Raw genomic sequence first — 141482 nt, forward strand, 5'->3', positions numbered from 1 at the left:
TAGATTTCACTTTTACACATTAGGTCTCGTTCCTGCTGTCTGCTGGCCCAGGAGCTTCTCTAGGGAAGACTTTTCTGTTACTTGCAAACAAATGGCTCCTAACTATCTCCTGTGGTTTGAAGAAACAAACAAACAAACAAAAGATCCAATAATTTATTGGTTCACATAAATAAAGAATATAGCATAAGCTTCAGGTAGAGCTTGATCAAGGGGTTAAATAAGGACACCAGGACCTCTCCATTACTAGGCTCTCTTCTTCTCTGTGTTGGATTCATTCTAAGACTCCACATGCTTTTAAGATATTTGAAAGCAGCTCCAGGCTACACCCTGTAGGTTCACATCCAGCAAATTCCAATCAAAGTTTTGTTGCACCTTCACTGGCTCTTATGGGGTCATGTCCAAACCTGAGCTAATGCCAGTCACTTTGGACAGATTAATGCAATGCTAACATTAGAGCCAGGGATGGATTCAACCCAACTCAAAGTGGCTGGACTAGGAGTGGGAAAGGGGGTGGCTCCAGAGGACTGGAGCATGGTTCCCAGGAGGAGAATGAAAGGAAGCCAGACTGCCAATCAGTGGGTGGTTACCCGCCTAGGGAGTGAAGGGGCTGCGTGGAGAGTGGGGAAATCTGGAGGGTGTATACTGTGGGAATGTGGGCCCCGAGTAGCCAGGTCTGATTTTTAAGAGACTGCAGAAATCTGCATTTGCATTTTTTTTCAGTGTAGGCAAGTAATTTGTTTTAAAAGTATTGGGATGAGACCCATTACTCTCTCGCCACTCTTTCATGACATCTTTTTTTAAATGAGAAACATTCCTTTATGTTTTTTTTTTTTAATTTCCCCCATATGGTATGGGTTCAACAATGCTATGTCCTGGAGTTCCTTTTCTGGATGCATTTCACTTGGTCAAGGAGGTGTGCACACACATGGTGGAAAGAGCACGGCTAGGGGTTGCAGAGACTTTGGCTCAGATCCCCCCTCCCCGGGGGACTCTGGACAAGCCACAGCACTTCACTGAGCCTCAGATTCCAATCTGTCAAATGGGGAAAAAAGCCCTGAGTTCCCAAGACAGTGGTGAGGAGTCAGTAACACAAAGTCTAAAATGCACGGGCACCCAGGGGTGCGTGGCACAAGGCACTGCCCCTCTAAATGGTGCTGCCCTGACTGTAGGAGACCATTCCGCATGGCGTGGGCCCAGCTCCCACTTGGAGATGCACAGGACCCATGCCCATGGATAGGTTCTCCCGTGGGGAATCAGGCCTGCAGTGTACCTAGGTCGCTATAAGTCTTGCTTTTTGCTAAAACTCCCTCACCCTGAATTGAGGACATTTACTGCAAAGTAACTTCCTAAAATCCATGCTAAACCTTCCAAGGATGAGTGTAACTGGTTTAACCACTTTTACCATTTCATTTGCAAATATCCCTCTTCTGAGATTAGCAGCATTGGTTCCTTTGTTTTCTGTAAAAGGTAACCACCTAAAGTGAACCTGTGCATAGTAAATGAGGACCATCATGTAAGGGGTGGAGAAACCCAATAAAGGCTTGTGATGGCAGAGGCCGAGGCTTTTGCTCCCCTTGAGAGAAAAGCCATGCTGTCCCTTTTCCTCCACCAGACCCGGTAGCCCGTGTGAATGTCTCATTTCATCCATAATGACTCGGACACTGTGGGCTGGTGTCTGCATCACCTGACTCTGGTGTTCTGGATGTCCCCTGAGTGAGGTGCACACCTGTGGAAAGGACACAATTCTCCAGGTGATAAGAAAAGGATGCAATTTTAAAAAAATTATTGACTATAAGGTAAGTGCTGTAGAGTGTATTTAACCTTAAGTGGTGGTTCAGTGGATTCTTACCTGCTCTGCACCCCCGCGACCACCACTCAGATCTCAATCTGGAACATCTCCAGCGCCCCAGAGCGGGTGTTATGTTTTATGGGCTGTTTGTGGAGATGGAGAGCAGGCCAGAGGGGGAACCGGAATGAGAACATCGCAGGCCTTGCCGAGTGCTGACTCTTTGTCCGGGTCTCCAAGGCCACTGTGCGGCGACCAGCGAGTGACCAGGGAGCCAGCTGTGAAGGGAGGCCAGCATCCCGGTAACCTTAACAGAGTGTGTTACTAATAAGCACGCGGTTTCCACGACAACGCCGCACACCACTGCCAGCGAGGAAAGTCTTGTCATAATGATCGTGACAATCATAATGATCCCTCGGATCCGATCACTCCTCTTCCCGCCCCCAACTCCAAGCCCTTCTCAAAAACTCGCTGAGCACTGGGGCCCGTCTGTTAATTAAAGGCCCCAGAGCAAAGACAACAAAAACCCTCACGACAGTGTCAGGAACAATGGTTCCCTAATACATGTCATTTCTGCATTCTTGATTCGTGTCTCCTCTCATTAGAGCTGTGGAGATTTATAACAAAGGTTTGTAATTACTCTTCTAATATGTAAATGTGCACATGAGTTGCACTCTCTCCCTGTTTGTCTCGTCTTTGTCTCTGTCCAAGCCCCATTGTACTTGTCCTCAGGGCTCCCCTCATCCTTGGCCCCCTTTGACATGACCTTTGCCACCTGAAGATGCCTACCAGTCTCACTCTTAACCCCCCATCACAGCGGCACCTGCCCCGGTGTTGGGGAAAGGTGGGGTGCTTTCCTGTCACGGGTAAGGTCCTTGTGGCATTTGGACTTGGAGAAGGAGCCCTGGACAGAGAGTCCAGGGCGCTGGGGACCTGAGTGAGGTCCTGTGTTTGCTGACTGGCCGTGGGAGGTGGTTTTCTGTGACAGGATATGGGTAACATCGTAAGGGCTTTTGTCATTTCAGAGCTGGCACATAACCCTGCTCCACATCAGGTCCTCAGTTGTCGATATGTGACGAAGTGCATGACCCTCAGTGTCCTTGTCTGGAATGGGCTGAGGAACCCACCTGGTGGGGAGTGAGGGTCACAGGACAAAACTTAGGGGCAGCGTCTGGCCCAAAACCATTGTGTAATCAGTGCCAATGCCTTTCCTTCACAAATTCATCTGATCGCTCTCTTTTAAAGAATTACTTTCTTATTTTTTACATAATGAGACCATGTTTAAGGAACACCAAAATGCAGGCAAGGGCTGTGGGGGCTCAGAGGAAGGCGGAGCGGGAGGCTGCAGGGACCTGGGCTGGTGGTAAGCAGACCACCGCCTCCCGCGCCTTGCCCCTCACAGCCTTTCAACAACAGTTTGGGGGGACAGCAGAGCAGGGGGGCAGCATGGAGGACGACTGGTTCTGTTGTGCAGTTGGGGGGAAGTGAGTTCTGAACCGGGTCACTGGCTTGCCCAAGGCCACACAGGGTTCCTGGTCCTTTCCTCCTCCCCACTGCCGCCTGGCTCAGCGGTGATTGGAGTAGGTGGGTGGAGGGAGGACCAACACCCCACAGGGAGAGCAAGCAGGGGTGCAGAAGGGCAGGGGTGTGGTTTGGAGGGACACTGGGGGGTGGCTGAAGGGCAGTGACCCTTGGCCCAAGCCAGTTGGGTGTCTACTCCTCCCCTCTTCCCCTCTGGGTGCCCAGGCCCTCAGGGCTGGCGGAGAGAGGTCAGGGGCAGGAGGGCTGCTCCCTGCAGCACCAATTGGCCCATCTCCACTCGGCACCCACTGAGCGGGAGTCCGGTGCAGAGCCAGGCAGGCAGGGAAGAAGGGGAGAGGCGGCAGCACAAGGAAACAGCGCTGCGGGGCGACCACAGTGCTGTGAGGAGGTGCCGACAAAGGACATGCCGTGGGCCGTGCGCAGGCCTCGCGCTGCGGGTGCCGCGTGGGCAGGGGGCTGCGGAGGGTGCAGCCCTGGTACATGGACTTGTGGGGCGAATGAAGGGGAGGCGGGTAGGGCCAAATGAGACAAGCGCGACACGCTGAGGAGTCTGGATGGGATCCCGGGAACCAGGGCACTGCAGCGACACAGAGGAGAAATGGGGCCACGGCGACACTGTTGGGGGGGGCGGGGGGGGCTAAGGGGGCTCTGGCCGGAGAGCAGGAGGCCTGGAGAAGGCTCCGTGGGTCCAGACTTCTCCGGGCAGGCCCCTGGAAATGGAGCTGGCTGGTCTGAGGCCGAACCCCACCCCGCACCCCCCCTGGCCATCCTGGGAGGCCTCTCCAGGCAGGAATGCTCGCTGAGGCCCCGCAGAGCCTTAGGCTGGTCAGCGCAGGCCTGCCCGCGGTGTCCGGCCCTGAAGCCCCAGAGGCCTGCACAGCAGCCATGGGGAGGTTCTGAGAGCTGAGGCGCTGGTTGTTGGGAGTGTCAGTGGGGTTCAGGTCCCTGTCGGCGTAGAGAGCCTGGCCGCCCGCTTCACCTGCAGCCGGGGACTCGGAAGTGGGCGGTAAGCGGAGTCGCTACTGCACAGGGCCCACTTTCCGGGCAGTGGGAGACCAGTGGTCTGTAAGTGGACAAATGGGTCTGTGTTTCAGGGGCAGCGAGGGCCGTGAAGGCAAACAGAAGGGCGGGGGCATGAGTGAAGGCCGGCGGGAGGTGTCATTCATTCACAGAGGCCAGGAAAGCCCCTCTGTAGGGGGGCATTGGACCGGAGATGTGGAGGAGGTAGAGGCATTATGGGTGTCTGGTGGAGAGGGGACAGTGTTCCAAGCAGGGGGATAGCAAGCACCAGGGCCCAGGGGAGGGCCCATGGTCACATAAAGAAGAGTAATGACGCTGAGGGGGTGGGTGAGCCTGCAGGGTAGGGGACAGGTCGCAGAAGCGGCTGGTGGGGACCACATCGCACAGGGCCCCGGGGACTCAGCACTGTCCCACCTTCCGTGGTTGCCCCGTGGGCCGAGTAGAGCCCCTTTAATTCCCGACGTGCCCTGGTTTGGACAGTGTCGTATTGTTGACCCTGCCGTGGGTGAGAAGGGAGCCCTGGGGGATTGAGTGCAGGGGAACAGTATCTGACGTGGGTTTGAGTGGGTCAGGCTGGCTGCTGCGTGCTGGGCAGACTGCAGGGAGCATGTGGGGCCATTCTGCGTCCTGGCAGCCAGTGCCACCCTCCAGAGAGGCAGGGGGCCGGGACCAACACAGGACAGCGCCCTAGGCACCACATTCTCCCCAGAACAGGCGGCAGCGGGCCTCAGGGCCGAGGTCAGGCAGAGGGTGCTCTCAGGACACTGCCTGTGAGGTGGGCTGCACTGGGAGGTCAGTCCGCAGCAGCTCCCTGGTGGCACCCCCACTTCTGCCCCCGCCCCACCTCAGCCTTGAACAATGTAGCCCGGGCGGTTTGAGCTTTGAGCTTTTGGGGAAAATTGGGGCTTCCTTTACATAAAAGATGAGTCACTGGAAGTGTATAAATCAAATTTTTGCCAGATTGTACATTAATGCACTAGGGAATATCGCTATTCAATTACCTTATTGATTTTACAGATTGCAAGTGTCTCTTGCCCATTAAGGAACATTTGGAAACTCAGAAAAGCATCAAGCAGGCTCTGGTGAAATGAACCCACGGTCAGATATCAGATGTTGACTGGGCCCTTGCTCTGGGCCAAGGCACAGTGGGGCTCAGAACAAGCCTAACCTTAGCCCTCCAGGGCTTTACGCTTGAGCAGGGAAGACCTCACAGCACAAATCATAGGAGAAACGAACGAAGAGTTTCTCTGGGGAGAAGGTGTGGAGCACGGGGCCCTGGCCAGAGGGAGGCACTGGGGAGGCTTCCAGGTGTGGCTGTGAAGTGGAGATCTGAAGGAGGAGGAGCGGGAGTCAGCGGCCGTGGGTGCAGGTGAGTGCAGGGGGCGTTTCCCGGGGAGGGGCCAGTGTGGGCGGAGGCCCAGAGGTGGAAGGAAAGCCAGGGTGGGCGGCGGCACACGGAGAGGGGCTTGGCCACACGAGACCTGTGGGCGCTGTTGTGATGGCGGTGGAAGGGGCTTTGTCTCAAGAACAAGGGGAGCACGTGGAGGATTTCAGGCAACGGAGTGACACGGTCAGATGTGCTGCCGCGGAGTTCGGTAGAACAGGGGAGGCATACATATTTACACACGAACCTCCAGCAGGGAAGACTGCTGTTCCTTTCGACTCCATCTCTCAGAGCTGGCTGAGACGAGTGTTCCAGTGTGGCTCCCCGCCCCCCCCCGCCTGTTTCCGAACATCATATTGTACGCTTTTCTCACGTGACGTTGTATGTCTTAGGCACTTTTCACACACTTTTTATAAGTGTCATTTGTAAATCTATATAATCATCAGACTTTACAAACTGGATACACCATAATTTACTCCAGCATTTCCTGGTGGGTAGAGAGACAGAACATCCCCATTTGCCTGGAATATTCCCCAGATTGTGCCTGAGCTCTGATGTCACGATTAACTGCACCTCTTTCACTGTTAAAAGAGTTTTAGATGACAAATTATCTAGCCAGCCCTCCTATGGAATAAGCATTTGAGCTGCTTACATTGTTGCGAATATTATTGTACCTGCGGTTGTAAATAAGCCCATGATGACTATATTTCCATCAATCAGCTTGAGCACACGGTACAGTCACAGCAGCGCTTGCTAACGGGAGCCTTCGAACTCACCCCCGTGTGTTTCTCAAAGTCAGACACCTCGTGCCAGCCGCCACAGCCACTCACCACCACCACCAGCCTGTCCTAACGTTTTTTAAAAGTTCAACTTCTAAAAAAACTTCACAACGTCTGAGAACAAGCCGATTAAAGATGGAAACTCGATGTTACCACCATGAGTGGAAAGCCAGCATTATATTCTATTAATAGGGGTGGCGTAACAATGAAGTTAAGGAGCAATAATAGGAGGGACCAGCTCTGGGCTGAATCCTGCTCCACACAGAAGAAAGTGTCGCATGCATTCGCAGGGACGTGAGAGACGCCAGCCCCAGAGGGAGGCTTTCTCGCTGACAGAAGCAGGCTTCACAGAGCATCCCTCCGTTTGGGGTTCCCGGTGGCAACGCTGGGCCCAGCATTGTCACTGAGGGCTTTGAACATCAGTTCATGGCTTTGTGCCTGGACACGGGTTTGGAATTCACTCCAAGGGTTTTCAGCACGAGTGGTGTGGTTATCTCCCCTGTTTTCATGTAACGCCTGCTGCCCGGGCCAGCCCTGAGCTCTCCTTTGACTGGCGAAGTCACTCATTTGTTCTGGGGGCTCAAGGCTGGTTTCCTGCTCTCCTGGAGTTCATGCTCCAGAGGATGAAACAGCAATAAATAAAATCCCATTTTAAACGGCATATAAATCAAATGCTGTCAGAACTTTAATTTTATAGAAGGGAGATCAATGGTAATGGACAGATACAATAAAAATAAGTAAATAAACAAAGAACTTTTCATTTAAACATTAATAGACTATTTTTTAATTTTAGGCTTACAGAAAAATTAAAGAAAAGTACAGAGAGTTCCACGTACCCCCCACTGTCCCCTGTACACCCAGTTTCCCTGCTGTTTAACATGGTGCGTGAGTAGGATGCACTGGTTGTGGTGTGAGCCAGTGCTGATGCTTTATCACCTGGGTTCACTCTTCGTGCTGTGTTTCCTGTGGGTTTGTACGAGTGTATAATGGCATGCATTCCGACTACAGCACTGTATAGAATTGTAGTTTCTCTCACTTAAAAAGCCCCAGCACTCCCTCTTCACCCTCCCCCCCTTCCCCGCCCCCAGCTCTTTCAATGTCTTCATAGTTGAGTCGTTTCCAGAATGCTGCACAGTGGGGATCGGACCGTGTGTAGTCCTTTTAAGTTGGCTTCTTTCACTCCGTGATGTGCATTCAAACTTCCCCTACACGTTTTCATGGCTTGATGGCTCATTTCTTCTTAGCACTAAACAATGTTCCGTTATCTGGATGTCCCACAGTTTATTTATCCACTCATCTACTGAGGACATCTTGGTTGCTTCCAGGTTTTGGCAATTAGGGACAAAGCTGCTATAAACGTCCCTGTTCGGTCTTTGTGTGGGTGTGAGTTTTTAACGAAGAGCTTTTCTTTCTATTGAAGTTATAATTTCCGTCTTAAAGTTATTTTTATTACTTTTGATGGATGCGGCTAAGATGGGATAGGCTGGTTCTTTTGACAACATGCTCAGGAAAGATGACTTTTAAAATAAGACCTGAAGGGTGGAGCAGGAGCCCTGGGGGAGCTGAGTGAGAGCACGCCCCCCCCCACACCCCCACCGGAGGGCCAAGGCCCTGCAGTGGGAATGATGCAGGCCACTCCCTGCCCCTGTGCTTGGTTCCCACCACAGGGCGTGGCCTTTGGGAGGCCGGTGGCTGGTATGAAATGCAGCCGATGGAGGGCTCTGGAAGCCATTTGGAGCTTTGAAGCAGGGAGTGGAGAGGCTGAGAACCACAACGTGTTTGCAGACGCTGCTTCAGGGATCGCCCAGCAGCCCCATGAGGTCGGAACGAGTCTCTGTTTGCAGATCAGAAGACGAGCTCGGGGCAGGAGAGAGCTCACAGTTCTGTCTAACTCAGCCTCAGGGTTGTGGTAGCACCGGGCACCACAAAGGAGAGAGATGGAATCCAAAAGGAGCCTCTGAATATCCATCTGAGTTGCAGTCTGAGCAGACAGCAAGGACAAGGAACAGCTTCAGAATTCAATTATGCCTTAAGAAGATTAGCAAAGGAAGTCAGCTTTGACCTCGGGGCAGCTGGTGGGCAGGGCAGGGAGTGTGTGGGTGGGGGTTATAGTTTCAGATCAGACAGAAGAATTAGGTAATGAGTATGGCCAGAATCTAATTGCTCAGGAGACCAACCTCTTTAGAGGAAATGGAGTCCCTTGTTGTCATGGCGACAGAGTTTTAAAGGGCTCAGATGTTCATCAGCACAAGAGAGAACCACCCCAGACACTGAGTTATCACATTCCAGCCAGAATCTCTGGTCCGCAGGTGCATCGGACTCGGTTCACCCAAGACCCACGATGATGGCGACTTAAACAGCATCAGTTTCTCTCTCGTGAAAAAGTCAGAGGTGGGCAGCCTAGGGCTGTGTCTTATTTAGCTTTGGCTGCGTAAACAAACTGCCCTAAAACCTAGTGGCTGAAAACAGTGACAGTTTTTTCTCCTCTTCTGTGTGCTGGTGGAGCACCCCATTGCAGGTTTCCCCTGGGCTCCCTCCGGAAGAGGGAGGGTCTCCGGCCTGGGAAGCCCCGCTTGGCCACATTCTCATGCCTGGCAACTGGTACTCCCGGCTGGGACCCTCGTCCTGTGCCAGGTGTCCCTGGCTTCCTTACAGGGGTGTCAGCACAGTGCTCCAAAAGCACGCGTGTGGAAGCGGTGTGGCCCATGGTGGCCTAGCCTCAGAAGTCACCGCTGTGGATTCTGCTGCGTATGACTGAGCAAAGCAAGTCACAGGACCAGTCCCAGTTCAGGGCAGGAAACGGGCTTCATCTCTGGCTGGGAAAGGGGCGGAGTCACGTTGCCAGGACACGCTGGGATGGAAGGGCCTTTCCCAACAATCTATCTCAGGCTGAAATAGATGCTTTGCTCCATGAAGTCATCAGAATCCCAGGGTCCTTCCAGCTCGCCACTCCACCATCCCTAAAGTAGCGGCCCTTTCTCCTTGTCCAAAAGAGTACCTAGACGCTGACCATCACACCCACGGTCCAGGTGGCAAGGTGGAGGAAGAGACAAAAACAGAAGGGTCGGGGGAAGGACACACCCTAGCTGTATTTCAGAAAGGTTTCTGGGCGTTGCCACAAAACACTTGTGCTTCTATCTCACAGGACACCTCTCACTCACGTGGCCATGCTTAGCTGCAAGGGAGGCTGGGAAATAATGTCCTTATTCCATGTGGCCAAATGCTCACTCAGAATCTGAAGTCCCAGTTCTAAGGAGGAAGGGGAGCATGAATGTTGGGACTCAGCAGTTTCTGTCACAGTAGGAAACCTTTGCCCCTCAGAGGGCACCGCGTGCTGAAGGAAGTCAGTACGTTGGAGGAATGGAGAAGTCCACTTAGGAGGGAGAAATGTCCCCTCATTAGGTAAATGCCTGTAACTCTGAAAAGGTTTAGAAGCCAAACCCATATCATTGTGTATTTGGAATTTAAAGTAGTTATAACATTGAGGAATTTTTTTTGGCATACTAGAGTACGAACAAATTAGCCTTGTGACTCCAATTTAAAATGTGTAATTGATTTTAGACTCGTGATTCTTCTGTCAAGAAGCATATGAATCTTATACTAAACTTATAAATGATACCAGAATGTATAAGAGATCTCGAGACTCACTGTATGTACAAGTTTTTAAATTAGATTTTCCAAAGCAGTTTAAGTACTTCAGAAAGTTTTGCTTGTCAGGTCAGGCAATGGAAGTGTTTAAAAAAGGAAATTGAATGTATTACATTAGTAAGCCCTGTGTAAAATGTTGGAGATAATTTAATTAACCAAGTTTGCAAATGGAATGGATCATTTAACTGTGTATGAGTGGGTTGACCACTAATCAAAGGCCCCTTGAAAATGACTGGTATAGAAATAGAATAATGGTTTATAAATTGAACTTGCAGTCCTAAGAATGACTAGGGTATTTTTAAAAAGCAATGGTAATACATTGAATATTAATGAAATAAAAAGCACTTACAAGACATTTTTTCTGTATACAAAAAATCTCCCTGACACTGGTGTGTCCAAGTTTGCTCGAGTTAAGTTTGGATTTTGGGGGTGACCCCACAGTCCCTGCTTTCCCCTGGCCACACGGTGACGCCAGCCTGGGTGGGAGATTGGCAGGACCTGAGGCCTGACTAGATGGGTTGGGGCAGGAGAAAAGCCGTCAAGAAGAACTGTGTGTGGCTTGAGCACAGGTGTGTGTGCCCAGGGAGGCCCTGCAGCCACAGGGGCCGCTGGGAAGATCCCCATCACCACACCCTGTCGTCTCAGCCTCCCCAGGTTACACACTGGTCTTCACTGAGGACTTTGGTTTGGAGAGAGGAAAGGTCTTGGGACCCATTCATGAGAGAGTCAGGGCCGACCCTGAGACCCTCAGAGAAGTTCTGGAAGAGGGGCCTTCTCCCTGAGCTGTCTCTGCACTCTATGCCTAGGAAGGGATGAACCCTGGACATCATCGTCATCATCATCTTCATCATCTGAAACAATCCTCACTGGCTTTTGTGGCCGGTGGTGGGAGCCCCACCCAGTGCCTGTTTCCAGCTGTGCAGCCCTTCCCCATCGCTCTGAGTTTAGGCTGTTCTCTTCTCCAGGACATTGCCCTCTTCCCCATGGGTCAACCCTCCCCCTCCCTAGGCCCCAAGGTGCAAAATACCAGTACCTCACCTCCTGTGGGTGCCATGCCCTCTCCACAGCTCACCTGGATCAGGCTGAAGCTAGTCCGAAGCTGAGACCACTTTCTTGCTCAGCAACGTGTAAAGCTTTGTTGGCGGCCAGTGAAACTCATCTGAGTGTCAAGTTTCCTCCTTGCGCCTCAGCTTCCTCCTCATACTGAGAAGCCATCACCAACGGCCATCAGTGGTTGTGGCAAGAAGGACTTGAGTTATGGAAAGTACCTTCACACAGCCGGCCCTCAAATTAGTTCCATTGCCTCCCCATGGGCCCATTCCCTTCTGTAGTGATCCAGAGAAGTCTCAAAAACATCCTGTTCCTCTGTAGTGACCTTGCTCCAGCCTTCAGGTCTGCACCTGGTCTTCATGGGGATGGTAAGGGAGCAGGAGCTTCCTGGTCCAGCTCTTCTGGGTAGGTCTCCAAAGATGCTGCATCCACAGGAGGTGGCAGCAGCGGGGCAGGTGGCTGGCAGTTACCTGTGTCTGATCTGGGAGCGCCCCCTTGTGGTGAGACAGAGCAATACATGTTGAGGGAGGTTTTTCCACCATCCTGATGATCTGTGGTTCTAACTCTGGGAGGCAAAAAGGAAATGAGGATTTAAAGCAGGAGCTCGGGCACCTGTTTAATATAAATGGACAGTCATTAGCATTACAATGAGAACTCTTCCCTGGACTTCCTATGAAAACAGTCTGTTCTTCAGTGCTGACTTTTCTCTGTGGCTACAAGTGATTAAGCCATTTCCCCACCACAAAGCAAAGGAAGCAAGGCTTGCCCTAGCTCTCCTCTGCACCGGTGCCCACGAGCTTGGGCAACAGGCTTCCGGAAATTTAAGCCTCCATCAGAAACAAAGCACTTTTTTCCTCTAGCCATTCCATCTTCTCTCCACTCAAAATTTAATATGAACATGAAAACAGGCCCAACTTATTTTGTCACCTTGCCTTGCCAGAAGCTCTGGGAGAAATTTTAAATAATTATGATGATGATAAAAGCACTAATAATAAACTATAAATGCTGAGGGCTCTCAACTAAGATGGAAGTGCCTTAGGAAAAGAGCATTTCATGAGGACAGACCAGAATCCCTGGGTGGTGCTCTGGCTTAGATTTGAATGCTTAGATGTGTAAATGGCAACGTGTGCTTCTGGGAGAAAGGATCCACGGTTGGGGCTTTGTCATATTAAAAAGTATGTATCCTGAAGGTATTTCAAGCAGTACAAAAAAAAGTGGGAGGGCCAGGGTGAGCTAACATTTGTTGAGCCTCTATTATAGCCACATAGCTCTTCCTTTTGTATCTTTAGAAGAGCCCTAATAATAAAGACAGTCATCCCATTTTATAGATGGGGAAACAGAGACTCAGAGGAAAAGAAAGGACAAACTCAAAGGGACATCACTGAAAAGTGAAGGGTTTGGGTATGAATCCAAGTCTCCTAATGTCAGCTCCAGTGTTCGCCTCAGCACCGAGTCAGCTGGCCTATCAACAACATCCATTTGGTTATTCATGTAGTCAGTGATGTTCACTCAGTGCCTGCTGTGCGCCAGACCAACACAGTTCCGACTGCTTGGGTGGCCCAGACTATCTGTGGCATTCCTTCACTCTCCACTTCTGTTCGTCACCTCATTCACCCATCTACTTGTTCTTAATTTTATCATGCAAAGAGTTTACTTATTTATTTCTTCATTCTCCCAATTACTTATTTTCTCATTTATTAATTCATCCACTCATTCACTGATGGCTATTTATTTGTTTACTTGTTCGTTATTTATTCTTTTCTTACTCCATCATTCACTCATTTGTTCATCTCTTCAATAATCCGTACACTCACATATGTGTGTGCATCTCTTCGTCCATCCACATTCCTCCATCAGTCCGTCCCTCCATTCATCTACGCCTCCATCATCGATCCATCTTTTCAGGCATCATGCTAACTCTGGAAATTAACTCAGATAAAACTCAGTTCAAACTGTTGCCAGCAAGATGATGAGATCTTGGGTCTTCTCTTCTTGAAGGAAAGATTTCAGTCAAGAGACAAAGAGCAGTAAAGCAAGAATGTATTGGCTGCAGCAAAAGCACGCTCAGGACAGTGAAATAAGGAAGCGCTTAGCATGGAAGAAACAACAGGAGAGCCTAGGCTTTGGCTCACTGGGAAGTCAGAGAAAAGGGGGCCTTGGAGACAGATTCAGGGGTCAGCCCAGGATGAGCTGCTGCTGCCCATCGCTTCCCTGGTTGAGAGTCTGATAGTGTCCCTTAGAGTTTAGGAAATGCATGCCTATGGGGGAAGAAGAGGGAAAAGGGAATGGTGTTTTGGGTCCTTTGCCCTGAGGTTTTGTTTGTTTGTTTGTTTGTTTGTTTGTTTCTTTTTAAGAGAGAGGGGGAAGGAGGTGGAAAGAGAGGGAGAGAAACATCAATGTGTGGTTGCCTCTCACACTTCCCCTACTGGGGGCCTGCCCTACAACCCAGGCATGTGCTCTGACTAGGACTCGGATGGCAACCCTTTGGTTTTGCAGGCTGGCAATCAGTCCACTGAGCCACACCAGACAAGGCAAGTCCTGAGGGTTTTTATTTCTCTCTGGCAGGTGGGAATCTTAAGAGAAGTCTCAAGGGGGTTTCAATAGAATACTCATCAGTTTTCCAGGTGTGTCCTCTCAGGGTTGTGGTCCCCACTCATTGGTCAGCACCGGGGCCAGGGGTCATTAGTCAACACAGTTGGTCCTGAGGCAGCCCCAGCCTCACTTGTCTGGATTTGCTGCTTTTGGGGGCCTAGAGCTGAAATACGACTGAGGTCTGGTTGGTATCTTTAGGAAGAAAAGGTCAGGAGATGTCAACTTCACGACCAGTGGTATAAAAGCTTAGGGGGTCCAACCTCAGGACTGGCAATATGATAGGGGAGGAAAGGTTACCCTGGGGGCAAGGTCCTTGTTTTCTTAGTTTTGCCTGTTGCTAGGCACCTGGGGCTATAGGTCCTGGTGACCTTCTGTACCTGGCCCTTTGTTCTTGCTCTGCTCCTGTCTAACTGCCTACTACATTTCCTCCTCAAGGCTCTTGACTCTGAACTCTTTTAGGGGAAAAAAAGGGGCACCAGATCTTTTCTGTAGCTGCTGCTTCTTGCTGAAGAGAGGTGACTTTTTCCTTCAGAGGCAAGAAATCCTTGCTGTCTGTCAGAGGGGCAATGAGGCCTGGTCACAAAAGGAGGTGGTGATGGTGTCTAGAGGCAGTATTACCTGAGTATGAGCAGGGCTTTTAACCTGGTGGAGACAGACTGTGTTATAAATCTCAGTGTTATTGGGGTAAAGGCTAGAATGACAAGCATTATGACGAATGGTCTGATGGAAGAAAGCTTTTCAGTTCTCAATGATTTCAAGTCAATGGATAGGAAGAAAAGTAAATATCAGTTTGGAGAGCTGTAGCCAAATATTTAAGAAAACTAGAAAAATTTAGGATTTAGTTCAATTTATTGGTGAACACTAAGCTTTTAACTGAGCTAAAGTCTAATATTCACAACTGCGTACTGTGATTTCCATTAAAATACAATTTTCCCTCCTAAAATTACCCTCATTTTCATCAGAGAGACTACTTGAAGTCCATTTTCAATGTGGCCTGATTATTTGCACGAACACAACGAGAATAACAATTGATCGTATAGGCTCTTTCCAATCTTCTTTGCTGGAAGCTCACAAGGAATCTTCACATTTAGCTTTCATGAGTCCCTCAGGGCATAGAAGCCAAGCCACACAGTTGCCATCAGGCTTTGCCTGCAATATCTATACATTTGGGTTGATTCCTCAAGTTCTTAAGGTCCCCAAAATATTTTGAGGTTCTTTCTTTGCCATCTCCCAGGAAAGTAACTTTCACTCCTTACCTGTAAAGACTGCCATAAGCCATGTAAATAAGCAAGGTCCATTATCCAAGGGGCTTTTATCAACTTCAAAAGTCAACCCCAGTTCCCCAAAGGCTTCTGGAGACATCCAGAGCCCAAGCATGGCTTTCTCAGACATGATATTCTCTGGTCAAAGTCTTGGCTAATAAGACCACAATCGAAAACTGGCTTTATGTGTCCCATTGTGAAGAAGCCAGATTCCTCTTGGATTCATGCAAACATATTGCCGTGAAAAGAATAATACTCATTCATTAAGAGCTTCCACATTTTCGAGGGATCAGGTAGGGAGAAAAATACATAGCTTACCAAACTGTTTTAAAAAATAAGTCTCCTTGTATTTGGAAAGCAAGAGGAAAATCCTTGTTTTTTTAACAAAGTGGAAAAGAACCAAACTCCAACTCTGTAAAGGAGAGTACTTTGGACCTTTGAATTCATTTACTTAATTAAACGTATTATTCAGCTTATGTATATAATTTCTTCTCAAGATTGCTCTCCACAAACCTTCTACAACTTTCACCACCTTCTATAAACCTTCCTGCAACTTTCATAAACCTTGCCCATTCAGAAATAACCAGCTTTACAACTCATGTTCTTTTCTTTCAGCGAGGATTTCCATACTTCGCACCTCCTGTTATCAAACCCTACAATGTCTCTCAGACTCAAATAGCATTCTTGACTCTCAAAGACCTTAATTCATAGTGACAACTAAAAAGTAAGCAAATACAGTTCATAACTTCTGGAAACATAGGCTCTTTTACTGGCAGACGCACATACTTTTGAGAGAGATACTTTCATGAAACAGCAATAAAACTCACTGACCTAAAAAGTTTGAACATTTGAAATAGTTAAATTGATTTGCTCAGAAGGCTAAGGTTTTTTTCTCTTAATAAGATTTACCTCCCAGAAATTTATTTTTTAAAAAAGATTTTATTTACTTATTTTTAGAAAGAGAAGAAGGGAGGGAGAGAAAGAGAGGGAGAGAAGAGAAATAACAATGTGTCATTGCCTCTCACATGGCCACCACCAGGGACCTGGACCTGGCCTACAGCCCAGGCATGTGCCCTGACTGGGAATCAAACCAGCGACCCTTTGGTTCGTAGCCCAAGTGCAATCCACTGAGCTACACCAGCCTGGGCAGAAATTTACACTTTAAAAGAGGGTCCAAATAGGAGTTTTTGGATACCAGGCACTTGTATTTCAAAGGCAGACTTTGGTTTAATGAGTCAGTTATTTACAAGCCCTCTCCTCGAGGAATCCAGAGTTAAATTTTTGCCAGGTGGCAAGAGTGCACAAAAAAGGATTTTTTGAGGCACTGTGGATGGAGATTGTATTGCCTATTGTCTTCAGGGAGAGAAGATTTTCTAGAGACTCCTTTGTCTCTAAACTCACCTAAGGGAGCTGTTTCCCATCTGGAAGAAAATAGAGGACAGTATGGGGGAAAACAGGTGCCCCCGTTTTCCCTAGCCTATAGTGGGCTTGAAAAAATGTCCCCTGCTTTGTGCCCGGGGTTCCCAGAATAAACTTGTCTTACTGTGCAACCCGCTCTGGTCTTGTACCACGGCCAGCATCAGTGTCCTGAGGCCCGCATCTCACCTCTCCCACATGGGGGCGGAGACCTTCCTGAAGTGGCAATACAGTACGTCCAGGTGTGGAGTTTCACCAGCAGTCCGTGGGGACCAGGCATTGCTCGTTGGGTTCACTTAACTCCACATGAGCGATTCTGAGGGCCTCTGGCCTTAATTAGCCTTACTGAAGTTCTTACCCTTAAGTCTATCTGTGCGAGGGGTGTCTGTTACCTCTACAGAGTTATGGATAGAAAAATTCATCCTGTAACTCTGGCCTTTAGTATTCGGGCAAGTAACCTTTTCCCCTGCCTTTGATGTTTCCAAGAACTTTGATATCTTCCCTTTTTATGATCTTGTTTCTGTTTCTTTTCTCTTCCTAAATCCTCTTTCAGCTTTCTATAACCCTTCTTAAGGTGACCTGGCTCTCGAGAATAACTCAGACTCCTCTACAGGAGCTCCCCAGCAGACCCTGTTTTGCAATTCTGTAGTTTTCCTCCTGGAAACCAGTTCTGGAGAAAGTTGGGGCGATCTTTAGGTAGATTCCCTAATTTTGCTGTAGTCCAAGAAATGTACGCAATCGCCGGTTCCCCTCTGCCTGAGACCGGCCTCCCTGGTTTTCTATTCTGAGTGCAACTCACCTGTGTTTCTCCTAGAAGCCTCTGATTTTCAATCAAGCAATCTTCCCATTCATTCAGTTTTAGTTTTAGAGCTGACTTTTTCTAATTTTGCATGCAAAAATTGACTTGGGCCTCAAAAGAGCTACATTCTGGCCATTTTAAGTTGATGTCGCCTCTAGTTAAATGTTCCCATTTCTGCAGGTACTTGCCAGCAAAGCTTCCTATTAATGGCATGTCTGCAGGAGTATTAATAGGGGTCGGGGGCTGGGAGTTTCTGGCCTGGAAGGCAGGATTTCTCCTGTTGATTTTAGTTTTCTTTCGAGATCTGGAGAGCCTGAACCAGTTCCTAGGGATATTGTGTAGCAGGCTGAGAGTGTGCTGTTTGTGGGCTGAGCTCTCAGGGGCTGTCACTTCCCGATCCATCTCAAACCCTCTTATGTATCCAGCTTTCTCCCCCTCGCTGTCTAATATAGCCGTGAGGACTCAGAGCGCCAGGTAACCAACCTTTATATGTGCTTCCCTGATGAGTCAATTACTTAATTACAATTGAGTTCAGCTTCTCTGGAGAACCCTGACTAATGCAGATTGTAGTACCAGGAGTGGTGCTATACAGATGATGTGCTGCGGAGTTGGGTACCTGGAACCTATACAATTTTGTTAACCAGGGTCACCCCAATAATTCAATACGAAGGGCAAAAAAAAGAGTGATCTGAGAGGAGCGGAATTTGTGGAATAGGTTCTCTGATATGGTTAGATTTGCAGATGCTAATGACCCAATATCCACTAGTAGAGAACTCGGATGGTCCATGGCATGCACGATTTACAGTGATATGCAAAATATTTGTGTGACTACTCCCTTCAACTGGATCAGTAAGAAACAAGGAGCTGGGTGACTGTGCACAATACTTGAAACCCTTTTTAGAAAATTAAGGAATATAATGAAATTGGCTGCTTGTGTCCAGGGTCGCTGAACACAGTGGCGGAGGAAAAGGATGAGCTCAGGGACTCAAACTCCCAGCTCAAGCTCGGCGCAGATGACCTAAGAGCCCCGAAGGAGAGCCTTATCTCCTGCAGCCGCAGGGCTGGAATTGCGGGAAATCAAATGCAGGACATCATCCTGCGGTCGGCTGGATTGCAGGGTGCAGGTTGGACCCTCAGTCTCACAGGTGTCTGCTGTGGAGGCGAAGGCACTGATGGCAGAAGAACGGGATTCTGCATGTCGGGATGTGGATGTGTGCAAATACTGATGAAGCTGGGGTCACTGAACCCCTAAATTCTGATGCTTCCTCTTTGTCAGTGGAAGGGGTTTTCTCACCCCCAGGAGAATCGCCTGTCTCCTCTCTCAGAAAAAGTGGCTTCCCCAACCCCAGTGGAAGGGGATCAAGCCTGCATCACCAGGAGGGCTCTCTGACCTCCTTGACACAGCTGTGACATTAGACAATGGCTGATTCTCCCCAGGAGCCACCAACGTCACCCTCTGTTGCTTCTAGAGCTGTAACTAGACAAATCTGAGCAGGTCTGTAAACTTGAGGTACAAGGTGGGCTACACTCCTAAAGAACTACTGGAGTTTTCTGAAGTACACAGCCAAAAATCCTAGCAACATGTGTGGGAGTGATGCTAAGAGTGTGGGGTAATGGTGGGAGGCACATAAAGTTGGGTCATGCCAAGTGTGTCGACATGGGCTCACTAGGCAGAGATTCTGCATCCACCGTTGTAGCTCAGGAAGTTGGCCAGGAAGGGCTCTAAGAGTAATGGTGTGATTGGCCAGAGCATGGACCAAAAGATGGCCCCTGGTGAGTGCGCTGGACATGCTCAAGCTCCAGTAGTTTAGAGTAGAGCACAGGTGGCAAACACAAGGCCCCTGGGCCCAATCCGGCCCTCCACCTTGTTTTATCTGGCCAGGCACCTTGTTTCTACCCGGTGGCAGTGCTGAGCTCTCACTTAACTGTTAAGGAGTAGTTTCATTTATACAGTCCAGAAATTACATTCGGCCCTTTGAAGGCAACCTCGAGGCTGATGTGGTCCCTGGTGAAAATGAGTTTGACGTCCTGGGTGTAGAGGGAGGATTCAGAGTTTTAGGGAGGTTTAAATGTTAGAGTGGATTTGTCATGTAAGATCTACGAGCACTGGGAGGGTCCAGAAGACACACCTTTGCCAATGCGTACTCTGAGAAAGACATTTGTGAGAGGAGTCCCAGCATGCTCGGGAAACTCCATAAACACTCATCTCCGTAGACCAGACCTCACAGCAGGGACTCTGAAAACCTAAATGTGATGGACGTTATTGGATCCCGGGGTGGTAGGAGCTGCATGGCTACACAGAACCCCCAAGGACAAGGTGGGCAAGGTCGCCTTGGGGGACAGCAGAGTCCAAGCAGCAATCAGAACAGTGTGACTCTCGTGGACCTACGGTGTGGGCGAGTTAATGATGGTGTCTGCAGGTGTGAAGTAGACAGGAAGCCTACCGAACCCTGACTTGATCTGTGTGGGCAGAAGAGTGCCGGGTCCAGTGAATGAAAGTCACACCCAAGTCATAACAGCAGACTCACGGTCCCTCAGTTAATGCCTGGACTTGAGCTAGTTTACAGGCTCAGGGCCCCTTGAGTGAAAGGAGGCCCAGGCCCCTTGAGGAGGAGTCCCAGTACACTTCTGAAAATGTATACTGTTAACCTAAGCCTTCCCCAAAGGGACCTATGGCCTTTTACCAAGGTAACTGTACATGAGAGAAAAAGAAATAACTGGAGCTCCTGGGGACTACTGGGCACTTGCTCTGAACTGACAATAATTCCAGGAGACCCAGAATGTCTCTGTGACCCACCACTCAGATCAGGGGCTCACAGAGGTCAGGTGGTCCGTAGAGTTTTAGATCAGATCCTCCTCACCATGGGTCCCTAGATCCACCCTGTGGCTACTCCCCAGGCTAGAATGTGTAATCAGAATTGACTACTTAGCAGCTGCTGCATCCCCACATTGGTTCCCTGACCTCTGAAGTGAAGGGTATTACGGTGGGAAAGGCCAAGTAGACGCCACTGGAACCACCTCTGCTTGGGAAAATGGTAAATCAAAAGCAAAACCACATCCCAGGTGAGACTGCAGAGATCAGTGCCACCACCAAGGAGCCTAAAATGCAGGACTGGTGATTCCCAACGTGCCCCTTTCAGCCCTCCTATCTGACCTGGGCAAAAGGCCAACGACTCTTGGAATACTGCAGTGGGCTGTTGCAGGCTTAACCAGGGGGGTGACTCTAATCATAGCTTCTGCACCAGCTGTGGGTTCATTCCTTGAGCAAACGAACACCCTGGTACCTGGTCTGGCAAATGCCTTTTTGTTCATCCATGCCTACGTGGCCCACCAGAAGCAGTTTGCTTTCAGCTAGAAAGGCCAGCAATACGTTTTCCCTGAGCCGCAAGTGGGGTCCTGCTGCCCACTGCCACCCACCAGGCAAAATTCTGGAGGCAAAGTTTTGATGCTAAAGGAGAGGAAGAGAGAACTATTCAAAAGCTACACAAGCTTGAAATAATAGTTTTCCACGTGCATCAGTCACTTAAGCATATCAATTAAGGCTAAAGTCTTTCACTCTTTAGTTACAGCTTTAATCACTTAGGCCTATTAACTAAGGCCTAATCTTTAACTCCTGAGTTCCCCCATCATTTCCCTGTTAGTTTTTAATTATCTTATTTCTGTAGGATTAGTTTACAAACTAAAACAACATAAGATACAAAAGCTATGCAATTTTGGAAGAATGGCAGGCTTCTGCCTCAGAGCCTGTCCCCTCTAGGACACCCAAGGGGTAACTCTGCCACCCGCTGCCAGGCCAGCCTGATCCTGGGCTGCACCCACAGTTCCTTCCCATCCGAAATACTGTCCTCTGGGAAACACAGGCAGCTGCAGCGTGATCATCCAGGTGTCCTCAAGGAAGAAGAGAGAGACCGTCTCCGCCCGCCTTTTATTTTAAACCTTCTGACCCATAATTCCATGCACTCTGGAGGCAGTGTTCACACATATTGTGATGGTTAACTTTACATTTATTTAACATTTCTTCAAGTTTCCTTTTCAGTTTATTGATTTGAGAGAGAGGAAGAGAGAGAAACATTGATTTGTTGTTCCACTTATTTATGCATTCATTAGTTGAGTCTTGTATGTGTCCTGACCGGGGATCAAACCTGCAACCTTGGCATATTGGGACAACACTCTAACCAACGGAGCCACCTGACCAGGGCAGATGGTTAATTTTATGTATCTACCTTGCTGGGCTAAGGGATGCCCAGAGCCCTGGTAAAACATCATTTCTGAGTGTGTCTGTGGCTCAGGTGGTTTTGGAAGAGATTAGCATTTGACTATCAGCCTCACCAATGTGGGTGAGCCTCATCTGATCCCTTGAGGGCTTGACTATCAGGGAGAGGAGCAGGAAGGGTGAACTGGCTCTTTGCTTGAGCTCAGACACCGTGTTCTCCTGTCTCTGGACATCAGACATCAGTACTCCTGGTTCTCAGGCTTTCTGGACTTGGATTTACAATGTCAGTTCCCCTGGTTCTCAGGCCTTTAGACTCAGCCAGATCTCCGCACCAGCTTTCCTGTTCCTCCAGCTCGAGGATCTCAGATCTTGGGACTTCCCAGCCTGCATGAGTAGTCCCCACTTCTTTGTGGGAGGGTACATTCCAAGACCCCCCGTGGATGCCTCAAACCGCGGATGCGCTGAACCCCATACATACAATGTTTTTTTTCTATGATACATACACTTTACAGCTTCTCTTTCAGTCAGCTGTATCTGTTCTCTTTGAATCGCCAGCATCACTACTCTTGCATCATTCCAGGGCCATTATTAAGTATTCAGTGAAAGAAGGGTGACTTGAACACAAGCACTACAGCCCCACGACAGCCTGATAGCCAAGACAGCTACTTAGTGACTAACTGGTGGGTGGTGTGTGCAGCCGGACAAAGGGATGATTTATGCCCCCAGCGGGAAGGCCCGGGACAGGACGAGATTTCATCGCGCTGCTCAGAACAGCATGCGCTTTAAAGCTGATGAATTGATTATTTCTGAAATTGCCATTTAATATTTTCAGACTGTGGTTGACCACTGGTAACTGAAATGGTGGAAAGTGAAACTTCAGATAAGGGAGGACGACTATATAAATCTTTTCTCCTGACTGGTCCTGATTCTCGGGAGAATCCTGGCTGATACAGATGCGCTTGCTCGTCAGCACTCAGGAGAAGGCTCCAGAGGGCTTCTGCAGCTCCCCGAGCCGCACGTGCTCTCTCTCCCCTTTCCTCTCTTCTGTGCACCTTGCCCCTCAGTGGCATCCTGCCCTGTGATCTCCAGCCGCCCTCACCTCCCAGCTGCACCTTGAGCTGCACTGGGCGCTGCCTCTGCTCCCCTCCTGCAAACGCTCTCCTCTCCAGAGAGTGCGCCGCGGTGATCCTAGGGTTCCCCTGTCTGGTGCTCTCTCTCTCTCTCTCTCTCTCTCTCTCTCTCTCTCTCTCTCAGGGATCGATGCCTGTGTTGTCCGATGTCTGAGTCTTGGAAATTGTTGTCTCATATATTCTGCCCAGGTTTTTGTTCCTGGTCAGAGGATAAACTTATTCCCTTTCACTCCATCTTGGCTAGAAGGAAAGTCAATGAATGAGCCTAAATCTCTTCTCAAGGGACCAATCTATCTGCAGGCATGTCTATTGAGCAGTTAGGATGGTCTAAAAACTATCCTAATTCCTCTTTAATTTTTTTCCCCCAAAACACTAGACGGACCAAATAATACCTTCTATAAGTCTGTTTTGGGCATTTGGCTTGCCATTTTGGGACTTACACCCTACCTGTTTCCAGATATTTTTCACTTGTTATTTAAAATTGTTTAAGCCTCAAAATGAACATTCTTTACATTTTACAAGTGCAGAAATGAAGACTCAGAGAGGCTAGGCAAGCTGCCTGAAGTGAGGAGGTGGAAGGGACAGGATTTGAACCCAGGTCGTCTCCGACTTCAAACCCAGTGCCATTCCTTGCATGGGCTCCTGCCCCGTTGTCCTCACCCGCGGCTCTGCACTTCTCCCTGCTTTGCGTGTGTGCACTGTGTGCTGCTTCCCCGCCCCCCGACTCCGGGATTCCTCGACTTTTCCTCCCCACCACTCCGTGTTTAGCGGAGGGCCCGACCCGTGGGAGAGGATGGCGGAATTCGTGTTGAACGAATGACATTTCGCCATCTGTTTGCCCTTTTAACGTTTCATGCCTGCTCTCACCCACAGCTGCCTGTTGAGTTGGAGGTGTGTCACCCGCAGCACGGGCGGGATTTGCTGCGGGCAGCTGTTACCGGTGAGGGGACGCCTCCGCTACCCCGGGGCGAGGGGCGATGCCGAGTTCGAGTCCGTTCACCGGAGGGGGAAAGGGAGGGCCGGGGTCATGTAAACACAACCTTGGAGGGACCAAAAATATTTCTCTTCATCCTAAAATATTGGAAGGGGGTATTCAACTTCAGTAGTCATGTCAGAAATTCAAATTAAGAAAACATTAGCATAAAGTGGAAACACAACACAGGCACGGAGGCAAAGGTGAGGAGGAGGAGCTCTGGGTGCCGCGGGTGGCGTTCTCACTCGGTCCGATCTTTCTGGAAGGCCGCTCAGCAAAGCTCATCAAAGGCCTTAAATATGTTCCTGTTGTTCGACTCAGCAGTTTCACATCTAGAATACTCTGTCCTGAGGAGATAATCGAACAGGTGCGCTGTGACTTACCCATCAGAACGCTCACCGCGGCCCTGTTTACGGGGCACCAGTTGAAGACGGAGGGCTTGGTGCCTGCACCCGTGTGAGAGACAGCCTGTAGCCTTCCAGACGGCTGTGCCGGAGAGCCATGGCTTGAAAAATGTGTGCGAACAATTGTTTATGAAAAATCAATAATAAAATTATATGCATTTACTCAAACTTGATACTGCCTATGTGTTCTGCTTAATTAATGAACTCATTTGGGCCCTACGATAATCTGATGACGCAGGTCCGTGTGGATGTGGGACCCGGAGACGGGAGACACTGCCCTGCAGGCAGGTGGCAGGTGGTAGCGTCAGGATTCCAACCTCTGATGCTAAATCCTGGGTCAGAACCTTAACAGCCACATGAGAAATTCTCAAAATGTGGTCCCTGGACCAGCAGCTCCACATAACTGGGGGTTCCCCAGCGGTACACACAGGCCCATCCCGTCCGCCCCCCCTCCAGACCAGGAACTCCGGGGTGGGGCCAGCCACGATGTTTGAGCCAGGTGGATATGCACCGGATTTGGAGAAGCGCCGCTCTGCACGATTCTGCTTGCTCTTGACATTTTGTTTAGAAAATATATATATGTGTATTTAAAATGTCTGATGAGTTAGTAGCTGAAATATTAACAGCGTCATCTCTGGATGGTAGAATTCTGGGAGATTTCAGTTTTCTTCTTTCTGAATTTATTTTGGTCATTTCCAAAAGTGACACAGTGAACATTTGTGATGGGGGGGGGGGGGAAGAAAAGATGTTCTTAAAAAAGAGAAAAAAGTCCCCAGGGAGAAGGAGCTCCACGTTCACGCTCAGTGAGTGGGCATATGCTTGCGGGGTCGGGAGCTCCGCACACAGAGGGGGGAAGTTTTCCTAAGTCACGTGGAGACTCAAGCAGTGCCTCTCCAGTGTGTGAGTCACCAGTGGGGAGGGGGTTCGGTCTTGTCAAAATGCAGACTGATTCAGCAGGGAAGGTGGCTGAGATTCTGCATTTCCAACCAGCAGCCAGGTGAGGCAGGCCCAGGGCCACCCTTGGGAAAACGAGGGATGTAAGAGATGTAAGCTCTGGACTCCCAGGACGCAGGCTCCACGGGGACCTTTTCCCGCTCGACCATGTGTTCTCCGGGCCGAGACCAGAACGAGAGAATCAGCAGATACACGCACTGAGACCCCAAAAGCCAGGTGTCCTGCTGGGGACCCCAGAAATGGTTTTGATGGTGGTCCCGCACCTGCGGCCAACAATCCTCCCAGGCAAGCTGTGGCCTCCAGAGGTTCGCTGGGCAGGGTGACAGCTCCAGGCCCTCCTCTCCTGTGACCCAATGTCAGTCCTGCTCAGCCGGGTCCAGGGCTGCCCGAGACTTCAGCCTCGCACAAAACAGGGGGCACTAGGAACTGGCAGCTTGCAGCCAGGAGGCGCTTTGAGAAGCCTAAGGAAAGAAGTTAGAAATGAAGAAATCGCTAAGTGGAGGTTTCCGTAGAAACATTAACTCATCCGCACAGTCTACGTGCTGCATTTGGATTACAGGTTAAGCTCCTAAGCCTGAAATAAATTATATACTCTTCGTATTATTCAGCACTGTACTGTATAATAATAAATTATACAGTTATAGGCCTCAGCCCAAGTTATAACAAATTATACCACAGCATATAATTACCCTGCACTGCACCATATAATAATAAATTAGACAGCTATAAACCTAAGTTGTGATTTCAGAAAGAGATATGAGAGTGAATAGGGGCTGTTGATCCATTCCTCTGATCAGACCCTTGTCAGACAAGCTGGGGTCCAAAGGAGAAAGTGGGTGGCCCTTCCTCCCTCCTTTCCTCCCTCCCTTCCTCCCTTCCTCCCTCCCTTCCTCCCTCCCTCCCTTCCTCTCTTCTTTCCTCCCTTTACCCCTTCCCTCTTTCTTTCCACCTAGGTGGATGCCTCCCTGATTCTGAGCACAGACCTGACCTTGAAACCTGGACTAATAGGAACTAGTGCCCATCCTCAAGGGTTCCCAGGCTGTGGGGAGGACCACAGATATACTGAAAAATGCAACAGTGCGAAAACAGCTGTATGAACAGTAAAACAGTAAAAGCAGTGAGGTAGTACGTGTTTTAGCACAGGTGTCAACCCTTGCAGGGTGGGCATCACCATCTCCACCTGACAGGTAAAATGAGCAAGGCTGAAGCGACTTGCTCAAGGTCACGCAACTGGCAGTGGCAGAATGGCACTTTAGCTCAGGGCTCTGTGCTGGTTATATTCTTCTCAGGGCGCTACTAAGTGGAGTCGGCTTGGAAAGTAAAAACCAAGTAGACACGCACTTGACGTGTCCGGAGGAGGCACCGGGCTGGGGAACCACACGTGTCGCCTGCAGGTGAGTCCGGCAGAGGCCGTTTCCCTGCAGCCCCGGCCCAGGCTGCTGCTCCTCCCCGGGAGCTCGTGGGCCTGGGGCGACGCTGTGGGTGTGAGGACTGCCACAAGTGCTTCACAGGTTGTAAACTTATTTTATCCTCTCAGCAACCTTATGGAGAGGACACTCTTCTCACAGCCATTTTACAGATGAGGAGCCCGAGGCACCGAGGTGCCGGCACCTCGCTCAGGTTCATACAACTAGTGAGTGGTAGACCTGGAGTCTGAGTTTAGGCAAGTCTGGTCTGCCAAATCCCTCATTCTTGACCAGTGCACTGCTATTTTTTTCTTAATTTATAGAGAGAGGGGAAGGGAGGAAGAAAGAAAGGGAGAGAAACATCAGTGTGTAGTTGCCTCTCATGTGCACTCTAATGGGTACCTGGCTAGCCTGCAACCCAGGCATGTGCCCTGCCTGTGTGGGAATTGAACTGGCGACCCTTGGTTCACAGGCCGGCACTGAAACCACTGAGCCGCACCAGCCAGGGCTATACTGCTGCTTTAAAGAAACAAAACATTGCCCTGGCTGGTGCGGCTCAGTGGACTGAGCACCGGCCTATGTACTGAAAGGTTGCTGGTTTGGTTCCTGGCCAGGGCATATGCCTGGGTTGCAGGCCAGGTCCCTAGTTGGGGGTGTGCAAGAGGCAACCACACATTGATGTTTCTCTCCCTTTCTTTCTCCCTCCCTTCCCCTCTCACTAAAAATAAATAAATGAAATCTTAAAATAAAACACATTGATCTTTAAAGCCTAAACTTATCAAGTTGTTGCAGGATAAGAGGCCCTGTGGGGCTGAGATCCAGATATTTATTATGCATATTACACTATATTACATTCTGATGTATTTGTCGTATGCAAATGATGCCATAAGTGAAAAACAGGAACGCTCAGTGAAGTCCCGTGCCCTGATGAAAGGGAAAAAAAGATTCTCACCTGTAGCTCATATCCACTGAACTGCTGGTGTCTTATTCAATTATTCATCCTTTTTCTTTTGTCCTAAGAGCAGATTAAGAGCAGATGAAACATGTATAAGCTCTGATTCCATTGTCAACTACGTGTGAAAGAAGCCCAAAGGGCCAAAGAAGTGAAGGCAGGCCCCTCTCTGCCTGCTGAGGTCAGGAAAGGCTTCCGGGAAGAGGTGGCATTAAAGGTATAAAGGGGTGGATAGGAGTTCAAAGGGCCCTTTAGGAAGGGAGAGGCATCCCAAGCCAGGAGAAGCCCTGCAGGTGAGGAGAGGTCAGGGGAACAGGAAGTCTTTCTAGGCTTCCTGGGGGAAACAGGGCGAGCGGTGAGGTGGGCAGCAGGCCGGCCCTTCCATGTCTCACCAGAGAACTGGGACTGTATCCTGAGGGTGGTGGTGGTGATCGGGGTGTGGACTCAGGGTTCCCTGGGGACTTCCCAGCCTCACAGGTCTGGCAACTAGAAGAGGCTTAGTCATGCGGTTCTCCCTGGAAGGGCATCATTTGGGGGGGGGGGGGGGGGGGGAGATAGGGCAGCCAGATAAAATAATACAGGGCACCTATGCCCAGTTAAATTTGAATTTTAGATAAATGAAAAATAAGTTTTGGGTATAAATATGCCTCAAATATTGCATGAGATATGCTTACATTAAAAAAGTGTTCATTATTTGTCTGAAATTCAAATTTAATTGAATGTCCTGTATTTGTAAAATTTAGGTGGAGGGGAGCTGGCCACTTTCTAAATAAAATTCAAGATGTTACTGGCAAGACAAGGAGACCTCGGTTCGTGGCTTCTTGAAGGAGAGATTTCAGCCAAGAGACAAAATGCAGTCAAGCGAGAATGTACTGGCTGTGGCAGAAGCGCACTCAGGGCGTGAAACCAGGATGGGCTGAGCACAGGCGAAGCGCCAGGAGCCTGGGCTGGGGCTCACTGGCCGGTCGGAGAAAAGGGGCCTTGGAGACTGGGGCAGGGGGTGAGCCCGGGACGAGCTGCTGCTGCTCCTTAGCTGCAAGTGTCATGGAGATTCTTTATTTTTTTAAAGATTTTATTCATTCGTTTTAGAGAGAGGGGAAGGGAGAGAGAAAGAGAGGGAGAGAAACATTGCTGTGAGAGAGAAACATCAATTGGATGCCCCTCAAATGTGCCCCGACTGGGGACTGAACCCACAACACAAGCATGTGCCCTGACTGGGAATCGAACCAGCAACCTTGGGCTTTGCAGGAGGATGCTCGACCAACCGAACCACAGCAGCCAGGGTGCAAGTCTCGTGGGCATTCTTATTGTTTAGGAGATGTGTGCCTGTGGGGGAAGAGGAGGGGGAAGGGACTGGCGTGGGTGTGCTCCCCAGAGGGAGAATGCTCTCGGGGTCCTGTGCCCTGAGAATTTTTCTCTCTGTTGCAGGTGGGAAACCCACAGGAGAGGGTTCCAGCAGAATATTCTCAGCTTTCCAGGTGTGTCCTTTCAGGGTCATGGTCTTCACTGAGTTGTCAGTGCCAGGGTCAGGGTCATTAGAGGCAGCCCTGGTGTCGTTTGTCTGATTTTGCAGCTTCTCTGGGCCTGGAACTGAGGCTTAGATGTTATCTTCAGGGAGGACAAGTCAGGGCTTCTAAACCACGTGACCAGTGATGGGCTATGGGAGGAAATGTTACCCTGGGGTCAGGTACTTGTTTTCCCAGCTTTGCCTGTCCGCCCTGCTGACCTTCTGTACCTGGCCCATTGTCCTAGCTCTGATCGCGTCTGTCTACCTACCCACCGCAGAAACCCCGGCGACTCAGTTACAGGCCCATCAGAGAAGCAGAACCTTTACGAGTGATCTAGGAGGAGCCATCCATTGTAGAGCTGTGACCTTGTGCAGTGTGGGAGCTGGGGGAGCTGTCTGTGCAGGCTGTCACCCCTGCATTTAGTGTGAGCTGGAAGTTTCCGTGGGTCAGCCGGACCAGCACTCGGAAAGAAGGGCGTCTGTGGGAGAGAGCAAGGACGGACTGGAAACTACATCTGCCTGTCCCCGACCTTGATGCTGAAATGACCAGCAGGGGAGCGAGGAGCCCTTCCCGGGGAGCTGCATGGGCACCCGGCCCAGGACTCAGAGGTGCCGAGGAGCATCTGGTGGGACCTGTGAATCTCAGCGTCGCCCTCATGCCAACAAGACAGCCAGCAGGCCAGCAGCAGACATGTGTGAGTGGCCTCTCTGCCTGGCGCCAATATACTGACCTTCAGAGCGTAAAACGATGGTGGCTTCTTAATTGTGCCTTGGAAAACTGGAGCTAAATGTTGCACATGGCCAATGTCAGCCCAGAGCCACACGAGGCAGGAATTCTGGGACACACGGCTCCGGCGTGGCAAGGTTGAGACAGTTCAGGGCCCCGTGGCTGGCACAGAACAGGATGCCGAAGAGAGAGAGCACTCGTGTGCATCCCAGTTCTGTCCCGACGAGCTCCGAAACCCTGGGTGAGTTAACTCTTGATTGCTCGATTTCTTCCCTTGTAAAATTTCTACAAAACGCAGACCTCCCTTAAGAGTTGCTGAGAAGATAAAATGACACAGTGAGTCCGATCTGACAGCTGCTACCTCATCAGCAGTTAATGAACAATAATGACGGCTTGTTTCAAAGAGTTTGCTATCCATCTATTTAGTTATGGGGAAAAAAGTCACTTGTCTTAAAAGATAAAATATTAAGAAACAGTATGTTGCAAAATCCTCTCCCAATTAAGTAACTCGCCAGGTCACTCTGGGAAACATAACATAAACCTCCTTCAAAGCATTGCCAAACACCAAGATTAAAATCAGACTCTGCACGTATGCTAGTTATAAACCTCAGCAAACCTTTCCCTTCCCCCAAAACAACGCAAATAAGCCCTAAGTGATGAGGAAATTGTGAAATTATGCTTCAACGCTGCTGCATATGCTGTGGCCGCTGATTAAAAGGAAATGCTTTCTTTGAAAAGGCCACTCATGAAAAGGGAAGCGTGGCAGTGGAGTGGAGTGGCATGGAAGTTGTGCAGGCTGCCTGGTGGGTGGTGGCCACCAGGGGGCGCTGACAAGGTCAGGTGTGGCTGCGGGGGGGGGGGGGGGGGGGGGGGATGGGTGGGAAGCAGAGGGCTGAGAGACTAGCCGGTCTCTTCATTCCTGGTCCTTGATCATTCCTAAACTCAGGGCCTGTTTTCACTGCTGTCTCAGCGCCGTGTCTTGTTTTCACAGCTGAACAGGAAGGGAAAAAAAGCGACTTCACTGTGGTTGGAAGAATAGGGGTAAATTGGCCCTCTTCAGGGTGCTGGGAGCCTCTCTCTGACTCCCCCTGGAACAGGCACCCCCTGAGTGGTTTTTTAGCCACTTAGCCTGATTCTGAGATTTTCTTTTTAACAACGTGTAATTCCAGGTTGCAACAAGAAGTACAAATGCATTCAAGACGGGTGGGTGTGTGCCAGGGTTGGTGAGGCTGGGGGAGCGTTCCCAGGAGCAAAGCAGACGGAGAAAGTTCGGCGTGGAAACTGGCACTCCTGCCTGCACCGTGGCAGTGAAATGGAAGGCACCGTGGCAATCTGGACATGATAAAAAAATGCTCGTGTGTTGCATCCGACCATGCCCCTTCTAGGAATTTCTGTGCATTGGTGTTTATTGCAAAATTGTTTGCAAGGAGGGAAAAATTAGCAATGGCCCAAACCTTCATCAATGGGGAAGGTACACCCTTCCTCACTCTTCCACCAGTGCCCTTCCTGTCGGTTCCTACCCAGCAGCCAGAGTGGTCTGTGACAATTCAGGTGAGGGCAGGCCTCTCCCCTGCTCCAGCAGCTGCCTCCTGCTCTCAGGATAAAAGCCGAGCTCTCACCGCGGCCCTGCCTCGCTGGGCCCCAGCTGGCCTCTCCACGCTCATTTTAAAAATGCTCATTCTCTACCTCCAGTCAAACACACTGAGCCCTGTCCAGCCTCGTGGCCTTCGCCCTTGCTCTCCCCTCTGTCTGGAATATTCCAGCCCAGATTCTTCCCTTGCCTCCGGCTTCTCCTTCTGCCGGTGGCAGTATGAGTGTATGAATGCCATCTCCTCGGGGAATTAGAACACTGCATCTAAATTGCTTTCTCTCTCACCCTCCAGCCTCCCTCCCTCCCTCACTGCGCCGTCTTATTGTCTTCCCGGCACTCAGCAGGTGAAATGATCTCGATTGTTTATCTGTGTGCTTGTTGGTTGTCTCTGCACTGGAACGGAGAGCAAGGACTCCGTGCGGCGTGTGTCCTTGCGGGTGCGTGGGAGCCGCCACCGCACACTCGAGCGGCAAATGAGCGGATGGAGGAGCGATGAATGTAAGAGTTCCAGGAAGCTGTTCAAACGAATGAGGTAGACCCTGCGTTATTTGGAAGGTGCCCCAAACATAAAATAGGCGGATATGGCCCCATTTATACAAAAACTAAGCTTATACAATGAGAATAGCTGCCAGTTTTTGCGGGCTCACGGTCATCCCGGCCCTGTTGTAACCACTTTCACATTCATTGTCGCATTCCCTTCGGTCTTCACAGCGAGGCTTTGCGCGAGGGACCCTTACGGGCACTGCTCTACAGAGGGCGACGCTGACACAGAGAGGTCAGAAACCTGCCCAAGGTCCACGGCTGGAAAGTAAGGGAGCCAGAACACGAATCCTGGAGAGTCCGACTTCCAAAAATATGTTCGCTACGTGGTGACGAGTGCCGGTCTCAGCGGGCGGAGGTGCAGCTTCGGTGAGGCTCGGGAGGCCCCTGCAGTGAGGCTCGGGAGGCCCCAGACTCAGGGGAGAGGGCCGACACCACCGTCGCTATTCTCACAGGGTGGTCTAGCCTCCCTTCTCTGGGCTCCCCTGGGAACCAGGTGGTGGTAGGGAGCTTCCTGGAAGGAGTAAATTGGCTACTGGACCCAAAGGCCCAACTCAAGCTCTCAACACAAGGCACCTATCAGCAAAGGTTGTGCGCATGTGAGACCAAGCCTCACTGATGCAGCCCCAAAAGGCTGTTCCATTTCCTGGGGCCGGGTGGCATCTCTGCTGGGGGCCCTGGGTGCTTGGCTCAAGGCAAGGGTCTTTCCTTAGGGCCCAGGCACTGCCAGCTGTCCCCGGGCATGCAGCTCCCACTGAGCTGGAATGTGACTCCCCGGGTGGCCCAGCCAGAGGAATGCACAGGGGACATTCTTTTGAAATAGCTGAGCTGTAAGCGGAAGGTGCTAAAAACAGCACAGGCATGATTTCAAAGGCCTCCTGCCTGCATCTCCTGAAAGACAAGATTTTAAAACTTGTCCTGCATCAGCAGAACTGGCAGCTTGGAAGGGAAATTGAATTAGGAGCAAGAAGCGCAGGAATCTCTTGCTTGCCTGGGCAGAGCTGTTTCCACCGGAGGGTGTGGTCTTGGGCAAACTTCCAGTGTGGATTGTGCATTTTGGTTCCCAGTAACCTCCCCTTCTGAGCACTGATCGCTGACTGCAAGTTCACGTTCATTTTTTTGTGATTATTTGGCGATCTCTGCCTCACCTGTGCCCCACCCCACCTCCAAGGACATGGAATTTCCGTTGCTCCCCTGTGTCCACAGGATGACCTACAGTAGATGCTGGGGAAATAGATCTTTTTTGTTTTTAAATTTATTTTTATTTTTTATTTTTTAGCTTTTTTTAAAGGATTTTATTTATTTATTTTTGGAGAGGGAAGGGAGGGAGAAAGAGAGATAGAGAGAAACATCAATGTGCAGTTGCTGGGGGCCGTGGCCTGCAACCCAGGCATGTACCCTGGCTGGGAATCGAACCTGTGATGCTTTGGTTCACAGCCCGAGCTCAATCCACTGAGCTACGCCAGCCAGGGCTGGGGAAATAGATCTTGAGTGAACTGTTCCCTTCTGCCAGTTTGGTCATGTCGGAAAGGCCCTGGGATTTAATTCTGCCTCCAGGACTAATGAGCTGGGTGACTTTGACCTTTGCTTTCAAAGCTCTAAGGCTCCAGAGTCAGCCTGCCTGAATTTGAACCCAGGCTCTGCCTCCTACCATCCTTATCACCTTGGGGAAGTTTCTTAAGGTCTCTGTGCCTCGGTTTCCTCACAGTGCCTACATTACAGCTTGGCATGAAGGATAAAAGAACAGCTTAACTCGTGGAAAGCACAGACGGGCTGGGACAGAAGAAGGTCTAGATAAATATTAACTCATTAGTATTTTCAGATTATGATCAGATCAACTTTGTTGAGGTATGGCTTTCAAACAATAAAATATGCTCTTTTTAAGGATATGGTTTGATGAGTTTTGATAGATCTACACACTCACGTAGCCTCAGTCAGGACGAAGGACATTCCCGTCTCCCTAGAAGCCCCCTCTGCCCGTCAGTCAGTCAATCCCCTCGTCCTCTGCCCCTCGCCCACTCCTCTGCTTTCTGTCCTGATGGACCCGCTTTGCTGGTTCTAGCACCTTATACAAAGCGAGCCATACAGGGTGTGCTCCGGAGCATCTGGCTGCTTTCGTTCGGCATGATGTATTTCGGAGATTCGTTGCTGTGGGTATTGGTGGTTTGTTCCTCTTTGTTTCTGTAGCTCATGTTACTAGCCATCATCTTCTCAGTTTCAGTTTCCTTATCTGTAAAATCAGGTTAACAATTTCCACCTGGTAAAGAGTAGCAACGAACAAACAGGAGCTTGAGTAATGCACTGACACAGGGCTTCCCCCATGGAACCCCACCCCCACCCCCGCCCTCACTCAAGCATGCCCGCAACTCCCCCGACCCCCCAGAGGGGCCCCTTCCAATGTTCCAGGGAGCCTGGGGCCCCAAGGGTCATGGTCTTGTGGAGCCGATGGGGGAGAGACTTTCTGAGTAGATGCACAGCCTGAGATGATGGCCATGTTTATAAAGCAGACTATGTTTTAAAAAATTCTTCGCCTTGTGTCCTTTTCCCTACTTCCCTCTTTTAAAGATAATTAAAATTCAAGCTGGCGCTGCCTGCAAGAAGACAGCTGAAGATTTAATTGCTCCAAGAAATACTTTTCAGTGAAAGGTCCTGCGGTAATGGCAGTTCCTGGCCTGGACACCCGAGCGCCTTTGCTACCCGCACATACTATTAGCAGTAATGTGTGCGTCTGCATGTGCACAGGGTCTGTTCACTGGCACCAGGGAGCTGGGCTGCACGGAGCTGACCGCCGCTGTCATCACGGCCTTCTCACCATTCAGCTCTCACCCGGCCTCGTTCTGGAGGCAGGTCTGTGGCCCACATCCGTGCGGCCGGCTGCTGCACCAGCTGACCCTGCCCGGAGCAGCCTGCAGGGACACAAGGCCCGGGTGGCTGGGAATAGCACCTTCCACCCGAGGGCTTGGCCTGTTGTCCTTGAAGTGGGGCCAGGAAGGACAAGCGGGCAAGCAGCCGAGCCCCGCCAGCTCTCACAGTTGGGACATTCCCCAGCAGCACCCGAGTTGTGCAGTTTCAGGGTAGGGAAAGGTCTTCACAAGCTCTGGTCCTGTTTGCTACATGCGGCCCCAGTTTCCCCAGAGGAGGCATCAACGCCTCTAATGACAATGGTCACCGGCTCTGTGCCTGTCGGGGAGCATGCATCCATCTTTCTAACAGGGACTGCTCTGACCCCAGGACCGTGACGAGAGGCAAACTGAGTCCATGGGAGCGGTCAGGTGGCCTGGGGTTTGAACCCCACTCTGAACCCGCCTTCCAGGGCGCCTTCAGTTCTCCTAAGATGCCACGTGGTCTCCAGCTTCTAGGCGTTTTTTACATTCTCTTCATATTCTTCTTTCCCTACCTTCCCTTCCTTCCTTCCCACTCATATATGCACTCTCCCATGCATCTACCCACCCAGCCACTCACCCTCTCCCTCCTTCCCCTCTCCCCATCTGTCTTCCCATTCATTTATCCTCTCTCCCTCCATCCTCCCATCCCCTCATTCCTCCTCCCAGCAAGCCAACAAATATTTATTGGATGCCTTCATGGGCTGGGCACAGGAGTCAGGAGCAAAGGCAGCACCTTCCTTGCCCCGAGGCAGCTCCCAGACAGTAGGGGTGAGGGATGTTAGTCAAGTAATCAAAGGTCAATGTATAATCGCAGATGATGCAACCGGTGACAAAGGGAACAAAGGAGAAGTTCTGGGTTGTTATAATGGTGTCGAACAAAGGCATTGGCCCAGTCTCTGGACTGGAAGACACGCAGGAAAAACCCAGTGAGTGTTTGGGCAGAGGGCGCAGCGCATGCAAAGGCCACGTGGTTTGTCCCAGGGACTGTTGGGAGGCGGCTGTTGCAGGGAGTGATGGGAATAGCAGTACAATGCAGGGCTGCAGAGTCTGGCAGGGGCCCACCCCCACGGGGAAGGCTTGCTTCTGCCAGGCACCACCTCCTCCATACCCTCTTTGTCTGACTCACTCCCACACGTCCTCCAGGTCTGGGCTCAGGGATTTCCTTTGCAGGAAGCCTTTTCTGTCCAATGCAGGCTGAGTGAGGCCTGTAGGAAAAGGCCCACTAAAGCCCTGGCTAATGTGGCTCAGCTGGTTGAAGCATTGCCCTGTAACTGAAAGTTTGCAGGTTCGATTCCCAGTCAAGGCACATGTCTAGGTTGTGGGTTCAGTCCCCGGTCTGGGTGCATATGATCCCCAGTCTGGGCACGACAGGTGGCAACCAGTCAATGCTTCTCTCTGGCATCAAGGTTTCTCTCTCTCCCTTCCTCTTTCTCGAAAAGCAGTGAAAAACTGTCCTCTGGTGAGGATTAAAAAAATTTTTTTAAGCCTATTACAAGTTTAGTTAATTCTACGGGGAATACATATATCTGAGTTTGCCTTTGCTATTTGATTAGGGCCCAGGTTTTGCAAATGCTAATTTGTAGATTTTTGTCCAGGAGACAAGATAACTCCAAAGCTATGATTTTTCTTGTCTTGTAGAACATTAACTAGTTTTTTATGCAACCTGAAAATCTTACTCTATATTCCTTTTTTGAAAGTCTGTAAATACCCATTTACTCTTGGATTCAGCTGTCCCCTCCTGCTGGCTCACTCATTAATGTGCTCATCCCGTACATGTATCACGTTTTACAACTTCCTGAAAACCACACGCTGACGCCCCCTAGTCCCAGCAGCACTCACGCACGAATCGGGAGTAGCAGATGCTCTGGCTCCCTCTTGGCCCGAGAGCTCACAAGGATGTGGCCCATCTTGTGTCAACATTGTGGCCTCAGAATTTTTACACAGGGTCAGGTTTAGCAGCCGCTGGAGAAATCGTTATCGGCTGAATGAGTGATCTCGAGCTTATCTCTTTACTGTTCTAAGCCCCAACTTTCTTATCTGTGAAATGGACACCATGGCACCCATCATACGTCCAAAAGGTGTGCAGGTTCTGTGAAATAAAGAATTCAGGTGCCTGGGGTGCCGTGTGGCACATGGCGGCCTTCAGTTCCCCGGGCCCTTCCCCGGGGGCTGGATCCTACCAGTAGAACATGAAGTCGGGTTGCTGGGGGCGTCACCATCTGCTTGGGGAGGCACTAAGTCATCGTGGGGTGACTCACTGTGGGGCCAGGGCAGTCATGAGGGCGTCCACCTGGTGTTTGATGGGACAGAAGACTAGCCTGGCCAAAGAGTGCAGTCTGGGCTGGGGAAGAGCAGGACGTATCTGTAAAAAGGTCAGGTGGGGTGAAGAAAGAGAACCCTGAAAAACAAGCTGGGTGTTGGAGTCTCCGAAGTTGGGAAGACGAGCTCACACTAATGAGGGAGGGAGGGACCTGATGCGATTATTTCAGCCAGGAAAGGAGGCCGGCTGCTGTTGAGCTCCTCTGAGAACCTGACCTTGGGGTGTGTGTGTGTGAATGTGTGCAAGTGTGGGGGTATGAACGCATGTGTGTGTGAATGAATGTGGTGTGTGTGGATGTGGATGTGTGTGGGGGTGTGGATATGTGTGTGAGTTAGCTGCTGTCTGCACCACTCTATTGCAAAGGGTCTTAGACCTAGATTCCATTTAACCTTCGTTAGAAGTCCCTGAGGGACAGACATCTGCCGTCCCATTCCTCGGGTGACCGACCAAGGCTCCAGGGTGAGGCTGTTTGCCCAAGGCCGCAGGGTGAGGACTGCGTGTGCAGCTGCTTCTGTGACCCCGGGGACAGGGGGGTGGGCATCGGGTGAGTGGGGAGAGTAATGAAGGGAGTCTCAGCAGATGAAGAGATGACAGATAAATGGTTTATTCTTGTAGCTAGCCTTGGTCTTCATGCCCAGTTTGGCACTTTTTCTTCTGCGGTTTCATGTGCTATTTTGGTCACTGGATGCAATCTTTCAAAAGAACGCAGCAGCTCTCCCGGATGCCCTCATGGGAGCCAGGTCCTGGGCGGGGCTTGGGGACGGAAGACAAAGTGTTGACACCATCTTGAAGAAACTGTCAGGTGAGGGCAGGCATCACAGTTGGGGAGTGGGGTCCCCAGGGGCACAGGGCACCAGTCTTCCTGAAACTTCGAGGTATAACATACACGCGGGGAATTGCAGGCATGTTGAGCCAGCACTGATGGATTTTTACATCTGCAGCCCCCACGCACCACCCCTCGGAGGGAGGGAGACACGGGGCAGCCCTTTGCCAGCAGGGCCCCCTGGGTCCTCCCACCACAGAACCCTCCAAGCACAGCCTCTTTTTGACCTCTGTCACCAAGGTTTGGCCTGCATTTGGACACCTGGGGCACATGTGTTTTTCAAAAGCATTCACAATTTCATAATCTTGTGTTCAGAAAACGAATCTGGACCCTGGTCAGCACCTGGCCGTGGTTAAGGATGGGTGCAGTGGGGACCCAGTGGTGGCAGGCCAACCCCTGGGAGGGCCCAAGGGTACACCTGCCGGCTGGTGATCAGGCAGGTGACCGGGACAACCCTGATGTTTTTATCTTTGGGGGTGAAACAATGTGGTGTTTCCTGCCTCCTTGTAGAGCCCAGTGTACCCCAACACTGTCTGAAGACCCCCAGTCTCTCCAGCAACCGCCATTTGCCCATCCAGTGCCCACCCACACCAGCAGCTGCACCCCTCCCTGGATGGTGGCCCTTGAACAAGATATACAATCCCCCTGTGCTCTAGTTTCTCCACTAAACCGGGGTAATCATAGTGTCTACCCTATAGGTTTGTTGAGAAGACGGAGTGAATTGATATTCAGTAAGTTAATATTTGTACAGAACTGAAGAGACTGTTGATACACAGTAGGTGCTTATGTAAAAATTAAATTAAATAAACAAACATGATCCAAATGTACCTGGTGGGAATATGCTAGAAGGCCCAGGGGCTTTTGCAGCTGGGCGCCTGAATCCTGAGGAAGGACAGGTTTTCCTGATTATCAGGTAATGTGGGCAGGGGCGTCTGGGTTCTCTGGGGTGGGGGCCCCCACCGCTCTCCTTTGCACAAAGAGGAGCCCTGAGGAGGTGTCCGATAAATGTGGGGTGCCTGGCAGGTGTCCTGGTGGGTGTCCTAGCGGCCAGGATGAGGGTCACTTGGCTCCTGTCAACGTTCACTTTGCCTGCCAACCTGCAGCCCTGGGGATCCAAGCCGAGGAGAAGCCAGGCCCAGGTGCTGCAGGAAATTCACCCCTCAAACTCCTTGCCTGGACACACAGTTCTTCATCCCCCACCTTCCCAGAAAACAGAAGGCATTTTCCCGCCCACACAGCCTTGGATGCGTGCCGGGAACACCTCATCCCGGCACGCAGCACACAGATTGCACAGGGAGCCGAGTTCCCCATCACAGCCAAGGTCCCGGCCTGTGAGGCTGGTGACCTCCAAGCCCTGTAGGAGGTTCTTTGCCTCAGGTGGTCCGTGTTCACAGGGACCCAGGCAAGGGCTCAGGGATGGTCCTGGTGCTCTTATGGATGAGTTGCAGGGTAGACCTGGGTAGGGGTGGGGCGTGAGTTGTCTCAGAGAGTTCAATGGTTTGAATTTCTGCAGCTACGAGTGGCAAGTCCCTGGTCAGCTAAAGATTCCTTGTGTGAGACTGGTCAAGTGTGTGTTCTGAGCCTCAGTTTTCCTTCTCTGGAAAATGGGCATGTGCACTGCCCCCAGGCATAAGAATGAAGCAAAGTGGTACAATGTGGTGGGGAAGAGCCCGACTCCTTGGGTTCTATCCCGGGGTCTGCTATGTACCGGACGCCGGGAAATGACTTAACTTCTTTGTGCCTCGGTTTATTCATCTGTAAAGCAAGGACAAGAGCCCCTACCTCACATGGTGGTCGGGGGAGGGGGTTAAATGAGTTAATAACTAGCAAGCCCTCGGCATATCACTTACTGTATTGCATAGTCAGTAACGATGCCTGATGTGTTGATATTAGCTCAGAGGTTAGAGGTGGGGCGCTGCAGTCAGACAGCGGGAGGTGGAGTCCCAGCGACGCCGCTCATTAGCTGTGTGACCCTGCATAAGTTCCACGACCTCTCTGCGTCTTGTTTACAAATGAGGTTAATGACATTACCTACCTTGAGCGAGTTGTGAGGTTTATAAGACTTAATAAAAAGTGCCAACACACAGTAAGCAGTAAATTTCATATAATTGATGTTAATATTGTTAATACACTAATGGAGGGAAGGTAGGGAAGCTAACACTTAGCGAGCACTTACTCTGTACTAGCGCTTGGCTTGAATCATCTGGCAAGGATATCGTCAGACCAGCATTAGGTTTCTGTGGTTGGCAGAGAAGCAAAGTGAGGTTCTGCTTGCCCGAGATCCCATGGGTGGTGAGGGGAGACCAGACCCCGATGTGCAATGTTTGGTGGGGGGGGAGACCCAATGCTTAGTAAAGGACTGAATGTCCTAAGCATGGGGCCCATGACCCCTTGAGCCCCCACAGGAACCCCGGCTGGGGGTATTACTGTCCTCACGGTGCTGAGGATGGACGGGCCTGAGTCATCTCAGAGAGCTGAGGGGTTTGGATTCCTGCAGCTACGAGCAGCAGAGCCGGTCCAAACTCAGCTGTCTGTTGGAATTCTGCTTAGGCAGGTGTCTGGGGCACAACCTCACACTGACCCCCTCTGGGCCAGGGAAACGCTGTCTGTGTGTCTATTTAAAACCCGAGAATGAGGACCAAATGCCACGATCACAGCCAAACCCTAGGGCCACATGTGACCCTCTCTCCCGGGGACAGGGGGACACACTCAGAGAGACAAGGACACTCCACACCCAAAGGGGTCGTTGTTACCCAGAAATCTTTATTACAAAAATATTTTGCAAGCCAAAAAGTTTAAGTTGCAACTATATACAAAATGGGGCCTGTTTCCTTCCCAGCAGTCTTAAAATAAACTCTCCAAACCACGCTCCTTCCGCACTGTTGTTCCGACCTCTTCCTTTTCCTGGGGTTCGCTACGCAGGGTACGAGAATCTCCAGGCTGCCAGTCTGGAGCTCAAGCCACACGGCTTCCTTGGCCTCATCCCCTGACTCCCCTTCCAAAATTCGAAATTAAATTAAATTAAAATGGCACCAAGAAAACATTCTTTCAAGATTCTGTGTGAGTGTGTGTGTGTGTGTGTGTGCACGCGTGCTCTCTGGGCAGAAGAGAGGGAGGCAAAGGTTTACAAGCCAACCTTCTGGAACCTGGAAACTGCCCGAGCCAGGTGGCTGGGACGCTGCTCCCAGATGCCGCGGAGAAACTCGAGCTCGCCGGGCCAAAGCTGCCCACCTGGCCCTCTGGCTCGGCGCCCTCCTGGAAGCCATCATGTGAAACATCGAATCGCGGTCCTCCGGAGAGCCGGGTCTGCGCTGAGCGCCCCAAGTTCCACCTGTAGGACAGGCTGCCAGGCCGGATGGCTCAGTTTCTCGCCTGCTCTGGTGGCCTGAGCCGGCGACCCCCTGGGCACCGAGCGTCTGAACCTGGGCGGGGACAGGCAGCCACGATTAGTGTCTCGGCTCTAAGAGCAGTTACGCGTGAAGACCGAATACACGGCGTGCCACACTGGCTTGCCTGGGGCCCAGCCAGGCTCCTACACTGACATGGAAGGTAGGGGTCAGAGGACAATGGGTCACGGCCTCTGCCCAACCTCCTGAGACAGAGGGACAGAAAGGTGGGCCAGTCCTGGCTTCACGGCTGCCCAGACGGCCTGTCTTGGATTTATTCCAGTTTGATCCCAAGAGGGTTTGAGAGCGGAAATGGAAGATCCCTTCTGAGCTCAGAGAGTAGGAATGGGGGAAGGTTGCTAACGGAATGGGGAAAAAAGCCAGGCACAGCTTCCTACCCTGCATGGCCCTAAAGTGCTTATGAGGAATGGTGGGGAGGGGAGGGAGGCACCTCTCCTCTCCCCTCTTTTCAGGCGAGCAGACTGAGGCGTCAGGTCTCGACAAGACCGCAAGGTGAAGGCGGCAGCCTGGAGCAGCACTGGCAGGTTCAGACTTACCACGCTCGGGGCAGGAAGGCCGGAGGACCAGCCACGTGGCTCAGCTGACAACGTGGCCACTTTAGTCCCGGAAGGAAGACTAGGCATCTCCACGGAGCAGCCAAACCGGAGCCTTGTCCCCATCCTCAGGGCTCTGGGACACGGAGGAAAGACACTTTCTGCTGCAGGAAACTCCCTCCAGGAAACCGGCGGGTACACCTTGGACGGCACGAGACCCAACCGTGCACTCAACACATGACAAGGAGCCAAGATAATGCTGCCGTTGTTTTAAGAGAAAAACAAAACAAAACACCACGGATCAAATTTTCTAACACCTCAGTTTCAAGATTGCACGTTTCACAGGTATCAATAATTTACAGGCGTCCACAGCGAGATGTTGCTGAGTTAGTGCTAGCTGGAGGAAGCAAGCTCAGGTCTAGAAAGGAGAGGCAGGTCCAGGTGGAGTGTCACCGTCAGGGTGCCGGGTCCTCCAGGAGCCTCGGAGGGCAGGAGGAGCAGGGTCTTGTTACTCAGTCCTTGGCGGCGGTGGAGGACTCCTTGGAGGGTCCTCTCCTCCCCAGGGCTTGTGACTTGTCAGTCCAGGGACACGGGAGGCCAGGACGGCTGGCAGCAACCTCACTGAGTCTCAGGATGTGGTCCCAGAGGGTATTTTCCCCCTAGCTTCTCCATGAGTGGGACGGTTTAATCGCAACAGAACTCTTCCCAAAGTCCCAGCTGGATGGTGGTGGTGGTGGCGGTGGCGGCAGGAGGAGCAGGTGGGGTTTTCTCCTCCTCACCTTGGAAGATCAGGCTGCAGAGTGTCAAGGAGGCTGTCAAGAATCACTAAGACCAGGACCAAGACTGATGGTTGATGGAGAGGAGCGTGAGAGTGCTTGGACCCCTGGCCGCTCTGGCCAGTTCCCAGGTGGGTTCCCCGGCCAGTCTGGCAGCATCAGCCCCTATGTGTGGCCATGTGGGGGCTGTGGCCACCCTGGAGAGCCAAGCGGGTTGGGGAGACAAGAACCAGCTTCATCCTTGGGTCCCAAGATCTCCGCCACCGCAGCCCTCTGGGGACTGGGCTGGCTGCCCCACTGGGACAGGCAGGCTCCCGGGCACCGAGCCAGAGACGACAGAGGCCCTGTTCACTTCCTCTGGATCTGGACGCTGGCATACTCTGAGTGGGACGGCTCGGGCTTGGGGGCGGACTGCTTGGGGACCCGGTTGAGGTGGACCATGTCCAGGTCGGCATAGGTGAGGGTGTCCTCGGGTGTGGGCTGCCGGACGGCCTGGATGCTGGCGTACTCCGTGTGGTTGTTGGACTCGGCAGCCCGGGGCGCCGACTTCTTTCTCTTGGGCAGGTTCAGGTCTGCGTATGTGATGTCATTGTTGTCCTGGATCTGAATGGCATGGAGAGAAGGTCATTCCGGAGCCGCTGCCTCTCACCCCTCATCAGTACCAAGTCTGGGAGCTCGTTTCCTCTTGGCCTCCACCTGACTCAGCCATAATTCACACCCGGCTCCAGCCTTACCCTTCCAACCCACCGGCCTCCTCCCCTAGCCTGAGGCTCTTCTGGAAGGCCGCTGTGGTCACCTCCCAGTGCTGACTCAGTGTTACCTCCTCCCACGGTTCTGTCCTGCCTTGTCAATACTCTTGCTTCAGTGTGGTGCCCGCCCCCTCCTCCCCCTGGGAACGAATCCACCCACCCTGGATGTTTGGGAATAAGCATTGCTTCGTCCTGAGACCCGCCACAGAGGCCCAGGGTCCTGCTCTGTGCTCCCTCAGCCCATACTTCTCCATCACAGCACCCACCACGTAGGACTGTGTCTGTCCGGGGGTCTGGGCAAATGCTGGCCCCCCCAGTGGATGGGACATGCATTTGTTTAGCCATTTATTCAACAAGTGCTCACTAGACATTTGTTATGATGCAGAAACCAAGGCTGGCACAGAAGCAGCCAGGTTGGTGTTGAATGAATGAACGAATGAATGGATGGATGGCAACAACTTCAGCCTCACTCGGGGTGAGGCTGGGAACTGGGGGACAGAGAATGAGGGCGTGCGAGAGGAGGCCGGTGAGGACGGTGGGAAAGGTGCTGCAGGCAGGAGCCTGGAGTTTAGACTCTGGTTCTGTTCTCTCTAGCTGAGAGGCTTTGGGCAATTCACTTCACTTGCCTGGGCCTCACTTTCCCCATCTGTAAAGTGGGAATAATCATCATATCTACCGCCAGGGTCGCTGTGAGGCTTGGGTGAGATCCTCAGGAAAAGCTCTTGGGATGGAGCCTGGCCCACATGAGCTCAGTCAGTGGTGCGGTCGTCAGCCACCAGCAAACCCCAACACTCATCTCCCGTGAGCTAATCTTGTCACCCACAACCGCGCCTTAAAATTCCTCATCAGGAGTGATAAACGGCTTCTTTTGTGCCTGGCACCTATGCTGCAGGGGCGGAGAGGAGCTGCCGACAGGTAACTCCTGGTTGGTGCACAGGGACAGCTGTAGCTCTCTGGTCCTCACAGCTGCAGGCACCATGCCGCCGCCTGGGGCACCTTACTTAGGCCCTATCACCACCCTGCTCAGGAAGGACGGTGCACCCCATTTTACAGGTGACACGACTGAGACCCAGGGAGGTTGAATAATCTGGTCAAAGTCACCCAGCTAGAGAAGAACCAAAGTTTGCTGGCTGCTAAAGCTGTGGTCTGCCCACACAGCCCCTCTGCCCCCCGCCCTGCACGCTCACACCTCTCTCTAGGAAACCCCGCACCTCAGGCATCAAACGCCCTCCCAGCGAGGGCTAGCACCTGCCCCAGAAGCCCCAGCACGAGGCTGCAAGCGCCACACAAGCTGGGTTGTGACTGCCCAGCTCCCTGCCCAGGGCCTGGCACGTAGTAGGTGCTCAGCAAGTCTTCGCTGGCTGAATTTCGTACAGGGTTCAGTGAATGGGTTCTTTTTACTGCCATTCTTACCTCAGAAGGTTCCAGAGGTAAAATGGCTGGGGAGAAGGTCCCCTTCTCCCATGACTGGAAGCTACTTTGTTGTTCTAATTACCCCCTGAGCTCACACCCAGGGCCGCTGAGGGTGCCGTGCTGCATCAGGAGAGCAGGGCACGGCATTTGGGCCTACAACATCATGTCTTTCACCAGCCCCGATTCCCTGCAACAGATTATCTGTGAAACGACGACAACAGCCAGGAAATGTCAAGGACAGCTGGCGTCCGTTTGTTCCAGGTCTGGGGCAGCGCCTGTCTTGTTACAAGACGCAGGGGAGCCCCCTGCCTCCTAGGCCTGACGGCGTCAGCCAGTGCGGAGCGAGGCCGGGCTCGGAAACCGGCCAGCCACGCGGCCTGTGAAATCTCCTCAGCCGTGGCATGGAGATGTTGCCAGCTGGAGGGAGCGTGTCCTCGCTGGAGGTGATTACAGACACGCAGTCTCTCCATCAGAGAGAGGCACTGGCAGTGCCGGGTGTCGGTCTGTGGGAGGGGCCCCAGGAGGGGCTAGGGGTGAGCTGGGCAGGGTGCTCCTGGCGGAGGGCCTGGCCTGGCCACTCGCACGCAGGCAGGAGGGCGCCATCCACAGGAAGGAAGGCTGCAGCCTGACTCCATTTACACAGAACACGCTGTGAAGGGCGCCCCCTAGAGTTGTGCAATGGGCGGCAACGAGTCAAGGAGGTGGAGACAGACCTCCTGGGCTGGAGCAGAGGGAGAGAAGGTGCAGAGAACAAGGGGAAAATGAGGGCTGTAAAGATCCCCCGCCCTCCGCACCCTCCCGCCCCGGGAAAGGAGTCTTAATTTAGAGCAGAATCTGCAACTCCAGCTGGTGTAAGAAAATCACACCCTCAAGTTTCCCAGGAAGGGCACCTCGCCGAGGACTGTACCTGGGTTGTTTCTCTGGCGTTCTTCTCAGGCTCGTGCAGCCTAAAAAGGAAAGAGACACACAGATAAAAATATCCTGCCGATCTCGAGTGCTCGTGTAAATTGATAAGAATAACACAGAGGTTCCACTTCCTATCTGGGCGGAGGACAAGGATGAGCGTTTCACCACAGAAATAACCGCCGCTCAGCAAATGTCCAAACGGGCCCGTCACACAGAAAGGGAATTTTAAGCAACGCACTCCCAAATTTATTAGCCACTCTATCAGCAAGGATCTTTAAAAATTCCAGTAGTTGGTGCCAGGGAAGATACGGTGAAACTGACACTTTCATACATTGCTGATGGCGGGGGCGGGCGGGGCAGAGCGGCACGGCCCTGGGGGAAGCAGCTTGGTCTGCTGAGTCCAGAGCTGGAAGGTGTCCTCGTCTTGTGACTCATAATTGCATTTGGGGGATGGGGGGATTCAAAACAGAGAAAAAGCTTTATGCGCAGAGGTGCTGTTGCAGGGTGGTGCGGGGGGGGGGGGGGGGGGGGGGTGGTCTCTGTCTTACAGCTCTGCCGGTTGGGAGCCGTTAAGGAAATTGGGATAGACTCATAGATAAAGATTTAAAAGGCTTATGAAGAGGTTCCCTTTTTTTTTTTTATGACAAATGATTACATTAAAAGATAAGTGAAAAAACAAAATTCTCAGGGGAGTGATCTCGATTATGAAAAATGTGTGGACAGCGCTGAAAGAAAACAGTAAAATGCTAGCGGCAGTGATCTTTGGGTGGTATTTTTCCTTCCTTTTAGTTTCCCATGCTCTCCAACTGTTCCGCAGTGTACACATCCAGGTGTTTTCATTAAAAAAAGAAGAGGGAAGGAGCAAGTGTCCTGGTTAATCAAAGCAGCCATTCATGCACTTGATTCTGTAATTGGAGGCCATGGCCGGGCTCACTGCAGGGTCGTAATCAAGGTGGTGAGAGAAGCAGAGCCTCGAGTTCTGCAGGAGTTTGTATGAATTCTCACACTGCAACTCCGGGGACGCTGGCTGGGTAATGTCAGAAGTGAGCAGTGGGCTTGGCGGCGGGTTGGGAATGGATCTGGTATGAGTGCTGGCTCAGAAGGCAGTTCTGGGGCCCGATGGGCCCGGTGTGGCCGCAGGAACGACCCTCCAGGAGCAGGGACACCGTCTGGAAGGAGGACCACGCAGGTCTATCCACACCCCACCTGCTTCCAATCCTTCTGGAGCTCCCAGTACCTCAGGTTCAAGTCCAGCTCAGCATCCTGCTCATAAGCCCCATGTGCTGGCCCCTACTGACCGCCTGCACCCCAGACCATTCGCTGCCCTGTCCTCATTTCCCTACTTATCCACTCATCAAATACTTCTTTTTCTTTCTTTCTTTTTCCGTCCTCACCTGAGGACATGCTTAGAGGGGAGGGAGGGAGAAAGAAAGGCAGAGAAACATCAATCAGTAGCTTCTTGCACGTGCCTGGACTGGGGGTGAACCCACAACCTAAGTGTGCAACCTGACCGGGAATCAAACCTGTGACTTTTTGGTGATGGGACGATGTTCCAACCAACTGAGCCACACCGGCCAGAACTCCACCCACCAAACATTTCGAATGGACTACTTGATGTGACACATTTTCCTGAGTGACCACTTTTTCTCTTGGTTAACCTGTGTGCCATTCGAGACTCAAGTAGGCGTCACGTCCTTGGGGAGGCCTCTCAGACAGTGATGGGCTCGCTGGGCTGAGCCTCCGTGACCATTTCAAAGCTCCGTATATGGTTTCCCATCTGGTTCATGGGTCTGTCTGTCTGCCCGGCACGCTTCCTTCCCACATCGGTGCTCAAGGAGTGCTCTAGAGCGCCTTGGGGGGAGTGTCAGCCAGACCGCCCTAGGGCCTTTGCACACTTGCCTCTTCATCTAGTTCACTCCTCTTCGCTCAGATCCTCTTTCAAACAGTCCTTTCTCCAGGAAACCTTCACTGAACCCCAGCTCCTTCCTCAGAACACCAGGTTCCTTCCTTTTAGAGCGATGTTTCAGATAGGAAGAAATGATCCCTTGTTTCATGCCCATCTCTTCTCTGGTCTCTCCTGTCTCGATTACTCATCCCTGTGCTCGGGCTAGAGAAGGGGGAGCCGCCCGAGTCTCCTCTCTCCTCCTCTACAACCCACGTCTAATCCAGCACGAGGCTTGCTGACTCTGCCCCAGATGCACGTCAGACCCAACTGCCCCACCACCTCCACCATCTCAGCTCCCTATGTTCCTGCTTCTCTCCCTGCCCCTCTGCACACCCTTCTCCACGTGTCAAATGCATGAATGATGTCATATCATTTTGCCTCTCACAACACTCAGCCCCTTCTCCCCACACAGTGAAGTCGTCTACGTATCCTGAGGGGTGAGGGCCGCGTGACCTGCCCCGAGTCTCCCATCTCTCTCCCCCTGGCTCACTGCACTCCAGCTGCCCTGGCCTCCTCCACGTTCACGAACATCCCCACCTGCTCCTTCCTCGGGGCCTTGCCACCGGGTGTTCCCTCTGCCCGGTCCACTGGTCACTGTTGCCCCAGATATCCCATGACTGGTGCCTTCTCGTCCTTCAGGTATCTTCTAAACATCACCTCCTTAGGGAAGCCTTCCCTGATCACCCACCATGCTCCACCTCCTGCCCAGCTTTATTGATTTCCTCGACACCTGCATCACGCTGTGTATTAACCTCCCGGCTGGTTTGGTCACCTGCCTCCCAATGGACTGTGGTCTCCATGCAGGCAAGGGCTAGGCCCATCTATTTCACTGGAGGCCTGACGCCCCGTAATGGGCTGGCACATCATCATCAAGCTGTAAATATTTGAGGGATGAATGAATGACCATCTCTCCCATCCAACCAGAAGTGCCATGAGATCAGGGCTAGTGTTTTTTGCTCCCCTTTGCAATCCCCCAGCTCAAGGCCTGGCACTGAGCTGGGCTCAGTCAAATGAATAAATGAAAGTAGCAGGGAAGCCCTAAATATTCCGAGGATGAACGCAGAGACTGTCTGACAAGCAAGCAAATGGCGGACCGAATGCACCCCAGTGCTCAATTGAGGGAGCAGGCACGGTCTGCTGCCATCTGAGCTGGGGGAGGTTGCAGGCTGTGTTCTGCCCGCGCGTGCCTAACCTAGGGAGTTGCACACAGCCAGTCCCCGCACCGGCTCTGCAGCCTGCAGGGCCCTTTGAGCTCAAAGCCACGGCATCCCCCTTGGCACTCTCCCCGCGGTGCTCGGTGCTACCCATGCCAACCTCCTCTGAAAAGCGTCTGATCCCAGCCAGCCCAGCGGAAGCGGCTGCTACATGGGAAACCACCATTACCGCTTGCGAGCTATCACTTTGGTTTAGAGAGATGAAAGGGAGCAAGCGATCGGCTGGCTCCCTGTGTCGGCTCACACTGGAAAAATACAAAACAGGCGGAAAACGGCCAGCTTCTCTGGGGAAGGAGAAATAGGCAGCACGAGGCAGGGCGCAGATAAAGAGCGTCAGTGTCAGAGAAACCGGGCTGTGGGACCTGGGGAATGTCTGCCACAGGACTCCTCTGAGCCTCAGTTTCCTCCACCACACACGGGAGCAATAAAAACCTTCTAGAAAGGGGTTCTCCAAGCCTAGCTCGGGAACAGGGGCATGCGCACCACCTGAGAACTTGTTAGAGATACAAATTCTGCATCAGAAACTCCGGGGGCGGGGCCCAGATATCTGTTTTAACGAGCCCTCCGGAGGATTCTGCTGCACACTCAAGCCTGAGAACCACTACTCAATTAAATTAGGATAATAGTAAATCATAGGGTTTTTGCGATAATTAAAATCACCTCCGGGCTTATACAGGCAAAGGCGTGGATGGGTTCCCGGGACCAGTGAGCACTCAATACATGTTAGCTGCTGATGCTGTTATCATCATTATTATTGACACTGCCCTTTTCTTCCAGAACTTATTGTCTAATTGGGGAGATAAGGCAAATCAAAACTAATGACAATAATAAAAACAAAACAAAAAGAGAGATACTTCCACATCTGGGGCCGTGAAGCCACCGAGGGGGAGTTTCAGGGATTCAGAGGAGGAGGAGATGGATATTGCCGTGGTGGTTTGGGATGGATGGCCTTCGTTCGCTCATTCATTCACTCATTCATTCAACAAACCTTCACGGGGCACCTACTGCATTCCACACCCAGTGCCACGTTCAGCAGCTCTTAGCAGCGAACGTGAGGGGCATGATCCTGCCCTCAGGAGGGGTGGGCTGCCATCTGGGGACAAGTGCAGAGAACACACCAGGGTGTGAAGCAGGGGCACCAGGAGAGTTCACACGAGAGACTCCCGATCCTGGAGGAGATAACGCCCTTGCGGAGCCCAGAGGAAGAGCAGGAGGTAACCAGGTGAAAGGAGGGGTGCCCACTCTAGCTTCCATGTTGCACAACTCCAGGGGGCGCTGTTCACAGAGCCCACTGAGACTGCTGGCCCCTGCAGTTGTGGAGGCCCTGGGTGGTGAGCAGGAGTGGGGGAGCTGTCTCAGAGAGAGGCCAGCATGGGGCTCGGAGGAGAGTGAGGCTTGAGGGAGGAAGTGACAGGGAGTGCAGGGTGGCTGGGACACAGGATGCGAACACTGGGGAGTGGCCAGGAGTGACACTGTCTGTGTCAGCAGGGGCCGGACCACGAGGGGCTTGAGGACCTCAGTAGGGCATCTGGACTATCTCCAGGGCCACGAGGGCCACTGAAGGTGTTTAGGTAAAGGATGGAAGCCAAGTCTTGCCCTTGCAGAAGAGCGTACTCGGTGTGCGCACACAGCACTGCCGCCCCCAGCCTCGGAATTGTCCTTGGCGCTGCATCCAGTCCATCAGCCAGTCCTCTTAGCTACACCTCCAAAACATATCCGGAATCTGACCATTTCTCTGCCCATCCCGCCACCTGGGTTGAGGCCACCATCCCCTGCTTGGACCACTGCCAAAGCTGCCTCCCTGGCCCCTCTGCCTCCACCCTCACCCCCTGTGGCCGGGTCCCCACAGGACACTCAGGGTGACTCTTCTAAAACAAAAGTCAGATTGTCTCCCTCCCATGGCTCCTCATCCCCCCGGAGTAAAGCCCGAGGTCCTGGCGGCCAAAGGCCCTGGACCACTGCCTCCGCTCCAGACCCTCAGGCCATGCTCCGTAATTCAGAGATCCGCAAAGCTGCAAAAGATCGAAAACCTGCAAAATCCACTGGGTGCCAAAACCTGACCTAAACCAACACGAAGCTATTCATGATTTTTATGTACTGCTCTTGGTACAGATGTTTCCTTATTTCTAAGCAGGTGCATCTATGTAAAGCCGAAAAGTCTGGATGAGGAGTACATCCGGCTGCATGGGCTTCAGCAAAGAGCCCGTGGGTGGGCAACTCCTGCCCTTCCTCTCGGTCCTTCTGCCCCAGACACACAGGCCTCCTGGCCGGCCTCACCCGTGGCCTTGGCCACACCTGCTCTCCCGCCGGCACACACCTCTGCTTCACAGCTGCCTGGCTCCGCAGCCTGCTTGCACTTCAGAGGCCCTGCCATAAATCTCCACCCCTTGCTCTGTCTGGTCCGTCACCACCTGACACGATGTGAGGTATCATTCTACCTCTCCCCTTACTGCTGTGTCTCCCACTGGTGTCTGAGCCCCATTGAGGTCCGGGCTGCTTTTTGTCACTGCCGCATCCGCAGCACCCAGAACAGAGCTGGCACACAGGAGGGACTCAGTAAAAATCACTGAAAATATGAAGCAACAAACCAAGGCACCATCTGTGACATAATGTCATCGCCTTAGCCTCTGACCAGGGCACGGGCTTCAGGAGGGCACAGATGCCTCCTGTCCGCCCCACCCGGCGCTCCCAGGGCCACCCGTGCCAAGGCGCTCAACAAATATTTAATGAGCGAAGGAAAGGGCAAAGTGTACAACTTGGATCTGGGGGTGGTGTGTGCAGGAGGCTTCTGCCACCATCCAGACAGGATTTCGAAAGAGTCTCGCTGTCTGTGGCCAGCAGGCAAGAACTCGGTGCCTCTGGGCATGGAAATCCCCTCAAATCCCCTCATTTGAGACAGTAATTAAAAGCAGGCCTGGCACCAGGCGCTCACAAAGGAAAGACACAGAAAGGTTGACTGGCCCAGGCGTGGGGGTCACACTCACTGTGGATTACGCTTTTCAGCTCTGGGGCTGCCAAACAGCTAAATAACAATTGCAAAAGCACCCCAGCTCGGGAGGTACTCACCTTGTAGAAGAAGTGGAGCCCTTGGCTGAAAGAGAAAAGAAAGAAAAGCCGGTTACTTAACCTGGACACTTACTTTTCTCATGTAACTTTGGCAGGGGAGGCAAAGGTCTGCCTCCAGTGACAGTGGGAGAAATTGTTGAAACCCTACCCTCCCAACCATAGGACACCCCACGCTCACCCCAGTGGGGTGCTCCGTTAGCTTCCACTGAGGAAGACCAGGAGCTGGACCTTCCTGCTTTCTCACCTCTGGGAGTTGCCCAAGGTCAGCTCCCCAAGCAGCCTTCAGCCTGGGAGGGGTGCCCTGCACTAGCTCTGGTCTAGGTTTCCCCACACTCCTCCCCTGAGGCCCTGCATCAGCCCAGGTCCCAGTTACCCCACCTTTCCCTGCTGGAGGACAGACTCTAGTGGGGCTGTGAGCTGGGAGAGCAGGTGTAAGGCTGCCACCTAGCTCACTATGTGACCCTAGGTGGGTCATTTCCCCCCTCTGAGCTTGGATTTCAGCTCTCTCACTCAAAGGATTGGGCTGGACGCTCATTTATTTTCATGTCACCACTTTTCCAAAAGGATCTTGGGAGGAAAGAAGGGATCCATCTGGTACAGAGAATTTTAAACCTGTGATATGGGGCATCCCACAGAGAAGTTGCTGGGGTTGTGCCACCGCTTGACTTGAATTTCACTGCAAAATTGTAATTAAAAAGCAACATACACGCTCAGATGTGCTCTGCACCTTGTGTGAGCAGGCCAGAGGCTGCCATGCGGTGCAGAACTTCTCGCTGCTAGGCTAATGCGTGGTGCCTGGGCAGGTGTTTGGATTTCTGGGTGAGCGGGTACCAGTTGGGAAGGTCGTAGCTCAGCATCTAACGTCTGAATGGAGGCTGAGGGTGGCCAGTGCTGAGCCACAAGATATGTCAGGCAGTTCAGTGACCGATCACCCCCATTTCACACCAAAGACATTGGGTGACTCCTTACGATCACACAGCTGGTAACTGGTAGAACTGAAATGAAGATGTTTCAGTGCATCGAGGTAGAGGATGGGTGGGCCCTTCCAGGGACCAAGGAGAGAGAAGGGGGCATCTCAGGAGAGTGGAATGTGCAGAGTGGTCCCTGGAGACCCACTGCCAAGGTTTTGAATCTGCACCCACCATGTACCAGGTATGAGGCCCTGAGTGAGTTTTGCAACTTTCCTATGCCTCAGTTTGCTCACCTGTAAAACAGGGTTAACAATACAGAAGTCTGCGGTGAGAACAGTGTCTGACACGTCAGAAGGGCTGAGTGAGTGCTGGCTGTCACTGTCCCCGGAGCCTGTGTTTGAGAGCTGGGCTCTGCACACGTACAGACCCACCGCTTAGGGGCTGGGTGGTCCACACCCAGGTCTGCAGCTTTCCAAACCCCACTTCTCCCCTGGAACACCCAGCCGCTGATGCCTAAGCCCCCAATAATGAGCTCCCGTATGCTGGGAGTGGCATGGTGCCCAGGGATGAGGCCATGGATGAGGGGCAGGATTTCACTAATAGCCACTGTGAATGCTCCATCCAATGGGCTGGCTTGTCGCCCTTGGTGGGCAAGGAGTCCCTCCTGTGTGGGGCTCTCCAGGAACTTTAGGGAAACCAGTGGTAGATTACTAACAGGAGTTCTTCCAGATTACAGAGACACAGGGGAGCTGGAGGCCCAGCCAGCACTCATAGCTACGTCCTTCCAGCCAGCCCAGGAGGGAGGGGCACCCTGCGGGCAGAGGAGGAGGGGTGCCGAGGAGATAGGGGACTGAGGTACCCCCATCTCCTCTGCACCTTAGCTGAGGAGAGGCAGCTAAGGACAGCACCTCGCACTCTGCAGGCTGTGGCACATGGTAGTTCACCGCCAGCATTTGTAAGAGAACTCGGTATAGAAGATGACAAAAAAGAAAATACCAGAAGCTAATTTTATCTCTTGGGGTGCTATGTGTCGGGTTGACACATGAAATGTATTTCTATCACTTGTAGTCAAATAAGTTTCAGACACACTGGCTTAAAATTGTTTCCTTCGAAAGTAGGAAAGAAAACTTGCATTTTCTGAGGCCCGAGAATGTGTCAGAGCTGTTACTTCCCATGAGCTTCCCTGGTTTCGTAACTATCCTTCAACACAGGCACTGCTGCGCCCATTTTACAGGTGAGGGAACTGAGGCTTGTGGGGGCCAAACTGATGGTTCAGAACCTATAACAATGCTGGTTTGTCCAGCTCTGAAGTCAGAGGGTTCGCCACAGCGGGAACTACGCAACCACACACCACACATGCGCACACAGGCACAACGTCCTGGATCTGAACTTGCAACCTCCTGCCACTGTGAGGGGAGTTTTCCAGGGAGGCGGCTCATGCTTCTGGCCTCACAATGCTGATGACCAGAGCTAACATTTGCCGAGCACTCACTGTGGGCCAGGTACTGTCCTAACCTTTTCCATGTAGTCAGTCACCTGCTGCGTCCTCCCAGCAGCCATGCAGGTAGGGGTGGTAGTACCTCTACCCGCTTCTGGCCTCCTGCCTAGAGGCTAGTAGCCTGGGCAGTAAGTGGACAGCAAAAGTTTGCAGGGGTTCCTGGGAATATTATTTCCTCCTTGGGACCTTCTTGCCGCCCTGGCAGCTCCCTGTTTCCCATCTCGACAGTGGTCCCTGAAGAGGGGAGGCCTGGGGCAGAGGTGGTCATCTTGCTCCCGTGAGGAGAAGACCCCGGAGGGACCCACCCAGGTTGCAGCCTGGTGAAGCTGTCCCACCCGCCAGGGCACTGCTTCCTCTGGGCTCCTTTCTCATGACTGCAAGTGACCAGACAGCCTCCTGGCCTGAGCTACACAGAGCCCAGAGCACTCCTGTGGCCTCTGCCCTGGAAGGGCCAGCACGGGGCAAACTTTTGGGGAGGAAGCAGGGAATCCACTCACCTTTCTTCTGTCGGATTCGCAGGAGGTAGAGGGCGGCGATCAGCAGGGCCACCAGCAAGGCACACACCACGCCCACCGCGATGAAGATATTATTCAGGTTTGTACTGCTGTCTACAGAGAAGACAGAGTAGAGGCTTCATGCACACAGGTTAGAAACAAAGAAAATCACAACCCACCACCTCTGTTGATGCTAGATGAACATCATTAACTGAGAACACCTGGCTGGGTCCTCTCCGATGTTCTGAGCCCCGTGGGCACCCACATCCCCACGAGGGTGAACCGCAGCAGCACACAAACCACGCCGAGGTGCCGGGAGGGAAACTGTTTGGCGCTGAGGCCAGAGTGGAAACCGGGCTGTAGGACGTGGGCACGGACGTCACTCCCGAGGGACAGAGACACGCTCTTCCTCGTCTGAGTGGGACCAGGGTGGCCACGTGGTGACACGGGTCCATCCAGAACCCAGAGTCACAAGGGGCGCAGTGAGGAGGGGCAGACATGCAGGTGACTAGTGGGCTCTGGAGACCTCTCAGGGTCTGTCCACGGATTTTTGCCTGGTACCTGGGCGTAGGGGCTCTGACCCCAGGGGGCAGGGCCGAGCTGCAGACACGTGGGCTCAGATCAGCGCCCCTGTTGTGTGGCCTCGAGCGAGTCACTTAGACCTCCACACACGGGCTTCCTCCTGGGTCCCTGAGGCCAGGAATAATCTTCACTACATTGGATAGCTCTGGGGATGACTCAGTCGCTGACCAAATAGCCACTGTGTGCCACTGAATGCCTACTGTGTGCCAGGGCCTGAAGCTACGTTGCCAGGGTTCCCAGCAGCTGGGACTCAAAGGTAGGGTCACAAAGCTCCTCTCCTTCAGCATGGCCATGTGTAAGCAGAGGGGCCCCAAGAGAGGTGCTGACTTGTCCACCGTCACCAGCAGGTCTGTGACAGAGCCACAGGTTTATCTGCACATCCTGTGTCCTAGGGCAGTGCTCACCCTATGAAAGCCAGGCCTCAGTGACATCAAAGGGACACCCTCACAGGGTCACAGAATTCCTTTACAACTCCCTGTTCCCTTGAAGGACGTATGGAGGGAAGAAATGGCCTTTGTCCTAATCCGTAATCCACTCAAAGGGTCTGCTATGGAGAAGGCATAGCCATGCTAACGACAGGTGGTGGAACCGAAATGCCAACCAGGTGCTGCCATTTGAAGAAACAGAGACACACGACAACACACTGAGAGGGGCTGAGAAAGTGACACCCTGACACCCTGCACTCCCCCACGAGAGAGGCACATGACCATCATCTACACCAGCATGCACTTTGTCCTTGAAACACGCTTTGGAAAACCGTCCTGCAGAGACGGCTGCACACGTGACATAATACATACCAGGACACTGATTGCAGGGGGGATTATACTTGGGGAAAACCACACACATCCTGAAGCCCTGCCCATTCCCTGGGGGGCAGGCTCAAAATGGCAGCCAGGGAGCCCAGGTGGAGGTGAGAGAGATCGAGGAAGGGGGAGGGGCCAACGTGGACAGTGAGCGCAGTGACTGCTGGGTGAAGACAGCAAGAGGGCAGGGAACAGCATGGTCTCCCTCTGTCCCTCCCTCTTTCTTTAACGTATGTTGATGTCAAAAGATCTATGAAGACATGTACCAAACTCCTTCCAGTGCTGACTATGGGGTTTGGGGTTTGGTGGAGGGGAGCTCACTTCAAAATTCTACTTTCTATCTACAGACTTCTAGATTGTTCTATAGTAAGCATGAATGAATACTTGTAACATTAAAAAATGATAAAACTTAGCCCTGGCTGGCGTAGCTCAGTGGATTGAGCGCAGGCTTCGAACCAAAGCATTGCAGGTTCGATTCCCCGTCAGGGCACATGCCTGGGTTGCTGGCCACTGCCCCCAGCAACCGCACATTGATGTTTCTATCTCTCTTTCTCCCTCCCTTCCTTCTCTAAAAAATAAATAAATAAAATCTTAAAAAAAAGATAAGCCTCCAAACTCAGAATTTTATTTAAAAAATGATAAAATTTAAATAGAGCTGGTCAGTTGGGGTAGAGGCCTCACCAGGGGATCCATCTGGAATTGGGCCCTTCTGGTGAGCCGCCAGGGTGAGGTTCTCGCTGACGGCTGGCTGCCCATCATGCTGCACCAGACAGGTGAGCACCATGTCCTCCCCACGGGCAGATGAGTTCACCAGGATCCAGCTCCCCCAGGTGAAGGTCCCATCCTTGTTCTCTGTGTGGGTTGAGGGCGTTTCTGATCGGGACGTGTTTCCGTTCTTCAACCAGGTCAGCTGTAGGTGCTGGGGGTAGAAGTTCTTCACCTGACAGGTGACGTTAGTCTGGTTCTCTGGCACGGTGTGGTGGGAAACCTCCAAGGTGGGCGGAACTGAAACAGCACAGGGCAGAGGCTCTGACCTCGTGGACACACAGATCACAGAGAAGCCACCCATAATGTAGCTCCCCCACCACTGCAGGGGGTAATTCAGGACAGTGCTAGGTGTGCAGCAGGTGCTCAGAACTCAGGGCTCACTTTGCATGTGAATGAAATTACTAAGCTCAGTGCCCTGCACACAGTAGGTGCTCAAGAACTGGGAGCTGCTATTAGGGTGATAGGAGGAAATCACGAAGCATAGCTCTGGCATGCAGTTGGAAGATAATAACTGTAGCAAAATAAATGAAACCATCAAACACACAGGATCTTAGTTTATAGTAGGTGCCCAGTTATTGGAGTTGCTCTTGGTAAAGCAGATGAAACTAGCAAGTAGAGTGGTAGGTGTTCCCCTGGTCACTGCCATTAAACAGTGGTGAGTGACAGGCACCTCCAGGGCCTGGTGATGGGAAGGACTGTCAGGAATTAGATTCCAGGGAAATCACACTCTGGAGCAAATGGCAGGGGGCGGCACAGACTTAGAGGGAAGGAGCCAGGTATGGGCTGGGGCTGGGTGTGAGGGACATCTACCTCGGATGGTCTCAGACAGGTTGGCAGTCCCACGAAGAGGAGGGCCCCCCTTCAGGGTGACATGGTCCACCTGGCAGATGACCTGGGAGCGGACATCCCCCCGGGCCAGCCGCACCTTGGCTGTGCTGGAGATGTTGTAGGAAGGGCTGTCTCCCTCTGGGTCCACGGTGGGCTGGGAGGCTGGGAACTCATTCCCGTCTTTGAACCATCTCAGGATGATGTTCCTGGGGGAGAAGCCGTGGGACTCGCAGGTGAAGCTCACTGTCTGCCCCGGTGTGGCCCTCCCCGTGGGGGCTGACACCACGGGGGGAGAGGGCTGGGCTTTAAAAGGAGCACAATGAACAATGAACATGACAGTGACCATCACCACCAGTGACAAGCATGTGACATTGTCAAGAACCTTCTCATATTATTATTTTTTATCCTCTAACAATGCTAGGAGGTCATGTCATCATCCCCATCTTACACAGAAGGACACTCAGGTCCCCAGAGGTGAACCCTGAGTGAGGGGCAGGGCCCACAAGCAGCTCTAGGCCTGAGTTCAAAGTGCACCTTCCTTCCCCCGCAGGTGACCTCCCTCCAGTCTGGGGTGGGTAACAGCAGTACTGAGTGCTCTCCCTCTTCGTATTAACTCCCCTGTCTGGCCTTCCCTGACACCTCCCTGACCTCACAGACAGTGTTCACAGAGTGAATGCGGGGGAAGCCGTGAGGGTCGGACCCCATGGAGTGGAACAGGCTGGCAGCCGAGGAGAGGGGCAGCCAGGGCACATCCCAGTCCCACCTGTGAGAGGGGACAGCAGGCACTTCTCCTGCAGATCAGCTCTTTGCAGCTCTTCTCTGGCTGCAGGGAGGGTGCAATCAGGCAATGGAAGCTGTTTTGCTTTGAGTGAAACAGAATATGCTTCGCAAAAATAAACAGACACAAATCTATTTTGAATCTGGACTTGGTTTACATCCAGAACTCTTCTTTCAGGTGTTTATGGGTCCACTCCCTGGTTTTCCTCCTGTCCGCACATATTCCCATAGGGGGGAATCCGTGTCAGTCCCTGAATTTCAAAGGGAGGGGGCGATAGGAATTTTTTTTGAATTTGGGGTCTTCTCAGTTTTGGGTTGAAAATAAAGTTCACTGAGTGCTGAGAAAGCCAAATGTGATTAATTTTATTTAGGTATTTATTTCATTTATTGTGGTGGCATTGGTTAGTAAAATTATGTAGGTGTCAGGTGTGCAAGTCTATAACACATCATCTGTATGTTGTATTGTGTGCTCACTGTCTCAGGTAAAGACTCCTTCCATCGCCACTGTCCCTCCTACCTCCCCCTTCCCCTCTGCTCATCACCATACTGCTGTCCATGTCTGTGAGGTCTTTGCTTTTTTGCTTAATCCCTTCACTTTTCTGACCCAACCCCACAACCTGCTCTACTCTGACTCATTTTCTTAGTCGTTAGTAAATTAGAAGAGACACAGACACAGGCCCACAGAGCAGGCAGGACTCTGCCTGTGTCCTGAAAGCATCCACACACCCCAGAATCCAAAGCGAGAGCAGTGTCTTCCTGGAGAAAGGTTCTGCAGGGTGTCTTGAAATTGTTAGTATCACCCAACACGACCTCTAACTGTGGGCAGACAGCAAATATTAACAAGTGTTTGCATCTGTATATATCTACTTTGCTTTCTAAACCTCATCAAACATTTTGAGGACATAGATAAGGGGGTGTCACTTGAAGAAGTCAAGTCATAAGAACACCAGCAGCCTGGATGTCACTGGGGGGATGGACACTGGGATCAGTTACCATTGATCAGGAGCCTCTTGGGCTCCTGCTGATGAACTGATACCCCTCTGCTCCTCAGCTGCTCACCCTCCCATCACCCTGCAGGCCGGCCCTGGTGGACTCACTCATGGGAGGAGGCTGAGAGGGGAACCCGGCTGGCCAAGGGCACACGGGGAGCAAAGGGCAGGGCTCATCTCTCTGTACTCAGGTTAATTTTAGCATCTCTGTTCTTTATCCTTGAGCCTCAGTGTCTGAAGTGGATCAAAACACCACCCTGGTAAGAAGAATGAGGACGAATGTAAAACAGAGCCTGGCATATAGTAGCTGCTTACTAAATGACACCTATGACTGTCAGCACAAGGCCTTGTCTTTCCAGTTGTGAAACCACCTGTTCTTTAGGCAGTAAAAAGGCGGGGGGAAAAGCATAGTGGAAACACCAAGAAAAGTCTCAAATTGTGCTCCCCACAGTGGCCGTGCAAAACCCAGATGAAGAAAGCAGAGAGACACCAAATTATGGTTCTCGCCCTTAAAAAAAAAATGATCCCTTCAGGAAACAAGTTTGAACTGACTTTGAAAACACACAGGAGACCTGAGGCGTTTTCCTGCAGATCAGCTCTTTGTAGAAGCTGGGGGCATTTTGAAAAAGGAGAGCAGATTTCGGGCGTGACATACTGGTGTGTTGGGCAGGAAAGGCTCTGGGGCTGGGCAGTGCGTATTTGTGAGATTTCAGAGCCTGCCCAGACACACAGGTGCTTAAAGATGGAAGGTGTTCCCAGCCATGGAGCTGGGATCTAACAGGGTGTCCTGGCTGTGCGTCCTCAGGCCTGGAGACAGCAGGGTGCCACTCTCAGTCCTGGCCTGCTCTGAGGAGGGTGTCCCTGAACCTCCACTCAGGCTCATTTTCTTGGGCCTCTGATGACCTGTCACCTGGCACATGAGATTCCGAAGCACCCACATCACCCAAAGGTGTTGTTCTCACAGCCCCAGCAGCAGGGGGGGCCACCTTTATCAGGGGAAAGAATATGAGGTTTCCTCTGTGACCCCAGAGAACATCTAGCTCAGGGCTCTCTGCCCTGGTTCTGCACTAGCAGCCTCTGGGTAGTTAAAAAAATTCAGCTGCCAGGCCCACACCTGAGCAATTAAATCAAGTCCTAGGATAGAGCCAGGTGATTCCGGTGAGCAGCCAAGGTTGAAAGGCATGGAGCCTCACGACCAGCCTCACTATATCGAAGCCTGGAAAGGAAAGTGACCCATCCGAGGTCCTATGGCTTCAGCCTGTCATAGCCCACATTCACTGAACATCTACTACGTGTCAGACACTGCTCTGATCACTGTGCATGCGTTCGCTCACTCAGTCCTCAGAGCTGCTCTGTGAGGTCGGTGCTGTCCCTGACAGATGAGGGCACCAGGCACAGTGTGGGGAATCGATGAGTCAGAGGTCACAGGCCGGGAATTGGCAGAGCTGGGATCTGGGACCAGGCAGGGGGCTCAGTGCATGCGCTCACCCTGTGGGCACTGATGCTCAGTGACACTGATTTGCCCATCAGAGGCTTTCCAGACATCCCCTCCTCTCCTCATGGACCCCTGAGTGGGAGCTGGGACTATCACCCCTGCACAGACGGGGACACTGAGGACCCCAGGGACACTGAGACCTGCCCAGGACCACAAGGCTCACTGTATGTTCACAGCATCCTGCAGAGACTGGTGGGATTACCCACTTCTGCAGGTGGTACCTTGTGCTCAAATCTTTCCACTCTCCTCAAGTCCAAGGTTATCACCATTGTACTGATGAGGAAATAGGTGAGAGACTGTCTTGTCGCCTGCCAGTGTGTCCCCAAAACTTCCTGTGACCCCGAGCTTCATGTCCATCTACAGGGCAGGTGTCCCACCTACAGGAGCCTGACATTGACCCCCTCTCCCGTTCTCTCTGAGATTCTTGACTTCAAGCAACTGCAGGGAGCAGTCACCTCTGAGTGCCCAGGCCTGGGGAATCCTGTACCAATAAACAGAAGACGTGGGCTCCAGACAACTGGGTCTAGAATATGAACTCTTGCTCTCCTGGGGGCCAGTGCCCTCTAGGAAATGTTTCCCCCTCTTCATCCTCAGTCTGCAGGTCCTGGATTGCTATGCATGGTGTTGCTGGGGGTACAGTGACCCCTAGTGATCCTCTAGCCAGGCCACTGTCCCCAGACTGTTCCTGTGGGTGCTCAGTGAAGGACAAACAGCACAACAGAGGGGAAATCCTCCTGAACCCTTTTGTGTGCTGAGCCCAGGCTCAGGGTCAGCACATCATAGGACACTTGAACATCTTTCTCCTCTGGGTTGTGAAACTATTTCCGTGTCCCCACACAGGACTTCCATGTTAATGCCTATTGCTGAAGAACAGAACAACACAAGATTTTAAAGGAGAGGCTGGAGCTTTTTGCACACGTTGACAAATACCATGGGGTATTGCAGAGAGTGGGGCTGTGAGTCAGGGTGCCTGGGGTTCAAATCCTGTCTCCTCATCCTGCTCAGGTCAGGTCTCCTTTCTGAGCCTCAGAGCCCTCACTTGTCAAAGAAGCAACAGAGGCCCCACCCTCACTGCACTGGTTCTAAGGTAAATGCTGTGATAAAGACATAGCTCCTGCCCCTCCCACATCCCGCTTCCTCACCCAGGGCGTCCTCTGGGCAGGCAGCTTGGGGAAGAGGAAGGAGCATCTACCAGGGGGCGGCAGACCTGAGATGGAGCCACTTAGTACCTGTGATTACCCATACAAGGGATGCACCATCAGGGAACTCTTGTAATATCTGAAAATTCGGGCAAAGCCACCTTCCCTGCCTATGTCCAGGGGTTGTAGAGAGACTCCATTGTTACCACGTCTAGGAGGAAATTTGGCAATATCCACACAAGTTAAAATGCACACACCCTCTGACATAGCAATGCCACTTCCAGGGGGCATCTCCCTCTTGACAAGTGACACATGGACAAGGTTATCCCCTGCATCACTGTTCTAATAGCCAGAGGTTGGAAACAACATATGTCCATCAATAAACTGTCAATGAACAATGCTGTCTCCATATGCTGGAGGGTGAGGCAGCAGGTGAAGAAGGGGCAACTGTAGGTGCTGATGGGGCTGCTTGTGGATGTGGATGGGGCTGAAGGCTGGGAGGGGATTTCTGAAGCACCTTGGGCTTCAGGGTCTGATGCGAGGAGCATGTGAACCTTTGGGAAACCAATGTAACAGAGAAATGCTAGTTCTAGGTTTCATGGTTTGTTTTAATGCGTTTTTATCGAGTGCTTACATGTACCAGGCTCTCTGATGGAAAGAGTGTCCAAAGTCGGGGGAAAGAAGTAGCTGGCCTGGAATCAGCTAGGGCTCTGGGACAATCCCCTCAGTCATTGGCCATGAGACTGTGGGCAAGGCCCCTGCCACCTGTTGGCCTCAGGTTCCCATTTGTGCATGGAAGAGGAGGAGTTGGGCTGGATAGTCTAAAGGTTGTTGTGGGCTGACATTCCAGGATTCAGGATCCTGGGCTGAAAACCCTAAATAAGCATTTTTGCTGCCTTTCTGGAATGACCCCCAAACCACCCACGTGGGTAGCCTCTTCCCAGGGTGAGGCACATTCTGAGATGACCCAACTCTGCTCAGACCCTAAGTGACAGTGTGACCGGGTCCCTGAAATAAAGGGGGTTTATCAGACAGACCCACAGTGAGTGCCCAACCTCTGGCACCTCCTCCCTGCAGGGCTGGCAGAGCAAACAGGGAGGCTGTGCCCCTTAGGGATGTCTTCTCCTGTGATGCTTCTGAGGAAGAAATAAAGAAACACGTCCCCCCTCCCTGCCCTGCATGGGTCTCTCCCAGCTGCAGGGAGGAGAAGGAAGCTTCGTGGGAGAAGAGCTCTGCCTGCTCAGTGCCCTGCAGCTCCCTCAGCACCCAGGGCGGAGCCTGGCTCCCAGCGGGTGTCAGTGAGTGTCAGTGAGGGGGGCTTGGCCACACTGAGGGGAGCGCTCCCTGGAGGCAGGGGTGAGGCCTGACCTTGTGATGGGCAAGTCCCTCAGACCTTCAGTTCCCTCGTCCCCAGAACTAAGAGGCTGGACAGGATTAGACCTAAGGATTAGAACTAAGGGCTGGGGAGCCACGCAGACGAAGGCTCCAGACTTTTCCCACCCTTTACCAGCCATGGGGCCTGAGGCTCAACTTCCCTGACCTGCAGGAGGGGTGACATCAGAACAGGAATCAGATCCTGACTATAAGCACCCATGACTGCACCTGGTTCTTAGTTGTTGCTGAAAGAACAGAGGTCATTCCTTCTGACTTGTCACACACCAGGGACGAAGGGTCCCACTCTGTACTCACCACTCACGGTGAGCCGAGTGCCTGCTCCAGACTTGAGCTCCGTGTTGTTAGGCTCTGCTTTGCGGAACTTCACACAGTAGTAGGTGCCAGTGTCTGCTGGGGTGATGTTGCTGATGCGGATGGAAAAGTCCATGTTGTTTTTCCTTGTGGTGTTTGCAGCAGTTGTTACTCGGGGGGAGTGGCCTCCTTTTTGACTGTAGATTAACTCCCGGCCTGGCCCTGTCCCCCTGAACCACTGTACAGGCCCCACGGGGGAAATGGAGGTCACACTGCAGCTCAGAGTGGCCGTCTCTCCAGCTGCCACTGACACTGACTTCTCAGGCTGAATCACCCGCAGCTCCTCGCCTGCCCCTCCTGGAGGGAAACACAGAAAAGGTATTTTTTTAAATCTATTTGTGATAATGTAGATTTTGTAAATATTTATTAAAAACAGTGGGCCTTGAGCTCAACACATGGCATGTATCAAACATGTAACCTTTACAGTGAACCTACAATGTGAGGGCCCATTATAAAAGATGGAACCAAGGCACAGAGAGGTTAGGTGATGGGGCAGAGGGTGGGTCTGAGCTCCCGAGCCCGCTCTGGAAGAGTTATGTCTGAGCTCGGCTCTGAATTCAAATCTGAATTCAGCAGGAAGGGGCACAGCCTTCCTAGCAGAAAACAGGCAAAGGCTCAGAGGTGGGTGGCAGCTTTGTGTGTGTGAGGGGCTATCTAGGGGGTTTAGCTATTGTTTCAAACCTGGCCCAGGAAGCCGGCCTCCAGCAGGGAAGCTGGACTCAGCAGCCAGGGCTCCTGCAGGCTGTGAAGTAGTGAAATAGTGAAGTAGGAGGACTTGGGTGTGGCTCAGGGCTGACTACCGTGTGACCTTGGCCATCACTAGGGCCACCGAGAGAATCCAGTGGGGACTCTGGTAAGTGCACTTGATACTGCCATGTACCATATGAGTGTGAGTGCTGCCCTTAGGTGGGCAGGTCCCTTCACTGTCCTCTCAGCCTTCGTGTCCTCATCCGTCAGTTACATGACCCCATTTCGCTGTGTCTCTGGTAGGACTGACCAACAAGCCTGGGCCAGGGCAGTGTCCAAATGAAACATCTGGTCTCTGAAGCCACCTGACATGGTTTGAAACCTGGCTCACCTTTTGTTTATATGTAACCTAGTTTATCCATTGGTTTTGGGTCTCAGTTTTCTTATCTACAAAATGGGTAGACACACCTAGTCCTCTGTTTTAAGTCACTTAGCACCAAGCTGGGCACAGGGGAAGCTACTGTGATTATACAATGCATAAATGAGGGAGGGTCTGTTTCTGAAACTTCACTTCAACCAACCCTCGCTGATGCTGATGGTCCTATAAACCAGGCCGTGCTGGGGCCTCAAGGGCTTCTAGACTGGGCAGCTGGGAGGAGTCCTAGAGATCAGTGGTGGGGAGAGGGGACCTGAGCCCCAAATTGGAGAGGACTGGGGCACATGAGGCAGACTCTGGGCAGAGGAGATGGGGAGGGGAGGGGAGGACACAGCCAGGAGGGGGAACAGGCAGGTGAAGGTACTGGGACATGTACTGCAGGCACTCAGAGCTAGTCACAGCCAGGGCTCTGGTTCTGAAGAAGGTGGGAGTGGGGAGAAAAGACCCCATAAAGATCTTGGGGCAGGGGGAGAGAGTTCTCTCCCTCTTTCTCCAGAGATAGGCAGAGGGAGAAACAGTAAGAGAATGAGGGAGACAGTGCGGGGAGGAGAGAATAAGAGAGATGGAGACATGGAGACATGGAGGGGTGGCAGCCTGTTACAGGTGCAGAAGGGCCACCTGGTCTCTGCCTGGGAGCTCCCTCACCCACAATGTGATGCGGTCCTGTCCTGACCTAGGCCACCACTGCCTTGTACATGAGACAGGGCTGCAGCTGATGCCCTGAGCAGCCCTCTCTGGCTCTGGCCAGGTAGGAGGGAGACTTTGTGCATTTGCCCACCAGCCAGTGGCCTGGCACCACCCCACCGGCAGGGGCAGGGTGTCCGAGGGAAGGGAGGCCCACGGACTCTATCTGCGCTCACTGGGGAAGCCCAGGGCCTCAGGTCAGACCTCTCATCCCCATGCCTGTTGTCCCAGCCCTGACTCCTAGGCCAGGGATTGTCCCTTTCTCATGGCAGGTGAGCAGTGACTCAGTGGCAGCCAGACCTGGAAGATGCAGGGCAGAGTCCACAGAGGACAGGGGCTCGGGGTGCAACTGGTGGCCAGGTGTGTGAGAGGCAACAGAGGAGGCCAACAGAAGCCAGCAGTGACCCAGAAACACCTGGGACAGCACCAACAATGCCAACAGCATCCAGCCAGGAGCATTCCCCGTGGGTCTGCACTCCAGCTGGAGACTGGACGAACTGGAAATGCCACTGGAGGCAGCACAGGCAGGTCCAGCGGGCCCATGGAGAGCAGGGTTCCCCCCCTAGCCAGCTCAGCACCCGCCCTCCCTGGGCCTCCACCTTCCATACAGTGGCCATCTGCCCCCACCCCCTCATGACAGTCATGAGGACCATGACACAGCTGGGACATAGGTGCCTGCTGCATGGATGCTGGTCAAATTTTAGTTTCTGTTCCCACTATGATGACAGACACATTATTTATATACTGGATTTTCTCTGGACTGTCATGTCCCCCAAACAACATGTAGGATTCACAAGGGACTCTCTCCAACCCCGTCTGCAGGTGTCCGGCACACACCAGGCCCTCAGTAACAACCTGTTGAATGCACCCACGAATGAATGAGCGAAGGAGGACTCCTGGGCAAATCCCCTCTCTGAGCCTCTTTCCTTGTCTGTTAATGGAGCTGACAGGCAAGCCTGGGGCCTGGGACAGTGGCTTGCCTGCAGACGATGCGTATAATTCATGGCAGTTATTATTATCTTTATCAATAACACCGCATGGGGCTGTGAGTCAGCGGTTGTGAGGGGAGCAGTATGAGCAGAGGAGGAGGCTGCAGAGCCAGGCGTGTGCACGTGTGAGCAGGGCTATCCCTGTGGCACGTCCAGGCCTGCAGTCACACCGGGCAGGCGGCTGCAGAATCTGGAGCTGTGCAGGGCTGCCCCAACCCCACTTCACTGTAAGTCCTCTCCACCAACCACAGCCAGACTTAGGCAGCTTAATTAATTAGCTGGTGTTTATAAAGTGTTTGGAGAATTTTAAAAGTGTGATGTAAGTGCCAAATATTATTTTAATCTGTGCATGTGTGTGTTTTTTTGCAGCAGAGGGTTTTTTCCCTGCTTGCTTGCTTTTTCTTTTTTTCTGCAGGTTCTGTTCTAGGCACTGGGCTTGTTAAAACTCACTCCTGCGGTTCTGGGCCTGGGGTCATCATGCTGGCATCACTGACAAAACCACTTCCTGCTCTCTCCTGCCCTCCTGGCAGATGGAGAGACTGTCCAGGGGCCTGAACTGTCCACCTCTGGGAGAGGAGGATGGCTGGGCAGGCTTTGTCACATGCTGCGGTGGGAGTGGAAACTGGAGCATCCTTTTGGGAAAGCAGTCTGGCAGGAGGTGCCAAAAGGGTGAGAGCTCTCCGGAGTGGGGTTCCTGAATAACGATCTTAAAAAGTTGGGAAAAAACCCAATGGTCGATGATAGGGAATGGCTGGGTGAATCGTGGCCTGTGCCCAGGTGGAATTACAGGTACCATGGAAGGCGATCGTAATGAAAACTGTGGTTACCTGGAAGTTTCTGCATGGCATAATTTTAAATGATGTTGAGATTATGCAAATAAAACCTGTTCATTGCAAAGCGTTTAGAGAAAAAAACTATAAAAACAAAATAGTGACAAAAACCCCAAAATAACGATCTCATAGAATACCATCAAAGACAACCGAGATCAACATTTTGATGTAGTTAAAATATGAGTGAATCAAAACAATGTAAAATTATACTCAGAGAACTAAGGCTATGCACAGACATTCCGCTCCATTCACTCGGTTCTGATAAAAATGAAGAAATGGAAATAGCCTGACGTCCAAGGAAAGGGGACCAGCCGAGGCTGTGGTGCTGAGCCCACACGAGGGCAGGCCCACAGCCCCGGCAGTGGCGTTGTGGGACGGCAGTGACCGGCGGAGACACGCCAGGGACTCACGATGACTCACTGCGCGGCATTTCCAGTGTGATCCCAGACTTCCGGCTTTGACAAAAAAGATATATGACATTAAAGATCAGCAGTGATTAACTGTGAGTAGTAGATTTACAAGGGATTTTGTCTTATGTTTTCCGTTTGCATTACTTGTGCGATAAAAAGAAGGGAAACTATGTTTTAGTACACTCTCGACTTCATAAAGCAAAATAAAACTGCGTATGAATAAGCAGCTGCAAGGTATTAGACAAAGCTGTCACACACAGCCCTCTTTGGATCATGAATCCAAAGCTGATAGGTTTTTCTTTTTTTCCTTCTATTTTGGGGAGCTTTGAGATTTTCTAAACTGAATATTAAAAAATATTTACAGTATCCCATTCTATAATAAAAATCTATACACATAGTATGTGTGTTACATCCCGGGTGGGGCGAAGGTAGGTTCACAGTTGTGAGTACGTGATGCAGAGTTTATTTGTTGCATTATTATTCATTAATTATTGTATCATTTTCCATGGGAACAACTGTAAACCTACTCTTGCCCACTCTGTGTGTGTTCAGTGTGTGAACGACCCTCCCTTCCAAGAAGTGTCTGTCTGTCTGTCCACCACTGTTTCCTCGGCCCCGGACCCAGTGCTTGGCACCGAGCAGATGCTCCGTAAACATGTGCGGGCTGACCTACCGATGGACTGTCCAGAGTGATGGACGCTAGATGCTGAGGGTGTTACGTCTGGGAAGTAGGGCCTGAGGGGCACATTTTCTTCTTACTCTACAGTAAATACTATATTGAAGCCTCTCTTTCTCTCTCTCTCGCAGTGAACATTTACTGCTTTGGGAAAAAATTAAAGGAATGAATAAAACCCGTGAGGAAGTTTTCTGACGAAAGGAGTCAGCACCGTGGGTGCTGCCGCCCTGTGTATTTGCTGTGAGGGGCACCCGATGTCCACGGGCCGCGGGTGCCCACAGCCCAGAGGCGGCCGGTGATGAATTACTGGAGTCTGTTGAGCGCCAGGCCCTGAGCTGAGCAAGGGCTGTGGGGCAGCTCTGTCCTTGGCCTCGTGGAACTTGCTCACGAGCAGAGAAGGCAGACTTTAAAGAAATAGATCAAGTGATTACATTTGGGCCGAACCCCAGCCCCTCAGACAAGTGACTCCCGCTGGCATCTCCGACCCCACCCCGGTGACCTGCAGCTCCCCCTGCCCTAGTCTTCCCCACCTTCCACAGCCAGGCCACAGAGGGCAAGAGATGAGGTGAGAAGGGGGCTGAGAATGGACCATCAGGTTTGGAGACTGGGTGAGATATGTCTCCAAGCGTGATGGTTCATTATATACATATGTTTTCTGTGTTCATATGTGGCTTTCCAGATTAAGAAAAAATGAAAACAGTTTTCATCACACGTGAAAAAATAAGCATGGATGCTTTTCTAACAGGAAAACAAATCAACTTAGACCCTAAAGTTGCTGGAGAGAAAACAGGGCCACCGTGGCCCCTGGCTGTGATTCCTGCAGAAGCCCACCTCCTCGGGCACAGAGGACAAAGCTGAAACGCCCATTTCCCAAGAGCCAGCGCTGCCCAAACCAGCGCTCACTGCCACTTGCGTGGGAGCCTGCCGATTGCCCCCAAGCAGGGGCCTTGGAACTGGGTGGAGGCCACCCATCAGGTTTCCACCAACAAGGAACCCGAGGCCCAGGTGTGGGGCATGGCTGGAGCGCTGGTCCTGTCTGGGGCTCAGCACCCCAAGATGGCTGGAATGACACCCCTGCCTGCCCGCACAGCAGGGGGAGCTGACACCCCCTTCCCTGACTACAGTCAGGAGCATCACTAGCTATCCTGGGTGTGGGGGCTGCTGGTGCGTCAGCCCATGAGCACAGCAGCACCGCCTCAGGGGCTGCCTAAGATCTGATGACTGTGTGTGAGCGTGAGTGTGAGATGCAGGCGTGTGGATGAGAGCATGCACACAGGAACGAAAAAGAGCAGCTGAGGGAGTGTGTACACACGCGCCTGAGGGTTGTCGAGTGCAAGCATTCACACATGAATGCATGGGTGGAACTGGGGGCATGCACACAGGTGAGCGTGTGCACAAGACGATGCACGTGTGTAGAAATGTGTGACAGTGCAGCTCACGGTGTGTCTGAATGTGGTTCAGCGAACAGGGGCACAAGGGGTGTGAACTGTGTGCACGAGTATCTGAGTCGCAGGTGGCCTGGGTGTGTCTGCGAAGGTGTGAGCAGATGTCTGGGCAGGTGTGAGCATGGCAGTGCTTGTGGATGCACTTGCAGAGAAGGGAGCACAGGAGAGACAGGCATGTGAGTGAGATGTGTACACGAGTGTGTGTGTGGTGGGTGTGTGCCCCGAGAGGCCTGTGTGTGGCGGGAGTGGTGTGCACGTGAGTGTGATGCGAGAGGGAGTGCACTGACGCAGTGCTGGGGGCAGGGATGCCAGCTGGGTGGGCCCACTGCCGGTGTGCACCGTTGTCCACATGCCAGGGTGTAGCGAGGAGGAGGGTAGGAGGGATGCTTCTTTCAAATCCTTCTGGTGGGCACAGCCATGCACGCACCTGATACAGGCTCCTGCCTTGAGAGGAGGCTCGAATCTTTACTGACACAGGCTTACTATGCGTGGCCACAGGGCACAGCGGTGAGAGGCCAGCTTGGAGCCGCCCTGCTGGAGCCCACGACTCTGGGTGGGGGACAGATGGTCCCTGGGCTGATTCACGGAGGGGCTGCCTGGGTGATGGCTGTGTGGACCCACAGTTCCCGAGGGAGCTCAGGGCTCTGAAGCAGGTGTATCAGGGCTCCCACAGCCGTAGCTAGGCAATGAATTTTCTCTGGACTCACACTGATTCATTCATGCCCCTCAAAGCCCACTCTGCTGCCAGTCCCTGTCTTAGATGCCACACACCACAGCTGGGTAAGAGCTAGGTGGGGCAGAGTCCTGGGCATGGGCAACAACCATGTGCAGGCTGATCAGTGAGCAAGAAAATGTTTGGGGATGGGGCTTGGAAGAGGGGCATTATCTGGGATGACTTCCTGGAGGTGGTGGCCCATGAGCTAGGTCTTGAGGCTGACAGAGGCTAGGGAGAGAGGATGGTGTTTCAGGAGGGAGAAACCACATTAGGACAGGTACAGAGGGGAGAAAGGGGCCCTGGACAATCCAGGGACCAGGGCAGAGTCTTTGGGACATGTTTATTGGCTGGGAGCCAGCCGGGATGGGACCAGCCTGGGGCTGGGCTAACCTGACACCCTGCAGGAAGGCTTCAGCTGCCATCTGAACAACAGGCCAGCACTGGGAGCAGCCTACTGCTAAAACTGTGCAAACCCATCGTGCGGAGATACCACAGGTGTTGTGGAAGATACCGCCTGCATTGGAACCCACAAAGGGGGGCACACGTGTGGCATTGTAAATAAGGTGGGGGTGAGCCCAGCAGGCTCAGGGTGCTCTCTCCTCCACCCCCACTCCAGGAGACTCGGGGAGCTGGCCACCGTGCCACATCCTTGCAGGGAAAGGAGGACCCCAGGAGACCCTCCATGAAGCAGGCAAACTCTTAAGGGGCCAACACAGTCTAAAGCTCGGCCTCTGGGGCCAGAGAACAGCACATCGCATTTCTGACAGAGCGACTTGGCAATGCCACTTTTCCCTAAGTCTCCACTTCCTCACCTGTGAACGAGGGGACACCACCATCTCTGCCCCAGGTTAGAGGGTCAGCGGTCAGCAGAGCAGGACTGAAAACCGGACATTTCTCAGCTCCCCTCTCCCGCATGTCCCATCTGTCGGCAGACCCTGCCAGCTCAGCTTCCAAGAGTTGGTCAGACTCTGATCTCGCCCTTTCTTTAAATCCCCACCTGAGGACATTTCCATTTGCTTTTTTAGAGAGAGAGGAAGGGGGAGAGAAACACTGATGGGAGAGAAGCGGTGATTGATTGCCTCCGTATGCACCCAGACCGGGGATGCGCATCAGGACCAGGGGTCTTAGGTGCCAGGACCAGGGGTCGCACACGCCCGCACTGGACTGGGGATGCACCCACAGTCTAGGTATGTACCCTGACTGGGGATGGACCCTGCAGCCTTTCAGTTACGGGACAACGCTCCAACCGTGAGCCACACCGGCCAGGGCTCTGCTCTCTTCTTACCACCTGTCCCGCACCACCATCCCTCACCTGGACCCTTGTCTCAGTTTCTAAACCGGCCTCCCCCCTCCACCCCACCTCTGTCCAACACATACTCCCCAGCAGCCAGAACAGCCTGAGATATAAGCCAGGTAACATCCTTCCTCCGCCCCAAACCCTCCTGCAGGCCCCACTGCACTCAAAGGGAGACCCAGAATCCTTCCAGCGGCACCCAGGACCCTACAGCCTTGCTCCCGGGCATGCCAGGTCCCCTCTCACCTCAGGGCCTTTACACTGGCCATTGCCTCTGCCCCACACTCTGATCCACCTACATACTGGCTCCCTCGCCTCCTTCAGGCCTGAGAGGCCTTCCCTGGCCACCTGCATAAAACACAACCCTCTTGCCCAATGCCCCTTGCTTGGCTTTATTTTTCTCCTATCACCCACCACCCAGCATACTACATATTTGTTAACCTCTTTAGTGTCCACCTTCCCACTCCAGACTTACCCATCAGCCCTCTGAGAGTAAGGATTTAGCTTTGCTCCATGCAGTGCCCTCCAGGTTTATACCGGTGCCAGGCATTGGCTGAATGTATGTTTTTGTTTGGATTCTAACGCTGCCATTTAAAAGACCTTAGGGTATGTCTAACCCCTCTGGACTGCTGGTTTCTCATCTGTGGAATGGGGATGACGATAATGATAAAGATACTAATAGCAGTAACACCAGGGTAGTTTTGGGTGAAATGAAGATGAAGACCTCGGCGCTGTGCCTGGCACAGAGGAGGCACTCAACACCGGGCAGCTGTGCCCACACCCCGGATAACTTGGGGTGAAGGGTATGACACATGGTCACAGGTTTTAGTGGGAGAATCTGTTCACTCTGAGGTGAAACCAGTTCTGCCCCGATGCATGCACAAGACCACTCAGAACAGGACCTGAGAGCAGGGGGTTGGCGGCAGGGGTGAGGGGGGAAGCAGTGGGGCGGCAAAGGCCCTGGGGAGGGTTTGCTGGGTTCAGACAAGACCTGGCGGTGACAAAGAACTGCTTGCAGTGTGGCCCTGTTTGCAAAGCAGGAGGGAACAACTACCACCATGTGTGAGCTGTACGTGCCCTGTGTACCTACCGGGCCTAGGGGGACAGATGAGGCTTGGGCAGCAGGCAGGAGCCCTAACACCCCCACTCACTGTACTGAGTGCCTGAACAACCGAGGCATCTTCTTCCCACCTCCCCATTCTGCAGAGGGAGAAACTGAGGCCTGGCAAAACTGAGAACCCTGGCAGAGTCTTTCCAACCTCCAGGCCCAACAGCTCCTCTAGGACAGGCTGGGTCTACCCGGCCATGCCCTCGCGGGTACAGCGGGTGGGTGAGGCCAGACAGTGGGAAGCCCTCATTTAACTGTCACCACAGCCTGGTGAGGCGAATGCCATTGTCACCACCCCCTTCCTGCAGGCGAGGAAGCTGAGATCCCGAGAAGCAGGGGAGAGGCAGGGGCAAGGCTGTCCGCCGTCAGAGCTTGTGTACAACCGCTTCTCCGGGTGACGGGGTCCCCTCCGGCTCAGGCTTTTGGATTCTCAGGCTGCCAAGGACGCGCACACATTTCCCAGCCAAGATAAAGGCCCCCTTAAAAGCGACACGCATTTACTAAATGGCATTTGCCAAGGTTTCAGCTCACTCTGCTGCCTGTGGCAGACAGTCTCCGGACGAGATTTCTCCCCAAGCTGACACTGTTCACTGATGCCTTTTATAGCGCTTTTTGCAGCTCGCAAAAGCACTTTCCATGGCTCTTAATTCCCTTAACCCTCAACAGTCCCATATGAGAGGAAATAGTAGTTGTGTTTCTGTTCCATAGATGGGGAAACTGAGGCCCAGAGTGGGCAGGACACTAGCTCCAGAACACACAACCAGTGAGCAGCACATCCTGGATTCACAGTTGGGTACGTGACCCAAAGCGTGTGCCCACTTCACCGCCCGCCTTGTTAGGGAAGGGCCCTGGGGTGCCATCGTGACAAATGACAGACGGGTACGTAGGCAGGAGCATCAGGGGAGGAAGGAACCTGCAGGAGAGCAGCCAAGCTGAGCCTCTGCTTCACAGAAGGGGAAACTGAGGCCCAGAGGGGCAGCAAGTGGTTTCAGGCCTCCTGGCTGGTAAGTGACAGAGTGGGGACTCCACTTGCTCTTTCAAGCCCCAGCCATGAAATGATGAGCGCCCAACAATAACAGTAACAGTAACGATGGCTCACAGGCGTGGAACTCCGGCATTACCAGCACGACAGGCCTCACCAAACCTCTACCGGGACCCAGCAAGACAGGGCAGTCACTACACCCGTCTCACAGAGGCCAAGACTGAGGCTCAGGTCAGCACAGCCATTTGGCCAAGGTCACGATCTGACTCTACCTGCGTCTTCACCCACAGCACCAGCTGGCTTCGTGCAATGGAGGACCCTCCGGGGGAACCGGACCCTGAGTGGGCCCGCCGAGCCAAACCCCGGCCGAGTGTGGCACTGCCTGTGTCACGTGGCATGGGCTGCCTGCTCATTTTCCTGTGGTGTCCACATAGGGGCACGTGGTTTTGCGCAGCCAGAATTTTACGTACAAATGCTGGGGCTTCTTGGCCAACTCTCTCAGCCCAGCTAACACCAATATTTTTGTACTTCCTGATATGTTAGGGACCCTGTGTCAGCACAGCGGGCAGGGAGCTGTGTTGTGCTCCCGGCCCTGGCCGCAGAGGGACTAGGTAGTAGTTAGGGCAACACTCTGCGTTTGGACCAGGGTAACTGTCTCTGTGACTTGTGGCTCTGAGCTTCCTCCTTAAAATGGGGATCTTTTCTCTGGCTAGGTGGTTCAGTTGGTTGGAGCGTCATCCCATATACCAAAAGGTTGTGGGTTCAATCCCTGGTCAGGGCACATACCTATGTTGTAGGTTTGATCCCTGGTAGGGATATGTAAGGGAAGCAACAAATTGATATTTCTCTCTCACATCAATGTCTTTTTTTCTTCTCTCTCTCTCTCTCTCTCTTTCTCTCTCCCTTTCTCTCTCTCTAAAAATCAACGAACACATCCTTGGGTGAAGATTTAAGAAAACAACAACAACAGAGATCTTAGTACCCATGTATTCTCTTCATTCAACCAATGTGTTAACCACCCATTGCTGCCAGGCCTGTGCTAAGGTCCCAGGAGGCCCAGCAGTGAAAAAAACATAGTCTCTACTCTCATGTAGCTTATATCCTCCTGAGGGAGACAGGCCTCAAGTAATGCGACAATACAGAAATGGCTAAGAATACCATGATGGTGAATGAGGGGAACCTCTTTTAGACTCAGGTGGTTGGGAAGGGCATCTCTGAGGAGGTGAGACTGCAGGAAGGAAGGTCAGAGAAGGTGTTCCCGTAGGAGAGAACGGCAGGTGCAAAGGCCCAGAGGCAGCAAAGCAGTTGGTGCACACGAAGACCAGAAAGGCCGCTGTGGCTGTAACCCATGAGGAAGGGCAGTCAGGTATGGGGTGAGGCTGGAGAGGTAGGTGTGATCCAGAAAATGCTATGCCTCATGGGTAAGGAGTTTGATTTTACTCTAAGGCCAGTGGGAACCCCTGAGAAGTCTGGAGCAGGAACAAGGAGCATTTGATTCACTTAGTTCCCACGGGGAAAGAGACTGAAGGGGCCAGAGGGGAAGCAGGAAAGGAATGATGATGCTGCGGCACTCAGGGGCCTGGGCTCACAGCCTGGCTTTGCATTTACAGGCTGTGTGACCTTGGGCAAGTCACTTCACCTCTCTTGAGTCTCGGTTTCTTCATCTGCCCAGTGGATATACTAATAGTTCCCATTTTACAGAACTGTGGCGAGGATTAAATGAGATAATGTACAGAGTAATTATCCTATCACATGGTCTGACTTGAGTGTCCCGTACTCAGTCAATCAGATTCTACCTGGTCTGGCCCTGACCTCTCCTAACTCCCCCACCCCCTTTCCCTTCACTCCAGCCTCACTGCCTCCTTTCTCTTCCTGGAACAGAGCCAGTACATTCCAGCCTCAGGACCTTTGCACCTGCTGTTCCTCCAGAGTGGCAAGCTCTTCCCCTGATATTCCCACAGCTGCTCCCTCTGCCTCTGTCCCTGCCCAGCCCTGCAGTCCCTCACCCTGCTTCAGTTGCCTTCATGGCACTTGCCTTCGCCTGACGTAATGTTTCCTTGGGTCTATTTTTATTTCCCCATCAGAATGCCAGCTCCATAAGAGCAGGTGTTTGTGTCTGTCTGGTTCACAGTTGTACCCCCAGCACCTACAGCCAACCCTGGAACATAGTAGATGCTCAGAAAAATGTGTTGAATATTTATAATTAAAATAATGATATGAAGGACACCAAGGTGGCTAAGAGTAAACTTGGAGCCAGCTTTAACTCTCACTGCCTATGTGACCTCAGGAGGAGCCTATCTTGGCTTTAGGGAGCCTCAGGGGCCGTGTCTGTAAAATGCGGATGCAGGATCCATGCTGTTTGGCCCAGTGTGAGGACCAGACAACACACGTCAAAGGACTGAATGGATGAAATGCTGCCCGATCTCTAGCATGTGCTTTAAGATGTCCCCCCAACCCCCACCCTCAGCAAGGTGAGGGTAGGTGAAAACAATGGCAGATCAGGAGCTGGGGCCCCTCCCCCATTCCTTCTCATTTGTGTATATTTGGAATTTTCCAAGATAAAAAGAGAAAGAGAAAACACGGACTCAAGGCTCATCTTGGTCTACCCTGGGCTTCCCTTTCTGGAGGGCACGTGCCCTTGGAGGACGGGACAGCAGAGAGGCCCTGGTGTCCGCACCTACCCTCTCTGGCTGGAAGCTCACGCTCACTCCTGCTTCCACTCTGCCTCCCGATCCTGCTCAGCCACCTGATGGCCTGCAGCTCCCGCTGCTAATCTGCAGCCATCTAACACCCTGCGCCCCCACATGGATGCACAGGGAAATCTCACAGACACAGAGACCCATTCTGTATCCTTTCCGACTTCCACCTTAGCTGTTTTGCATCCCTCCGGGCTGAGGGCCTGGCAGGACACCTGGCAAGGAAGATTCACCCTGCACAGGGCTCCAGCAGAAGACCTGCCCAGGAACGCCCAAGTTAACAGGAAGGAAGCTTCAGCTGTGAAAATAGATGCTTCCTTCTCCAGGACAGGACGGAAACCCATCTTGGGAACATCTGCTGCCTCCGGGAGGATACACTGATTGACAGAAACATGAAAGGTGTGCCATGAAAGCAAGAGGCTGGCACCCCTGGGCACAGTTCCCCCACCTGTCACACTGGGTGGGTGATGTCCAGTTAACTGCATGGGCTGATCTGGGTTGTCATCCTGACTCTGCCACTTGCTGTGTGGCCTTGGGCAAGTCGCACCACCTCTCTGAGGTTCATTTCCACATTGGTCACGTAGATCTGATGGCCACTGCGGGAGCACTACCCAGGGTAGCTGTGAGTACCACTGGGGCCATACACACCAAGTGTTGGGCCCTGTAAGTGGCCCAAAAAGATGGCTCCCATTGTTACTTGTGTTTTCCCATGGAATCCGGGATCCTGTCAGCTCTCCAGCTTTCACGATGGAAACTTTTAGCACATCCCAGTTTTAAAAACCCTTGGCCTGAACGGCAGGGGGTTTGGCTTGGCCTCCCAGCCACACGTTGCCACCGATCTGCTGCGTGAGCCCGCCAGTCCCTTCCCCTCCCCGCCGCAGTGTTCTTGCAGCACAGTGAGGTGCTGGATGAGAGGACTGACAGCTCTCTCAGGCCCCCTACGGCTTCCTGGGCTCGGGAACCTACCATTCCAGACCTGCGGATAGAGACAGAGACACCTAGAGGCAAGCTGTGCCCACAGCGCGCAGCCCTACCAACAGACAATTAAATCACCCAGCTCGGGTTCCTGCTCAACGTGTCCAACCCCCGCCGGCATAAAAGCTGCAGGAAAAAAACCTCAGACCGAAGACATTCACTCCCTTACCAGCACCCAGTCTGCACCGGGAGCTGTGCTGGGTGCTTTTTGAGAGTGTGGCCTGCTTTTATGGATGAGAAAATCCAAGTAAAACAAAACTGACGATTACGACACTGGCTAGTGTGTGCTGAGCACTCACAACGCGCCAGGCACAGCTCCCAGCATTCCCCACACAGTGAGTGACTTACTCCTCCAAATAGAGTTGTTGGTGTCATTTTTGTTCCACAGAGAGGGAAACCCAGACGCAGAGTTCAGTAAGTTGTCCAAGCAGGTAGTTTTGCTGGACTCACCCTCAGGGGTCTGGTTCCGAGCCTGTGACTCAGCACTAGGCTAGCTGTGTCTCCACACAGAGGGGCCAAGTTAACGATCGCTACAGTTGCAGGACCACCGTGCAATCAGGCGCTGGAGTTAAGCATGCACTCGCAGCATGACAGAAGAAGGAGAAAGCAATGGGAAGCCTCAGACGGGCAGGTGACATCCGGGGGGAGAGCTCAGAGCAGGAAGAGATCCCTTGGAGCACGGGGCAGCATAAACCGAACTAGGAAAGAGGAGTAGGGTTCGGACGCAAGGGGACAAGGAGGCACAGGGAAGGGCATCTCTGACGGCAGGAATCGTGTAAGCAGAGGCACCTATTTGAGTTTAGCTAAAGGCATGGATTTGTAGAAAAGCGTTCCCCAAACTGGGTTATGCCAGGGAAATGGGTGTTACACAAACCAAAAGCCTCCCGTTCATAAGTTTGGGGAAAACGGAAGTAAGTAGGGTCTGAATGGGGATTCCACAACTGTGGGATTGCTCAAGGTCTTGCAGGTGCCGAGACGCTCGAGTGGCCAGGAAAGCTCTGGCCTGCAGAAAGGACGCCTGGTTACCTAGCAGCGTCTCAAACAGGTTGGGGCTTTTTGGATGACATGTGGCTGAGAAATAAGGCCTGTCACGGAAGAAGGCCCTGGGACAGTTTCTTTTTTAGAAGAAATGTGGACCCACTCAACAGTTTTGAGAGATCTGAGCTGTGTTGGCAGGCCAGAAATCTGAGCACACTTAACGAGAAGGGGCTGGGGGGAACCTTCCGTCAGTCCGAGACTACAAATAAAAAAATAACCTGTCACACGGAGCCATTGGAAGCCGCGAGCGAGCGAGTGAGTGTGGGATCTTCACAACACTTTTAGACTGCCTTCCTCTCACACACCCCCTCTCCATCTGTTGCAAAGGGCACCAGGCAGAGAGATGCAAGCAGGAATATTCCAGCGCTGGGGGCTCCAGAGCCCGGCAGCCCAGATGGGGGGCTCTGCTGGGAGTCACATCACTCCCCTGAGCTGTCATTTGTGAGGGCCAAGGGGCTGTCAGTGTTGCCATCGCCCGTGTATTTTCAGAGAAGTGGCTGTGACTCAGTGAAACACTTCTGCTCCAGGGGGAACCTTTCTACAAACTTCCACCGAAGCCTAGAGGGGGGTCCCCCTGGCTCCCTCCCGCTTGGACTAAGTGACACTGATTATACCAGCGTGAACGTGTTCTTTCAGATGGCACAGCCAGGAGGCCGGCGGTATTCAAAATCCAGTCTCCCTGTCTTGGACACGAGACCTCTCCAGTTTTGGACTCTATTTGCCTTATCTGCAAAATGGTGATAACAGCCAACCCAGCCTGTGTTTGCTGATGGGTGAGATGGTGCAGATAGGCCATCAGCAGACAGTCTGGGATGCAGTCCCCAGGCAAAGAAGACTGGGCCTCCTCGCTTCTCTCAACACATGGTTCACATCAGGACTTCACACGTGCGGAGTAGACTGCAAGTTGAGGAGTGAATCACACCCTGAGTCTCCATGGGGATGGGAAAGGAATGATTAATGGGCAGAAGTACCCGGAGCACACGTGCCTTTAAGACCTTCCAGTCGCCTGGGCCCAGGAGGGCTCAAGCCCCTCCCCACTCTTCTCTTCTTGTGAAAGAGGAAGTGAGATTAACTTCACCACTTAGGAAAGTACAGAGGAGGCATCAGCCCGCCACCCTCTATCAAAAGGCCAGAGCTTCACTAGAGGGCCCAGCCGTCCCTCAAAGTGTGAACCCCAACTTGGCCTTGCCTTCTCCAGGCCAGAGCAAGGAGTAAATGGAAGTTCACTGGAAGTCGGCCCAGTAGGTGACGTCCCGAGACCCAGGGAAGACAAGACAGGAGCCAGAAGGTTCTGTTTCTCGTGCTGCGGCTGCTCTGGCATCAGTCCGCCCGGGTGTCCCCAAGTCCCTGTCCCTGCCCTTCTCCCAGTCTCAGAATCTCCCTCAGCGACGCTGTTTTAAGAAACAAGCTTCACATCGGCTCCGAGAACACAGGTTGGTGACTTCACCGGCATCTTTTGAGAATTTCCCTTTGGCAGCATTTGCACTGAAAGCAATCTTTAGAAACTCCTTCCCCTTCCTCCCCCAAACACCAGGACTCCTGTGACCAGCTCCCCGCCAAACAGTGACCATGTGACCCCTCCCAGGCAGACAGTTGGGCCCGAGACACTAGCAGTCATTCAATCCAGAGCTGCCTTCCTAAGCCTGACCTTTGAGTTTCTTACCCAAACAAATCCATTTTCTGAGAAAATTGCACAGCTGCCCCCTTCTACCTTTCTGTCCTTCTGCCCCGCCTCTCCATTCGGTTTTGTCATATTTCACTCTTAGATCAACTGAGGAAGGGGCCTGAAGCCCCATCTTGCAGCCACACAGGTGAATTCGGGGCCAGGGCCCCGAGTGTGACCAGGACCCCTCTGAGCACGGAGTGAAGGATGCTGGGAAGCTTCAGCTGTGAGAGTGACATCCCATCCCTTCCTCACCACCCGCAGCCAAGAAATTTATTCTCACCTCCTAAGATTTATTTATTTCAAAGTTAATCTTGGCCCCTCTGCTGCTCCCACTTTTTCAGGCTATTGATGCTGAATGGATTGGAACGGAAGTTTTATGGCCTAATCTTTACCATTTTATAGATTGTTTTTATAGACAAAAGGGAGAGATTCCCTCATAAGAAGGGTGGTGGTGTTCCCAGACAGTGCCCTGGGAAAGGCAGGCTGGCCACCTAAACACTTGTTAACCAGCGTTACCGCTCATTTGCCAGAAACTGAGCCACAGGGTCCTAGTTGGAGAAGGGTCTGGAGCAGACATTTAGCAATTAAGTTAGGCCCCGTTCCCTGCTTTAGGAAAATGAAACACGTGTGAGAGACGCTCGTGCATTTCCAGGCCAGGAAGGACGACAGGGCAGGGACTGGGACTTTGCAGGGTGTGCATGGCCAGCTCAGGCAGGAAGGAGCAGATCTGAGATGCCACTCACCAGAGATATGAAATATACTAATGCTTTCTTCCGCCCAGCAAGGACCTAGCTGTAACCCAAAGACCCTGGGGTGGAGGTGGGGATGCCTACGTGGATCCCAGGGTTCAGGGGAGACTGCAGGGCAGAGAGGAGCAGCTGTTTACCCCCACTTCTCCCTCCACCCACTCTTAGCTCATTCTCCCTTTCTCACTGCTTTCAGATGGTTCCCGGTCTCCAGGCAAATGCAAAAGCGGGGAGGCGAATACTGAGCTCATCTTTGCCTCTTTCCTCAAGGGAGGGAGGTGCAGAGACCCCCTCTGCCAACAGCACAGCTTCAAGAAGCCCAAAATCAAGATCCTCGTTTCTTCTCCCCTACCCATACTCTTTACTGCCATTTCTTGTGACCCTCACTCTCCCAGGAGACCGGTGGTTTTGCAAAACCTCTTTAAGAAGCAGAACTCCTGAATGGTGACCTCACCCCTTGGTGAACACATGCCAGCCTTCAGAGCCTGCCTGCGGGAGGCAGCCAGGTGTTTGATGTAGGCCAACAACGAGACCGGCTCAGAGCCACAGGTAATAGCCCCAGGAACCCCTGAACCGCAGGGAGCTGCCTGGCAGCCTGGGGAAGGCAGGAAGACGTGTGGGGTGGGGGTGGGGGGTGAACAGCAAGGAGAAGGGCCATCGGAGAGAGGCTTTGGCAACCACAGGGACAAGCCACCGTGTTGTCATATCAGGATCTGTTGATCGCAGAGCTCACCCCAGGGTTACAACGGCCTTCTTTCTCCTGGACACACACACACACACACACACACACACACGCTAACACTGTCTCACTCTGCGCACCGCGGGGAATGCTCACCCTTCCCAAATTGCAAGAGCCTGTTTCTGTCCCATCCCAGGCAATACCTGGAAGACCTCTGCCCCCACCCCCTTCCCTCAGACCCTGAAAGCAAACCTGTGGAAAACCTGAGAGAGAGCTCCTAAGGAAGCCAGGGCAGCCCTGCTCCAAAAGCTGCTGACAGCCTGCGTCCCCCTCCCAGCTGGGCAGGGGACAGGTGAAGCAACTCATCTGGGTATGTCCCAGTGCCCAGCACAGTGGCACACGGTCAGAGAAGGAGGACACGAGGTTCCATCCTTGGCTGTGTGACCTTGGGCAAGTCGCTGGCCCTCTCTTGGCCTCAGTTTTCGAATCTGTAACCCTGGTTACAGGCATCTCTACCCCTATTAATGCTGACAGCCGAGTGGCTCCCAGGGACGGTCTGGGAGGCCTGAGACCGCAGTTTGGGGGACAGCAGCGGTGGCGGGGTGGAGGGGTGCTTACCTGTACAGGTGCAGGACGCAGCGATCAGCAGCAGGAGCAGCGGCCCGAGGCGGCCGGGGGCCGGGCCGGCGGGCTCCATGGGCCGCGGCTGCGGAGCGAGGAGGGAGAGCGGCCGTGAGTGCGCGCTCGGGCGGGCGCGGGCTGGAGCGGGGAAATGACTAAGCCCCCCTCGTCCTCCCCCTCCCCGCCCTCCCCTCCGCTCGCGGCCGGGCTTCCCCCTCCCTCCCCGGAATGGGCGCCTGGAGCTGCTTAGGGGCCGCCGTCACCGCCGCGATTTTCGGAGCTACCCCACCACCACCCCCCCACGGGAGAGATCGAGAGACTGACAGACCCGGAGCGCGCGAGGAAGCAAGCTCGGGGCAGCCAGAGAGGCGGCAGGAGAGGGAAACAGACCCGGGCCGGGGTAGCCAGGCAGAGAGCCAGAGACCCAGGGAGGCGAGAGAGGGGGAGAATGCGAGAGAAGAGTCGGGGCGGGGGGGTGAGAGAGAGAGAGAGAGAGAGAGAGAGAGAGAGAGAGAGAGAGAGGCGGCGCTCAGATCGAGACAGGCAGCGCGGGAGAGAGGAGGCTCTCGAGCCAGGGTCCAGGGCAGCTCGACCAGCCGCCCCCGCCGCTACCCACCTGCCCCGCCCGGACTCCTCGCGGCGCCCGCGGCTCGCCCTGCTCCGGGCCGCAGTCCCGGCCGCGGCCCCCGCTCGACCAGCCCCGGCCCCCTCCCTCCTCCCGGTCCCCCTCCTTTCTCCTGCCCGCGCGGGGGCTGCGGGGCTCCGGCCGCGCCGGCACCTTCTCGGCGAGCGGCCGCCAGCAGCGCACCCGGGGGAGGGGGCGAGAGAGCGCTGGTGTCGTGCGCTCGGCTGGGTGGCTGGCTTCGCCCCTCGCCCGCGCCGCTGCGCCCACCCCCGCCCGGGCCCACGGCAGCAGCCCCGGGAGGAGGCCCGCCTGCCCCTGCCGCCGGCGCACCCGGCTCGGGCTCGGGACTAGACCAGCCTCCGCCTCCAACAATGTGCCAGTTCAGAAGCCCGCGCGGCTGTCACCAGCCCCGAACCGCCCCCTCTCCTGTTCCCCTCCCACTGCCAGTCGGGCTCGGACCTGCGTCGCCAGCGAAGGCTGAAAGGCTGCGTGGAAGGACCGCCGGGGCTGCCCAGGGCCGGGGCCCCCGCTCCACTTTGCGCAAACTTGTTTTTCTAAGGTCGGCGCCGCGAGCAGGCTGCACCGTCCTCTTAAGGTGGACTGGGGAAGTTGCGGCCGAGGGCCGCTGCCTCCAGACTCCCGCCGCGGCCAGTGCCCGCTTCCCTCTGGCGAAACGCTGGAGGCGACCAAGGAGTGGGGGTGTGGAGGGGGCACGAGGGTGTCTGCTTTGCCCCTCCCCCGGTGGCCCTGCCCCTGTGCCCCAAAGCGGAAGGCCCCTGGAGGGGGTGGGCTTGGGCCAGAGGGTCCCCGATTCTTGCAGAGCGGGGCCTAGGTGAAGCAGAAGCAGGAAGTAAGTGGATGTAGGGGAAAGGGGGGAGGAAGGAGAGAGTGATGGTACAAAAATAGCGTGTGTGTAGGAAGGACTTCGGTGCCGCCTGGAAAAGAGGCGCAGGGTGGAGAAAGCGAGAAGGGGGGCTGTGGCCAGAGAAATAGAGGGGAAGGGTCCCCATTTCCCTGGGGAGGTGGGCTCTCTCCGCCAGGTGCCTACCTGTCGGGGGTGGCAGATTCAGGGGAGAGAGGCTATTTGAAGTCGTGGGCTCCAGGAAACGACTGGCAACAAGAACAGGAGAGCAAAAGGGAAACAGAGGCAAGTGGTTTGGAGATGGAGAGGCAGAGCCTCAGTACCTCTCTGTGTCTCTGTCTTTCTGTCCCCTCCCCAGACCCCCTCGCCCTCTGGCTCTCCCTCCTTGTCTTCCCCTTTCATAGGAGTTAAGCTGTGTGTCCCTGGAGCAGCCAGGTCGGTGATAGGAAGTGGGAGTGCTGGTCGCCTGGCTGAGGCGACTGTGGACTGTGAGAGGGAGAGGAGTCCGAGACGCGCTGCTCCTTGGAGGGTCTGGGGCTTGGAAATAAGCGATAACCAACCTGAGGCAAGGCTGTTTCGGTAAAGGGTATGAATGGAGCAACAGAAGGGAGTCCTGACCGGGAAAGGAAGTGGACTTGTCTAAGGCCACGGGCAGAAACAGGGTTTGAGTTCCTGATTCCCAGGCTGAGTGAAGGCCTTTGCAGAGCGACAACCCCCACTCGCATCTCAGCCTCACTGTCCCATGACTGGCCTTGCACTAAGAGGGAGAGAGGCAGAATAGAGCTTTTGAGAGCGTGAACTAGACTCCCCCAGGTTCAAATCCTGCCAGCTACCTTTCATGAGCTGTGAAGACTTGGGAAAATACTTTACCCTATCTGTGCTTCAGCTTTCTCACCTGAAATGAGGCCAACTTGGGTGTCAACCTAAAAAGGCTGGTGTGAGGATTGGATGAATTAATATTTGTACAACACTTTAAAGAGTGCCTAGCATGTCCCAAGTGCTACATAGCATCTGATCGATAAGTAAAGCGTTTGACAACAGTCCTTGGGAGCCCACAGGGTTCTGGGCAGTATTTGAAGTGCACGGGTATTTTTTTGCTGTGGGTATGAGAGAAACAGCAGGGTCCCACACAATGTTCCTGTCTATGAGACATTTACATTCTATGGGAGAGACATATGTAGACGAGTAGCAATAATTAGTGAACAACAGAAGACCGAGCTCAGAGAGTGAGAAGGATGCGCTCATTCAGATGAGGGTGAGGCCTTCCACAGAAGCTGGGAGCTGAATCACAAGAAGGGGCAGCAAGCTGGGGATTTGGGGATTTGCTGTTCTAGAAAGAGAAGACAGCACAGATAAAGGCCCTGGGGCCAGTTTGGCCGGAGGGCAATGAGGGAAGGATGGGGAAGAGTGGTCTCACTGGTGGCCTTACAGGCCTTAGTAAAAAATGCATTTGTTCTGCAGATAGGAAATCACTGGGGTTTAAGAGGAGAGTGCTGTGGTCTGGGCCATGTGTTTAACAGGCCAGTGTGGCTGCAGGTGGAGAGTGGGCTGCAGGTAGTGCAACATGGAATGAGGGTGCCTGGGAAGAGGTTGTTCTGGGGTCCTCCTAGTAGCAGAAGTGGGAGGTGGGGAGTCTCTAACTCTTCAGAACACATCTGGCAGAGACCATGAAGGTGGCCATCATAGACTCCTGGGAAAATCCATCACTGGAATCCATCTGGGGTGGGAATGGGGGCAGAGGCCACTGATGAAGTTCAGAGATGAGGCAGACTCCTGGCCTGAGCTTCCAGAGAGAGGTCTTGCCATTCACTGTTCCCCAGGACACACACACACACACACACACACACACACCTGCCCTGGATTAGGAAACTGCGGATTAGGGAAGGATAATAATTGAACCACCTGCTATTTATATACAGCACCTCCAGCAAAGGCTCCCAGCAGGGCTTCCCAACACCAGGGTGGTTTCATTTTGTCTGCCCCAGGAGGAGGCCTAGGCCTTGTCCTCTTGATCCAGCATCCATAGAAAAGTCACCCCCGGCCAACCATCAGCTCTGGGGGGTCACTGAGCCCAATGGGCAGCCAGGTATCCTGAGGCTGGCGGACAATTTATTTGAGGTCTCACAGTGAGGTTATGGCAGATAATTGAGGTGAGTCAGCTGCCCCCACAGGAGGCCTTCTGGGCTGCCCTGGATTAAAACGGAATTGCCTTTTACCTATCCAATTCCTCCGTGCACTCAGCCATGCTAATCACACATCTACCGCGTGCTGGGCTCTGTGCTAGGCACTGGGAATGCCACAGATGGGAAAACACAGACAAAATCTCCCACCCGAGAAACTGACATTCTGGTCAATTCACGTAACAAATAAGTATGTCAACTGTGTGGTCTGCCAGATGGGGATAAAGCTCTAAGGGAAATAGAGCAGGGGAGGGGCCCAGGAGGGCCAATGAGAGGGAAGGGGGTCAGTGAAGGCCTCCGAGGAGGTGATACTTGAGTGACTACCTGAACGAGCCCCGTCGGGAAGCCAGAAGTGGCTCCATCCCCACATTGCTGTGACTCTTCTCTGTCACTCCCTGGTGCCATCTGTCAGCAGCACATCTCGCTGGTTGGGCCTTCCCTTCACATCCAGAACCAAAGCACTGCTTAGCACCTCCATGGTTGCTACTGCCCTGGGCTAAGCCTCCACCATCTCCCACCTGGGAACCCTCTTTCCAGTGTTTCCCTCCCCTTACTTCATCCATTCTTCACTCAGCAGCCAGAGGGACCTGTTCGTAAAAGTCAGGTCACGCCCCTTCCCTTTTGGAAAGCACACTGGAATGAGCAGGAGGAGGGGAGCACTGGAGGTACTGAGACCAAGACTCCGCCAATTGGACTCATGCAACTTGGGGAAAATTTTTTTGAGAGCCTCAGTCTCTTGATCTGTGAAACGGGAACAACCCGGTCTCCCCAGCCCCAGGGGCAGTACTGGCGCAGGTGTGAATGCAGCCGCAGCGGAGCATAGCCGGAGTTTGCCTCTGCAGGTGGGGTGATGGTGCCCCTGTGTGTGCCAGGCCCCTCTATGTGCACCATCTCACTGCAGCCTTGGCAATGCCCATGTGTTCCCGGAGCCGGGGAGCAAGGACAGAGGGAGAAAGAGACTCGACCAGGGCGGCTCTGCCAGGGCATGCGGGAACCTGCAGGGACCCGGCTCTGCTTGGCACCAGCCCTGCCCAGGCTCTGCCCCTGACTTCCCGTAACCCTGGGCTGGCGTCAGCAGTCAGCCCTCCAGGCTGCCTTTGTGTGGGGCCTGTCAGGAGGCTGGAGCTGCCAATGACCTATTTTTCTGGGCAAGAGGAACCATTTGGAGTGAGAGGCCTCAGCTTTGGAGCCAGAACAATAAAAATAAAAACAGCAAGGACTCCTGGGCAGCCTGGACCAGGGAAGTAACAGCCTGGAGAGGAGCTGCTGATGGCCTGGAGAGAAAGCAGGGAGGGGGCAGGAGGTGGGAGGGCCCTGACTGTGCCCTGCTCTGTTCGCTGACCTTTCTGTGGGTTATCTCCAGGCCTTCTGCCAGCCATTCTATAGCTGCAGACACCAGGCTTCAGAGTGACAGTGACTTGCGGGGGACACACAGCTAGGGAGGGCCCGGCCAGTTAGGGCTGGAAGTCAGTTCTTCAGTTAACAATACTTTCTATTAGTTCAGCATCTGCTATGCTTCACAGACATGTTCGTGTGACATATTCACACCACACCTGGGAAGGGTGCTAATTCGTTTTACAGGTAAGAAAGCTGCCTTAGAGCGAGGCCCCGGCTGATGGGTCTCCTCCTCAGAGACGCCTTGCCAGACCACCCTGTTAAGGCAGCCGCCCCTGTGCCACCCCAGCAGGAGGCAGTGTCACCTGCCCCAGGAAGGGGCCTGACCCTTGTTCTCTTGGTCCAGCATCCACAGAAAAGTCACCCTAGAGCCCCACCCACTGCACTGTATCCCCTTCCTTACATTAGTTTGTCTTCAGTGCATGTCCATGGCCTGCTGGGGTTGTGTCTCTGCTGCATTTTGTCTGTCTCCTGAACCAGCCACAGCTCAGTGTGGCCCCTCGGCCCAGTGCCCTGCTCTGAAAACACACCCACAGCTAAACTGCAGCCCAGCCTCGACTCAGTGGTGGGACAGGCTGCTGTGCCCATCTGTGCCTCGCTCGCCCAGATTTGGGTAGTGATAGAACTGTACCTAAAGGCTTATGTAAGGGTTAAATGAGTAAATATAGGAATAATGGCTGGCTATTGCCATTGTTTGCTCCCAGCAGTGCAGCCCCGGGGCCTTCAACAGTAAAGAGTAGGTTTCTATAAATATGCATCAATTTAAACAGTGACCTTCCCGAGAGCACACAGTAAGACATCAGCAGAGCCTGGGTTTGAAAGTGGCTGGATCTGTCTGAGCCTGTGCTTCAGTGTACCTCGCTTTATAATCATCTCCTCACAGCATGTCCCCCCCGCTTCCTTCCCCTCCGGCCACCATAGCTGCACGGGACGCAGATCTGCGGGTCCCCAGGTGAGCAGGCATCAGTGCCACCTGGAGGAATGTGTTAAACATGGATCCTAGGGTCCCACCCCCAGAACTGCTGACTCAGCAGGTCTCGGTAAGGTCAGAGAGCCTGCTTTTCTAACAGGTTCCCAGGTGATGCTGACACTGCTGTCCTGGGGCTCAGCTTGGAGAACCGCTGGATAGACCGGTGGGCGTGGTTCAGGAGCCCAGCCCCAGGGTGGCTGTGGGTCCATCTGTCTCTCCCTCTGTTTTCTGTTCTCCTCCTGCCAGGTGAAGCAAATGGGGGTGACAGCACTGGCTCGGCGACAGCAGACAGGGCCCCGAAGCTGAGGGGCTGTGGCTGATCACAGAGCAGGGGCTCCTGGGAGCCATGCTGTAATTAATGCTTTCCTGGGGAAGTCAGCCACTAAGTGGCTCGGCAGACCAGCGAGAAGCTCTCAGAGCTCGTCAGGGGTGGGACCACGCTGTCAGGCCCTAAACACTGTTCTCGGGCTCTAGGGATCTGCTCTGCCAGGAGCTGAGCCCAGCTGTGCAGAGCTGAGCCTCCCCCCACGCCCCTGGGTGGTGGGCCCCTGCCGGGTGGTGATGCAAGGACCGAGAGCTGATTGCCTCGGCGTCCACTGGGAGACCTGGGTTCCAGTGCCGACTCTGCCCAATAACAATACTAATTGTAGCAAAAATGTAGGGGTGCTGATGAAGTCCCAAACCTGAAGGATTTTAGTGGATTTTCTCATGCTTTTCATTCCCTCTTTTACATGGACATAATTTTTATCCCCATTTAACAGATGAGAAAACTGAGGGACAGAGAGGTTAAGGGACTTGTGCAAGAGCACACATCTTGTGAGGTGTAGAGTTAGGCTTCGAATCCAGGCATCCTCATTCCTCAGCCCCTGCTCCCAGCCTCTGTCCTTTCTGACTCCTGTGAGCCTGGGTGGCCTCTCTGGGTCCCCCTCACCACCCAGCGGCTGACTTGATGATTCCCCCTGGGCCTGCTGAGGTGTGGAAGGATCCGGTGAATGAATGAGTGAATGAATTAACAGGTGAGTCTAGCTCTTTCCAGTGGTGATGGGACACCGGAGCCCAGTGGCTGAGAGCCGTGTGAGCGACTCCAGGCTGTGCCTGTCACTAGCCGTGGGATCTTGGGTGGCCTCAGCCTCCAGTCCTCATCTGAACACAGGCTGAGGGCAGAAGGAATGGATAAAAAGGGTGAGGGGTACAGGGTGGGGGAGACAGACAGATGGACGGAACCAGCAGATGGCAGCTGAGAAGTATGGTTGGTGCCTGCCTCTGTCCCGTCTTCTCCATCTCCGCCCAGTTACCCGGGCAGAATCCCTTGGTGTCTCCCTCGAGCCCTCTGTCTTCTTCTCAAATAACAGCGCTGCCAGCCAATCATCCTGGCTTTGCCTTCAAAATAAACTTGGACTCTGACTACTCCTTACCACCTGCTTCACCCTCTGGTCCCGCCCACCTCCATGTCTCACCTGGACTAGTGCAATTACCGCCTCACTGGACTCTAAATCTTGTCCTTCCTTCAGCCTAAACTTCCCCATAACCTTGCCTCTCATCTCTTAGAATAAAAGCCCAAGCTCTCAGTGTGACCCACAAACCCCCTGTGATCCCACCCCTCTGACCTTGCCTCCCCCCTTTCCCTGGCTCACTCCAGTCCTTGAACGTACCCAGCAGGCACCTTCCACAGGGCCTTTGCACTTGCTGTTCCCTGTGCCCAGACTCCTCTCTTCCCAGCTGGCTGCCTGGCTTGTTCTGTCCCTTCCTTTGGCTCTTTGTTCAGATGTCCCTTCCTTGGAGAAGCCTGTCTCTTTCACTATCCAGAAGTGTCCCATCATTTCTGACCCCCGTACCCCAGTTCATTCTTTTTTGATGGCATATAAATACAGTATACTTTTGGGGGCTATGGCTGTTCCCCCACTCACATGTGTGTTCCACACAGGGTCCTAGTTCCCCACCACACGGAACAGGGAGCCAAGTAAACGAGGGCAAGGAGGAGCCTGCGTGAGCAGCTCTGTCCATGAGGTGTGGGCAGCCCCACCAAACACGCAGTCTCCTCTGCCCTGCTGGCCCGGCCTGGCCCGGGTTTCCTGGAAGAATAGATGCCCTCACTGAACTCAGGTTTCCTTCCCAGGCAGGGCGGCCCGGGCTCCCGTTGGCCTCATTCCTGTCCCTGAGGGGAAGGTGCTGTCCCTGGGCAGCAGCCGGCCCTGCTCTCAGGGACAGCCAAAGCAACACGCACCACTTTCTCTGCTCCGGCCTCTGAGGAGCCGGCATGGTGGTGTCAGGGCACTGTGGCCATGCCGGCCTCTGCCGTGCCATTGCCCCCTGGAGCAAGGAGGAAAGTGGGATGGGAGGTCCCTCCAGGGCTCATTTCCAGAGCTCTTTGGCCAGTTTCCTCCCTGGAGCCTCTCAGCCCGCTATGTGAAGGCTGGGCTGGATGCTGGCCTCAGCTGGCTGGGGCGTGCCACTCACATCCACCCATTGGTACAGATGAGCAAACATAAGCTCCGTGCTTGGTGGACGCTGATAGCCTGGGCAACGTATTGGGTCAGTGGCAAGCAAAGGGGATGACCCCAGATCTTTTGATACTACGTCCCTTATTCTCCTCCTTATCCTCAGTCTACCCTTTTCCCTGCACTGCCCACCCCAGCCCCAGTGCCTGGGGCATAAGGTGGTTCACACCTGCGATCACACCTTTGGAGTTTGTGCTCTTTGGAGTTTGTGCTTGGAGTCTTGTTGCCTGTCCAGCCAAGAAAGCGGTGACTGACCCCTAGAATGGATAAGAGACTGAGGGAAATGGGGCGGCCCTAAGTTTCACCGCCTAGAAGTGTGATGGGCCGAATTAGAACGTGTCAGTCTGTGCTTGTCCTCCTAGTGTTTCTTCTCCCCAGTTTCCAGCAAGTAACTGCGCTTCGTAAGTCATACTGTGGGGATTTGGGCCCATAGTAAGGCTGCCTTGGATTTTGGTAAAGTCTACAATCAAAAGAATTGCCACGCAGACTTGGGAGAGACTAGGGGAGAGGCAGAACATGTTGGAAAATCTGGAGGGTCCGAGACCAGTGACGGTGCTGTCCCTCCCTCAGTGGGACTGGGGGGTGGGCGCATAACCTCAGGGCAGGCCTCGTGGTGTCCCAGGAAGGCAGACCCAGGCTCCAAGGCCTCTGTGTCATCACAGGCCCCACAGCCCCACAGCGCTGCTGCACCAGCGAGGCCCCTTGGGCGGGACAGTGGGCACAGCATGCATTCAGTTGACAGATATTTTATTGAGCACCTACTACAGGCTGGGCTGTTCTGGGTGCTGGAGGCATTCACATGTTAGTGAGAGAGCTGGAAAAACAATCACATGAATTATGAAACACTTGCTTACTCTGTAGACAACCATAGCTGCCGAGAAAAAGGAAGTAGGGTGAGGGACAGAGAGTGATGGGGGTGGGGCAGTGCAGGCTGCTGCTCTTCTTTGTAGGTGGCAGTGAAGGTCTTGCTCAGCAAATGGTATTTCCTGAAGACAGGGTGAAGGAAGGCCATGGGAATACTTGTGACAGGAAGAAGTAGTGCAAAGATCCTGGGGTGGCAAGTTCAAGGACAGCGGAGCATCTGAGAGACTAGAGCAGAGAGAGTGAGGGGAGGCGGGGTGCGGGGGCGGGGGGGGGGGGGGTGACGAGCTTGGACAGGAAGCCCAGCACAGTCCTCATGGCCTCACGGCCAAAGTAAGGCCTTTGGCTTTTATTTGAGCAAGATGGGCCCAGGAGCTAGAGGGAGGGCGGTGCAGACAGGCTCCTGGAAGCCGCCTCCGGTTTTCCTGGACTGTCTACGACTCTGAAACTGCACAAACTAGAGAAGAGGAACCCCAGAATCACCAGTGTTGCCTTGCTCCCTGTCATCCCAAGGGACAGGATCACAGAGCAGATGGATTTCACATAATCAAACGTAAATTTTGACTTAGTATAACAGGTCTGGGTGGGGCCTGAGGTTCTGACTTTGTAACAGACTCCCAGGTAAAGCTGCTGGCATTCCACACATGGGCCACATTCTCAGTAGCAAGCAAGGTGTGTCTTGCCCAACCGTGCCTGTGGCCCAAGAATCCAATCTGTTGCTCTGTTTCAAGCCCAAATCCTTTGGGATGTCATTTGAGGCTCCTGACAAATTTTGCAGACCCTCCCACTCAGCTGAGGGCTGGAACTTGAACTACCCTACTGTTGCTTACAGCTGCAGAATGGGTCTTCCCCACCCCCTAGAAAGCCCCACCCCTTCCCTGCAAGACACAAGCCTCAGGGTGGAGCCTCAGATTCTGGAGCAGCCTGGATGGGTCCAAATTCCAGCCCTGCCCACCGCTGGCTGAGTGACTTCTCTGTGCTCCAGTTCTTCATCTGTAAAAAGGAAAACAAAAACAAAAACAAAAACAACAGCTCTTTTCAGGGCTATTTTGAAAATTCAAGAAATAATATTCTTGAAATAATATTCATCAGACGTCTAGCACACAGCAGGGACTCAATAAATGCTACATCACTCATCCTCCAGTTCTCCCTGTCCTTTAAGGTAGCAATCTATGTATTTTCATCACATTATTTCAAGTTTTTCTATTCTTGTTTCTGGTTTCTGGCTATGAAGTACATATTAGTCCAAAAAGTATATGATGCATTTACAAATAAACAAATGTACAGTGGAGTGCATGTTTAAAATGTTTTTACTAGTAGGGAATATGATTTTAAAAATTCTGAAGATCACAGGTTTAAAGCCCAGTGGAATTGATAGAAAGAGAATTGATTAGATTAACTGATTAGAGCTGGATGGAATTTTAAGGGCCTTCAGTGCCCCCAGCACTCCCTCTCCCATCTGATGTGTGAACCTCTCTGTTATACTGAATTGCCTTGAGCAACGGGGAGCTCACTACCTTTCTGGACAATTCATCATATACAGCTCACAGCATGGCTCTCCTAACTTACTGCCTACATGTGTCCTGGCTGCCCCTGTGCAGCCGAGGCCTAGCTGAGCTGCTCCTCCCCACTCCCCTGTGTCGCAGCTCTGGGATGTCCCAAGGGCCTGAAGCCAGGCTGTGTGTATAGTAGGCTTTCAATAATGTCCCGTAAATGAGTGTGGCTGGCAGACGGATGAGAAGGAAATGAAAAGGGTAACTTTCCCCACAATTCTTGTCTGGAGGGTGCACAGACATCCCTGTGCCCTGTCACCTCAGGAGTGTGTCGGTGTCTGTGATACACACCTGTTTATGTGTGTTTGTTTACACGTGTTTGCACCAGGGTCTGTGTGTGCCAATGCATGTTTCTCTGTGTGGCTTGGTCTCTATAGATACGTGGGTGTGTTGCATGACAAATACCCATGTGCGCTGTGCATGTGAGTGGTGCATGTCTGTCACTGGATCTTTGTGTATCTGTGTGTGTGGGGCTGTGGCACTATGGGGTCATGTGTCCGCCTGTTATCTGTTCAGTTTATTTGCATGTGTGTGAGTGTGTGCTGTCTGCAGATGTCCGTGTGTGGTGTGTGTGTGTATGCATTTCTCTCTCTGTATCTTTGTAGGATGGTGTGCCTGGAATCTTTCTTTGTGTGTTTCACCGTGTGTGTGTGTGTGTGCATGAGTGTGCATGCATGAGTGTGCACACTGGCCTCCTTCCCTGCTCAGCCCTTTCAGGGAGCTGGGGGTGACTCCTTGCAGCCTGGTTGACTTCAGACTGACTTACTGGCGGGCGGCGAGGTCTCCACACCCCTCCTCTCCTGCTCAGCTGTGCTAATCACTGGGTTATATGCAGATGGCAAATGTGTGGCTGCCAGGCTTGGAGGAGGGGTTGTGGAGGGGCGTGTAGAGGAGCAGACACCGAGAAGCGAGAAGACTATTTAGAGGCAGAAAGGGGAAAACAAGCCTGCTTGGCTTTGGAGTTCAGGTGCGGGGTTCTCTCCAGAGGCATGAATTTTAGTAAGAGAATGTGATGGCTACGATGTTTTCATTCCCCCAATCAAGCTTGTCTTAGAATCACAGAATTCCAGCATCCTAGAATTATAAGTCTAGAGAATTCTAGAATCTCAACTCCATGCAACCCTAGGCTCCTAGAACCATCTCCAAGGACTCAAAAACCCTGTGATCTTAGCATCTTCAAACATTGTTTTCTTCCTCCCTTTTCTCTTGCCTTTCTTTGTGTAGAATCATGGCCAAGGAATGGCCTTGGAAGTTCATTCTGTCCACCCCGCTGGTTCGGGCAGGGCAGTGGAGAGGGTGGCCCGCTCAGCTGGGACATTCTTGGGGATGTTGACCTGGAATCTTTCCTTGGCAAAGATTTGTATCCTGAGTGGTCCAGGCTCTCAAATTACCCCTGTTACCTTCTGCAGAGACTGAGACAAAGGTGCCTATGTTCCCAGGATATGTTTTCAGCCATTCAGGAGCTGACATAATAGGCTGCATGTGTGAGGAGAGCCAAGGGGTGGGGCTCCTGGGAGGCCCTCGCAGTAACCCAGCCTGGGGTGCGGTGGGTGGCTAACCAAGCAGCCGCCTCCCTCAGGATGTCCATCTGGGTGTCTCCTTCCTCTCATAGATTTTCAGAGTGATGGATTAAAAGGCCAGACTGGTTCTATCTCAGGGGTCTTGGGAGCCATGGATTGTCCTTGAGGGAGGTCACTTCGCTGTACTCTCACCTCCTTCAAGACTCACCCAGATTCTTAATCCAGGCAGCTTTTCAGGCCTGCACTATCAGCCATCCGTCCCACCCCCTGCTCTCACGCTCGGCCAGCCACACTGAACTTGCTCCTCACCTTCAGGACATCTCACGTTTCATGCCTCCAGATCTGTGCAGGAGCTTCTCCCTCTGCCCTTTCTTTATGGTGTGCACTCCTGTCCGTCAGTGGAATGCAAGCTCCCGCTTGACTGAATGCCATGCGAGAAAGTCTCTGACTTAGTTCACACTTTATCTCCCAGAATCTACAGTAATGGTTGGCACACAGTAGGTATTCAATAAACGTTCATTGAAATTTTCCCTCAGAAGCCTTCACTACCCACTCCCTCACAGGGGCTTCCCTGGGGCCCACACCACCCCGAGGGTCACCTGCGGCCCAGAACTTACCGCCCTAGGCCATGGACCTTTGCTTGACCGGTCTGTCCTCTTTATCAGAGCGGGAACACGCACTGAAGCTGAGAACATGTGTGGTCCATCTTTGTACCTGCAGCATCCAGTTCAGAGTCTGAGACTCAGCAGGTGCCCCGTAAATGCAGGGCTGTTGCCAGCAGTCTGGCTTGGGGAGTTGAAATCCCCTGTTGGTCCCAACTGTGAACGCTGGTCCAAGCTGTTGGCAACATCTGCTTCGAAGTCTCATTTGCAATTATACGTTCCCAGGCTCTTGCCTCTTAATATTTAATAACCAGGCAGCTAGCCTTTTCTGGCAGCCACTTAAGCCCCTGATTGCCTCTTGTCTGAACTTGGCCGTGAATAAGGCAGGGATCACACTGGGGTTAAGTATAAAGACTTTATCCCGATTCTGGGGCCAGGGGAAGGCTGGAGCCTCAGGGAAGGAGGAAGGAATACCCATTGGCTTGAGGCTCCTGGATGGCCTTACCAACAAGGCAGTTGGGCATTGGCTCCAGCTGGCTCCACCCCCACCTCCCACCCCCTCCACGTGCCTGCTCTTGCCTCTGTGGGCTGGGGAGGAGTAGAGAGGAAAAAGTCAATGAGGCCTTCCCTGACTCACGCCCAAACCAGGCAAGAGGGAAGAAAGGGGGATTCCGCCTGGGCTGTGTCCCAGCAGGAAAGGTGGATCTATCCTGTGTGACTCGGCCTCCAGGAGCTACGGCCAGTCCACGTGGGCACTTGTGGTGCCACAGAGGACATGCTGGCAGCCATGGGGCTGGGAGTCCTTCCAAGTCAACTGTGGAAGGAGATGAGGCAATAGCAATGACCTGACCCTCAGGATTGCCCGGGCTGCTGCCCAGTGCTGGGAAATCCCACAGGCCCCTGGGGCGGGGGGATGGGAGGAGCCCAGGTCAGCTCTGCCGGCCGACCTCTGCAGGGCTGCTAGCATGGCAGGGTGAGGAGCAGTTTTGGGAAGGTTCAGGAAGAGAACAACAAGTGCAAGAGCCACGAGGTCAGACCGTCAGCACCGTTGAAGGAAACAGCCCGCAAGGCCAGTTTCTGAGCGGATGCTGGAGGAAGGTGCTGATGCAACTCCCGCCTGGGAACTCAGACTTCTTAGGTCCCAGCGGGGTTTTCCAGCATCAGGAGACTTGGTTTCCAGGTCTTGCTCTGCTCTGAACAGGCCCAGCGACATCGGGCAAGTCCCTGCCTGGTGCCATGCTGTCCTGCACACACTGAACAGTGGCCGCTTGGTCCAGCCCAAGAAACCGAGAGCAGAAACACCACCCGGCGTGACCTGCAGGGCTGATCCTGAGAGAAGACTGGCCTGAGCACAGAACACTGCTCTTATGGGCAGTGTTTATGAGCATGTGCAAGATGCCGTGCCAAACAAACCCTTTATCCACACACATAATCTCATGCAATCCCAGTAATCCGAGTCCCCTTCTTTTGTCTCACCCCCTGTCCATTTCCAAGTCCTGCCAACAGCTCCTTTAAAGCCCAGTTCTAGCCCATTTGCCTCTTTCCTACCTCCCCCAGTACAACCCTCACTGACCGCCCCCTGCATGGGACACTGCTCGAGCCCCCCTCGGTTCTCCTGCTCCTACCTGGCCCCTGCCATCCACCCCCAACCAGCAGCCAGGAGGCCTCTGAACAATCTCAATCAACTCATGTCCCTCCCCTGCTTTTGGACTTCCAGGGGCTGCTATGGTGCTTAAAAACCAGTCTCAAACCCTACGGCTGCCCCTGCGCTATCTGGCAGGTCCCTCGGATGCTCTCTGTCCTGAGGTCTTACCGTCCTCACTGCCCGCTCTGTCGCAGCCACACCGGCCTCCTTCCTGTCTTCGATGTGCTGGTCAAGTCCAACCTGGGCCTCTGTGCTTCCTCATCCTGAGCACTTCCTGTGAGTGCTGGTATGGTGCCAGCCAGGGACGTGCTGCTTGATTCCATCCCCAGCTGTGTCTCCTGCCTTGAGGCTGGGGGCTGGGGATCCAGGGAGAAGCTTCACTCGTACCCCTCCACCTAAAGGCCACCCTCTGTCCAGCTCCTGTCCAGGCTGCTGAGCCCCCTGGAAGCCCCCAGTCTGGTTGCTGTTGAGCGATCTCAGCCCCCGCCACCCCGTGGGGTTCCAAATCTCCCTTCTCTCTGCGGCAGTCCATTGCTGCACGAGTTAATGAAATAACAAGGCACTTTACCCATGATCTGATGCAAATACCTTTTGTTGCCAGCGCCAGCCTACAGCTCAGACCTCCCTGAGACCCGGCGGCCTTCTGCTCCAGGCTCCACCTTGGACAGGGCCAGAGCACCCTCCCCAACCCCCAAAACCCCCAACCGCCTGCGCCAGCCATCAGTCCCGGCAGTGCTCGGGCCCAGGAAGGCACCAATGCTTGTTCCAGCCAGCTAGCTTACAGCAAGGCCCACTGTGTTCAGGCCTTTTGCATATTTAATTTCGACAGGATTACATTCAATTTTGACTCCTATCCTGCAGCCTCGGGGAGGGAAGTCTGTGTTGCCCTCCAATGGGGGTCTGGTGAGGTCTGGATACGCTCACTAGGGCCTGACCCACCCTCCACCATTCTTCAGGGCTTCCTCCCTGCGACCCCTCCACAGGTGGCAAACACAAGGCCTGTGGGCCGAATCCGGCCCTCCACCTTGTTTTATCCGGCCCGGCACCTTGTTTCTACCCGCTGTCAGCGCCCAGCTTTTGCTTAACTGTTAAGGAGTAGTTACATTTACACAGTCCTAAATTACATTCGGCCCTTTGAAGGCACCTGTGACGCGGGTGTGGTCCCAGGTGAAAATGAGTTTGACACCCCTGCTTTAAACCCTATTGCTCTGTTAGCCACATATTAGCATCTCTATTTATGGATGAAGATGAAAAACAAAGAGTGGCGTTTGCTCACAGCCACACTGGCTTGAGGGGGACCTGTGTCTTTGCCAGAGAGCCAAGGAAGCTGGGTGTTGGGGGTGTGGTGGAGAGCCCCCAAAGCTTGCCCCCTTGAAAGCCTTCCTCCCGTGACCCCGCACTGCCTAACATGCCTGGTCTAGTCCACGTTTAGTATCTCAAGCCTGTGCAGGGCCCCCGGAAGGTGCTGAGGTCACTCAGGGATGAGACGGACTTCCCTTACGTGATTGTGCGAACCTCAGACATCAAGACAAGAGGCTCCGCCCCCTCCCAGTCGAGGACAGAATAGGTGTGACAGTAGACAGGGGGAGGTCTGGTCAAGGTAGGATACCTGGTGTGGGCACAGGCTGGGAGGCTAAGACCTGAGGACACTTCACCTCCCAGCAGGTGACCTCACCCATCCTCACACTGCATACTCTGCCTGTCCCCGGTGATCACCCCTCAAGTCTCTCTACCTTCTTCCTGGACATCCCTCCTGGGTGCTTCACAGGCCCCCTGAGCCAAAGTGCCTGTGAAGAAACTCACTGTCACCCCCACCTGCTCTCTTCCTTGTGGGGGCCTTCGCCCTCGTAGTTTCCGGATTTTTCACACAGCCTTGGCCTGCCTCCCTGTGCCTGCATCTGCACAGCCACCTGGCCTCCGTCTCTCTGGTCCCTCCCGGCGCTTCTCCCATCAGCCCTGTCTGCCCCTGTTCTCGCTGTTGTGCCCTAGCTCAGCTCCACCTGCCCCCAAACCGTGGACCTTCCTGCCTCCAGTCCCTCTGCCCCTAGGCCAGCCTTCCCAGGCCACAGGTAGGGCTTCCCGAGTGCAAAGATGGTGTCCTCCGTCCTTCAGTGGCACCTGCGCTGTCCTGCAGTCTGACTCCTAGGTCAGGACATCAAAGGCCTTTCTTTCTAAGTCTCCAAGTGTTCCCCCAGCCCCGTGTGGCTGCCACGTGGCAATTCTCTAAAGGTGCCTCCGGGTGTTCGCCTGGCAAACTCCTTTTCATTGTCAGATTCCAACGTCCAAGGACTTTCCTGACTAGCTCCCCCTTCTGGGGGCATGCAGGGTCCCTTTCTTGTGTTCCCCCCGCCCCCAGCCCAGGAATGCCCCTCCTTTCGTGAATGTCCCCATGAAGTTCATGACCTGTGCATTGTTCTTCCTTTCCCGTTAGACTCTGGGCTCCAGGATGAGGGTGGGGTGGGAGGGCTGGGTAGGTAGAGATGAGAGCCCAATTTTAGCTTAGCAGTAAGGCAGAAAGGCTATGAAATCTTTGCCTCAGTGGAGCAAGGTTCAAATCCTGGTTCTGCCCCTTTCTAGCTGTGCAGCCTTGTACAAGGGAACTTAATCTCTGTGTGCCTCAGCTTTCTCATCTGTGAAATGGGCAAATAATCCTATTACCCCCTCTGTGGGGCTGTTCTGAGGATGAAATGAGCATGAAGCAAAGGCTGAATGAACAGTAGTTCTTCTTGTCACATCCAGAGCCCACGTAGGCAGCTCTTTTGGTCTATTAACCTAACAAAATGCCACTTCTGACTAGATCAGAGTTGTCTCTAAGCCAGTGGTTCTGAAACTCAGGCTGAGTATCAGAATCAACCAGGATCTTACGAAAAGGCAAATTAGCCAGCCCCAGCTGCCCAGAGTGAGCCTGGGAATGAGCTTTCTTGCAAACTCCCCCGTATCCCATTTACATGTGGATGGTCTGAGGCCAGACCTACACTCATGGCTCTTGGGGAGCCATAAAGGAGGCCTTTGCCGTGGAAACATGACTCCAGTGATCAGCCCCCCACACCCCCATCCGCTGCCCCAGCAAGGAAGGTTCGGGGTGTGGCAGAGCGGTCGAGGCCCGGCCTGTGCAGCCAGGGGGCCTGGGTTCTAACACTGACTTCCCTTTCTCCGGCAAGCGGCTTCCCTTCCCTGCGCCCCTTTCCCCTCTCTGGGATGTGGAGATCTTATACGTTCCCTGTTGGGGGCGCTGCACAAGTCTCCGTTTGGAGACGCCCCCAGAGCGAGACACAGAGAATGCGCAGCACACAAGGGTGGCTGCTCCCCGCGGCCTGCCGCCGTTTGTCTTCTGAGGCTGCTCTCCCTGAGTGTTTTATTTTCTGGTGATGGATTCCAGCTCATGTTCGGGGCCAGCACCTGCATACAAATGCCAAGAGGACAGGCGGCCCCCGGGATCTGTCCTCGCCTGCTCTCCGCCAAGCGCCCGGCTGTGAGTTCCCAACAGGCCCGGAAGTCCCAGGGCCTCCTGCGAGGCTGGGACCACCATGCCGTGTCGTGGCCGGAAGCAACCAGGCGGCTGGGTCCTTTGAGATCGGGCGTCCCTGTGAGACAGTAGCCACTGGGAGGTCTTTCGGGGGACTTGGGAGCTGCTGGGACAATCGGTTGCTGTTTGGGGGAGAGAGGTTGGCAGGGCCTTGCCCCTCGGCACCGAGCCCCTTCCAAGCCTCTGCCAAGCCTGGGTCTGGTTTCCCACTGCCTGCCAGTTCCTGAGCCCTCGGGGAGGGGCCAGCGCCATTCACTGCCCCGCCCTCCAGAGTCTGAGCTGGGGCCAAGGAGGAGGCCGCAGCAGGTTTGCAGAGCAGCAGCATGCACACTCTGCCTAAGCCTTGCCCTCTGCCAGGCTAAGGGCAGAACGCTTGGAACCAGCCCCCCATGGACGCCTCCACTGGGCTGCCAGGGAATTGCATAGCCCTGGGGATACAGAGGCCTGTGCGCCTGAGTGGCCCTAGTCAAGTGCCTTGGCTGGGAAAACAAAACAAAGCCTCAGCCCTGGGCAACCTCTGTTCTGCGCAGGGAGATGGCAGTACAAGCTGGAGATAGTGCCAGGGAGCAAAATAAAGCAGCACGAGAGGACACAGGTGACAGTGCAGGCCCTGGCTGTGCCGAGATAATGGTCTCTCTGAAAAGGTGATATCTGAGCAGAGACCCAAAGGGTGCAGTGGAGGGGGAGAGGCATGTGGGTGTCTGGAGGAAAAGGGTTCAGTGAAGGGAACAGATTGTGCAAAGCTGCTGAGCAGGGAGAGGACGGGTGCCCGGAGGCCAGTGCTGTTGGCATGGAGGGTGGAGAGGGAGAGGGAAGGCCTCAAGGCCAGAGGGATGAGGCTCCTCCCAACCCACCATCATCCCCATCTTATAGACAGGGACTGAGCTCAGAGAGGTTGGACAGCTTGCCTGAGGCCACACAGCTGATACACGAAGAGCACCTGGCTGGACACCCCATCGTTCTGATGCCAGAGCCTCTGGTCGTTGTGCTACCGTGAGGCTCTGTTATGAAGTACAGGCGGCACCTTACAGTGGGCTCTCTGGGTGCTGACTGTCCATTTTCCATTTCATATCCAGTGGGGCTGTGTGCCGGGCACCCTCGACCTGAGCCACCTCGGGGAACTTTCCTGGGGATCTGGAGGCCGGCTCTGCACTCACTAGGCCCTGGGCGTTTCTGGGCCTTGGCTTGCTCACCCGAGACCTGGGGCTAATTCTGTCTGCCTCAGAGGCCTGGCGAGAACTCAGAACATGGTGGGTGATCGGAAGACCTTTACCTCCATCCCTCCCAGGCCTCTAAATCCGTGGCTGTCACACCTCAGAGCAGCCTTCCCTGGGCATGTGTCTTGGTGGTCTGCAGGCCGGCGGCAGGGGTGGGGGGCTGAACCAGCCTCCTCAGGGGGTCCTGATACAAGGGGCTGGAGGAGCCCCTCCTGGGGCAAAGCTGCTGCAAAGCCTTGTTCAAATGGTAGAAAGTGGCAGCCCCCTCCTGTCCGCTCCCAGGGCTCTCCCGGCTTTTCCTCTGTGGCATCCATCATGCTTATAATTACTTGTTTAGCATCTGTCTGCTTCTCTGGGCTGTGTGCTCGTGTTCTCGTCTGGCCTTGTTCATGTCTGGGTCCCCAGCACCAAGCAGCCTGCCTGGGGTGTAATAAGCGCTTGTTGGGAAAACAAACAAACAGACGCCCGGCTGGCTGAATGGCTGCGTGGATGCTCTTTGCAGCAGCTGGCCTCGGTGTTTCCGCCCCCGAGGCGGGGGTTCTAACCCGGGCTCTGCAGCCATGCACGTCTCACGTCTCGTGTGATCTTGGGCAAGTCACAGAGTCCTCTGGGGAACCTGATTGATTAGTGAGGAGGGGTGGGGCTCGGGCGATCCCAGAGAGTTGTGGGGAACATGTGGGAGCAGATTCCAGGGAGAGGAAAGTGCATGAGCAAAGACAGGAGACGAGAAAGGGCACAGCCAGATGGTCAGACCGCCACGGGACCGCAGCTTGCCCTCTACTGTGGGGTGTGTGGGAGGGCGCTAGTGTCTCGGGGTGGGTGAGAGTGTCTCAGTGAATGAGGAAGCTAAGGCACAGAGAGGGTAAAGCCTTTGCCTGATGCCCCTTAAGGGGTGGGTGGCAGGCAGTTTTCACCCCCTCGTGCGGACCAGGTTGGTAGACAATGTCATGGAGCAGGGGGCAGGGCAGGCCTTTTGGGGGGAGCCTTTCAGGCTGGTGCTGGGGGCCTCAAAGCTCTGGCTGATGAGCCCAGATTTAGGTCTGAAGGCTCGAGGAGCCCAGAGAAGTTCTCCATTCGCTGGCTCTGCGGCGGCAGCTGTGGCTGGAGCGATCAGCCAGACCTCTGCTCACTTCTCCTTCCCTTCCTCATAGAGGAACCTCAGCGCGGGGTATCTCAGTGGGATCAGGGGTTGTCTGGGCAGCTTAGCTCAGTGGCTGGTGTGTGTGTGTGTGTGTTTGTGGGTGACTCAGAGTGGGCCCCACGCCTCTTCAAGAGAGAATTCTATCATGGAAATCGTTCGGTGGCCTTCACGTGGCACAGGGTCGCACAGCAAGCTGGCACTAGAATATTTTGAGCTCGCAGTAATGAAAGCAAATGGCAATTTGCCGTGTCTTCAGGCTTGAAAGCCTCAGCGCGGCGTTCAGTCATTGGCGGTCGTTATTACCCACTGCTAATGGGGGCTGCTGCTCCCGGGCTGGTGAGGGAGAGAGGGCTCAGAGAGGTTAAGTGACTTGCCCAGCATCACAGGGCGGTAATAGGAGGGCAAAGTTTAAGGTGCAGAGTTTGGCCTCTCCCCCTCCCCCAAGGCCAGCCTGCTCCCCTGAATGGATCAGCTCTGAGCGGTTCCTAAGCGCTGGTTTCCATAGCAGCAGGGCCATTCCTGCACAGCGGATCCCATCTTCTCTGGGCTTTGCTACTGTGGGGCTGCAGGTGCGGGAGATGCTCTGACTTGGGGGACAGCTGGGTGCGGGGCCAGGAGGTGCTGACAGGCCGTTTGGTCCACCTTGAGGCTCACAGTCCTCACCCAAGGGCCGCCGTTTTTCAATGCTTCTGACTCTGGGGTTGGGTTCACCTCCAGGTGGAGGGTGGGAGAGCAGTGAGAAAAAGAAATGAGTAAACACCAGAAACAGAGAAAGGGGGGAAGGCGGAGACAAACTATACAAAACCCAAGACAGAACAAAAAAATGAAGACACCTGCACTGTTTTTCAGACAGATCATTTCATTTCATCTTTGTAACCTTGAAGGCAGGTTCTGTTTGCTCCCATTTTACAGATGTGGAAACTGAGGGCAATGCTGCGATTCTCAAAGTTTAGTGCAAGAGCCAGCTCATCTCACCTGGGAGGTAGGGAGAGGGTGCTGGTTAAACGGCAGCTGCCCTGACCCTTCCCTGGACCTGTGGGCTCAGGGTTTTTGGAGTGGGATCCAGGATCTGCATTTGGGGAGCTCCTCAGGAGAATTTTCTAGAGAGTGAAGTTTGAGAGTGGCCACTGTCAGGACGGCTGCTCTGCCCTCTGCTTAAGTGCATGCAGCACATGAACTCAGAGCCAGGATTTAGGACCCAGAAGGGAGCAAGAAAGAGGGGAAAGTGACAAAGAGAAGCTTTTCAAAGCAAGACAGATATGCCTCAGAAGAGAAGGCAGAGAGCAAGAGAGAGAGAAATGGCAGAAAGAGACACATGGGAAAAGGCCACAGAACTAAGAGAAGGGGCAACCTGGTAGGACCGGAGGGAGCATGACTGACTCTGACTGCCTGTCCCTCTATCCACAACCCCTCACTCGGTCCTCACAGCAGCCTGATGACATGGGTCCTATGCTCCCATTTTCCGGGTGAGGAAACTGAGGTGTGGAGAACGAAGGGGCAGAGCCAGGCTTTGAGCCCTGGCGCCCGGCTTTGGGAGAGGTCATGGCTCTCACCAGCAGGCTAGGCTGCCTCTTAAGTGAAAAACTACTGTGGAGAGAAGAGAACCCAGGCGAGAGTCAGGCTTCAGCTCCAAGCAGAGCCCCCGACAGCTCAGGTCGGAGCCTGGGCTCCACCCGGAGTCCTGAGGCCCAAGTGGTGGGGAGCCACAGTCTGGGGGCCTGTCTGCTCCCCCCCCCCACCAGGCAGACAGAACAGGGGCTCAGACCTGGATCCAGATGTTGGCTCCATTGCTTACTTTCTGTGTGACTGTAGGCAAGCTACTTAGCTTTTCCAAACCTCAGTTTCTCCCCCCTGTAAATTGGAGATGCTAATAAGACCCATCTCAAAGGGTTACCAAGGGGCCTTATCTGAGATGGAGCACGAGACGTGCACAGAACAGTACCTGGTGCCAGTGAGTGCTCAGTAACAGCTGTCAGGAAGCACTTAGAAGCCCAGGGGTCATACAGAAGCCCTCAAGAACGGTGGGTTTCTTGGGGCTCTCTTTGCCCTAAATAGGGGTGAGGGAGTCCTGCCCCTCTCTGAGCCCAGGGCAAACCTACGAAACACAGAATCATTGATGGAGTAGAAGTCATGGCTCCACTCATGCCCCATCTGCTGCCACAGGCCACAGGCCCCGGCCCTGAGAGCCAACCAGGTCTCGCTGGGAGCCCTCAACCTGTCACTCACCAGAGCTTATGATCCAAGTCAGCTCTGCCCAGATGCTGCCATGGCCCCATGGCCACTGCTGTGTCTACCGGGCCCATGCAGCTATCCTTCAGGTGTCTGAGTCCAGGGACACCCTGTCTACCTGCCAAGAAGAATGAGTCCTTTCATTTTACAGATGAGGGGACAGAGAGCGGCTCAGAGAAGTAGAGTGGCTCACCCCAGGTCACACACCCAGGGGGCGATACAAGCAGGACACACACCTACCTCTATTCCTGTTCCGTTGCCCCCAGCAAGCATTCATTCAGCCCTGCTGTACACCAGCCATTGGTGGTGCATGGGAGCATGGTCGTTACCTGCATCCCTCTCACGGGCTGGGGGCCAGCTGAGGAAGTAGGAGGTCCTGCCCACATGGTGGGTGTTATGGCAGCAGCTGGCATTCACAGAACACACCGGGCATGCTCCCAGAACGCTTCCTGTGCAGACTTGTCACCCCTTTCCACAGGCGGGTGGGGATGGGCAGCCGACCTTGGTTCAGCACCTGCTCTGAAACGTGGATGGTCTGGACTTGACTGGGAAGTGGGCTGGGGAGGTCAGGAAACAAGCCTGTGACCCCTGAGCCTTTCTCCAGCGGTGGTGGGTGGTGTGAGTTCATGGCTCTACTCTCGTGACCATGCAGCCCAGCTAGAGCTCTGATGTCCATTCGCCCTGTGGTGGATGACACTGGGCTGCATCTCACATGGCTGGATGGTTGGGACTCCACACACTGTGTGAGCGTGAGTGTGCTCTCATTACCCCCACTTTACAGACGAAGAACTTGAGGCACAGGGATTCTAAGCTGGGAGGCTTTGAACCTGGTACTTGGGTGCCAAGGCCTGTCCATTGATCCTGCTTCTTAGTTGTCCAGGAAGGGAGGGCTGAGGGGCAGTTAAGGCTCTGGACTACTCCCGAGTGGAGGTGGGATGCGGACTAGACCAGGAGACAGGCAGGAGTCAAGATGGAGACCTGGGGGGAGGGAATGGGGACGAGAGCCCTGGGCCTGGGAGTGGGGACTGCCAGCTGGAAGGCAGCATGAGCAGAGGGCATCTGCTAAGGCCGTAGGGCCCGCGAGCTCCTCCGAGCCTTCTGCAGAGCAGAGGCGACGGCGACCTCATCTTGTCACCAGGTAACCCTCTGTCGGGAGAATGAAAGCAAGGCCATGCCCTCCTTTGCTCAGAACGCTCCCCTTCGCTCTCTGATGTTTGCAGAGAAAAGCCAAAGTCCTTGCAGCGGCCTGGGAGGCCTTGCCCGGCGGACCCTTGCTGCTCCTCTGCCCTACCACAGCCAGTGACCCCTCGCTTGCTCGCTCACGTGGCTCCAGCCGTGCCTTCTGGAGCGTGCTGGGCACACTCGTGGCGGCCCTTCTGCCTGCAAAGCTGTTCTCTGCAACCTCTCTGCGGCTCCTCACCTTTTTTAGGGAAGCCTTTTCCTGCCCACCTGATTTTAAATTGTACCTCCTTACCCCCTATTCCCCTTTCTTGATTTACTTATTACTTTTTCACAGCACTTATCAGCATCCGAGAGGAGACACTGTGTATTTTGCTTATTTGTTTAGTGTATGGCTGCCCTTGTGACGTCAGCTCCCCCAGGCCTGGGATCTTGCCTGTTTTGTTCACTGCTATATCCCCAGAGCCTAGCACGGTTCCTGGCACATAGCAGGTGCTCAATAAAAGCAATTGTTGAATGAATACAAATATAAACAATGATCTCATTTTATCATCATCATCCCTCTGCAAGCCATTCTCTGTTTTGCCGATAGGACATTGAGGCTCAGAGAAGGAAATGGGCTAAACCCAAGGCCACACAGCAAATTAAGGGCATTGTGGCTGCTCAGCTTCCCTGCAGGAAGGAAGGACTTACTACCTAGCTGCGGGGACACAGTAAGCAGGGTCCCAAAGTTCCAATCATGTAAAATGCAGCGTAATGCAGTCTCGGGGCTAATGAACCTCAGAGCTCTCAACTGGTCTGCCCGCTCACAAGAGTCAGGACGCAGACACGCTGCCCGCCACGCGCTGGAGAAAGGCCTCGTGGTCACGACTCTGACTTGTATTAACTCACTTAATCTTCCCAACAACCCTCTGCTGTGGCTGCTGCTATCATCCTGCTTTCACTTTTTTTAAAAAAAGATTTTATTTATTTATTCATTCTTAGAGAGAGGGGAAAGGAGGGAGAAGGAGAGGGAGAGAAACGCCAATGTGACAGAGAAACATCTGTCAGTTGCCCCTTGTACACTCCCGCCAGGGGACCAAACCCGAAACCCAGGCAAGCCCCCTGACAGAATGAAACCGGCGACCTTTTGCCTTGCGGGGCGACACCTAACCAACTGAGCCACACAAATCAGAGCTGTCACCCCACTTTATCGGTGAGAAAACTGAAGCTCAGCTGAGCTGAGTAAATAGTCCAAAGTCTCATAATTACCCAGAGCCAGGACTTGGCCCAAGCAACGAGCTCCTACACATGCTGCTCGGACAGCTCCCCCCCCCCCCCCCCCCCCCCCCCCCCCCCCCCCGCCCCGACCCCAAGCCCAGGTGTGCGGTTTGGACATTAACCTAGAAGTCTTAGACTAAATACCTGAGGCCTGTCTCCAGCAAACAGAACTGGGTGCAAGGAGTTAACCTCTCCAGCGATGAGGTTTCAAACTGTGGAAGAGAAGTGTCACCCCAGAAGCCGACTAGCATCCCACACTCACCTCCACCCCAAGGCCAGGGTGAGGAGTCTACTTCTACGGCAGAAGCCTTCGGAATGTGATTTCCTGAGGTGTTGTCACCTCTTCCCCAGCAACACCCAAACCCTCTGGGGAAGGCCTCCTTTTGAGAAACACTCCCCCCCGGAACCGGAACCGGCTGCGCATGGGCTCCGCCTCCCCGGTGGAGTTAGCGGCCAGCCAGGGACCAGAGAAAACTGACTCTGGAGGTTTTGGGGTAGGACCGGTCTGGGCTAAAACCTGCCCTCCTTCTGACAGCCCATCCTAGCCCTCATTTAGCTCCTTTTCTTCATTTAGCTCCTTTTTATTCTGCAGCTACTTGCTGAGGACCTACTGTGTGCCATGCAGCATCACAATCAGAATCTCATTAAAGCCTCACGACAGTTTTGCCCATCTGGTCAATTTGCAAAGGCAATGAATTGATGTTTTTGGAGCACTTTCTATGTTCCTGGCGTTAAACTAGACACCAGGGACACCACATAGAAGACAGATAAGGACTTGGATCTTGGGGACCATATGGTCCAGGTGAAGGAGATGGACAGGTGAGAAAAGAGGCAACTGTGGGCAGAATTGCAAAATAAAGAGAAATGCAGGGGGCTCTGCAAACACGGAAGAGGAGCTCAGTATATGCTTGTGCTGCGGTGAAAAGCCCTGAGGCTCCTGCAGGATCATAGCTCTTGGGTGGCTCTCCAAAGTGCTGCCTTACTGTGCAGGGTAGGCCCACTGCCATAGCAAACACGCCCCGAATCTCAGAGGCTGCATGTTTATTTGTCACTGAGTCACAGCCCTACACGGGGCAACGCCTCACTGTCATTCAGAGATCCAGGCCCTTCCATCCAATAGCTCCAACATCCTTTGGGGTCTGAGTTGTTTTCTGGGCCTTGTGCATCCCCCTGCAGAGTGGAGGAAAGAGTGAGGCGTGGAGGACCACATGGGAGGTTTCACGGGCTTGGAAGGGACTGGGAGCCAACTCACCTGGGGTATCAGGGATCCAGATAGTGACATGAGAGTGAGGAAAGGAGTGGTGTCAGCACCCAGAAATTCCTCCAGATATTTTCAATGGGGAGAGGCAGTTTTCTTAAATTGTATTTATTTATTTTTAGAGCAAGGGGAAGAGAAGGAGAGAACATTGATGAAAGAGAGAAAGACTGATGGGTTGTGTCTTGTACTCGCCCTAACTGGGGCGGAACCCGCCACCTGAGCGTGTGCCCTGACCCGGAATCTAACCAGCGACCTCTCGCTTGGCGGGACGTCACCCAACCAACTGAGCCACAGCCAGTCAGGGTGGGAGAGACAGTTCTCCTAAACAACGAGGGTGCTGGCGGGGATGAGAATTGGGGTGGCTGCACCTCTGACCCATCGAGGTCCACTCCCGTGTGCTGGTCAGGACTCCCTTGGCTCCAACGAGCAATAAACCCAACTCAGATTCACTTAAGAAATAAAGGGTGTGTGTGGGCTCCTGTCAGGGAAGGCGAGTCCAGGGATGGCTGAGCGGAGGGACTAAACACAGTCATCCTTTATCCTGGGCTTTATGCCAAAAACCGGCTCTCGACGTGTAGTAAGGACAGTGGTCACCAACGGGCAAACCCAGGCTCAGGTATCCCAAGACCAGCAAGCCAGGCAGGAGAGAAGACTTCTTTCTCCTCCAAATCATACATCTGCATACATGTCCTTACACCAATCCAAGAAAAGTACTCTGGTTCCTGTTTGGGTGGTCTTGATGGAAGCCTCATGAAGCCCACCTGGTGTTGGGGAGGGGCCGTTTCACAAAACGGGACTCAGATAATACCAACATGTCCACTGCAGGGACCTTACCAGAATGTTCTAAGAGCATTGGCCTATCATACCGTTCTAGATGTCAAAGGAGATTGGAAACATGAGAAAAATCGGTGGTCAATACCTGTGTTAATAGCCAATTTCTGGGATTGAGGTATGGACCTTGTGATTTTACAATGTCAACAGAATTTTTTTTCCTCCCCCGCTCAGTTCAGAAACAGTAGCAGGAGCTCAAAGAGTCAAGAGATAAAGAACAAATGCAGCGTAGAGACAAAGCCGTGTAGAAAACACAGGCAGAGGCAACCGCTGGTCCAGCCCTCAGAACCAGGGAGGCTTGCCGCTCCGGGAACAGGCATGCGTGCCAGCCCTGATCACGGTCCTCAGACGCCGGGGACAGAGCACGTCCTCACAGGCGGCCACGGGGAACTCAGCTCCCCTCTCCACTCCCAGATCCATCAGTTAGTCAGTCCAGGATCGCTGCTCTGATGGAGGGCCCCCACCCCCTTCCCAACAGTGATGCCCTGGGACCCTGGGAAGTACCAAGGAGCAACTTCTAACGGGGGGGGGAGCTTCAGCGTCCTGGGAAAGCAGGAGGAACCTGTGAGAAGCAGGGAGTCAGAGAAAGAAGTATACTTGTTTCCCTTTGTTTTTCAGAAAATGACTCTTCAAAGAATACAATCTACTATGAAATTTCAAAAGAAAAAAAGACAAAAGAGACTTGTTGAAACAAAAGCCACCTTTAATTCCACCATCTAGTGTTAACTATCATTACATGTTGGTGTGTATCCCTCGGGCCTTTGCGAGTATGTGTGTGTTTCAACAAAATGAGAAACACGCTTTATGCACAATTCCTATTCTGCTCTCTTTAGCATTCTGTAGAAAGTACTTCCACATGCCCACAGGCTGCGGGCGGCACAAGGGCAGAGGCAGGAATTGTGTCTGGTGACCACTCCGTCCTTGGGGCCCCGCCTGGGCGCCATGCTCAAAAAATATTGTCAAAAATAACAGGTAAAATATTTGCAAGGTGACTTTTAGGCTTCAGGTGAGTGCATGTTCTAATCACATCCTCACATGAAGCTATGCAGCAGGCACTTCTATGAACCACATCTTCCTGCAGAGGAGAAAACTGTGGCTGGAGAGGGGAAGTCACTTGCCCAAGGTCACAGCTCCGGGCCACATCTGTGCATGAGCACACCCTTGTGCAAGCACTTTCCCACTTGGCACATTTTTTAGTTGTTGTTGTTGTTTTTTTTACCTATCCCACTTGGACTCAGGAGCTGAGGGGACAACTCTCTTCCCTGAGACAGGACTCCCCATTCGAAAAGAAGGTCTGGCCCACCCCGTGGGGGGCCCCGAGGGCTGTGCTGGGGTCTGCCAGCATTTGGTCAGTGCCCATTGGGCCAGCCTTAGCCAGCCTGGATCCATCCTTACTTGGGTCCCGTCACCCTCTCCCCGGTACCAGCCTGCACATGCCAGTGGGTCTGCCCATCCTCCCGGATGCTAGCCAGGGTCTTCCGTTATGTCCGCTCACTGTCTTCTAGAACTTCTCTGGGCAGATGGTATTGAACAGCCACTCACATCCCTGTGGCCTTTTTTTCCTATTTCAGGGCACAGTGGCCCTGCGTCCTCTGCCAGCTCACGAGTCTGCGTGGAGACATTCTCCGGCCATCGGAGCCTGCTCCGCTCCCAAGCCTGCATGGTGGGTCAGGAGTGCCAGGGAATGGAGGCATCTTGGAAGCAGCCCTCCGCCAATTGCTGTAGAAATTGACACTTAATCCCCCCAGCTCCCTTGCTCTCAGGGGGCCCAACTCTGCGGCACTGGCTCCCAGAACTCCGCAGAGGGGCTCGGCTTCGGTTGCTTCATGATAACCACCCATGGCTCCCTTCCCTTCCCTTCCCTGTGTCGCTTCCCCTCCCCCCAGTCAGAGCTTCTTGGGATCGCCTCCTACAGAAGCTTGAATCCTTGGCTCACGGTCTGTTTCTTAGGGAACCCAAACTAAGACTTCCCGCTGCCATCACCCACTTCAGGCCTCCCCCACCTGCGTTCCCTGCAGGCTCTGTCTCCACTCTCCCCTCCAATCCATTCCCCACACTTGTCCCCAGAGCCACTTTTTGAAATATGTTGCATCCACTCTGTGGCTTTGCTGAGGTTCCCTTGCCTTCAGAGTCCTCAGCACAGCGTCCCAGGCTCTGTGTGGCTCTGCTCCACTGACCTGTCCCCAGAACCCCACTAAGCCACAACCCTCACCCTGTGCTGGGCCCTACTGACCTGTCTCTTGTGTTTCTGCCTTTGCACTTACTGTTCCCCCCGCCTGGCACGTCCTTTTCTATCTTGATCACTCAAAAAACTTCTACTCATTCAGCAAGACCCACCTCAGGAGTCACCTCCTCTCTGAAGCCTTCCTAGACTACTCTAGCTTTGACAAACCTTCCCTTTTTTGTGTTCCATTTGTACATTACTCACCCTTTTGTACAAGGCTTGTCTTATCTTATTACAATGATCTATTTATACATCTTTCCCACAGGGCTGCGGACTCATTGAAAGCTGGCTCAGTCCTCCTTGGTTCTCAGCCCAAGGCCCAGCGCTGTTCCGGGGGCAAATTAGGCTTCTGATGCATACAGGTGTCCCTTGCTAGCCAGACTCTTGCTCCTATCTGTTCAAACCTTAGGAACCAAATCCACAAAAAGTCACCTGAAGTCCCTCACAAGTCCGAACCCACTGTCCCACCCTGCACCGGCACTTTAGGAGTGGCATGCATTTGGGTGGCAAGAGATACTTGTGTGTGAATGAATTAATTACTTAATGAATGAGGGAGTTGAAAGCTGAGAACGCTCGTCAACTCTGGGCACAAACCTGCGGGAAGCTGGAAGAGAGAAGGCAAAGAGGGAACATGGAGACGCCGGGCCAGAGCCAAGAAAGTTGTTTTGCTTTGGAATATATTATTTTTGCAGGTTGCTATAGTTACCGCTGTGAAATTAAAAATTAAAACCTTGTGAAAGAGAGAGGGTTGACTGAGATGAGGCAGTTCCTTGACAGGCTGAGTTATTTATCTTTTCTCCATGTAACATCTGGTTATGTGCTTGCAAATTTATTTTTAATTCGGAGCTCTAAAAAGGATTTCGCGGTGGTGCGAGGGTGCCCGGTTGATTGGCTCAGGACGGGAAGGTGAAGCGGGTGGTATCTCGGGATTGCTGGTACCTCCAACTTGTCCCCTGGCCTTTGTCCCCTGCTTCTGAAACAACCTCTAGGAAGTAGGGGTGGCTCCAAGGCGTTTTGGACCCCCTGCCAATCAAAAGGCAGCCGTAACCATGGTTCCCAGTTGCAGAGCCAGGATGAGAGCAGCTCTCTCCCTTCGGTGGTTCTGTAGCACGAGGACAAGCACAGCAGAGGGAGGAGGGAGACTGGGAGTTTTCTTCTCTCCATTCTGTCTCTGATCATGTGTGGCCCTCTGGGTCTCCTGGGATCTTCCTGGACTCCTTTATCTGACACCCAGAAAGACAATGCATAGTTTCATGGAGACAACACAGGCTGGAGGGAGGAGGTGTGGAATCTGGGTCCAGTGCAGCCATTGCTGGCTCTGTGACCTTGGGAAACCCGCTTCCTCCTCTGGTCCCTGTTCTCTCCCATCTCTTCAGGGGGAGAGTCCGGGAAAGCCCCTCGGGCCTCTATTCTAGGCGTTTAAGTGAGCTTAAGGGAGTTGGCAGCAGTCATTGGTGCCTATGTTTATGCTTCTGCCTGGCTTCCCCTCGTGGCTGGCTGGGGACCCAGTGCAGGCTGTCCCCTGGGCTCCCTTCCCTTGCCAGCCTTCCCGGCCTCAGAGCTTTGCACCTACTGTTCCCTCTGCCTGGAGTGCTCTTTCCCCAGAAGTTCAAGAGGCTCCTTTTCCCACCCCACCCACCCACCCAGGTCTCTGCTCACATGTCATCTCCTCATCAAAGTCGATCCGAAAAGACCTTCCTGCCTCGCTCTCTTCTAGCCCTCATCACATCTCGGGGGACAGTGAACTCTGTCTGTCTTCCCCTCTAAGGTGGAACTCCACGAGGGCAGGGACTTCATCTGTCTTGGTCTCAGGAGGTCCTGGCACATGTTAGCGTTTAACAAGTGTTTGGTGAGTGAGTGAGGGAATGTGTGAGTAGATGAAGAAATCATTTATTGGATCCTGCTGAATGCTAGGCTGGGTTAAGACAAGTTAGGGTTAGGGTTAGGATTCGGGGGTAATGAATGCGACAGACTCACAGACTAGAAGAAGTGAATGTCAAAGGCAACTCTGGAGGAGGAAATAAATTCGCTCCAAATGGCTGACGTGCGTGTTTGTGTGTGTGTGTGTCTCAGGGGGATTCTTATCTGCTGTGGTAGAAGTGATTATACAGAACGGATGACAGAAAATAATTGTAGGTACAAAGCCTAAACTCTCTTGTAATAACAAAAGCAATAATAACAACTACATCTCGAGCCCTTATTACATAAAGGACGCGATGCTTTGGATACATTAATTCTGATTTTTACAAAAGCCCCACTGTGAAAGCGGGGACTCGTCCATTATTTACATGCCGGGCCCCCTGTTTCTGGTGCAGATCAGGGGCCCAATACACACTTGTGGGATGAATGAATCTCCAGTTTTCATTCAAGATGCCTGACCAGCAAAAGCGAGTGGCTTGTTCAAGGACACAGACCTAGCAGGTGACAAAGCCAAGATTTAAGCCAAGGTCCATTTGACTCTGTCCATGTTGAAACAAGAGACCTTCTTTCTGTCTGGTGGCTTGTCTGAGTCACTGCCTCTCACCAGGAAGAAATGACTACCCCACCCCCTCCCCATCACCAACCTCGGAACTTGCCTGACGCTCTGCTTGGCTCTGAGTCTGAACGACCGTGGGGTGAATGGGATGGAAGTCAGGCCAAGAGGTGTTAGCCATCAGAACTGCAAACCCAGCCTGGGACCTGGCGTCGCCGAAGCATCCTGGCTCATTGTCATCTGCCGCTGCGGTGGCAGGGCCGGTGTGGGAAGACTAGGGACAATTTTGTGGGCAGATGGATTCCAAACTTCTTGACAGGTCTAGACTCATTACCCAGGCTGCCTCATGCGTGAGCTCCCAAAAGCATGGTTGGAGCCCCGGTCTGTGTGTTCAGCCGGGAGTGAATAATTAAAGGACCACCGGGTGCCAACAGCTTGACGAGGGTGCTGCTGTGTAGCTGGCAAAACCGCATCCCAGCCCGACTCTCTTTTGGGGCTGAGGCTGCTGTTTTGGAGGACTGTTTCCGTGGTGCCCAGAGCAACAGATCCCTGTGGCTGCGGAGGGGCCTGATTAGATTGTTCCAGTAGACAGAGGGCGTTCCTCAGGGGCGGCAGTTGTAGCCAGATCTGCCCAGTTTCAAGGCTTCCTAGGCATGGCTGGCGACCTTGGGGAGATCCCTCCTCTTAGTTCCCATTTGGTGTCTTTGTTTCTTCTGTAAAATGGGAAAATGGCGCCTGCTTTGCAGGGTGACGGGCAGGTAAAGTCAGGTGGTGTAAACCGTGAAGCGCCTTGTAAAGGCAAGGGGTGGTATTAAGAGGAATCATCATTCACTTGTTTATTGCTGGCCCCTGATCTCAGGGACTGTGCTGGCGTTGTTCCTCCGTGAGCACCTGGAACTTGGCATGCTCTCAATAAATATTTGTTTAACAGTCAAATGAATGACAGGTTCGTTTGGTAATTGTGGGTCATATCAAATGTGGCGCCTGGGCGTTTAATTTGTCGGATACTTGGAACCTGGAATTTTCATGGTAGGTGAGTTTGGGGTAAGACACCCCCCACCACCACCACCATTCATTCCTTACAATTCTCAGATGGGTTCTGATGGCTGGTGACGATGTGGCCCGAGGGGCAATTGCCCATTAGCCTTTTCTGAGCCCTGATCAAGACAGAGGTCTGATGCTAGTGCACTGGGGGAGAGAAGGGAAGGGAGAGAGTGCGGCCCCTGGAGACAGTGCGATTCTGCACAGGGCCAGGCAGTCCTTGGGCCTCATCTGGCTCCCACTGTTAGGAAAGGTAGAGAGTCATGCAGCTACAAATAACAGAAACCTTGCTGTTGAGGCCTAGCCTGCTCGGTACTTATTGTCCTATGCGGCAAGAAATCCAGGGTAGGCAGGCCACCAGGTCCAACTCGGCTCTCACTGATGCCATTGAGGACCCAGTTCTGTTTGCCACTATATTTGCTATCTTTAGCAATTAGCCCTTTGTCCTCATGCCAGGTGCCTCATGGTTCCAAAATAATTGCCAGTTCTCAGGCATTGCATCTTTGTTTCATGTAGGAAGAAGGGGAAGGGATTAGTGCAAAGAAAAGAGCTTTTTAATTATGGAGAACGCTGTTTCTGGGATTTCTACCTAAATCTCATTGGCCAGGTCAGTGTCATGTTCTACTCCTCACCAAAAAGGAAGCTGGGAAAATTATTATTATTTTTTGGCTAGTGTAACAGGAACTATTGGCCATAAGGAAAGCAGCTGCCCACATATGATTTCAACAGCTCTATTATGGTTCCTGTAACCCTGAAGTCCCTCCATGCTCCTGAAGTTCATCTAATGCATGCACTTCCGGAAAGACGGTCTCTTCCTCTGACAGACTCATAATCAAGATGGGAGCTGTGTAATCCCGCTCCGCCAAGTACCGGCTGTGTGACCCCAGGCAGCTTCTGCAACCTTGATATGCCTCAGTTTCCTCATCTGTAGAATGAGGATCATGGTCCTTGTTCATGGGGTTGTTTTAGGAGGACTTAGAATTGTGCCTGCCCTATAGTAAACATCCAAACCCCCCTAAAATTATCGTTGTTATTAATACAACTGTGGTTACTAGGGTGAGGCTTTGATACCAGTGAAAACAATGAGGCTCTCTGCCCTGGGTGGCTCAGTGGCTCAGTTGGTTGGAGCATCCTCCTGTGCACCAAAAGGTTGAGGTCCTATCCCCAGTCAGAACACATACCTAGGCTGTGGGTTCAATCCCCAGTCAGGGCACACACAGGAGGCAACCAATTGATGTTTCTCTGTCACATTGGTATTCCTCTCTCTCTCTCTTCATTCCTCTCTCTTTAAAATCAATACACATATCCTCAGCTGAGGTTTAAAAAAACAAACACAAACACACAAAGGAGAACCCAAATGTCGGAGGGGTGGTCTCAGCCCTCCCCGAACCTGCTGTGTAACTTAGGATAAGCCACCGCCGCCGCTCTCTGGCCTGGTGACCCCTCTCTCTGTACACCGAGGGTCTGGAATCTGATGGTCTCTGCAGGCCTCCCCTGCTGGGACTCAGACAGAATCCTCTCTGACACAACCCTGCAGGCAGCCCGTGATCCTACCTTCCCTGCAAGTGCCTCTCGTTGGAGAGGGTAGTAGGGCACTAGGGGGGCACACTGAGGCCAATTTGGGGGCTCTTCTAGGTCTGCGGATTCCAGGTCCCCCACCCCAGGCTTGGTGGTGCTGCGCGGAGCCCCTCTCTGTCTCTGGGAGGCCGCAGCTGCCGAGCCCCTCCTCCAGCCTCGAGCTCCTCTCCTCTTGCCACACTTGATCTTGGCTCCCACCACCCTCTTTCCTTCTCTAAATGTTACTTCCTCTTGCTGCCTTCCCAGCAGCCCCAGCTGAGCTCTGAAGCCAGCTCCACGCCGTGAGAGGAGAGGGCCAGGAAGCGGCTCCCTGGGCTCCTCTGTGACCTGAGGAACTCGCTCCTTCGCTGGCTGGTGCCTTCAGCAAGCCCCCACTCCTCTCCAGGTCTCGGTTTCCCCAACTGTCAAACGTGGTGACTAGAGGCCATAATTCTGAGAGGCCCGGGCAGCCTGGATCCTGTTGGCAGGGAGCTCGCCTGAGCCCCCGAGGCACAGGGCCATCCCACCGAAGCGGTGGCGTAGGCTGCTGTCAGCCCCACAGACCTGTGGTATGGTGTGGTATCGAGGCCATGGAGGGAAGGGGGCAGATCTGACGGAACAGTGCCCCAGCCCCCACCTCCTCAGGTGGCAGCTTCTCTCTGATCTACTTCTTGCACCGGCATCCACTGAAGTTTTGATTGGCAGTGAGGACTCCCAGAGTCAAAGGGAAAAGTTTGAAAGTAATAGCTAAGGCTTTCCAGACTTGTCGCATGCCAGGCACTCTGATAAACGCTTCACACACACCAACCTGTGTAACCTTACAGCAAGGCCATGACAGAGGTCCTATCACTAGGTCTGTAGTAAAGGCAAGGACATGGAGCAGAGAAGAGGTTTAGTAACTTGTCCAAGGTCACACAGCGAAGAAAGCGGGATTTGAACCCGGGTGGCCTGGCTCGTCACTGCTGTTTTCTCCCAGAGAGCCACTGATCATAGCTCTTCCTTTCTGCCTCCCCATCTGCTGTTGGAATCTCCGCTACAACATTCTCCCAAATTTATTGTCTGGCATGAGCTTGCACACCTGCAGGGTTGGGAAGCTTACCACCTCTCTGGGGATCTGTGGTCAGCTCTGCAGTTCTGAAAACTCTTCTCCAAGTTTGTGGACCTCTTAATAAGTACACAGGGCTCAAGATGGTTTCCTGGGAAACACAGCAGCCTGCTCAGCCTGCAGGGACCTGGTATGGCCGGGCTTACAGATGGAGGAATTTAGAAGGCGCCAACAAGCCTCATGTGTGGGGGCCCCGGGAGGAGACGTGGGGTGGGCATCAGAGTGGCGGCTCAGCGCGTGCGCTCTGGAATCACTTCCAAGGTGAGCTTTAATCTCATCTTCTATGAAATGGCACTTACAGGACCACCTCCCCCCTAGGGCTGGTGTGAGGATTAGACGGGAGAATCCATATCAAGTGCTTGGTGCACAGGTGGCATTAAAACAATGTTATATCATCATCATCATCATCATCATCATCATCATCATTATCACCTGTGAAGTCTATCTTCTTGCTCTGGAGTTGAGGAATGACTGGGTTGGTGGCTTGATCACAGAACCAATGAGGTCAGGAACTTGATTCATGTGTCCAAATGGTCCTCTTTGGGATAGAAAAGAAACAGGCTTCCAGAGAAGGGTAGGGTCTTACTTGAAGTTCAAGGCTAGTCAGTGGCAGAAAAGACTCAAGTTCCAAGGTGCAGAGTGAGAGGGATTGGTCAGGAAATGTAAGGTCGAAGGTTAGAAGCAGGCCCATGGGGAAAGCTGGCTCATGGGTACTTGGTTCTGGGAGGAGCAGAGAATTACCTTTCAGGGCACAGCACAGGTAGCATGACCAGGTGCTCAAATCCAAACACCCAGGTGTGCTGTCTGACTGGGTGTGGAGGGGAATAGCCTGGATGGGCAATCCTCATAGACCTTCTGGGATATTCTCGGGTGTTTCGGGAACACAAGAGGCAGGACGCAGGGGTGGCCCAGTGAGGAAGGCAAGGACTCAGGGAGCTCCAGCCCCTGCTACTCCACCAACTCACTGTGTGAGTGACCACTCGGAACCTCGGTTTCTTCATCTATTGTCAACATTTTTCACCTCATGGCACACACAAACTAATTACTAAAATTCAGCAGCATGCCAAAAAACATGTTACGTTTTTTGCTGATCTGACAAAAAATAGGTATAATTTGGATTCATTTGGACGGCTATTGTTTTGTTGGCTGCTGTCATTTTTTTAATTTGACAATCTAAGGGAAGAGAAGTCAGTGCCCCTGACTAAATGACAGGCACTGCACGTCTCGAACACTCGAGCGGCACACCAGTGTGCCTCTTGCAGCACACCAGTTGAAAACAGCTGAGCCAGAAGATGGAGATGGGATTGTTAAAAGGATTAAATGTGACAAAGGCATCTGAGTAGCTAAAAAAGTTGCCAACCCAGAATGTCTTATGCATATTTAAAAATTAGGAGATTTGACACAGTCAATCCAGTTTGCTTCTATCTCTCAAAAACCCAGGAAGTTCCCAGCACTTTGAACTACTATCTCCAAAGGCCGACCTGGGGCCTCTCTGGCCGCCCGGCCTGGGTGGGGGACCCTGTGCTTGCCGGCTGCCAATCCACCCCATGCCTGCAGACAGGTCAGCAGGCAGCTGGTCCACCCTCCTGCCAGGAGAAGCCTGCCCCAGGCTGTGAAGGCAGCTGCCCTGCTCCAGGAGGAGAGACCCCTGGGAGAGAAAATTTTCCCAGCCCTGGAGGTGTTTGCCCAGGGCTGCTACAGGATGAATATTTCCTTTCATAATGTTGCTAATCACTTCCCCCTCCAGGCAAGAATGGAGGCTCACTCGGGCTCCTCACAGCTGAGGTGCCCTATGGGTTCTTAATCAATGTTACATGCTAATTAATAATAGATCCTCCTGCTCCAGCTCCATCACTCCCAGCTCCCCGCTCCCTCTGACAAGCTGGCATCTTCTTGGCCAGATGAGGCTCAAATCAAAGGCCTGAAATTGGAGCCGAAACTTTTCCTCCAGTGGCGTGTAGTAGGAGGAGGGCTTGAACCACTGCCGGCCCGGTGCTCGGTCTCGCTTTGCCCTCACCATCACTGCCCTGGGAGGTCACCCTGCTTTACTGATGGGGCAATAGGCTGGGGGTGTCTGTTCATTCATCTTCGTGGTTCTCACGCTCTTGGCACACTTTCGTGTGATTCAGTAGGTCTTCAGTGGGACCCGGAAATTAACATTTCCAACACGTTCCCAATGCTGCTGCCGGTCCAGGGCCATACTTTGAGAACCCCGGATTTATTTTGCTAATACTCATGCAGGGCAATTTACGCCTTGCCAGACACCGGGAATGCAGGCATAAATAATGCAGATGTAACACCTGCTCTCTCTCACTGTGGGGGATCCACCTAGAGCACCATGTGGTGGGTAGGGAAGTGTGTTCTAGAATCACACATGCTTGATTCAAGACCCAGCTCTGCTGGTTACACTCTGATTCTGGGGCCTTTACCAGAGTTTTCGGAGCCTCAGTCTCTGCAGTTATCCAACGGGAGTAATTATGTTTCCTGCCTTAGATGGAAGGTGCGGGGATTAAATGAGGACAGCGATGTGGAATTCGTGCTCAGAAATGTGAGTTGTTCTAGTCACGTACCCGTAATGGTGATGTTATCACTGTTGTTGGGTCATGGTCCCAGGCTGTGTAACTAGGTCCCGAGGGAGTGGAGACTCATTAACTCATTTGCTACATGTGTCTTAAACAGCAGGTCTGTCCCTGGTGTTAGAGACACGGGGACTCAAAAGCTAAACTTCCGACTCTCACAGGGCACACTTTCTCGGCATAAGCACATACATGTGCAAAGTTTCTGGGATGAGGCTGTTTCGCTCCATGTTGTTTTGTTATGACACTGAGGAGAAAGAAAAATTGATTGTTGGCTGGAGCCACTGTCTGTGTGGAGTTTGCATGTTTTCCTCATGTCTGCACAGGTTTCTCCAGGCACTTGGGTTTCCTCCCATGTCCCCAGAGGGTGCACGTGATGTGATTAGCCGGTGATGAGAGAGCAAGTTTCACAGCCCGCAGCTTCTCTGGTGGGTGTGAGTGGCCCTGAGGTGGAAAGCTGTCCTGTCAGGGGGGGTTCCTGCCTTGTACCCTGAGCTGCTGCGACAGCCTCTGGCCTCCGGAGATTCCGACTTGGAGTAAAAGCGGGTTGGAAAGTTGTCATTATCTTGGGTAACTCGTGGACAGGGACAACAATATGGGGACTAATCTAGGGAGGGGAGAGTGTGGAGTTGGGTGGAGCTGGGAACAACTGTAATAGCATAAACAATAAAAAATTAAAATAAAAAAATAAAAACAAAACAAAAAATATAATTATAATACAATGCCATTTAAAGTTTTAACAGTGTGCCCTGGCTGGTGTAGCTCAGTGGACTGAACACAGGCCTGCAAACCAAAGGGTTGTCGGTTCAATTCCCAGTCAGGCCACATGCCTGGGTTGTGGACCAGGCCCCCAGTAGGGGGTGTGTACACATTGATGTTTCTCTCCCTCTCTTTCTCCCTTCCTTTCCCAGCTCTGTGAAAATAAATAAATAAAATATTTTTTAAAAATAAAGTTTTAACATTGCAACTAAGGTTGTTTCTTTATAGCTTTTTAAAAAACTATTTATTACTTACTTCCACTCATAGAAGAACACAGTGTTTATGTTGCTTTGCAAATAAATACTGAAGAAACTTAAAAAAATCATCTGACTTGTGTTTATTAATCTTTCTTAAATGTCCATATAACTCACATTTATTTCCCTGTTTAATATTAAAAGTCTTTTGAGTCTTTATTTAGAATTTTGGTGATGCTTTTGTGGCCAGAAATATGCTCTAGGAACTTAACTCTTGTTTTTATCAGTCAGCCTAGGGTAAACTCGGTTCCTTTGTACGTCATTTTGCTTAAAGCCACAGTGTGCAAGAACCTATCAACAACACTAAGTGAGGACTTGCTGTACAGCAAGTTAGAGAGGCAGCAAGTGCTAGAGGAGAAACCAAGCGGAGTGGGCGGAGATGTTGGGCCTGGAGGTTTCAGCCTCTTTCAGACAGAGGGGTCAGCGGAGGCCCTTCTGATGAAACGGCTTTGGAGCAGAAACCTGCCTGGGAAGTCAGAGAGCTGCCAGCAGGTGTCTACAGGGAGGCTGTTCTAGGCAGGGCAGGCGGAGTGCAAACATCAGGTGAGGCCCTGAGTCTGAGCACGCACCCGGCCTGGGTGTCCACTGGCATGGCATCCGGGGGTTCCGGACCGTTGTGCTTCCTGGGCCCCAGCAGCCTTCGCCTCTTTTCTCTCCTCCTCTTCTCTGGTCTCACCGTGGCCTGGCCCACCAGAGAGAAGCACCCTTCCCTCTTACTCCAGGGTGGTCTCGCCTGGGCCCAGGCACCAGACTGGGAGCTGGCTGATCCCTTTGTGACCTAAAGGAGGTCATTTTTTTTCTCCGAGCTCCATTTGACCCACCTGCACAGCGGGGGTGATCTTCTAACCCACACCTCTGGGTGTGGCGAGGGTCGGAAAAGCTGCAGGCTGTGAAACTGCTTTGCAAGCTGGACACTTACTAGATGCTTAGTGAATGATGGGCATCCCTACTCCTTCCTCTCCTGCCTCCTTTTTCAGCTCAGCTTCCCGAGACCCAGGAATCCAGGTAGGAACCCAGGTGGGAGCTCAGGCCCAGAATTCTCACTTAACCACGGAGCGTGATTCATTTGCAATGATTTGCATAAGGCCTGGAATGGTAAGTACCTCTTCTTGCCTTTAGTTCCTGTGAGCTCACGTCACCATTTAAAAATAGGGTGTTGATCTTCCCCTTTTCCCACCACTCCCGTTGCCTGTTGAAAGAATTTCAAGCTATTAATCAAACATGCCAGGTTTGGAAGCTGTTTTGCTTTGGGCTCCACGCTGAAGGGGGTCAGTTGCTCCAGGAAGCCCTTGATTATCTGCTTTACTGGAGGGGAGAGGACAGCAATGATCTCACACAGTGGAGGGTCCTGAAAGCTTTAAAAAGAAAAGTCAATTTTGTTCTTTGTGCTTGCAAAAGCAGAACATATAGGCAAAATGGAAAAATATAGAACAGCAGGAAAAATTTGCCCCCAAAATACCCATGACAACCCCAAGCAGGCACAATCACTGTTAACATTTCAATGTATTTCCTTCCTGGCTTTTGCAGTTTTCATATAATTGAGATTATACCATATATATATATAAAATGTTGCAGCTGGCTTTCTCATTAACAAGTATTTTGAATATCCCCCTTTGCTATTACAAACTATGTAAACATCATTTTTTATGTCCATGTAATATTTCATCAAATAGTTTATTAATCATTCCCCTGTTGGAGGATATTTAGATTTGTCCAGTTTCTTTTGGGGGGAGGGGTGGTTATTTTTCAGGAGGGATTCCAAAAGCGAGATGACTGGGATGAAAGTGGAAAATATAAATTTAAGGCTCTAGATAGATTTTGCTGAACCGAAATCAGTTTCTAGATGCAAGAGTGCGCTTTCATGCTGGTGTCACTGAAGGCCTCTGCAGTCGGCCCAAAGCAACGGGGGGCACCCTGCAATGATGCGGGTGCAACGGTGGCTGCCTCCTGGGGCCTGCTGCTCCAGGTCTCCTGGCACCTCACTCAACAGAGAAAACACTCAACCCACCGCTGGACTAGAGGCAAAGGCTTGGCTGATCCTCTTTCTCACAGACACTGCCTGAGGCAAGGCGTATTGAAGAAAGAATCTGAAATTCAGTGAAACTTGAGCTGTGCCTCCAAGGCTATGTCTCTATGCTCCTAGTTTACAAAAAAAAAAAAGTTGCATCTTTTGGTTTTATGTTAGGAATGCCTTTGACTTAAACAAATAATAAATTTCTAATTTTTTACTAAACACAGCAGTCCAGGGTATGCGTAGCTGCCCAACCATGCTGTCTGGACTTAGGCTCCATCTTTCTGCTCTGCCATCTCCGGCCCAGCGGCATTTGTTTTTTTACAGTTGTTGCCTCTTGGTCCCCAAATGGCTGCCACACCTCCAGGTATCAAGTCCTTATTCTAGGTTTAAATATAACAGAATGATAAGTAGGCAAAAGGTCGTGCTAGCTAGGTTTGTTTTTTATTTCAGAAAGGCAAAAGATTTCCTAGAAACCCCACCTGGCAGATTTTTGCTTGCATCTCATTTGCTAGAATCACCATGCAGACATTCCTGAGCCAACTGTTAGTGAAGAGGAGTAGGGTTATATGATGTTTGGACCAATCAAGGTTTACTCCCCCCCACCCCCTCGCAACCCGCTCAGTTAGGGCTGACCCTCCTAGAGATCAGTAGATGACCAGTGCCATGGGAACAAATCAGTTTTCTTAGCAGAGAAAAATGGGGTTGGGGTAGGTAGAATGAGTGTTACTAGGAGGAGGATATTGCCATAGGCCTTGTGGAAGATACAATGGTTTTCATCCCCCGGATGGGCTCTCATTGGCCAATGTCTGTTCCTCTTGCCCAGTGATTGGCTCAGGGATGAACAAATTATAAAAGTAAGGCCAGGACACCCAGTCCACAATGGGGAGAAGAGAAGGTTCCTCTTTCCCTGTGCAGTGGGCACTCAGATATGATGGCCAAAACTGCTGCAGCTATTTTGTCACCCGGAAAGTAGCCAGACTGAGAATGAAACTGATGAACATGCAGAGGAAGAAATAGAAATCCTGGGGGAATTCCCGATAGAGCCAAAGCCTTGCTCTGACTCTGCCTGAGGCCCGCCCGACTACCAGACTCTCAGTCCCCAAAGCTGACTCGTGATAAACTAGCTTGGTTGACTGTAACTGGTAGAGATGCAAACAGCTACTCTGAAAAAATGATTGTGTGGTTAAATAAGTGTGAAGAACTGGATTGAGTAAAGTCTGACAATTTTTTTTTTCTTGAGTGAATTCTTTGATACGCTGATATGTAATGTGAAGCTTCATATCCAGAACATCTTACCCTCAGAATCATTTTATCAGGGGACAGGGGACGACGTCGGGAAACACCGTCAAGCCTCACCCCCCTGCTATAAGGCTTGGCTTTGAGCCTGAGACAGAACATACATTAGTGTGTACAGAGATGGGAGGAAAGTCAAGAGAGAGTGAAGGTTTCAGTTCCCCCAAATTTTCCCAAATGGTCTGTAAGCTTCCTCACGAAGGAGGCCTGATGTCGACAGGTCGGGCACAAGTGATCATCAGAATTTGGTACAGTCAATTCCAGGAAGCCTGGTGTAGCCCCAGCCGGTCAGGGGAGGACGAGGTGACTCGGGACGCTGGTCCTGAATGGTGCTGCCTGTCCTGTGGGGTAGTTTTGTGCAAATGCTTCCCTCCAGACCCGGCCTTCTAGATGTCCCACGAACTGGCTGTGGACCCCCAGACCCCAGGACCCCTGCACTAGCCGTTCGTTTTCCCTGGAACACTCTCCTGGGTCATCACGTCGTTCCCTCCAGCACCTCCTTTAGGTCTTTGCAGAAATACCACCATCTTCTTGAGGCCTCCCTATCCAAAGCTGCATCTGCCACCTCTGCTTTTCCTGACTCCCTCCGGTGCTGTTTTTTTAAAGGGACACATTACCACCTAACATATTCAATGTTTTACTTATTCATTAGTCTGACCCTCCCCTTAGGCATGTGCTCCTTCAGGGCAAGGACCTTCGTTGTTTTGCTCACTGGTGAGACCGCAGGGCTAGGAACACTGTCGGGTGCATATTAGGAGCCCGATACATATTTGTTAATTGTTAAAGGCATGATGCCATTGAGCATCGTGTGTCTGGCACCGGGTTTCAACCACCTTAACAAATCTAGGAAGCATGTGCCAGGAATTTTTATTCTCGTTCTCTCTTTTCAGTTTGGAAAAGTTCATCACCAAGCTCGCTGTCCTCTCTCGGTCCTGTCTGCTGAGAATCTCATCAAAAGGATTCTTTCCCTCTGATACCATATTTTTCTTTTGTAGGACAGTTCTAGCATTTCCAGTCAGTCCTCTTTTGTTCTTTGTTTTAAACAGTTTCCTTTTCTCTTCCTAAGCTTCCTATCTGTTTATGCATGTGGTCCACCCTTTCCACTGTGTCCTTCAATTGATTTATTTTAGTTCTTTTCAATTCCTTGTTCGAGAGCAGATGGGCACTAGTTAGGTAATACGTGCTGAGCATTAAACTAATGACTCCTGTCTCCCCAACAAGTAGATTCAGATGAGAGACCGGAGGCTCAACGACAGAGGGGCCTTGTCCCCAGGGCACCATGGCCCCAACCCTGGGCCAGCTCAGAGCTCCTGTTTTGCCCAGACCTGTTAACCTACCTTCAGCCATGTGCTGTCCCAGAGACCTGCACTCAGCTCACCAATTTATCCGCAGAGAGGGGTCCAGGTGGCCTGTCCCCATGGCACCTCAGTGTGGCCAGGTCTCTGAAGAGTGGAGCCAGCTCGGATTCAAGCCCCTCTGCTTGGCCCTCCAGACCCCCGCCATCTGGCCCCATCCACCTTCCCCTCCCATCCCCAGGGCTCCCCAACAGGGCGCCAAGCTGGTCCCCTGCCCTGCCAGAATCACGGGGCACTTTTTTCTCAGCCTCCTTTTCCCACCCCGAAGCTTGTTCCTCTGTCTCTTGTTCATTGATTCACTCATCTAACATACACTGATTCAGTACATTTAACTCAGTATGTTTAACTCAGGGAAGGAGACGTGAAATGAGATTGCAGCTTCTGGAGTCTGACAACCAGGTTGGAGTTCTGGTCTCCTCACTTACCAGCTGTGTGGCCTAAGTAGGCAATCCATCAGTCTGAGTCTCAGTTTCCCCACCTGTAAAGTGGGGATAATGGGAGGGCTTGCTTCAGAAAACCAGTGTGAGGATTCAGCGAGTTAGACCATGCGTGAGTGCTGACCAGGTTCTGACGCTCCGCCAGCCCTCTGTAAGAGTCAGCTGTCACTAAGAGCGAATGCTGTGGTGTGGGGACACCGGTGGCTCAGACCTGACTCTGCTTTCTGGGATCCCCCCATTTCGAGGGGCATCAGCCCCGTGAACCCGGTTGCTGTGGCCAGGGCTAGAGATGGCTCCAGCACATGCCCCGGGCAGCCCAGGGGAGGGGTCACTCATTTGCCTGCCTGTCTAGCCGCTTGGCTGCTCAGAGGGTCAGAGTCACTGGGCTGTGAAAAGCCCAGCTGGCCAGGCCGTGGTGGGAGCCCCTTCCTGCCAGCCCTCCCCCGGCCCCCACCCCAGTCAGCATGCTCTCTCTCATCCGCCAGAGAGGAGACTGAACCCTGTAAATGCAGGACGGAGGCTGATCTGCCCCTACAGACAGATACACAGACATGCAGACAGAGCGCTAACACAGTAACAGCTCACACACCACTTAGAATATGCCAGACACATTTGTTCCAACATTTCACATATATTAATTTATTTGCTTCTCACAACAATCTTATAAGGTAGGCCTTATTATTATCCTCATTTTACTGATGGGGAAAGTGGGGCAAAAGGGGGTTAGGTCATTTGCCCAAGGTCATACCAGCTAAGTGGCAAACCCTGGATCCCAGCCCAGCAAGGCTCGCTGCCGGAGCTGAGCTCTTAGCCATTGCACACATCTAGGGCACATATACACAATGGCATACTCTTGATGTTAAGAGTGTGGACACAGACACTGGCACCCTGCACCCTGATGATTGGGGAACCTGTCCAGGACTCACGAATCCTCCCAAGGGCGCGGCAAGGGCGCGGCAAGGGCGCACATGCTTCCCCCAAGCTAAAGGCCTAAGGGAACCACTGCCTAACCCAGGACTCCGCACAGCCACACAGGAGCACATGCACTCATGCGGACACGCCTCAGGGCTAGGAGCACACGGCTGTGTGCACGTGAGCCTGGATCCCCACCCCCACCCCATTAACACACACCAATGGCAAACAGCAGTCACAGGGGTTCTTGTGGAAACTGGCCTCACTCTCAGCTGACTTCTCCCAGGCTCCTCCCCTCTCTCCTCTGCAGTAGCCGTCCCAGGGAGATGGGGGATTCACCCATGCGATTTCTTTCGAAATGCACTTGTTGCAATGTCTAGCACCTAACCCTTGCTCAACCCCTAGGCTTTCCTCCCTAGGGAACAGCTCTGGGCCCTTTGTGGTAAACAGGCCTGAGAACAATCAGACAGGCTCCACGTTTCAGAGCCTTCCTCCCCTTAGAGCGTGCCCCTAGCCTCAGAGGTCTCCTGGCCGGTGCTCCCACACACCTCAGGGACTCTGCCTGTTCCTTGGCCTGGCTGGATCCACAGGCTCTCTACCTCCCTCATCTCCTTCAGATCCTTGCCGAAATGTCACCCTCCCAGCTAGAGCCTTTCTTGCCTCCCTACTTCAGCTGCCATCCCTCCTCCGCTTGCCCCCCACCCTGCTCTCTCTGCTCCAGTCCCACCACCCGTTACACCTACCCCTAGGATTCTTCCCCCACAGACAAGTCCCATTTATCTGTTTACTGATCTCCCCTAAGGTGGAAGCTCCCTGGAGCTGGGGTAGTTGCTGCTCTGTGGTGTCCCAAGCCCAGAGCAGTACCTGGCAGGAAGCAGGAGCTCAGTTACTCTCTGGGGAGTGGAGAATAAGCTTCACAGGGACACAGGGGTGGTAGTCACCGTCCCCTCTGGAGGGGCTGTTGGGAAGGTTGAGTGAGCACATCCCACAGGGTCCCTTACTACGTGGGGTATAGCATCGCTACCTCGGAGTTGTGTTTTTAGTGCTGTAGATGCCACACGACTATACTCTCCACTGTAAGTCGCACACAGTGCCTGATGTGTGAAGCAAACCATGGAGGTTCCCTTGCCAGCCTCTGCCCTCCGCTCCTCCTGCCCATGCTGTGGGTGGGTCACCGCGGTGTGCCTGGCAGGCATGTTTCCAGGCCTTTCCTGTAGGTTCCCTGCGCACAGGTAGAAAGAACGACATGTGCCTATCATCAGCAGACACCGTGCATGAATGGGGCCCTCCCCCATTCACGCAACAGCTGTTTAGCGAGCGGTTTCCGTGCCAGGTATTGTCGTAGGGAGAGCAGAGCTGAGATTCCTCCATCTGGAGTTGACATTCCAGTGAAGTAGACAGCAGGTAAGTGTCGGTTTTATTTCAGGTGATGATACACGCTGTAAAGAGACATAAATTCAGGTAAGGGGGTAAAGAATGATAAGGGTGGGGCTGGGTTGTTATTCCAGGTGCTCAGGGGGCACCTCTACTGAGGTGACATTTGACCCAAGAATTGGAGGATGAGGAGGAGTAAGCCTTGTAGAAATCTGGGGCAGAGCCTTCTCGGTGGAAGGGACAGCGGGTGCAAAGTCCCTCAGGCTGACATGAAATCAGTGGGTCAGAAAAAGAGCAAGGAAGCCAGTGGGGCGGGAGTGGCGTGAGCAAGGGGAGGGGTAGCTGGCCAGAGGGGCGGGGGCGGGGGCGTTGCAGAGCTGTGAGGGCCCCAGTGAGCCACCCTTGATCTAGTGGGTATTGTGTGCATGCAATTTTTTTATGGTGGTGAAATATTCATAACATAAAATTTATCATTTTAACCATTTTTAAGTATAAGGTCAGTGGCGTCAAATCCATTCACGTTATTGTGCAGCCATCACCGCCATCCATTTCCAGAACTCTTTCATCTTGAAAACCTGAAGCTCTGCACTCATTAAACAATAACTCCTCACTCTCCTCTCCCTAGCCCCTGGCAACCACCATTCTACTTTCTGTCACTATGGATCTGACAACTCCGAATATGTCATATAAGTGGAATCATACAGTATTTGTCTTTTTGTGACTTGCTTATTTCACTTAGCATAATGGCCTCCAGTTTCATCTGTGTCAGAATGTCCTTTCTTTTTCAGGCTGAATAATAATTCCATTGTATGTATATATCACTTTTTTTATCTGTTCACCCATCGGTGGACACTAAGGTGCTTCCACCTCTTGGCTGTTGGGAATAATGCTGCTGTGAGCACTGTGTGCAACTATCTGTTTGAGATCCTGTTTCTGATTCTTTTGCATTTATACCCAGAAGAACTGCCTGATCCCAGGGTCGTTCTCTGACCTGTCCCGGGGCTGCTTGGGGAGAGGGGCCTCTGGCAGGCGGCCACGTGACACTCTGCCTCACTTACACTGTGGCCTGCCTGTCTCTTTAATGATTCAGGGCATTTAGCCTCCACTCTTTAATGCCCCTCATCCCAGCTCTGGGAGTCAGGTGCAACAAGGTGGATGTCCCCTTTGGACAGACAGGAACGAGGCTGAGATAGGAGGGCATCTCCGCCAGCTGCCGTGAATCCAGGGTCTGCCTTGGGGCTTACGAATGGGGATGACCTGGGGAAGATGGGGGCTGAGGAGGGTGTGGACCACAGCCCTGAGCCCCGCCCCTGTCTCCTGCTCCCACCAGGTAGGGTTGGGCAGCTGGGGAGCTCACAGCCAGAGAAGCACTGCCTCGCTGTGCCAAGAAACTACCGAGGAGCCTGAAATCCAACCCAGGGCATCCGGGGACCTGGCGAGCAATGAGAGGCAGCTTTCTAATTAACCACCTGCCGCCCGGGAAACCCATTCTGCTCACTGGCAGCTTAGGGGGCTCACCCTGGGGACTGCCTGCCACCTGCATCAAAGCTGGGGTGTCTCTAGTCAGGATTAGGAGCCTGGACACCAGCCACTGCTGGCTGTGCACCTCATTCTGTGCCTTCGCAGACCCCATGAGACCAGTCCACCTTAAGATATCTGCTTGGGAAGCTGAATGAGGGCCACTGGCGTTCCCAGAGCTGTGGGTCAGGTGCTGTGTGTACACACAGCCACTCCATCCTGGTACCCCAGGGAGGAGGATGTGGTCAGGCCACCAGCACATGGGCTGGGGCGACTTCCCCAAGCCACACTGTGAGAGAGAGAGCGCTAGAGACGGGCTCACATAGGCATCCTGACTCTGACGCTCTGGCTGCCACCACTTCCCCCACGACCTCCCCTTCACATCCTGATGGCTGGGGGAGTTCTGTCAGAGCCGCTGTGAGAACTCCCCACTGAGCTGGGCCAGGGTATGGGTAAGGGTACAATTTCAGTGGCCTTCCATTCCTGCGGACATCCTCCTCTGCCATTTTTCTTCCACTTTTTGACTGACGGAGGTTTGGAGGGACAAGAGGAAGAGATTCTGTTTTCTTGGGCCAGGGCCCTTTGGGCAAATGGAGACTGGGGCTCTTGACCCACCCCATCCCCCCACTGGCTTCCCTTCCTCCTGTAGGCACCCAGGTCCCCTGATCTCCCTTCGCCATTCGCTGCCTCCTTTCTCTTCCTTCCCTGCCTTCCTTACGTGACCTGCCTCCACATCGTACTTCACTGCAGTCACAGGGACCTCCCTGCTTTCCTCAAACCCAGGGGCAGGGTCCTGCCTCAGGGCCTTTGCACTTGCTACTTCTTCTCCCTGCAGTTCTCTGCCCTCAATTTCACTCCTCCATCTCCTTAAGATCTTTGCTCAAATGTCAACCTTTCGGTGAAGCCTTTCCTTAACACTTAAAACTGCAAACCACCTTGCCCCACCCCCAGCCCCTGCCCCAGCCTCTCCACCCCTCCCTTGGGTGCTTCGTTTTCTTCCACAGCCCTCATGGCCACTCACCACACATGGACTATTCTGCTGTAATTTATTTACTCATCCGTCTTCCTCTTTCATCTTTAGGGGTATCCAACCTTTTGGTGTCCCTGGACCACACTGGAAGAAGAAGAGTTGTCTTGGGCCACATATTAAATATATTGCGACATGTAATCACAAAAACATTTCATAATGTTTTAAGCAAATTTACGATTTTGTGTTGGGCTGCATGCATAGCCATCCTGGGCTGCATTAGCCAGCAGGCCATGGGTTGGACACCCTGTATGAGGACAGGGCTTTCCGTCTGTTCTGTTTGCTGCCATATCTTCCAAGCCCGGAACGGTGCCTGGCACAGTGCAGGGCCAAAAATGCACTGGATGCACGAATTCATGGACCATCTCTCCCCACCGCCATTGCCACCACATTACTCCAGGCTTTAGTCACTCCTCCCCCTGACGCTGCCACAGTGCCCAGCCTACAGTCCTGCCCCACCCAGGCGGTTTCCTACCAGTGGCCAGAGCAAGCTTATTCAAGTGCAGTTCTGACTGGGTCATCCCCTGAGAGAGACTCTTTAGTGGGCTCCATCTCCTGTGTTGTGAAAGCCACAGTCCTGCAAGGCCTGCAAGACCCCACTGATCTGAACCCCAGTTACCCTTGACCTCCTCCCTGACCCCTCTCCTTTTGCTGTAGCTGCACTGGTCTTCTTGGTGCTCCTTGGACACATGGAGCCCCTGTCCAACCTCAGGGCCTTTGCACTTGCTGTTCCTGCCTGGAACACCCTTCTATGGTGAGCTTCATCAGGTCCGTCACAGGCTAATAGTGCCTCCTCTGAGAAGCCTTCCCTGACTACTGGTTCTCTACAGGTCACTGTCATTTTGTTTTCTAGACTCTATGGCAGGTCTCACAATTCAGGCTCATTTTGTTTATGTGATTGTTTATTATCTCCCGGACGAGACTGTGAGCTTCCTGAGAGCAGGTCCTCATTGGCTCGCTTCTTGCAGCTCAGAGGTTCCCCACATGCATTAGCTGAGTGGGTGAATGAGAGCCTCTAAGCACATGTAGGCATTGTCCTTTACTCCTTTCTGTCCTCACAAGCCGGACGTTGAGAAGCCTCTCTGACAGATGATGTGACCGAGTCTCAGAGAGGTTGGGCAGCGTGCCTGGGTCACACAGCTGGTGAGGAGTGTACATCTGTATGTCCCTTCCTGTGTCTGCTTGAGTCTGGATGTCCTCTGGGTGTCTCTCTGGATGTCTGAGTGTCTCTAGGCACCCAGGCATCCCTCTGGATTTCTGTGTGTGTGTGTGTGTGTGTGTGTGTGTGTGTGTATTTTCCCTGAGCTACTGTGTGCTTATCTCTGTTTCTCTGTGTGAGTCTGTGTGTCTATGTATACCATTATGAGGCCCTTCATCTCGCTCTTGTGTCTCTGTGGGTCCCTGAGTGTATCACTCCACCCCTCCCACTCTGTTGGCGTTCTGCGCCCCCACTGGGTGGCCCATCTTATTTCCCAGTCAGCTCCAGCCTCTCCAGGCTCCAGCAGCCCTGGGAGCTCTCCGCTGCAAGGGCCCTGAGCGCCTTAGCACCTGGGAGATGAAATAGAGCAGAGGGGAAGGTCGGCACCATGCCTCCCCGGGGCCCCACAGATCCCAACACTTGGACCCCCACTGCCCCTCAGGATTGGCTCCTGACTCAAAATTGCCAATCCCAGATCAAGCTGCCAGGAGCTCGCACTGGCTGGTTCCCATGGCAACCAGAAGCCGCCAGGCCATGCTCATAAAACAGGTCATAAAGCAGAGGGATGGGAGGAGGAACAGGGCTGAAGCAGGGGCCCGCTTCCCCAGGTGGTGCCAGGGCCTCCACCCGCACGGACCTCGCCATCTGCCTTGTGGGCAGCCAGGTCAGGTCCTCTTTCTGCCCCACATGGAGTACCCTTTGAGAGCGCCTTTTTGCCCCGGGCCTCAGTGTCCTTCTCGGAATGGGAGTGAGGGCCCACAGCACTGCCTCCAGGCCCCACCTTGCCTGGACTCAGGAGGACCCCTGGGAAAGGCCCGTCGGGACTCAAGCCTAGGATCAGGCTCTCTGAGCCTCAGTTTCCCCAACAGTGACACAAAGAGCTGAGGGGGACAGTGTGGCCAGTGGACAGGACCGAGCTTGAGGGACCTTGGGCAAGCGGCTTAAATCTCTGAGCCAAACTTGTTCACCTCTACAATGGAGACAAAATGTCATAGGATTTTGTGAGAATTGAACCAAAGTTAGAAAATGCCTAGCATGTGCCTGGTCCAGAGACTCTCCGTGACTGTCAGTAACAATAACAGCTAATAGTAATAATAGTGATTATTCTGTGCCAAGCATTGTCTAAACGCTTCGCTCATAGCTTTCATCCTCAACAGTTATAATTATTTCCACTTTGCAGAGAAGGACACCAAGACACAAGAGATTACGTGACCCACCTCCAAGGCACACGGCTCCTAGAGGAAGAACTCGAGGTTGGACCTGGGTTCCACGCTGTCAGACACAACCTGGAACCATCTCTCACACCCGCCAGGGTTCCTTTCGACCCTCCCTGCGGAGCCACGGAGGACAGGGGGAGAAGGCAGCATGCGGCTGAGCTGGGCCCCTTGGCCCTGGGCCTCCGCAGTGTGGGCTGCACAGAGCGTTTGGGAAGCATGGGTTGGCTCTCTGCAAGGACCATGCAGACTGCCTTCTTCAACACCCCCTTCTCCACTGCCCAGATGGAGAAGTGGAGGCCCAGGGAGGGCTGATGACTTGCACAAAGTCCCGTAGCAAGATGGCAGCTGCTGGGATTCGAACCCAGTTCTCCTTTCCAAGAAGCCTGTTATTCTCTTAATAATCCTGCCTGCTGCCCCAATACTCCAGATCATTGGGCATTTGAGCAGAAGAGAGCAAAGCAGTATCAATGGTCATAATGGTAATCCCTATGTATTGTGTGCCTTGTAGGTGGTAGTGCCGTGCCCAGCGCGTGCAGCTTATCTCGTCCTTGCAGCAGCCCTGTAAGGTACGAGTTGCGTGTTATTATCATCGCCCCCAATTTAGGGGTGAGAAATTTGAGATCAGAGAGGTGATGCCATTCACCCAAGGTCACAGAGCTAAACAGGGGGAAAGTGGAGACCTGAGTGCAGGCCTGCGGATTCCAGAGCTGCGCCCTGGGGCCCAGTCCTTAATCCTGGAGTCTCTCTGGGCACCAACTCTTGCAAGTGCCCAGGGTGGGGGCTGGCCTTGTGCTGGCTGTAGCCAGGGCCCTGCACAGGCGAAGCCATTGACAGAAGTGGCAGGGAGGGAAACCAACTTACTTGCTGGCTGGAGTTTTTTGGGTTTTTTTTTAGTTCTTTCTTTCTTTATTCACTCAACAAAATTCACTGAGGTTCTACCAAGTGCCAGGCAATCTTCCAGGCATCAGGGATACAAAGCTGGCAGTCCCCCGCCTCAGGGACCTCAGGTCCAAGTCGGGAAAGACAGGAGATAAACAGAGAAACAATGAAGATGTATGTCAGGTGGTGGTAAGTGCTGCTGAGAAAAACAAAGCAGGAGGAGGGGACACATTTGAATGCTATCTACAGGAGGTGAGGGCAGGAGCCAGGATATCCTGAGGAGGGTTGGCGCAGAGGAAACAGCTGGAGCCCAAGCCCTGATCTGGGCAGGGCACGTGCCTGGCATGTCGGAGGAACAGGGGGCAGGTCCACGTGGCTGGAGCAGAGGGAGTGAGGGGGGTGGGGGGGGTGATGTTGGTGGGAGGAGGTGGAGAGTCAGTGGGAGTCAGACCTAGCAGGGCCCTGCAGGATTTTCTTCAGAGTGAGATGGGAACCATCGGAGGTTAGAGCAGGGGAGTGGAATAATCTGATTTCATTTTTAAGAGAATCCTCTTGGCTGCTGGGGTGAGGAGCTGCCGTGGGGAGCGAGGGCAGGCAGGCGGACTGGGAGGCTATTGTGGATGGAAGCGACTCCCCCAGGATGGAGGCTGGGCCTTGGGAGGGGAGGAGGTGGGGAGGATGGGGCACCTTCCAGTACGTTTTTGAACGCAGAGCTGGGGAAGAAGAACCCTGACCCGGGATGACTCCAGGCTTTTTGGCTCTAGCGAAAATGAAGTTGTCGTTCACGGGGGTGGAGAAGGCTACAGGAGACGCAGGTGTGTGCGGGCTTTACATATCTCAGTGGCTTCAGCTTCACTTGTTATCAGCGGTTCTCACCCTGGAAGGAACAGTAGACTCACCTGAGAGACCCGTTAAAACCAGCAACGCTGGGCCTCAGGCCAGAGTTTCCATTCACTGGACGGGGGGGCGGAGCCCGGGAATTCACATTTCTAATCAGTTCCCTGTAGTGCTGATGCTGCTGGTCCCAGGACGCATCTTGAGAATCACATGATAAAGAGATTGTCATAGCCTGGAAAATGGAGGCTCCCAGGGATGGTGTCCCGTCCCCACAGCTGGAAGGGACTGGTCACCTGACTGGTCACCTGACTGGTCACCTGACTGGTCATAAAGCCAGCAGCGGAGCCACGATCTCTTGGGTTCTTGGCCACCTTTTGGTCTCTGATGGGGAGAGAAGGAAGCTGCTGGGAGGCTATCACCACCTCACCCCTGCATGCGTGTGTGCGCACACACACACACACACACACACACACTTCAAGGCTGAGATCTCAGACAAGGACCCAGGGACTCTCTGGTCTCAAGACCTTTCTGCCTCTGTTTCCATCGACACTGTAATAAAGTGGGGCAAGGCTGGGGTGGCATGCCTGTTCTCTCCAGTTTCTCCACCTGGACTTGATCTTGCTGGGCTTCACCCCGTGCCCAGTGGGAAGTCCATGCAAAACACGGCAGCCTCACTGCTTTGCCTCACCACCGTTTGCTGCGCTCATAGGCGGTGGTCGGGGGTGCTGCCCGCCGTCTACTTCTGGTTCTCACCGTGTAGGGTGCCTGGGAGGATTGTACTTCCCTGCCCCCTTGAAGTTAGGCTGGCCATAGGACTTGACTTAGACAAAGACCTGGAGATAGGGGGGCTCACCAGCTGGGCGCCTGACCAAGGATGATGGGGAGCAGGGACCCTGCCAACTGGAGATGGATGTGTAACATGGGTGAAAAACAAACCTTTGTGGTTTTTTTAAGCCAGGGGTTGGCAAACTTTCTTGGCCAATAGTGAATATTGTGGGCTTGTCGTAGCCACTCAGCCCTGCCGCTGTAACAGGGGAGAAGCCGTGGACAATGCAGACACGAACGCCTGTGGCCGTGTTCCAACGAAACTCAATTCGACAAAAACAAGTGGCAAGCCTGCGGGCCATGAGTTCCTACCGGGTTTGAAATCTTGAGAGTTGGGCTTGTTTGGTTCTGCACCATGACCTACCCACAATGGCTTGCACACTTGTTAGTGACCTTACTGGCAGAGGCGACACAGCCCGCCTCTCTGGGCAAGAGGAGGCTGATAAAAGGGAAAGAGCATTCACTTTGCCTGGAGAGCATGTGGTTTTTGTTCCACATCTTCTTCCTACCTTTCTCCCTACTCTCTGTCCTGGGAGGCTGGCCTTCAGGGATCCTGACAATGAGCACCCTCGTCCGCTGGCCTCTGGGTGGACCTGGACATGCGGGGGCAGAGGGAGAGGCTGGGGTATTTATTCCCAGCTTCTTCTCTGCAGGATCATCTCAGACCAGCTGTGTCCCCCACTGAAGGTCACAGCTGCTCTCAGGGGCGCTCTCTTTCTCTCTGCCTCCTGATGCCAGTAGCTCCTCCCTCTTCTCACCCTTTTGGCTGATAGTAGCTGCGCTCGCAGCAGCCCTGAGGTACGGCCTTCTCCTTTGTGGGTTCCTGAACCCTGTCCACCCCATCGTAAATAATCCCTTTATTAAACTCGAATCAAATGACCCAACTGGGTGGCTCTTCGGGCTCCTGGGGGGACCCTGACTGGGGCCACTCTCAGGTACACAAGTCTGGGCTTGAATTCTGACCATGTTGCTGCCTTGGGTGAGTCACTTCATCTCTTTGCGCCCCTGGTTTTCTCTTTCACACAATGGAGCAAAAATAACCTCCAGAAGAGGAGGAGGGGTTTCATAAACGGTGATGTCTGTACAATGTCAGGAAGCATCAGAATCTGTGTTAGGAAAGATGGTGGGAGGAAGGGAGGGAGGGAGGAAGAAGGGAATCCTCACAACAGTTTGGAGAGGGCAGGGCCATTAGTCCCTGTGCCAGTGGGAACTGAGGGGAAGGTGGGGTGGGATGTGTGTTTGGGGGCTCTAAAAGGGTCTGAGTCCTGGACAGCTACTGGGGCAGCCATCTCTGGACCAGACCCTTCTGGGGATACCACCTAAAAAGGTTCTCTAAAGGCGGAGGATGAGCCTCAGCCAGGCCCAGGCTCACATAGGGGCTGTGCCACTTCTTTGCGGTGTAACCTTGGGCAGTGACCCCGTTTCGCTGTGCCTCATCTAAAAGTGGGGATAAAAATACCTACCCCATGTGAGAATTAGAACATCAGGAAGGCAGGCATCCAACTCTCGTTTTGATGGCTGGATGCCCAGTGTCTGACATATAGTAGATGGTTAATATTTATTGGATGACTAATTTACGTGGTCATTACGTGAATGGGTACATTTACACAGAGCACTTAGCACAGCACCTGCCACTGTAAGTGACAGTGAATGTGGCTTCCCAAGAAGCTTAACAAGGGGCAGGGTGCCTGGTGGTTACCTATCCGGGCCCTGGAGCCGGCCTGGGCTCTGTTCCTGGTTCCACCAGTTTCCAGCTCTGCAGCCTCTGGCACCTCATTTCAGCTTCCTTCTGTAGACGATGGGATTCACAATAATATCTGCCTCCGAGAATTGCTGAGGATTGCATGAATCTTCACATGAGGCTGGCCCGGAGTCAGCACGAATGAATGGTAGCCATCATTTTTCACTCTTTCATCAGAGCCAGGCTCCTCAAGCACCAGTGGGTCTGCTGGAATTACTCCTGGCCTGGGGACAGGAGGCCTGGGCACCTTGCCGCAGTGTGACATGGGACTACCACTGCCCTCCAGAGCCTCAGCTCTCCCACCTGTTCAGTGAGAGGTGGGGGACTTCGGATGTCCCTTGCAGCTTGCACCTGCACATAGACCACTGCTCTGGCCAGGCCCGCACTTACCACGCCCTCTGCACGGCCTGAGATGGAGCCTCTGGGTATGAATGGCCCCTGGCCAGGGTGGGGATCACAGCCCTCCTCACAGTCCTGGGCCAGTAGTGAGAGAAATGACAGTCACAAACTACTACTAATGGTACCCTGTCCTTCTTACTATCATTTGAAGGCCTGTTCCCCCACCCCTGCCCAGTGGGGTGCAGGGGAGGCGTCAGCCCCTTGGTGCCCTAAACCGGGAGATGCGTTCTTCACAAGCTCCACTGGAGCTTCCTTTTTTAGCCACCACTGATGCCCAAGGGTGTCAGTCCTCCCCACTCTGGGTGGCAGCACAGGTGCCCCAGAAAACGGGGGTGAGGTGGGGGACAGCCTGGAGGAGAGGCGGCTGCTGCCTTCAAGAGCTGCCAGGGTGAGTGGGTCCCCAGAGCCCGTAGGAACCCAGCAGCTGGATCTGCACGTCCACGCCCCGTCCCTCGGTCAGGGCTCCCGCCGTCCGTTGTCCGAACCCTGCCTCGCTCTGACTCTCGGCCCCTCTTTAAGCTCTCGTGCTCCTCTCTGAACCTCAGCCTCCTTCCTGAGTCTACGCATCCTTTTCCGGATGTCATCCTGTCCCCTCCTTGAGCCCCGTCCATCCCTGGGCAGCTGCCCCCTTTTCGTAGCACAGCCTCGGTAAATGTTGGTGGTAAACGGAGGGCTCGGCCATGCCCTGGGAGTCCGCAGTCCTGGCTCAAGACTCAGTTCAGTGGCTTGTAATTCTTAGGGGACTGTGCGCAGCTCCTGTGCACAACCGGGTCTCAATTTCTCGGTCTTTGTCACCAGAAGGCGGACCCAGTGAGTGAACGGTCCTTTCCACAGAGAGCAGGGATGTTTCCCTACAAACCCCAGGCCCTTCAGTTGGGTGGGATTGGGCACCCCACCAACATCTCCCATGAGGACCGTATGCATCACCAGAGTTCATGTCCCTTGAACAGCAAGGGCTCTCTGCAGCAGTCTCCATGGTATATTTTTGGATTTGCCTTACTGTTACAAGGCTATTTGCAGCTTCCCATGCCCAAAGTCAGCAGTGTTTGGTCCAACTGGGCTGTCCTTCGGTCTGGTTCCCATCATATTTTTCATCTTGCACAACCTCAAACTTGTCCAGGATGTGTCTCTGGACATCGGCCAAGCACCCTTGCCATAGCTCCCCTGGCTGGTGAGCTTACCACACCGAGGGCACAGCACAGTGCACGAGCCCATTTTGATGGGCTGGTGCGGGATTTGGGGACTCTGGCTCCAGGGCCACGTCTGCTTTTCGTGGCAGCGTAAAAACGCGCCACTCAGATCTCCTGCTGCGGGCAGCAAGTTTGACTGACAGCCCCAGCTGCCCCCTACCCCCCAACCCTGGGACACACCACCTTATTCACACTGAACCCCTCCTTCCTGTGGGCTTTGCCAGCCAGTGACTGAGCGAGAGGGGGATACTGAAGCAAGCCCATCCTAGAGAGGCAGAACTCCCCCCAGAATGGCTTTGGCTCAAGGACTCCCCGTGGGCACAACAGAACCTTTCTTGTAATTGTGCTACAGTCCGGGACTCTTCCCACCCAACCTGCGTCCCGCCTCCCCTCCATCCCCAGGTGCCACGCCTGCGTCATTACAAGTCTGAAGACCTCCCCGTCTTCTGCTCCCTCTCCGAAATCTCTTATCTGTCTCATCCAGTCTCGACATCTATTTCTCAGTGGACCACACTAACAGTTTTCAACCACCAGGCTGTTGAAAGCATGTTACTCATAGCAAGCAATAATAGCAACAACTAATGTTTAATGAGCGTGTATGGTGGGCCAGGCAATATCTTAACTAATCCTTTCTGCGACCGTGTGAGGGAGGAACTCTAACCATCCCATTTTATAAAGAGGAAACTGAAGCTCGAGACGGAAGTGACTTACTCAAAGCCACAATGAGAAAATAATTGTAGAGCCTCCAGAAACGCGTGTGAATATCTGTCTCACCCTCCCTACTACATAAGCCAGGGAGTGCGGGTTCTAAAGTCACTTTTTGTTAATCACTGTATCCTGCTCCCCAGAGCCTCGCCGAGTCCCTGGCATGTGGAAGGCTCTCAGTAAATATTTGCTGAAAGTGCAAATGAAAAATGAGGAGCAGAGAGCTGCGAACAATGGCCCCGTGGCTTATCCACGTTGCAAGAAGGCTGTACTCGGGCTGGGAAAAGGAGCAGCTTTTGTTTGAAAGTCCTCAGTCCCACTTAAACATGAGGATGTGAGTTTGAGCTTCTATATTTATTAAAATATATTTAGCTTCTCTTTATTTCTCTTTTACTCCTATTCTCTCTATACTTAGGAGGCAGAAGAGAGCCATGCAAGGAATTAATCACGTCTAGTAGGGCTCCTGGCTCCGCCACCCACCCGTTTGTGGTCCTTGGTTTCTTCAACAATAAAATGGAGATGGTAATGTCAACTTCATCAAGGGCTTGGCAGAAGGAGGATCTGGTGGGCACACAGTGGGTCGTGTTCTCCTGCCAGCATCTCTTGTTAGCCCACTGAGGTGGGGCACGGCCCTGGTGCCAAGCCCAGCTGATTGGGATCGCACGGTGGCTGCAGTGGCCGGAACATCAGTTCCCAGAGGGGCTCAGGAAGCCCAGTGCTGGCAGCCTGCTCCCTGTCCCCAGCTGTGTGGTGGCATCCTGCCAGCCTTCCAAGCCTGCGGGCAAGTCTCAGGCCCCTGGC

At 53.1% G+C, this 141482-nt stretch overlaps 1 protein-coding gene and 1 long non-coding RNA gene across 6 annotated transcripts; both read right to left on the bottom strand.

Moving 5' to 3' along the window:
- Window positions 1-40448: 40448 nt before the first annotated feature.
- Window positions 40449-84196, bottom strand: SIRPA (signal regulatory protein alpha). 5 transcript variants are annotated; one of them, XM_036009645.1, is made up of 9 exons: window positions 84093-84196; window positions 82417-82504; window positions 63686-64039; window positions 57579-57899; window positions 56682-57005; window positions 54619-54729; window positions 51713-51737; window positions 45489-45528; window positions 40449-43022 (listed from the first exon to the last, which is right to left on the bottom strand). In XM_036009645.1, the coding sequence occupies exons 2-9, from the start codon at window positions 82493-82495 to the stop codon at window positions 42768-42770; spliced, it is 1509 nt and encodes a 502-aa protein (XP_035865538.1). In that variant the 5' UTR covers window positions 82496-82504; window positions 84093-84196; the 3' UTR covers window positions 40449-42767. The 5 variants fall into 5 exon arrangements, with proteins under 5 accessions (XP_035865538.1, XP_035865536.1, XP_035865537.1 ...); XM_036009643.1 differs by lacking the exon at window positions 84093-84196 and adding an exon at window positions 83504-83949; XM_036009644.1 differs by lacking the exon at window positions 84093-84196 and adding an exon at window positions 83036-83177.
- Window positions 84197-90524: 6328 nt separating this feature from the next.
- Window positions 90525-96822, bottom strand: LOC118496805. The gene is made up of 3 exons (XR_004899360.1): window positions 95501-96822; window positions 95193-95358; window positions 90525-92803 (listed from the first exon to the last, which is right to left on the bottom strand). It is a non-coding gene; the product is annotated as an uncharacterized LOC118496805 (long non-coding RNA).
- Window positions 96823-141482: the final 44660 nt, after the last annotated feature.

Source organism: Phyllostomus discolor, chromosome 9 (genome assembly GCF_004126475.2).
Source record: "Phyllostomus discolor isolate MPI-MPIP mPhyDis1 chromosome 9, mPhyDis1.pri.v3, whole genome shotgun sequence".
Lineage (NCBI taxonomy): Eukaryota > Metazoa > Chordata > Mammalia > Chiroptera > Phyllostomidae > Phyllostomus > Phyllostomus discolor.

Bases quoted from the DNA above. Each gene is read 5' to 3' on its own strand.
- SIRPA (XM_036009645.1), bottom strand. From the start codon at position 82,495: ATGGAGCCCGCCGGCCCGGCCCCCGGCCGCCTCGGGCCGCTGCTCCTG. The intron at 45,529-51,712 runs GTGAGTACCTCC...TTTCCTTTTTAG, and splicing joins GGCTCCACTTCTTCTACAAG to GCTGCACGAGCCTGAGAAGA. The intron at 43,023-45,488 runs GTACAGTCCTCG...CATGCCATTCAG, and splicing joins ACGCCAGAGAAACAACCCAG to ATCCAGGACAACAATGACAT.